This window comes from Ahaetulla prasina, chromosome 1 (genome assembly GCF_028640845.1).
Source record: "Ahaetulla prasina isolate Xishuangbanna chromosome 1, ASM2864084v1, whole genome shotgun sequence".
In the NCBI taxonomy this organism is placed as follows: Eukaryota; Metazoa; Chordata; class Lepidosauria; order Squamata; family Colubridae; genus Ahaetulla; species Ahaetulla prasina.
This window is the reverse complement of record NC_080539.1, coordinates 369,504,372-369,626,267: the sequence shown is the minus strand read 5'-3', so window position 1 is coordinate 369,626,267 and position 121,896 is coordinate 369,504,372. Positions and strand designations below refer to the sequence as shown.

The following is a 121,896-nucleotide window of genomic DNA, read 5'->3' as shown; positions in this document are numbered from 1 at the left end:
TCCGGAGTACCTATGCAGACCAGCACTAGGTGACAAAATCTGTAGAACAGTGTTTGTCAACCTCAATTATTTTAAGAGGAGTGGACTTCAACTCCCAGAATTCCCCAGCAAGCATGGATGACTTTGGGGGAATTCTGGGAGTTGAAGTCCATAGGTCTTAAAAAAAGTTGCCAGTTGACAGACACTGCTGTAGAGGGAAGTACTTACCTGTGCAGAGGAATGAGTGAGAAAAAACTATAATCTGGGATGGGAGGAGACTTGAAACGACAGCATTTCTCTCTCCCAGGCCTTGACTCTTCCATTGCAGAAAACTTTGGGCATTTTGCCTTTCTTTTCCCAAATGAAACTCAAAACCCCACAAATGGGATCCAATAATTTAATGGATGGGGCCCTAAAAGACTTTTCCCCTTCCTTGCCCAGTGATTGGTCAGAAGCTATGTGACATCATAGCAGTCCCAGAGTTGAGGCGGGCTTGTAGAAAGAATGGTTAAGAGCAGAGGTCTCCAACCTTGGCAACTTTAAGCCTGGCGGACTTCAACTCCCAGAATCCCCCAGCCAGCAAAGCTGGCTGGGGAATTCTGGGAGTTGAAGTCCGCCAGGCTTAAAGTTGCCAAGATTGGAGACCCCTGGTTAAGAAGATGAGTACCAAATCTGCAGGCACTGGTATTGCTTTGCTGCCCCCTGGTGGTCAGATTGCATTAATACCCAGAGGTGCAGGTAGCTCTTGACTTACAACTATTCGTTCGGCGGCTATTCAAAGTTACTCAACACTATTCAAAGTTAACGCTACTTATTTATTTATTTATTTTATTTATTTATTTTATTTGATTTTTATACCGCCCTTCTCCCGAAGGACTCAGGGCGGTGTACAGGCAAAATAAAACCAACAATACAAATATACACGTTAAAATACCTTTAAAAAACTTATTTAAAATTAGCCTGATGTTAAAAATTACTGTCAATTAAAACCCCAATTTAAAATTGCTAAAATTCACTTTTAAAATCCAATTAAGCCAGCCCCGCGCGAATAAAAAGATGTCTCTTCAGTTCGCGACGAAATGTCCGAAGGTCAGGTATTTGACGTAAACCCGGGGGAAGCTCGTTCCAGAGTGTGGGAGCCCCCACAGAGAAGGACCTTCCCCTGGGGGCCGCCAGCCGACATTGTTTGGCGGACGGCACCCTGAGAAGTCCCTCTCTATGGGAGCGTACGGGTCGGTGGGAGGCATGTGGTAACAGCAGGCGGTCCCGTAAGTACCCAGGTCCTAAGCCATGGAGCACTTTAAAGGTCGTAACCAACACCTTAAAGTGCACCCGAAAGGCCACAGGCAGCCAGTGCAGTCTGCGCAGGAGCGGTGTTACATGGGAGCTACGCGTAGCTCCCTCTATCACCCGCGCAGCTGCATTCTGGACTAACTGAAGCCTCCGAGTGCACCTCAAGGGGAGCCCCATGTAGAGAGCATTACAGTAATCCAAGCGAGAGGTAACGAGCGCATGAGTGACTGTGCATAAGGCATCCCGATCAAGGAAGGGGCGCAACTGCCGAACCAGGCGAACCTGGTGGAAGGCCCTCCTGGAGACGGCCGTTAAATGATCTTCAAATGACAGCCGATCATCCAGGAGGACGCCTAAGTTGCGCACCCTGTCCTTTGGGGCCTGTCCTTTGGGGCCAATAACTCGCCTCCAACAGCCAGCTGCGGCTGCAGCTGACTGAATCGGGATGCCGGCATCCACAGCCACATCCACAGCTACTCAACGCTATTCAAAGTTATTCAAAGCTATTCAACGGCACTGAAAAAAAGTGACTTAGGAGCAGTCCTTGCTATTATGACTGTTGCAGCAATCCCATGGTCATATGATCAAAACCCGAGCACTTGGCAACTGGCATGTACTTATGACGGTTGCAGTGACCTTCCCAGCTGGCTTCCGATCGGCAAAACCAGTGGGGGAAGCCAGATTCACTTAACAACCCCGTGGTTCACTTAACAACTGAAATGATTCGCTTACCAACAGTGGCAAAAGAGGTCATAAATCAGGTGCAACTCACTTGCCTCACTTAGCAACAGAAATTGGGGTCCCGATTGTGGTCATAAGTCGAAGACTACCTATAGTACAGATAGTCCTTGACTTACAGCCATAACAGAGCTCCAAATTTTTGTCGCTAGGTGAGACATTTGTTAAGTGAGTTTTGTCCCTTTTTACGATCTTCCTTGCCACGGTTGTTAAGCGAATCACTGCGCTGGTTCAGTAAGTAACCCGGTTGTTAAGTGAATCCGGCTTCCCCGTTGACTTCGCTTGCCGGAAGATTGCAAAAAGAGGATCACGTGAACCCGGGGCACTGCGACCGTCATAAATACGAGTCAGTTGATTTTGGGTGCATGCGACCGCGTTTTTCAGTGCTGTTGTAGCTTCAAACGGTCGCTAAACGAACGGTTGTAAGTCGAGGACTAACGTGTATGTTATATGAACAGGGTGATTCTTAACTTAGTTTTAGCGAAAGGTGTGAATTGAAACCTTGGTTTAATGTTAAGATTCGATGTCTTGTGCAAAACTAAGGAATGGTAATTCAGTAACAAGGGGCTAATCATGTTTTGTGGGAATCGAGCAGCAAAGCAACTGGATTTCCGGTTCAAAGAACTTCTGGAGAAAAGTCTCCCTTTGATTTGCAAGAAACACACACACTCACACACACAAACACACAAACAGATAGAAAGTGGGGAGTGTTCCCCAAATGTCTGTCCCTTTGCCAATGCAATTTAAAGGATATAGGGTCATACTGCCCCCTAGTGTCCATAATCGTTGAATTTCAAGTTTATTGTCAAATATGCAACAGAAAAACAGAATTGGAAGAGAACTTGGAGGTCTTTCCTACTCCAACCCCCTACTTAAGCTGGAGACTCTATACTATTTCAGACAAACGGCTGCCCAGTCTCTTCTTGAAAAACTCCAGTATTGGAACCTTCACAACTTCTGGAGGTAAGTAGTTCTACTGGTTAATTGTCCTCACTGTCAGCAGATTTCTCCTTACTTCTAAGTTGCTTCTCTCCTTCATTAGTTTCCATCCATTGCTTCTTCTCCTGCCTTCAGGTGCTTTGGAGAATAGCTTGACTCCCTCTTCTCTGTGGCAGCCCATGTCCCCCCTGGTCCTTGAGCCCGTGACTCAAGATCAGGTTAGAATAGAATAGAATAGAATAGAATAGAATAGAATAGAATAGAATAGAATAGAATAGAATAGAATAGAATAGAATAGAATAGAATAGAATAGAATTTTATTGGCCAAGTGTGATTGGACACACAAGGAATTTGTCTTGGTGCATATGCTCTCAGTGAAGTGTTAATACCACTTTATTATAAATGTTGTATAAATGTTGTACCTTGATGAACGTATCTTTTCTTTTATGTACACTGAGAGCATATGCACCAAGACAAATTCCTTGTGTGTCCAATCACACTTGGCCAATAAAATTCTATTCCTATTCCTATTCCTACTAATGCCTTGGTAAGACCACACTTGGAACACAGTATTGCATCCAGTTTTGGCCGCCACAAAATAAAGACAAGAAGTTGAGACTCTGGAAAGAGGGAAGAGAAGAGCAACAAAAGACAATGAAGGGATTAGACATTGGAGGCTAAAACATATGAATAGAATAGAATAGAATAGAATTTTTTATTGGCCAAGTGTGATTGGACACACAAGGAATTTGTCTTGGTGCATAGACTCTCAGTGTACATAAAAGAAAAGATACGTTCATCAAGGTACAACATTTACATTTACAACACAATTGATGGTCAATATATCAATATAAATCATAAGGATTGCCAGCAACAAAGTTACAGTCATACAGTCATAAGTGGAAAGAGATTGGTGATGGGAACTATGAGAAGATTAATAGTAGTGCAGATTCAGTAAATAGTTTGACAGTGTTGATGGAATTATTTGTTTAGCAGAGTGATGGCCTTTGGAAAAAAACTGTTCTTGTGTCTAGTTGTTCTGGTGTGCAGTGCTCTATAGCGTCATTTTGAGGGTAGGAGTTGAAACAGTTTATGTCCAGGATGCGAGGGGTCTGTAAATATTTTCACGGCCCTCTTCTTGATTCGTGCAGTATACAGGTCCTCAATGGAAGGCAAGTTGGTAGCAATTATTTTTTCTGCAGTTCTAATTATCCTCTGAAGTCTGTGTTTTTCTTGTTGGGTTGCAGAACCGAACCAGACAGTTATAGAGGTGCAAATGACAGACTCAATAATTCCTCTGTAGAACTGAATCAGCAGCTCCTTGGGCAGTTTGAGCTTACTGAGTTGGCGCAGAAAGAAGAACGGTTGCAGGAACTCGGTATGTCTAGTTTAATGAAACGAAGGATTATGACATGATAGCAGTCTTCCAATATCTCAGGGGCTGCCACAAAGAAAAGAGTGACAAGCTGTTCTCCAAAGCCCCTGAGGGCAGGACAAGAAGCAATGGGTGGAAACTAATCAAGGAGAGAAGCAACTTAGAACTAAGGAGAAATTGAGAACAATTAACCAGTGGAACAGCTTGCCACCAGAAGTTGTGAATGCTCCAACACTGGAGGTTTTAAAGAAGAGACTGGATAACCATTTGTCTGAAATGGGATAGGGATTCCTGCCTGAGCAGGGGGGGGTTGGACTAGAAGACCTCCAAGGTCCCTTCCAATTCTGTTATTCAGATTTAGCTACTTTGCCTGTACAACACGTGTAAAAGAAAGGTGGGCTTCGATTGCGCAATTGCCGTTGTTTTAAAACAACCCCTACAACAATTGCAGTGTCACCATCCGTCTTTTACAAAAAAAGGGAGCATTGGTTTCCTTCCAGCTCTTATTTAAAAAAGAAAGACAGAAATGTAAGGAAGTAAACCTAAGCCTGCATTTTTCCTTCTCCTGACCTTTTCTTTCCTGTTGTGTCTTAAAAGTGCAAGCAGGAAAAACAGACAATTCTTTGTGGATCATCTCTGTAAACTCAGAATTTCTCTCTCTCTCTCTCTCTCCCTTTTTTGCTGCAGGGCCCGAGGAAAACAGTGTGATAAATAAATAATCCCATTTTAATTCACACATAAAAGAGACCAACTCGGCTGGAAAAAACAAGAAAGAAAGAAACCCAGAGAACCACAAGTAGCAGCTTTGGCATCACTTATTCTCCCAAATTAAGACTGACATTAGCACCGTTTGAACTGTTAAAAGCACGGTCAGGTTTATTCAGTTTTGTTTGCCTTTGATTGTGTTCCTCAAAGGTGCTAGCAACAGTCTCTCATTATAGTAACAGCATTATCCTTAAGAGTTTGACTTCCTTGCTTGTTGCTAGTGCAGTCAAAATAATGAAGATGATAATAACAAGCAAACTGGTCATGCGGTTAAAATTAGATGTTGATTTAGGGGGAAAAAATCATATGCATCTTCTTGATTAGTTTATAATACAAAATACAAAATAAAATAGTAAAAAAATAAGGGAGAGGGAAGAGAAAAATGCAGTAGAATAAGATAATTGGACTGAAATGGTATAGGGCCGGGGTAGTCAACCTTTTTGACTACCCAAAGACTACTACAAAGTCCTCTTTGTAGACTTTAGTTCAGCATTCAATACCATCATTCCAGACATTCTTCTAACTAAGCTAAACCAGCTACAGGTACCGGAACAGACTTGTAAGTGGATCACAAGCTTCCTAACAAACAGGAAGCAGCAGGTGAAGCTAAGCAAGATCACATCAAATACCTGTACAATTAGCACAGGGCCCCCCCAAGACTGTGTGTTCTCCCCACTTCTCTTCTCTCTGTATACCAATGACTGCATCTCCAACGATCCATCTGTTAAGCTACTGAAGTTCGCAGATGACACAACAGTGATCGGTCTCATTTGAGACAATGACGAATCCGCATATAGACGAGAGGTCGAACGACTAGCCTTGTGGTGCAACCAAAACAATCTGGAACTGAACATACTCAAAACCGTAGAAATGGTGGTAGACTTTAGGAGAAACCCTTCCATACTTCCACCTCTCACAATACTAGACAACACAGTATCAACAGTAGAAACCTTTAAATTTCTAGGTTCTATCATATCGCAAGATCTAAAATGGACAGCTAACATCAAAAAAGGACAACAAAGAATGTTCTTTCTGCGCCAACTCAGTAAGCTCAAACTGCCCAAGGAGCTGCTGATTCAGTTCTACAGAGGAATTATTGAGTCTGTCATTTGCACCTCTATAACTGTCTGGTTCGGTTCTGCAACCCAACAAGAAAGACACAGACTTCAGAAGATAATTAGAACAGCAGAAAAAATAATGGCTACCAACTTGCCTTCCATTGAGGACCTGTATACTGCACGAATCAAGAAGAGAGCTGTGAAAATATTTACAGATCCCTCACATCCAGGACATAAACTGTTTCAACTCCTACCCTCAAAACGACGCTATAGAGCACTGCACACCAGAACAACTAGACACAAGGACAGTTTCTTCCCGAAGGCCATCACTCTGCTAAATAAATAATTCCATCAACACTGTCAAACTATTTACTAAATCTGCACTACTATTAATCTTCTCATAGTTCCCATCACCAATCTCTTTCCACTTATGACTGTATGACTGTAACTTTGTTGCTGGCAATCCTTATGATTTATATTGATATATTGACCATCATTTGTGTTGTAAATGTTGTACCTTGATGAAGGTATCTTTTCTTTTATGTACACTGAGAGCATATGCACCAAGACAAATTCCTTGTGTGTCCAATCACACTTGGCCAATAAAAATTCTATTCTATTCTATTCTTATCCTGGTCCCAAGTCATAAATGATGAACATCTCAGCCACGTTAAGATGGGTGAACTACAACTCCCAGAATTCCCCCAGCCATCACGCTGGCTGAGACAATTCTGCCAATTGGAAGTCCACACGTCTTAAAACTTGATGAGGTTGTGAAACACTGAATTTTAGCACATTTTAAAGTACAAACCGCCTTAGCAGTCTAGAAATGGCAGACCGGCTTTTCAAAACGAGCCATGAACTTTATTAAATTCCAGCAGTCAAAAAATGCGCCGTTACTAGACTGAACAGGGTTCCGGAAGGCCTCTGGGTGGGGGGGAAGGCCGTTTTCGCCCTCCCCAGGCTCCTAGAAAGGCTCTGGAGCCTGGGGAGAGCGAAAAACAGGCCTTCTGGTCCCACCGGAAGTCGGCAAACAGGCCGTTTCTGGCCTCTGGAGCAGGGGTCTCCAACCTTGGTCCCTTTAAGACTTGTGGACTTCAACTCCCAGAGCTTTGCTGGCTGAGGGACTCTGGGAGTTGAAGTCCACAAGTCTTAAAGGGACCAAGGTTGGGGACCCCTGCTCTGGAGGGCCTCCAGGGGGAGTGGGGAACGCCGTTTTTGCCCACCCAAGGCTCCCAAGAAAGCCTCTGGAGCCTGGGGAGAGCAAAAAATGGGCCTACCAGGCCCACCGTACCATCGCGTGCCAAAAGCGGGGGGGAAGTGCGGGGGTGTGTGTCATGCGCGCATGCACGGGGTGGGGGGAGGTCGCATTGAATTATGGGTGTGGACACACATGCGCATGACCCCCCCCCTGCACTCTCCCCGCTTTTGGCACGTGAAAAAGTGCAGAGAAGAGCAGCAAAGATGATTAGGGATCTGGAGGATAAAACGTACGATGAACGGTTGAGGGACCGAGGACGAATGGTTGAAGAAGCTGATGGAGTCGGCTGCAATGGCAAAATTTGACTCTTTTGATTAAAGAAAAGAATATGAACGCTTGTGTCTCCACATGGAGGCGTCTTCTGAACTTTGTGCTCGGAGTAGAAAAAGAAATGAAATGCTGATTTTTGGCTTCTACCGATTAGACTGATTTCTAGGCTTAGAAAACTTGGAACTCTGTCGCCTTCGACAGGACCTAAGCTTAACTCACAGAATCATCTATTGTAATGTCCTTCCGGTTAAAGACTACTTCAGCTTTAATTGCAATAATACTAGAGCAACTAATAGATTTAAACTTAATGTCAACCGCTTTAATCTAGAATGCAGAAAATATGACTTCTGTAACAGAATCATCAGTGCTTGGAATACTTCACCTGACTCTGTGGTCTCTTCCCATAATCCTAAAAGCTTTAACCAAAAACTTTCTACTATGGACCTCACCCCATTCCTAAGAGGACCATAAGGGGCGTGCATAAGCGCACAAACGTGCCTACCGTTCCTGTCCTGTTGTTTGTCTTTTCTTCTTTCTATATATATGCTTATACCTCCTTATATTTACCCATATATGTTTATATACTATATAATCTTTTGTATGATTCCTACATATATTGTTGTGACAAAATAAAATAAAATAAAAAATAATAAATAAATAAATAAATAAATAAAAAATAAATAAATAAATAGTTTGTATTATGATGAAAAAATAAATAGTGATTTGATGTGAATGCCTTATTTTACTGCAACGGAGAGAGTGGGATGTTAAATGCTTCTTTTTCTCTTTCCTAATCCTTCCTCATTTTTCTCTTCCCCCCCACTTCCTCCCCATTGTTTTCTTATTTTCTTTCATATTTTTATGTCTCATTTTAATCTCAAAATAGCTCAGTAATAATGTTAATGGTGAAAAGCGATCAGGTTTGCCCTTGAGGCAAAGAAAGGCCAAAGGAGAACCTAAAACCAGCTCCTGGGGCATGGAGCAACCACATTGTTTTGTTTGTCAAATGCTGGAAACAGTTGTGGCAAAGGAAAGTGGTTGGGTCACACACCAGAATAGAATATCAGAGTTGGAAGGGACCTTGGAGGTCTTCTAGTCCAACCCCCTGCTTAGGCAAACCAATGTCAGCTGTTCGAGAACCAGCATTGACCCTGAATGACCAGCTAATAAGTGAAGCCCATTTGGGATGGGAAGAAGGTGGACTTACGCCAGGAAGATGTTTTTTGGGGTACTTCATAGCTCTCTGGAGAAGGGTGGAAGGAAAGGGGAGAATACACTGGGTGGACGGACTTCAATGCTGTGGAACTTTGAATGGTCACTAAACAAATGGTTGTAAGTGGAGGACTACCTGTTTAATGATACAGGTAATCCTTGATTTATGACCACAACTGAGTCCAACGTTTTTGTTGCTATGCAACATAGTTGTTCAGGGTTTTTTTTTGCCCCCATTTTGTGACCTTCCTTCCCACAGTTGTTAAGTGAATCATTACCATCGTTAAAGTTCGTAACAGGGTTGCTAAGTGAATCGAGCTTCCCTATTGACGCTGCTTGTGAGGAGGGTTGCAGAAGGGGATCACATGACCCAGGGACACTGCGACCGTCATAAATACGAGCCAGCTGCCAAGTGTCCGAATTTTGATCCGTGACGCTGCCACGGGAATGCCGTAACGGTCGTAAGTGTGAGAAAGGTCATAAGCCACCTTTTTCAGTGCCCTTGTAACTTTGAACAGTCACTAAACGAACTGTTATAAGTCGAGGACTACCTGTAATCGCCACCACTGTTTTGCCAGCTGGGTTTGTACAGGTAGTCCTCGACTTACGACAGTTCATTTGGTGACCGTTCGAAGTTACAATGGCACTGAAAAAGTGACCCATGACCGTTTTTCCACACTTAATGACCGTTGCCGCATCCCCCACGGTCACGCGATTTACATTCGGATGCTTTGAAAACCGACTCACATTTACGACGGCCGCAGTGTCGTCGTCCCCCCCCCCCGGGATCACGCGATCCCCTTTCGCGACCTTCTGAGAAGCAAAGTCGACGGGGGGGGAACCGGATTCACTTAACAACCGCGTCACTCATTTAACAACCGCAGCGATTCGCTTAACAAAAGTGGCGAGGGAAGCTGTAAAATGGGACCAATAAAACCCCCCCAAAAAACCTGCCTCGCTTCACAAATTTCTCACTGAGCAACGTAAATGTTGGGATTCAATTGTGGTCGTAAGTTCAGGACTACCGGGTCATCCATTCGGCAATTTTTTTGTCCGAGACCTGCAGAGAAACTGAAGAAAAATTCGGCTGCCTGTTTTGAAGCAGGGAGAGAAGAAAAGCCAGAATTAAGAAGTGTCATTCTAAGTTTTCCTCTGGATCCCGCAGGGGAGCAAGCGAGCGGGAACGCCCACGATGCTCTTTTGCAATAACACCACTTTTGTGGATCTCCTTGGTACCCGCTGGACCTTTTCTCTCTCTCTCTCACACACACAAACACACACACACTTAGGCTCTGTCTGTCTGGATCCATGTCTTCCTTCCAAGAAATTTCTCAGTGTGTGTGTGTGTGTTTTGCACAGCTTGTACGTGTCTGTCTGTACACGTTCCTTGGCCTGCTTTTGTGCCAAGAATTTGGAATGTTAAGACAGGGAGCGCCGGGCCAGATCCCGCCGCCTGTCGCTCGCTTTCCTCCCTCTGTGCTGCGCTCGCCGCCTTTTGTGGGTTTTTTTGTCCAGAATTGCCCATCTCGCCACAACAGGTTTGCCACAACAGTGTGGGGGGGGAAACCCACAACGAGGCACGTTGGTTGATCTTCTTAAAACACATCGTTTAGCGTTGCTGCCTTTGGAATATTAATCCCTTCCGCCGCTGTCTGGTCTCCCGGGGAAGGGTTTCCCTTTGCCAAAAAAAACTCTCTTGGATTTGCACAATTTTGTGTGTGTGTGTGTGTTAAAAGGCAAGCAGTAAATGGCATTGTTGTTCAGTTCCAGGACGGCGTCCAAAAATCCAATGTGGTTGCAGTGTTGACAGCTCAAGCGAATAACAGGAAAACAGATTTGGGAGGGACTTTGGAGATCTTCTAGTCCAACCCCCTGCTCAAGCAGGAGACCCTATTCCATTCCGGACTAATGGCTGTCCAATTTCTTCTTAAAAACTTCCGTTGATGAAGCACCCACAACTTCTGGAGGCAAGTTGTTCCACTGATTAATTGTTCTCCCTGTCAGGAAATTTCTCCTTAGTTCTAGGTTGCTTCTCTCCTTGATTAGTTTCCACCCATTGCTTCTTGTCCTGCCTTCAGGTGCTTTGGAGAATAGCTTGACTCCCTCTTCTTTGTGGCAGCCCCTCAAATATTGGAAAACAGCTATCATGTCACCCTTTTCTCTAGACTAATTCTGAAATGAACCTACAAATATTCCTTCCTTCCTTCCTTCCTTCCTTCCTTCCTTCCTTCCTTCCTTCCTTCCTTCCTTCCTTCCTTCCTTCCTTCCTTCCTTCTTCCCTTCTCCTCCCCTCCCTGTATTTATTTATTTTTCACACTTAACAGCCTATCTCTCTCAGAGAAGGGCTCCAGGCAGTGTATAATTCAATCCATAAAATTAAGCACTAAAACCAGAATAATTTAAGTTTAAAAGCTTTTTAAAATATAAAAGGACGTTATAAAATTTGCAGAGATCCAAGATGGGGAGGTTAGCAGTTATTCCTCGACTTAGGACCACAATTGGAACTGCTAAGCGATGCTGTCATTAAGTGAGTCATCAAGGGACCCGATCTGATAATTCGACCAGCTCAGAGTTGCCTGAACCATGAAATGGGCGGCAAATAAATGTGATAATAGTTGTAATAGTAATAATAAGCACAACTTAACAGAATTAACAGTAGCAGTCACTACTACTTGTACTCAAAGAAGTGATACCTAGATCCCACACTTTTCATGGATTGATATTGATGCATATTTAAAAACAAAAGCAGAATTAACAGAATAACAAGAGCTCGCCAGTTTGGAACCCTCACCACATCTCTGACATCAATACAATTGAACGTGTCCAGAAATATTTTACAAGAAGAGTTCTCCATTCCTCTGAAAACAACAAAATACCTTATCCCACCAGACTTGAAATCCTAGGTTAGAAAACTTGGAACTCTGTCGCCTTCGACATGACCTAAGCTTAACTCACAGAATCATCTATTGTAATGTCCTTCCTGTCAAAGACTACTTCAGCTTTAATTGCAATAATACAAGAGCAACCAATAGATTTAAACTTAATGTCAACCGCTTTAATCTAGATTGCAGAAAATATGACTTCTGTAACAGAATCATCAGTGCTTGGAATACTTTACCTGACTCTGTGGTCTCTTCTCATAATCCTAAAAGCTTTAACCAAAAACTTTCTACTATTGACCTCACCCCATTCCTAAGAGGACTATAAGGGGCGTGCATAAGCGCACAAACGTGCCTACCGTTCCTGTCCTATTGTTTTTCTTTTCTTCTTCCTATATATATGCTTATAACTCCTTATATTTACCCATATATGTGTTTATTTACTATATAATCTTTTTGTATGATACCTACATATATTGCTGTGACAAAATAAATAAATAAAAATAAATAAATAAAAAAGCTGGAAGGGACCTTGGAGGTCATCTAGTCCAACCCCCTGCTCAAGCAGAAAACCTTATACCATTTCAGACAAAGTGGCTGTCCTGTCTCTCCTTAAAAGCCTCCAGTGATGGGAGCACCCACAACTTCTGGAGGCAAGTTGTTCCACTGGTTAATTGTTCTTGCTGCTAGGAAATTTCTCCTTAGTTCCAGGTTGCTTCTCTCCTTGATCATTTTTCCATCCATTGTTTCTTGTCTGGTCTTCAGGTGGTTTGGAGAATAGGTTGACCTCCTTTTTTTTGTGGCAGCCCCTCAGATATTGGAACTTTGCTGTCACGTCACCCCTGGTCCTTTTCTTCACTAGACAAGCCACGTCCAGTTGAACACCCATCGGCATTGTCAAATTCACCTTCGGTCAGTTGCAAAAGGCAGCTTTAATCAGAACCGCTTACACCTTGCAACGATGCCTTTAATATTATTAAACATCCACATCTGCCTATCCCAGGTTCTTCAAGAGGCAGGGGGACAAAATTTTGCCGAACCGAGCCTGAATGTCTGGCTGACTGTGCAACCCAGCTGTAATCAACTTGACCGGTTTTGTTGCAGTTTGTTAAGCAAATCAATTGACTTTGTGTGGGGGAAGCTGGGAAGGCGGCAAATCGCCAATTGTGTTACTTCAAGATGGCTTACAACCATCATGAAATTCAACAGTGAAAAAAGTAAGGGTCTACATTTAGGCCAAAAAAACCCAAAATGCACAGGTACCGGATATGTGGTACCTTGCTCAATAGTAGTAACTGTGAGAGGGATCTTGGAGTCCTACTGGACAACCATTTAGATATGAGCCAGCAGTGTGCAGCAGCTGCCAAAAAAGCCAACACAGTTCTGGGCTGCATAAACAGAGGGATAGAATCAAGATCACGTGAGGTGTTAATACCACTTTATAATGCCTTGGTAAGGCCACACTTGGAATACTGCATTCAGTTTTGGTCGCCACGATGTAAAAAAGATGCTGAGACTCTAGAAAGAGTGCAGAGAAGAGCAACAAAGGTGATTAGGGGACTGGAGGCTAAAACATATGAAGAACGGTTGCAGGAACTGGGTATGTCTAGTTTAATGAAAAGAAGGACCAGGGGAGGCATGATAGCAGTCTTCCAATATCTCAGGGGTTACCACAAAGAAGAGGGAGTCAAAATATTCTCCAAAGCACCTGAGGGTAGAACAAGAAGCAATGGGTGGAAACTAATCAAGGAGAGAAGCAACTTTAGAACTAAGGAGAAATTTCCTGACAGTTAGAACAATCAGTAAGTGGAACAACTTGCCTGCAGAAGTTGTGAATGCTCCAACACTAGAAATTTTTAAGACGATGTTGGATAACCATTTGTCTGAAATGGTGTAGGGTTTCCTGCCTGGGCAGAGGGTTGGACTAGAAGACCTCCAAGGTCTTCCAACTCTGTTGTTATGTTATGTTATGTTATGTTATGTTATGTTATGTTATGTTATGTTATGTTATGTTATGTTATGTTATGTTATGTTATGTTATGTTATGTTATGTTATGTTATGTTATGTTAAGATCATAAATGTGAACCGGTTGCCAAGCGCCTGAATTGTGATCCTGTAGCCTCGATGGTGGTTCAGTGTTTGTAAGGTCAGGACATAAGTCACTATTTCCAAGGCTGTTAGAAATTCAAATGGATTTGTGGACTTCAATTCCCAGAATTCCCCCGCCAGCCATGGGCGGCTGGGGAATTCTGGGAGTTGAAGTCCATACCTCATAAAGTACCTAAAGTTGAGGCACGCTAAGTGAAATGACTACCCATTTATAGAAAACAATCCAGTTGCTCACAAAAACCCCATAAAAACCGCAAAACCACACACAGCCACAACAAAACACGCGACGCCCTGAATGCAAAGGTATCTTCATTCAAAAACCTGCTCTCAATAACGTTCCAAAGCTGATTTAGTCATATCTGTACATTTCCCAAATCCCTTAATCTCTAGTATGGCACCACAGAGTGCCAACAGGCTCACAATCATCTCATTGGCATCTGTGCCGCCCTCTTATTTTCCTCTCTGTTTAAAGCTTTTTTCGTTTTTTGATGAAAAACTGGCACCGCGTAAAAACTCCCATTTTCCAGCCGACGTTTTCCTTTTCCAAGAACACCAGAAACAAGAGAAGGTTGTTGGCTAAAACACAGGATGGCGTAAAAAACCGCTTTCTTTTGTACCCTGGCATAAGGTGGTAGTTATGTTGGGCCAGGTGGTTCCGCTCGGCACAGCCTGCCTCGCAGGGTTGTGGTTGTGGGGAAAATACAGGTAGTCCTCGACTTATGACAGGCCGTTTAGTGACCATTCAATGTTATGAGCGACCCCAGAAAGTGGTGGTGGGGACTTACGATGCACATCCGAAATTCTGAATTTCTAGCCCACTCTGTGGTCAGATGGAAATTAGGGCTCCCGTCCTTGTCCCAACTCTTGCCAACCTAGCAATTCGAAAACATGCAAATGCGAGTAGATTAAATAGGTACCACTTCGCTGGGAAAGGTAACAGTGTTCCATGACATCATGCTGGCCACATGATTGCAAAAATGTCTTCAAACAGCGCTGGCTCAACGGCTTTCAAATGGAGATGCGCACCAACCCCTACTGGGGCTGCCAAGAGTCGCCCGGCGGAGAGGCGGGAGCAGGGTGGGAGTTTGCAAACGATCGCTTCCCCTTTGCCTTCTCTTCCAAAATTGCTGGCCACGCCCACCCCATCACTAGAGCTTATTTTGGGGGGAGGGCGTATATTTACGCCTGTTGTGGTCTGCCAGCAGCCTGCGGAGCTGGGGAAGGCCCGGATGAGGGCTCTGCGTCGGAGGCAGAGGTGGGGCCAGGACCATCGGGGAGTAATGTGCAGACTCCAGAGCCTCCAGAGACTGACAGTAGTGAGGCAGAGGAACAGGAGGAACCTGTTCCTAATGCATGCATGAGAAGAGCTGCCAGAAGGCAAGAGCAGCTCAAGCAGAGAGGACGACTCGGGAGTAGGGCCAAGAGATGATTGGCCCCTCCCATAAGGCTTAAAAGACCAGCAACGGCGTTTGGGCTCTTTGCCGGAAAGCAACGCTGATAGCTTTGTCTTGTTGCATAATTTTCCTTTTAAACTGGTCCTAAAAATTGTACTATAACTGTCTTTACTTTGGCTGTAAACAGCCCTGAGTCCTTTGGGAGAAGGGCGGTATAGAAATTGAAACAATCAATCAATCAATCAATAAATTTGTTTCGTATCGGTGTCTTCTGAATGTTTGCCAAGAAAGGCCTTTGGCAGTTTGCCTAATTGGACCAAAGTTGGTGATAGGACTGAGGAGTTATGTTGGGAGGAATTTGCTTTAATTTAGTTTGGACTACGCTGAGAATGAAGTACTTCTCAGCTGTTTGAATAAAGTTTGTTCGTTTTTACAGACTGAGTTTCCTACTACCTACTGGGGTCTGGATCACAACAATGCCCATCCCAAAAATCAGGCTTGGCCTTATTTTCGGGACATGTCCTATTTTTGGGAAAACACGGTATATGTCTACGGAGATTCATAGAGTCATCCAGGTCATAAGAGCTGAAGAAGCTTCCTGGATGAGAAGCGAAACGTCTTCAAAGAAAAAGCAGGAAGTCCAGTTGCCTCTTGGAAAAAGCACCTTTGAGACAACCAACCCCTGTAGTTGGCAATGATTAGTGGAGTCTAATCCGCAGGGATTCCTTCATCTTTTTCACCCGTTTCATAAGCTGTCCTTTCTCTAGATGAGGGTACAGGTAGTCCTCGATTTACGATCACCATTGAGCCTAAAATTATGTTGCTAAGTGAGACGTATGTTCAGTGAATTTTGCCCCATTTTAAGACCTGGTTGTTGAAAGGATCAAAGCTTCATTTCTTTTGCACACAATCCTCGCCGAGCGCAGAAACTACATGCAGGTTCTGACATGTTCTGGAGAACCGGTAGCAGAAATTTTGAGTAGTTTGGAGAACCGGCAAATACCACCTCTGGCTGGCCCCAGAGTGGGGTGGGAATGGAGATTTTGCAGTATCTTTCCCCTGACATGCCCAAGCCACGCCCACCAAGCCACACCACGCCCACCAAGCCACGCCCACAGAACTGGTAGTAAAATTTTGAATTTCACCGATTCAAACCCTCCCCTCCAAATTCCCATGAGAAAAGCCTGCTGTTCCAACCATTTTAAGTAATTTTCTTTTTCCCTCTTGTAGTAGCACCGACAGCCCGTAATTTGGAGTTTTCCCCATCGCCACCGCTAAAAATTTCATACTTCAAAGCTTTGGGAAAAATATGATCCTTAGCAGAATGAGCATAAATAAGAAAAAAGATGTCGGCAGTGACTTAAAAAATCCGTTTCAATTTTATTCAATCTTGCTCAATTTTTATCCATTTGGGAAATACAAATCCACCTGTACAAAAAATTTGATATCGGAGAGATAGGACTCCCCATCGCCTTATTTTAGCAGTTTAATAAACCTCACTGATATCCAGTGTTGGTACTTCTTGTAGTCTCTCAACCCGGACTTCATTTTAAGATAATGGTATAATTTGCTTTTTACAGAGAAAATCTGGGATATTCAACCTTGGCAACTTTTAAGACCTGTGGACTTTAACTCCCAGAATTCCCCAGCCAGCCATAGCTGGCTAGGGAATTCTGGGAGTTGAAATCCACGGGTCTTAAAAGTTGCCAAAGTTGAATATCCCAGAGCAAATATTTCACATCCCAGATCATTTCAGAGGGTTTGTCTGCATTCAAACACAAACTCCCTTTAGATCCCCCCATCGGTCCCCTAAAAAGGGTCCCCAAATACAAGGACAATGTAAGAAAAACACACAAAGGTGTTTAAAAAAACATCCTACCCACTTTGGGGTCTTTGCTCAGGAATCTTCCCACAATTTTGGGGAGTGATGAAAGTGATGATCAGATATCAGACAGTGATGATCAGATATCAGATAAACCCACTAACTTTTGCAAAGCAAGCTTCTGCAAAGCCAAGAGCGAAGTCCAGATAAAAAGCCGGCCATCCAGCCGAATATATACCGGTGTGTTATTTTTTTTACCGCACACGGAAAAGGGTTTGTCCAGAAGTCTTTCAAACAAGGGACCAAACAGCTTGAACGTTTTCAAAATTCTGCCCTGGTCTTTGGCTTACGTGGGCGGCGAGACAGGCATTTCCAAAGTGTCAAACGTGTGTTGTGTTGTGTTGTGCTGTGCAGTAGCATTGGGCATAATAATAATAATAATAAAAAACCCAAAACGGTTTAAAAACGAACAAAAAAGAAGAACGAAAGGAAAAAAAACCCCCAAAATTTCCCAGTTTTCCTTCTTCGTTGGACAAGTTCAAAAGGAAAACAGAGGCACCGGATTAAAGGCAGATTACGTGTTCGTTGCTGAAATCAAACCAATTCAAAATCGCCCCATTCACACAGGGACCCGATAGTTGCAGTGGTTACACTCCGACTCGCTTAGCGGCAGGGGGATGCTGGCTTTACGCCCAAGGTCCTGTTCGGCACACGGTGACTCGGACCTCTCTTTGAAGAAATCCGAGATGTAACGGACCTGGGAAAAAGAGGACTCTGATGAGAAGATGCCAAAGGCGGACAGTTTGATTTAGTGGTTAAGGCACCAAAGCTAGAAACTGGGCGATTGTGAGTTCTAGTTCTGCCTTAGCAATAAAAGCCGACTGGGTGACTTGGGCCCAATCACCAGGAGAAAGTGAGTTCTAGTTCTGCCTGAGGCATGAAAGCCACCTGGGTGACTTGGGGCCAATCGCCAGGTGACAGTGAGTTCTAGTCCTGCCTTAGGCATGAAAGCCACCTGGGTGACTTGGGGCCAATCACCAGGTGACAGTGAATTGTAGTTCTGCCTTAGGCATGAAAGCCACCTGGGTGACTTGGGGCCAATCGCCAGGTGACAGTGAGTTCTAGTCCTGCCTTAGGCATGAAAGCCACCTGGGTGACTTGGGGCCAATCAGCCCATTGCTTACCGTAAGGATAGCAATGAGTGCTCCTTGCAGGAGGCCAACTAGCACATCGCTCCAATGGTGCTTGTAGTCCGACACTCGGCTGTAGCCCACGTAGATGGCGAAGCAGAGGAGAAAGAACTGGATAGTCGGGCGCAGCAGCCGAGCCCATCTGCCAACCAGCCGGGCCTGAATGTAGAGCTAGAATCAACAAGAAGGGAGGGGGGCTTTAGAGATGGCCGCCAGAGGTCTATGACCTTGGAAGAGAAGGTCTTCCTTTGTACCCTAAAGCTGAGCCTGATGCCCAAATTGAATTCCACCCTTGCTTCCAATCCTAAATGAGCCGGGTTTGCCTGATGAGGCCACGGGAAATAAGGAGGGAGGGAGGGAGGAAGGAAGCTAGGAAATGGAAGGGAGGGAGACAGAAGGGAGGGAGGGAGGAAAGGAGGAGGGAGGGAGGGACAAAGGGAAGGAAGGAGGGAGAGTGGGAGAGGGAGGGAGAAAGGAAGGAAGTGAGAGGGAAGGAGAGAGAAGCAAGGGAGGGTGGAAGGAGGGAGGGAGGAAGGAAGGAGGAAGGAAAGAAGGAAGAAAGAGGGAGAGAGGGAGGGAGGAAGGAAATGAGAGAGAGTGAGGGAGAAGCGAGGGAGGGTGGAATGAAGGAGGGAGGGAGGAAAGGAGGGAGGGACAAAAGGAGGAGGGAAAGAGGAAAAAGGAAGAGAGGAATGAAGGAGGGAGGGAGGAAAGGAGGACAGGGGAGGGATAAAGGGAAGAAAGAAGGAGGGAGAGAGGAGGGAGGAAATGAAGGAGGGAGGGAGAAGCGAGGAAGGGTGGAATGAAGGAGAAAGGGAGGAAAGGAGGGAGGGACAAAGGGAGGAGAAAAGGAGGAAAAAAGAAAGGAGGGAGAGGAATGAAGGAGGGAGGGAGGAAAGGAGGACAGAGGGAGGGATAAAGGGAAGAAAGGGAGAGAGGGAGAGAGGAAGGAAATGAGAGGGAGGGAGGGAGAAGTGAGGGAAGGTGGAAGGAAGGAGGGAGGGAGGAAAGGAGGGAGGGACAAAGGGAGGAAGGAAGGAGGGAGAGGAAAGAAGGAAGGAAGAAGGGAGGGAGGGATCAAATAAACAAAGCACCCAAATGGTAAAATAAACAAGGGATGCATGCAAATCAATCAATCAATCAAGGAAGCCAATCAATAAAGCTTGCAACTAAATACATAAGGGCATGAAAATAAACATAGGGGGTCTCCAAAAAATTAAACAAAGCAAGGAAAAATAAATATAGCACAGAAAGATAAAGGAGGTGCGCAAACAAACAAACAAAGGGAGCAAGCAAATAAATTAATAAACAAATAATAAATAACGGAGGCGAACCAATAAAGGAAGCACGGCAAATAGAGGAATAAATAAATAAAGGGAACAATTCAAGTCAGCAAAGCAATAAAGGAAGCCAATAAATAAATAAAGGGAGGGTGCCAATTAATAACCATGCAACATTTCTCTCCCCTCACCTCCAATTTGAAAGATCCTCAAGGAAACCTCCCAGCCCTCCCAGTGACCAAGGCAAAAAGGCAGCTGCTTAGGAGTTCGGTACGTTCTTTTTAGGTAGACAAAGCCTTGAGGTAGGGAAAGCAGAACATCTGCTACCTCATTTTTAAAAATTTTATTTATTTTTTTAAAAAGAACCAGGAGCTTTGGCAGTCAGTCGGAGCTCTTTTTTTTCTGATTTGTGGGGGAATGTTGGCCACATTGTGCAAAACTTTTTTAGAGCTCTCGAATCCAATGTTTCTGTTGTGACTCCAGCCCCCGAACCTGGCCCCATACCCAAAAGTGACTCCGAGAGTGAGGGGGAAGGGCCGGCAAGACTTACCTCGGGAGCACCGATTCCTTTGGCTCGGCTCCAGGAGCCAGAACCAGACCACTCGGAGGATGTAATGAGGCCGTCATCCCCTGATTCCTCCCTTCCCCAGGCTACGCCTTCAGACCCAGCTGATAATAATAATCAAGCTTGGATCGACCCACGCTTCAGAAGATTAGAGAGGCGGCGTCATCAAAAGGAAGGGTGGGGCAGGAGCCCCACCCCACAGGATATATAAGGAGCTTTGGGACTGCTCTCACTCCACGGGAAGCAAAAGTTTAGCTGAACCGTTTCAAAAAGAGCTGAAAGTCTTGCTACGTGAGTCATTTGTTTGAACTTTGGCAGGCAGCTGTGATTTCTCTGCCAGGACTGATAAGAGCCGTGAATTGGGTCTGAAGTGGGGAAGGAGACAGAACAGTTTCTGAAGCTTGGCCACTTGAAGATGGGTGGACTTCAACTCCCACAATTCCCCAGCCAGCACGGCTGGCTGGGGAATTGTGGGAGTTGAAGTCCACCCATCTTCAAGCGGCCAAGCTTCAGAAACATTGGATGTCGGCTGAGGAATTGTGGGAGTTGAAGTCCACCCATCTTCAAGCGGCTAAAGTTGAGAAACATTTGCTCACAATCCCTTCTTCCCCGATCCTTTGAAATGCAAAGGAACCTGGGTCTTCGGGTTCCGAAAATGGCATCCATCCAGCTTCGCCCCCCCACCCCACCCCGCACTTTTCCAGAAAAGAATTTGAACGAGGGGTGAAATCCAGCAGGTTCTGACAGGTTCTGGAGAACCGGCAGCGGAAATTTTGAGTAATTCAGAGAACCGGCAAATACCACCTTTGGCTGGCCCGGAAGTGGGGTGGGAATGGAGATTTTGCAGCATCCTTCCCCCTGGAGTGGGGTGGGAATGGAGATTTTGCAGTATCTTTCTGCCAAATCCACCAAGCCACACCCACAGAACCCGTAGTAAACAAATTTGGATTTGAACCCCTCGATCCGTTCACTCACTCACCGCTAAAAACATCATGCAGTACATCGCAAAGGAAGAATGCCCAGAATAGAACGATAATCTAGAAAGAGAAGAACAAAAGGAGAAATATATAGGTAGGTAGTCCTTGAATTATAATCTCACAGTTGAACCCCAGATTCCTGTTGCCACGTGAAACATCGGTTAAGTGAATTTTGCCCCAGTTTAACAACCTTTCTGGCCACAGCCGTTAAAGTGAATCACTGCCATCGTTAGGTTAGCCATTAAGTGAACCTGGCTTCTCCATTGGTTTTGCTTAATAATAATAACAGAGTTGGAAGGGAACCTTGGAGGCCTTCTAGTCCAACCCCCTGCCCAGGCAGGAAACCCTACACCCATTTCAGACAAATGGCTTGTTGGAAGGTCGCAAAAAAAGGGGATCACGTGACCCCGGGACGCTGCAACCGTCGTAAGTATGAGTCCATTGCCAAGCCTCTGAATTTTGATCATGTGACCATAGGGGAAATGCTGTAACGCTCAGTTAAGTGTGAAAAGCGGTCACAACTCACTTTTTTTCAATGCCGTTGTGACTTTGAAGAGTCACTCAATGAACTGTTGTAAGTCAAGATCAAGGGAGGTACTAACACCACTCTATAAGGCCTTAGTAGGACCACACCTAGAGTACTGCATCCAGTTTTGGTCTCCACACTATAAAAAAGATGTTGAGACTCTAGAAAAAGTGCAGAGAAGAGCAACCAAGATGATTAGGGGACTGGAGGCTAAAACATATAAAGAACGGTTGCAAGAACTGGGTAAGTCTAGTTTAATGAAAAGAAGGACTAGGGGAGACAGGATAGCCATCTTCCAATATCTCAGGGGTTGCCACAAAGAAGAGGGAGTCAAGCTATTCTCCAAAGCATCTGAGGGCAGGACATGAAGCAATGGATGGAAACTAATCAAGAAGCAACCTGCTCCATCAATGGAGGTTTCAAGAAGAGACTGGGTAGCTACTTGTCTGAAACGATATAGGGTCAACTGCCTGAGCAGAGTGTTGGACTACAAGACCTATACAAGCCAACAGTGTGCCACAACAGCCAAAAAAGCCATTGCAATCCTAAATTGCATTAACAGAAGGATACACTCAAGGTCAAGTGAGGTACTAATACCACTCTATCAAGCCTTCTTAAGACCACACCTGGAATACTGCATCCATTTTTGGTCACCACAGTATAAAAAAGACGGTGAGACTCTAGAAAAAGTGCAGGGAAGAGCAATCAAGATGATTAGGGGAATTGGAGGTTAAAAGATACGATGAATGGTTGCAGGAACTGGGCATGGCTAGTCTAGTGAAGAGAAGGACCAGGGGAGACAGGATAGCAGTCTTCCAATATTTGAGGGGCTGCCACAGAGAGGAGTAAGGGGGTCAAGCTATTTTCCAAAGCACCTGAAGGCCAAACAAGGAACAATGGATGGAAACTGAACAAGGAGAGATTCAACCTGGAAATAAGGAGAAATTTCCTGACAGTGAGAACAATCAACCCATGGAACAGAAGTTGCCTTCAGAAGTTGTGGGAACTTCATCACTGGAGGCTTTCAAGAAGAGACTGGACTGCCATCTGTCAGAAATGGTGTAAGGTCTCCTGCTTGGATGGGGGGGTTGGACTAAATGACCTACAAGGTCCCTTCCAACTTCCAACTCTGTTAATCTGTAATCATTTAAGTATGATGAATCATTATTAATTAATTTTTGACTGTTTCCTGTTAACGGTTACCGCCATCTATTTATAACTGCATTGATTTTAGAGTTGCCAGGAAATTTAGTTTATATTCACGTTCATCTATTCCTGAAATAAGAGGTGTTTTTTTTTCCTTTTACGTATTTTGCCCTCTTGGGTGATGTTATGTTTGAAATCTCCTTTTCGCACATAGCTTTGGGCACGGATCAGATTTCTGCTGCAATGTTTGTAGCCTTTGCAAAAACAATGCAGGCAGTCCTCGACTTACGACCATAACTGAAGCCCAAAGTTTGTGTCGCTAAGCGAAACAATTTGTGAAGTGAGCTTTGGTCCGTTTTTACGACCTCTCTTGCCACAGCCGTTAAGTGAATCACTGCAGTTCTTAAGTTAGTAACAGGGTTGATAAGGGAATCTGGCTTCCCCGTTGACTTAGCCTGTCGGAAGGTCACAAAAGGGGATCACATGTAGCCATTGAGTGAGTAAATCCTCACGATTTTATAGACATTAATTAAGAGGGCAGTTTGGCGCAGTGATTAAGGCAGTAGGCTAGAAACTGGGGGCTATGAGTTCAAGTTCTGCCTTAGGCACGAAGCCAATTGGGTGACCTTGGGCCGGCCACTCTCCCTCAGCCCTAGGAACGAAGCAATGGCAAACCACTGCTCCAATTCTCACTGGAGTCACAATTTAGTCAAAAGAATCCAGAAAAAAATAGTTAATTAATAGGAAACAGATCATCCTCCTTTAGTGGCTGCCTCTTTTAGCGACCGTTCTGTTGCCACAGGTATGAAAAAGTAACTTCCTTGTTACTTTTAAAAGTAAAAGTAAAATCCTTGTATTCACAACCTTGGTGTAAAGCAAAGCTAAAGTAAGAGTGTAAACTCAAGTCACAGTTTATTTCATTTATTTATTTCAGAAAAATTATATTGCCGCCTACTCGCACATTAAGCTTCACTTAATGACAAAATTCCAGGCCCAACTGTGACCGCTAAACGAGGACCAGCTGTGTTATCCTTTTTTCCTGAAAGAAAAATTTCAGGGAATATTCCACTGCAACACGGAAGCAATATGGAAGCAATATTATTTTGGGCCGTAATAGCTCAGGCTGTTAGAAGCCTGTTATTAAAACACAGCAGCCTGCAATTACTGCAGGTTCAAGCCCGGCCCGAGGTTGACTCAGCCTTCCATCCTTTATAAGGTAGGTAAAATGAGGACCCAGATTGTTGGGGGGGCAATAAGTTGACTTTGTAAATATACAAATAGAATGAGACTATTGCCTTATACATTGTAAGCCGCCCTGAGTCTTCGGAGAAGGGCGGGATATAAATGTAAAATAAAATAAAAATAAAAATATGCATATGGTCGTAAATCCGACATCTCTGACAGCGTTGAACTTACCTGGATTCCGTGATGTTTCTGGAATTGCCCTGGCACACGTCTTCCACCTGGACGTAAAACGAGCAATTTACTTTCGTCCAGTCTGGCTGACAGACCGCCAGGAAATTGGGCCGCAGACGGCCGATCGTGTACTTGGCCAAGTCGGTCAGCGACTGGCTGACGGCCAGACAAGGAATAATGGACGGAAACTGTTCAAGATGAGATTCAACCTGGAAATGAGGAGGAATTTTCTGACAGTGAGAACAATCAACCCATGGAACAGAAGTTGCCTTCAGAAGTTGTGGGAACTTCATCACTGGAGGCTTTCAAGAAGAGACTGGACTGCCATCTGTCAGAAATGGTGTAGGGTCTCCTGCTTGGATGGGGGGTTGGACTAGATGACCTACAAGGTCCCTTCCAACTTCCAACTCTGTTACTCTGTAATCATTTAAGTATGATGAATCATTATTAATTAATTTTTGACTGTTTCCTGTTAACGGTTACCACCATCTATTTATAACTGCATTGATTTTAGAGTTGCCAGGAAATTTAGTTTATATTCACGTTCATCTATTCCTGAAATAAGAGGGTTTTTTTTTCCTTTTACGTATTTTGCCCTCTTGGGTGATGTTATGTTTGAAATCTCCTTTTCGCACATAGCTTTGGGCACGGATCAAATTTTACTGCTGCAATGTTTGTAGCCTTTGCAAAAACAATGCAGGCAGTCCTCGACTTACGACCATAACTGAGGCCCAAAGTTTGTGTCGCTAAGCGAAACAATTTGTGAAGTGAGCTTTGGTCCGTTTTTACGACCTCTCTTGCCACAGCCGTTAAGTGAATCACTGCAGTACTTAAGTTAATAACAGGGTTGATAAGGGAATCTGGCTTCCCCGTTGACTTAGCCTGTCAGAAGGTCACAAAAGGGGATCACGTGTAGCCATCGAGTGAGTAAATCCTCACGATTTTATAGACATTAATTAAGAGGGCAGTTTGGCGCAGTGATTAAGGCAGCAGGCTAGAAACTGGGGGCTATGAGTTCAAGTTCTGCCTTAGGCACAAAGCCAATTGGGTGACCTTGGGCCGGCCACTCTCCCTCAGCCCTAGGAATGAAGCAATGGCAAACCACTGCTCCAATTCTCACTGGAGTCACAATTTAGTCAAAAGAATCCAGAAAAAAATAGTTAATTAATAGGAAACAGATCGTCCTCCTTTAGTGGCTGCCTCTTTTAGCGACCGTTCTGTTGCCACAGGTATGAAAAAGTAACTTCCTTGTTACTTTTAAAAGTAAAAGTAAAATCCTTGTATTCACAACCTTGGTGTAAAGCAAAGCTAAAGTAAGAGTGTAAACTCAAGTCACAGTTTATTTCATTTATTTATTTCAGAAAAATTATATTGCCGCCTACTCGCACATTAAGCTTCACTTAATGACAAAATTCCAGGCCCAACTGTGACCACTAAACGAGGACCAGCTGTGTTATCTGTTTTCCTGAAAGAAAAATTTCAGGGAATATTCCACTGCAACACGGAAGCAATATGGAAGCAATATTATTTTGGGCCGTAATAGCTCAGGCTGTTAGAAGCCTGTTATTAAAACACAGCAGCCTGCAATTACTGCAGGTTCAAGCCCGGCCCGAGGTTGACTCAGCCTTCCATCCTTTATAAGGTAGGTAAAATGAGGACCCAGATTGTTGGGGGGGGCAATAAGTTGACTTTGTAAATATACAAATAGAATGAGACTATTGCCTTATACACTGTAAGCCGCCCTGAGTCTTCGGAGAAGGGCGGGATATAAATGTAAATAAATAAAAAAATATATGCATATGGTCGTAAATCCGACATCTCTGACAGCGTTGAACTTACCTGGATTCCGTGATGTTTCTGGAATTGCCCTGGCACACGTCTTCCACCTGGACGTAAAACGAGCAATTTACTTTCGTCCAGTCTGGCTGACAGACCGCCAGGAAATTGGGCCGCAGACGGCCGATCGTGTACTTGGCCAAGTCGGTCAGCGACTGGCTGACGGCGCTACCGAACAGGAAGGTCCCGACGACTTTGTAGAGGGCGGCCAGGTAATTGTTAAACTGGGAATGGGAGTACAAGCGTTTCTTGTAGACCAGGTAAGCCTCGCCGACGGAAATCTGAGGAGAAAAAAAAAAATGAAAGGGGAGGATCCCCTGGGACATCCATGAGGCCCTCCCATCTCGCTTTCCAGCCCCAAATCTGATGGGTCGAACTTGTGAAGACGCCATTAGCTTTAAGTCATCCGGTGACCATCCACGACCGAAGACACCTCTGGGAATTCTACACTGGACGTTTTTAAGAAGAGTCTAGACTCTACAGTCACTTATCTGAAATATTATAGGTTCTCCTGCTTGAGCAGGTGGCTGGACTAGAGGACCTCCAAGGTCCTTCCCAGCTCTATTCTATTCTATTCTATTCTATTCTATTCTATTCTATTCTATTCTATTCTATTCTATTCTATTCTATCTCTACTCTTATTCCTTATTCCTTATTCTATTCTATTCTATTCTATTCTATTCTATTCTATTCTATTCTATTCTATCTCTACTCTTATTCCTTATTCTATTCTATTCTATTCTATTCTATTCTATCTCTACTCTTATTCCTTATTCTATTCTATTCTATTCTATTCTATTCTATTCTATCTCTACTCTTATTCCTTATTCTATTCTATTCTATTCTATTCTATTCTATTCTATTCTATTCTATTCTATTCTATTCTATCTCTACTCTTAATTCCTTATTTTATTCAATCTCTACTCTTATTCCTTATTCTATTCTATTCTATTCTATTCTATTCTATTCTGTTCTGTTCTGTTCTGTTCTGTTCTGTTCTATTCTGTTCTATTCTATTCTATTCTATCTCTACTCTTATTCCCTATCCCATCCCATCCCATCCCATCCCATCCCATCCCATCCTATCCTATTATATCTACTCTTATTCCCTATTCTATTCTATTCTATCCTATCCTATCCTATCCTATCCTATCCTATCCTATCCTATCTCTACTCTTATTCCTGATTCTATTCTATTCTATTCTATTCTATTCTATTCTATTCTATTCTATTCTATTCTATTCTATTCTATTCTATTCTATTCTATTCTATTCTGTTCTGTTCTAAAGGCTTCCACCCTTACATTTTTCAGTTGGAGACCTAACTCTCTTATCCTGTTCAGCCACTTCTATTCTATTCTATTCTATTCTATTCTATTCTATTCTATTCTATTCTATTCTATTCTATTCTATTCTATTCTATTCTATTCTATCTCATCTCTACTCTTATTCCCTATCCCATCCCATCCCATCCCATCCCATCCCATCCCATCCCATCCCATCCCATCCCATCCCATCCCATCCTATTATATCTACTCTTATTCCCTATTCTATTCTATTCTATTCTATTCTATTCTATTCTATTCTATTCTATTCTATTCTATCCTATCCTATCCTATCCTATCCTATCCTATCCTATCCTATCTCTACTCTTATTCCTGATTCTATTCTATTCTATTCTATTCTATTCTATTCTATTCTATTCTATTCTATTCTATCTCTACTCTTATTCCTTATTCTATTCTATTCTATTCTATTCTATTCTATTCTATTCTATTCTATTCTATTCTATCTCTACTCTTATTCCTTATTCTATTCTATTCTATTCTATTCTATTCTATTCTATTCTATTCTATTCTATCTCTACTCTTAATTCCTTATTCTATTCAATCTCTACTCTTATTCCTTATTCTATTCTATTCTATTCTATTCTATTCTAATTTTCTATTCTATTCCTCGAATGCAAAAAGGACCAATTGCGCTACCGGCAGTCCTTGGCTTACAACTTTTCACTTAGGGACCATCCAAAGTTACGGCAGCACTCAAACAAGTGACATGACCGTTTTTCACACTAGCATTCCTATGGTCACGGGATCAAAATCAAAATTCAGATACTTGGTAACTGACTCATACTTACGACTGTTGCAGTGTCCCGGGGTCACGTGATCCCCTTTTGCGACCTTCTGACAAGCAAATTCAATGGGGAAACCAGATTCACTTAACAACGGCGTTACTCATTTACCAACTGCAGTGATTCACATAATGACCGTGGCAAGAAACTAGCAACAGCAATAGCACTTAAGACTTATATACCACCTCACAGTGCTTTTACAGCCCCCTCTAAGTGGTTTACACAGTAAGCCCCCCCCCCACCCCCGGCAACAATCTGGAAAAGTTATAAAATGGGGCAAAATTCCCTTTACGAATGTCTCACTTAGCAACAGAAACTTTGGGCTCATTTGTGGTCGTAAGTCGAGGTCTACCTGTACTTGAAAAACGAAATGGCCGCTTCCACCCTTACATTTTTCAGTTGGAGAACTAACTCTCTTATCCTGTTCAGCCACTTCAATTAAGTTTCTCATCAAGAAAAAAGAGGGTGAAATTTAGAATGGCTGGAAAAAAACCCCCAAACCCCAAGGTTTTAAAATTGTCTGCCGGATCTTTGTTCACGTCTGCAAACAATAGTAAAATTCAGATGCTGGCGTTAAATTGAAACGTTTAAGCTTCCTTTTGACATCATACAAACAATTAAACACACTGCTCCATCTCTTTTACTAACCTTATATTGAGCAATGTATAACCTCAGGAATTACCTGCTCATTCTTACTTAATATCTCTTTTTTTTTTTGAGACTACACCTTTGATTTTAATCAGGTAAAAGGATTATCACAAGACCAAACGAAGACGGAAGACTACTGATGTATTTTTCAAAAAGAGGGAAATGAAGACCAACATTTGAGACTCATGAGAGACTCATGACACATGAGACTCTGGAAAGAGTGCAGAGAAGAGCAACGAAGATGATGAGGGGATTGGAGGCTAAAACATATGAAGAACGGTTGGAGGAACTGGGTAGGCCTAGTTTAATGAAAAGAAGGACCAGGGGAGACATGATAGCAGTCTTCCAATATCTCAGGGGCTGCCACAAAGAAGAGGGAGTCAAGCTATTCTCCAAAGCACCTGAAGGCAGGACAAGAAGCAATGGGTGGAAACTAATCAAGCAGAGAAGCAACCTAGAACTAAGGAGAAATTTCCTGACAGTTAGAACAATTAATCAGTGGAACGACTTGCCTGCAGAAGTTGTGAATGCTCCAACACTGGAAGTTTTTAAGAAGAGATTGGATAACCATTTGTCTGAAGTGGTGTAGGGTTTCCTGCCTGGGCAGGGGGTTGGACTAGAAGACCTCCAAGGTTCCCTTCCAACTCTGTTGTTGTTATTATTTACACAAAATGACAGTATACACAGCAAACGATATAACTATGCTGGATTTTGTATCACAGCTCACTAGTCAAACACTTCCCAAGCGTTTAGGACTGTGTGATGTATCGGCGAATTATGCGAGCAGATCCCAGTAAGGTGGCCTTCTCCAGCTGACCAATGGTGATCTTGTCAGCGCCAATTGCTTTTAAGTGATTATTATTATTATTATTATTATTATTAAATCACCCATTTCCATTCTTTGACGCATGTTAACATTTCAATTTCTCTTTTTCATTTTTTTTATTATTAATCTTTTTGTTACCTTCCGAGGGTACAGGTAGTTTTCAACTTACAACCGCAATTGGAACAGAACTTTTGCTGCTAAGTGAGGAGGCTAAGTGAGTCACACCCAGTTTATGACATTTTTACCATGGTTGTTAAGTGAATCACTACAGCTGTTAAGTGAATCGCACGGTCGTGAAGCAAATCCAGCTTCCTCTAACGACTTGGCTTGTTGGAAGCTGGCTGGGAAGGTCACAAAATGGCGACCAGGTGACCCTACACGGGATGCTACAACTGCTCGGCAACTGACTCATATTTATGACGGTTGCAATGTGTCCGGGGGTATGTGTGTCATGTGATCCCCTTTTGGGACCATCTGCTGAGCAAAGTCAAACTAGATACTGGTTGTCAAGCATCCAAATTCTGATCCCATGAACATGGAGACACTGGAACCGTTGTAAGTGTGAGGACCAGTTTTAAGTTACATTTTTAGTGCCACTGTAACTTTGTACGGTTGCAAATTGAGGACTAGCTGTACAGCTACGAAATCCTATACAGGTGGGCCTTACTTCAGGACCACAATGGAGCCCAAAATTTCTGTTACTAAGCGAGACATTTGTTAAGTGAACTTCGTCCCACTTTATGACATTGGTTGCCGTGGCTGTGACGTCAATCACGGCTGTCGTTCAGTCAGTAACTTTCTTGCCACAGTTCTTAAGTGAAACACAGCAGTCGTTAAGTTAGTAATACGGTTGTTAAGTGAATTTGGCTTCCCCCATTGATTTTGCTGGTCAGAAGGTCGCAAAAGCGGATCACGTGACCAAGGGACACAGCAACCGTCATAAATATGAGTCAGTTGCCAAGCATCTGAAAGTTGATCACATGACCCTGGGGATGCTGCAACGGCCGTTAAGTGAGAAAGTCACTTTTTTCAGCATCGTTGTAACTTCGAATGGTCACTAAAGGAACCGTTGTAAGTTGAGGACGGCTTGTATTCCCAGCTGTTTTAGGCTGAGCAAAAAAAACAGAAGCCGCCTTGGAAAGCCAAGGAAAATCATCAAAACCGTAAAAAAGCAAAAGTTAGAATATTTCGGACATGTGATGCGATGCCAGGGGTGAAATCCAGCAGGTTCTGGAGAACCGATAGTGGAAATTTTGAGTAGTTCGGAGAACCGGCAAATACCACCTCTAGCTGGCCCCAGAGTGGGGTGGGAATGGAGATTTTGCAGTATCCTTCACCTGGAGTGGGGAGGGAATGGAGATTTTGTAGTATTCTTCCCCTGGAATGGGGTGGGAATGGGGATTTTGTAGTATCCTTCCCCTGGAGTGGGGAGGGAATGGAGATTTTGCAGTATCCTTCCCCTGGAATGGGGTGGGAATGGAGATTTTGCAGTATCCTTCCTCCAGGAGTGGGGTAGGAATGGAGATTTTGCAGTATCTTTCCCCTGGAGTGGGGAGGGAATGGAAATTTGGCAATATCCTTCCCCTTGGAGTGGGGTGGGAATGGAGATTTGGCAATATCCTTCCCCTGGAGTGGGGAGGGAATGGAGATTTGGCAATATCCTTCCCTTTGGAGTGGGGTGGGAATGGAGATTTGGCAATATCCTTCCCCCCGGAGTGGGGAGGGAATGGAGATTTGGCAATATCCTTCCCCTGGAATGGGGAGGGAATGGAGATTTGGCAATATCCTTCCCCTGGAATGGGGAGGGAATGGAGATTTTGTAGTATCCTTCCCCTGGAATGGGGTGGGAATGGAGATTTGGCAATATCCTTCCCTTGGAGTGGGAGGAATGGAGATTTTGCAGTATCCTTCACCTGGAGTGGGGTGGAATGGAGATTTTGCAATATCCTTCCCTGGAATGGGGAGGGATTGGAGATTTTGCAGTATCTTTCCTGGAGTGGGAGGAATGGAGATTTTGCAGTATCCTTCCTGGAATGGGAGGAATGGCGATTTGGCAGTATCCTTCCTCCAGGAGTGGGGTGGAATGGAGATTTTGCAGTATCCTTCCCTTGGAGTGGGAGGAATGGAGATTTTGCAATATCCTTCCTTGGAGTGGGGTGGGAATGGAGATTTTGCAGTATCTTTCCTGGAGTGGGAGGAATGGCGATTTGGCAGTATCCTTCCCTGGAGTGGGAGGAATGGAGATTTTGTAGTATCCTTCCCCAGGAGTGGGGTGGAATGGAGATTTTGCAGTATCTTTCCTGGAGTGGGAGGAATGGAGATTTTGTAGTATCCTTCCCCAGGAGTGGGGTAGGAATGGAGATTTTGCAATATCCTTTCCCCGGAGTGGGAGGAATGGCGATTTGGCAGTATCCTTCACCTGGAGTGGGAGGAATGGAAATTTGGCAATATCCTTCCCTTGGAGTGGGAGGAATGGAGATTTTGCAGTATCCTTCCTGGAATGGGAGGAATGGCGATTTGGCAGTATCCTTCCCCAGGAGTGGGGTGGAATGGAGATTTTGCAGTATCCTTCCTGGAATGGGAGGAATGGAAATTTGGCAATATCCTTCCCTGGAATGGGGTGGGAACAGAGATTTGGCAATATCCTTCCCCAGGAGTGGGGTGGAATGGAGATTTTGCAGTATCCTTCCCTGGAGTGGGAGGAATGGAAATTTGGCAATATCCTTCCCTGGAATGGGAGGAATGGAGATTTTGTAGTATCCTTCCCCAGGAGTGGGGTGGGAACAGAGATTTGGCAATATCCTTCCCTTGGAGTGGGAGGAATGGAGATTTTGCAGTATCTTTCCTGGAGTGGGAGGAATGGAAATTTGGCAATATCCTTCCTGGAATGGGGTGGGAACAGAGATTTGGCAATATCCTTCCCTGGAATGGGGTGGAATGGAGATTTTGCAATATCCTTCCCTGGAATGGGAGGAATGGAAATTTGGCAATATCCTTCCCCAGGAGTGGGGTAGGAATGGAGATTTTGTAGTATCCTTCCTGGAATGGGGTGGGAACAGAGATTTGGCAATATCCTTCCCTGGAATGGGAGGAATGGAGATTTTGCAGTATCCTTTCCCCGGAGTGGGAGGAATGGAGATTTTGCAGTATCCTTCCCTTGGAGTGGGAGGAATGGAGATTCTCAGTCATCAGGTCATGGTTTGTCCCAATGGTTCTTTTTTTTCCGAAGAGACAACTGGGCTTTCTGGTTTTCCTTCAAGACGTTTCACTTCTCCTCCAAGAAGCTTCTTCACTTCTGATTGGATGGTGGGGAACGGAAGGATTTATATTCCTTGCAGACAGCTGGGCATTTGCATTCTGTATGTTGGATAACCATTTGTCTGGTGTAGGGCAGGGGTAGTCAACCTTTTTATACCTACTGCCCACTTTTGTATCTCTGTTAGTAGTAAAATTTTCTAACCGCCCACCGGTTCCACAGTAATGGTGTCCGGTTTGTACGGATAACGGATGGAAGTATCCTCACAATAGAAACTCCGTTTGTAGGGAGAATTCACCAAGGTCAGGATGGCGAAAGGAAGTGAGGCTGCAAAGGAGCCAAAAAATAGAAAAAATAAAAAAGACACGACGTTTAATAGGTCTCTTCGCCAGCTTCTTACCTCGCATCCATCCCTGCTCAGGCAGCTACATAAATCAATTTAGAATAGAATTATTATTTTTTTATTGGCCAAGTGTGATTGGACACACAAGGAATTTGTCTTGGTGCAGATGCTCTCAGTGTACATAAAAGAAAAGATACGTTCATCAAGGTACAACATTTACAACACAATTGATGGTCAATATATCAATATAAATCATAAGGATTGCCAGCAACAAGTTATAGTCATACAGTCATAAGTGGAAAGAGATGGGTGATGGGAACTATGAGAAGATTAGTAGTAGTGCAGATTCAGTAAATAGTTTGACAGTGTTGATGGAATTATTTGTTTAGCAGAGTGATGGCCTTCGGGAAAAAGCTGTTCTTGTATTCTTATCGTCCGCAACAGCTGTTTTTTTTTTTTTTTTGTTACCTAGACACAGGTTGTTTAGGCACCAAAGAAATTGTCCTTCACACTTTCCGGCAGGGCTTAACTTTTCCATCTGCAAAGCAACCCATTAAAATCTCTATGGAGATTCTCAGTCGTCCAGGTCATGGTTTGTCCCAATGGTTCTTTTTTTTCCGAAGAGACAACTGGGCTTTCTGGTTTTCCTTCGAAGACGTTTCGCTTCTCCTCCAAGAAGCTTCTTCACTTCTGATTGGATGGTGGGGAACGGAAGGATTTATATTCCTTGCAGACAGCTGGGCATTTGCATTCTGTATGTTGGATAACCATTTGTCTGGTGTAGGGCAGGGGTAGTCAACCTTTTTATACCTACTGCCCACTTTTGTATCTCTGTTAGTAGTAAAATTTTCTAACCGCCCACCGGTTCCACAGTAATGGTGTCCGGTTTGTACGGATAACGGATGGAAGTATCCTCACAATAGAAACTCCGTTTGTAGGGAGAATTCACCAAGGTCAGGATGGCGAAAGGAAGTGAGGCTGCAAAGGAGCCAAAAAATAGAAAAAATAAAAAAGACACGACGTTTAATAGGTCTCTTCGCCAGCTTCTTACCTCGCATCCATCCCTGCTCAGGCAGCTACATAAATCAATTTAGAATAGAATTATTATTTTTTTATTGGCCAAGTGTGATTGGACACACAAGGAATTTGTCTTGGTGCAGATGCTCTCAGTGTACATAAAAGAAAAGATACGTTCATCAAGGTACAACATTTACAACACAATTGATGGTCAATATATCAATATAAATCATAAGGATTGCCAGCAACAAGTTATAGTCATACAGTCATAAGTGGAAAGAGATTGGTGATGGGAACTATGAAACGATTAATAGTAGTGCAGATTCAGTAAATAGTTTGACAGTGTTGATGGAATTATTTGTTTAGCAGAGTGATGGCCTTCGGGAAAAAACTGTTCTTGTATTCTTATCGTCCGCAACAGCTGTTTTTTTTTTGTTTTGTTACCTAGACACAGGTTGTTTAGGCACCAAAGAAATTGTCCTTCACACTTTCCGGCAGGGCTTAACTTTTCCATCTGCAAAGCAACCCATTAAAATCTCTATGGAGATTCTCAGTCATCCAGGTCATGGTTTGTCCCAATGGTTCTTTTTTTTCCGAAGAGACAACTGGGCTTTCTGGTTTTCCTTCGAAGACGTTTCACTTCTCCTCCAAGAAGCTTCTTCACTTCTGATTGGATGGTGGGGAACGGAAGGATTTATATTCCTTGCAGACAGCTGGGCATTTGCATTCTGTATGTTGGATAACCATTTGTCTGGTGTAGGGCAGGGGTAGTCAACCTTTTTATACCTACTGCCCACTTTTGTATCTCTGTTAGTAGTAAAATTTTCTAACCGCCCACCGGTTCCACAGTAATGGTGATTTTTAAAGTGTATCGTCGTCTGCGCATGCCTCTCGCGCATCGTGGATTGGGTTTGGTGGGGGGGGCGCCTGCTACCCGCTCTGCTTGTCTGTTACAGCTGGGTGGTGTGGAGGGAGATGCACGAGCTATTCTGAGACGAGGCTCTTTTGTTTGCAGTCGCACTATAGCGCCATTTAGTTTCACTTACGTAACGTGAACTAAACTTATGCGCGGGCGATACAAATAGTATATTTTCAGAAATTTAAATTGTCACGGGGAATTTTATGAAAACCTAATGAAAATGTTTTTAACTAATGCTATGAAATTTTTTTTAAAAAGTCAATTAAATTAAAAAAAAAAAGGAAAGTGCTTCGGTATCGGACAAAACTCCTACCGCCCACCATGAAAGCTGGAACGCCCACTAGTGGGCGGTAGGGACCAGGTTGACTACCATTGGTGTAGGGTTTCCTGCCTAAGCAGGGGGTTGGACTAGAAGACCTCCAAGGTCCCTTCCAACTCTGTGATTCTATTCTATTCCATTTTAGAGCAGGGGTGAAAACTACTTACCTTCCTTACCGGCTCAGAAGTGCATGAAGCCTTTTGTGCATACACAGAAGGTAAAAAACACATTACTTCCTGGTTAAAACCAGGAAGTAATGACATCTGGGCAGGTGGGCAGAGCTTTGCCCTGCCATTGCTACAAGATTGCCAAACTACCGGCCACAATCGCTACTGGATCGCCGAACTACTGGCCACGATCGCTACTGGATCGTCCGATCCGTTAGCATTTCACCCCTGTTTTAGAGGTTAGCTGTTGTGCCTCGCCCGCCCCCCTCTCCGCAGCCGGGCCCCTCTCATCTCCTGTTACCTCAGCCAGAGACTGATAGTGCAGACGAATGGCCTGGCATGCCTCCAGCCCCCAGCCCTGGCACCATGCCCGGACAGACTGAGCAAATAAACACCCCCCCCCAGCGTGTGAGCATGAGGAGCATGAAGCCAGTCACGAGTTAGAATTGCTGGCAGTTGGAGGGTGGACAGATCCATGCTTCCGGAGAATGGAGAGGCGACGTCAGCAAAAGGAAGGGAGGGGCAGTCCTGGATAAGTGCTGAGTCATGGAGCCACACCCCATGGCCTATATAAAGGATCTGCTTTCTGGCATTCTTTGAGTCAGGCAAAGTCTAATCTGGTTGCTGAAGTCACATCTTGGATTCCTGCCTGCCCTGAGAACTCTGACAGGACTTTGGCAAAGCTGCAGAGGCTTCGTGGCCACGTTTGAGACAGACTTTCCAGACCCGGCCATCAGAGGAGGAGTAGGACATGACAGTAGCTTTTAAAAGTTCCAAGAAAGCTCCACACCCATTTGCACCACTCAGGTGATCTTGAGGACACAGATAAACCCCCAGGTGACCCTAACGACCATCTCAAAGGATGCAAATGACCCGCTCTCTGCAAGGAGTATAAATCCTTCCGTTCCCCACCATCCAGTCAGAACTGAAGAAGCTTCTTGGAGGAGAAGTGAAATGTCTTTTTTAAAAAAAAAAACCAAGAAAGTCCAGTTGCCTCTTGAAAAAAAGCACCTTTGGGACAACCCATTAAAATAGTTTCTAATTCTGGTTTAGGAGCGAGAGAAACTCTTCTGTGGAATTGAACCAGCTAAATGTGTTCTTGCAAAGAGAGAGAAAAAACATGTTCCTGCAGACAGGGCTGTATAGGTAGTCTTGAAAAATAATATAAAGATAAAGGTTCCCCTCACACATACGTGCTAGTCGTTCCCGACTCTAGGGGGCGGTTTCAAAGCCGAAGAGCCAGCACTGTCCGAAGACGTCTCCGTGGTCATGTGGCCGGCATGACTCAACACCAAAGGCGCACAGAACTCTGCTACCTTCCCACCAAAGGTGGTCCCTATTTTTTTCTACTTGCATTTTTTACGTGCTTTCGAAACTGCTAGGTTGGCAGAAGCTGGGACAAGGAACGGGAGCTCACCCCGTTACACGGCAGCACCAGGGATTCGAACCGCTGAACTGCCGACTTTTCAATCGGCAAGCTCAGCATCTTAGCCCCTGAGCCATTATTGAAAGTAATATAAATATGGTCAAATATATAACATTCATAGTTTGTCTAGTTTCCCACCACCGGTGGCTTTCGCATTATGTCACTACTGGTTCTCCGTATTCAGCGCATGCGCCCAGCCTCAAAAACGTGCCTAAATTGGATGGGTATAGAACCGGGGCGGGGGGGGGACGGGCCCACCTGCAATTTCCGCTACCGGTATGGGGGAACCAATACGAACCACTTCTCTTTCCCACCCACTCATTAATATAGGTAGCCCTCGACTTATTAATTTATTTTTTAAAAAATATTTTTTATTGAATTTAAAAAAACAAAACAAAAACGGTGGACTTTGCTCCAATGTCCTTCCTGTTAAAGACTACTTCAGCTTTAATTGCAATAATACTAGAGCAACTAATAGATTTAAACTTAATGTCAACCGCTTTAATCTAGATTGCAGAAAATATGACTTCTGTAACAGAATCATCAGTGCTTGGAATACTTTACCTGACTCTGTGGTCTCTTCTCATAATCCTAAAAGCTTTATCCAAAAACTTTCTACTATTGACCTCACCCCATTCCTAAGAGGACCATAAGGGGCGTGCATAAGCGCACAAACGTGCCTACCGTTCCTGTCCGATTGTTTTTCTTTTCTTCTTCCTATATATATGCTTATACCTCCTTATATTTACCGATATATGTGTTTATTTACTATATAATCTTTTTGTATGATACCTACATATATTGTTGTGACAAAATAAAATAAATAAAAATAAAATAAATGTCAAATCTAATTTACTATGTCATGTGTTCTCGGTTTATATCTAGGTTTACATATCTCCTGATTCCATTTATATCAAGTATATACCACGTTCTTACTACTATTACAACTCTATGCGTATTTAATAAAACTATTCTACCTTCATAAATACAATATACAATATACATTGATATATACATTTCCAGACACTCCTTATCCCTGCTTTCTGGCATTCTTCCTCCTCTTGAGCCAGTCATAAAATTTATTCCAGACCTCGTAATACCTTGATTCACATTTATCTTTAAGTTCTAGGGTAAGTCTGTCCATCTCTGCGCAACTTTAAATTTTATATATTATGTCTTCTTCTGAGGGTACATCTTTGCACTTCCACTTTTGGGCAAATGTTAGTATGTGCAATATTAAATAAGTAACACTTTTATCTTGTTTGTCGTCCGTCATACCCAATAAGAAAAATTCTGGTTTGACCTCAGTTTTATTTATTATTTTATTTATTAATTAAATTTCTAGACCGCCCTTCTCCCGAAGAACTCAGGGCGGTGTACAGCCTTATTAAAATACATAGATAGACAATAAATTTAAAATAATTTTAAAATGAAATATTTAACCGGCCAATTTAACTAAAAATAACAAAACCAATTAAAATCAGTACAAAATTTAAAATTTAAAATTTAAAAAAAACTAAAAAATCTAATCCAGTCCTGCGCACCTGAATAAGTGTGTTTTAAGTTCACGACGGAAGGTTCAGAGGTCCGAGAGTTGGCGAAGTCCTGGGGGAAGCTCGTTCCAGAGGGCGGGAGCCCCCGCAGAGAAGGCCCTTCCCCTGGGTGTCGCCAGACGGCACTGCCTAGCTGACGGCACCCTGAGGAGTCCCTCTCTGTGGGAGCGCACGGGTCGGTGAGAGGTATTCGGTAGCAGAAGGCGGTCCCGTAAATAGCCCGGCCCTATGCCATGGAGCGCTTTAAAGGTGATCACCAACACCTTGAAGCGCACCCGGAAGGCCACAGGTAGCCAGTGCAGTCTGCGCAGGATAGGTGTCACCCGGGAGCCACGAGGGGCTCCTTCTATCACCCGCGCAGCCGCATTCTGGACTAACTGAAGCCTCCGGATGCCCCTCAAGGGGAGCCCCATGTAGAGAGCATTGCAGTAGTCTAGGCGAGACGTCACGAGGGCGTGAGAGTTTTGATCATTAACATTTCCTCTAACCAGGTAGCCCTCGACTTATGGTCACATTTGAACTGAAAATTTCTGCTGCTAAGCGAGACAACTGTTCGAATGACTTTTGCCCCATTTTACCATCTCTCTTGCCACGGTTGTTAAGTGAATCACTTGCATTTGTTAAGTTAGTTACATGATAGTTAAATAAATCTGGCTTCCCCATTGACTTTGCTGGTCAGAAGGTCGCAAGAGGGGGTCACATGACCCCGGGACACTGCGAACATCATAAACACAAACCAGTTAGCATTTGAATTTTGATCATATAACCTTGGAATATTGCAATGGTCGTAAATGTGAAAAATGATCATAAGTAATTTTTTTCAGGGCCATTGTAACTTCGGGCAGCCACTAAACAAACAGTTTAGTGTTCAAGGAAAGAAGCAACTTAGAACTAAGGAGAAATTTCCTGACAGTTAGAACAATTAATAAGTGGAACGACTTGCCTTCAGAAGTTGTGAATGCTCCAACACTGGAAATTTTTAAGAAAATGTTGGATAACCATCTGACTGAGATGGTGTAGGGTTTCCTGCCTGGGCAGGGGGTTGGACTAGAAGGCCTCCAAGGTCCCTTCCAACTCTGATGTTATATTATGTTATGTTATAGTTGTAAGTCAAGGATTACCTGTATATAATTTGGTAATTAAATCCAGGTAGTCCTCGACTTATTACAGTTCATTTAGTGACTGTTCAAAGCAGGTTCTGACAGGTTCTGAAGAACCAGTAGCAGAAATTTTGAGCAGTTCAGAGAACCGGCAAATACCACCTCTGGCTGGCTCCAGAGTGGGGTGGGAATGGAGATTTTGCAGTATCCTTCCCCTGGTGTGGGGAGGGAATGGAGATTTTGCAGTATCCTTCCCCTGGAGTGGGGAGGGAATGGGGATTTGGCAGTATCCTTCCCCTGGAGTGGGGTGGGAATGGAGATATGGCAGTATCCTTCCCTTGGAGTGGGGAGGGAATGGGGATTTTGCAGTATCCTTCCGCTGGAGTGGGGTGGGAATGGAGATTTTGCAGTATTCTTCCGCTGGAGTGGGGTGGGAATGGGGATTTTGCAGTATTCTTCCCCTGGAGTGGGGAGGGAATGGGGATTTTGCAGTATCCTTCTGGAGTGGGGAGGGAATGGAGATTTGGCAGTATCCTTCCCCTAGAGTGGGGTGGGAATGGAGATTTGGCAGTATCTTTCCCCTGGAGTGGGGAGGGAATGGGGATTTTGCAGTATCCTTCTCCTGGAGTGGGGAGGGAATGGAGATTTTGCAGTATCCTTCCCCTGGAGTGGGGAGGGAATGGGGATTTTGCAGTATCCTTCCCCTGGAGTGGGGAGGGAATGGGGATTTTGCAGTATCCTTCCGCTGGAGTGGGGTGGGAATGGAGATTTTGCAGTATTCTTCCGCTGGAGTGGGGTGGGAATGGGGATTTTGCAGTATTCTTCCCCTGGAGTGGGGAGGGAATGGGGATTTTGCAGTATCCTTCTCCTGGAGTGGGGAGGGAATGGAGATTTGGCAGTATCCTTCCCCTGGAGTGGGGTGGGAATGGAGATTTGGCAGTATCTTTCCCCTGGATTTGGGAGGGAATGGAGATTTTGCAGTATCCTTCCCCTGGAGTGGGGAGGGAATGGGGATTTTGCAGTATCCTTCTCCTGGAGTGGGGAGGGAATGGGGATTTTGCAGTATCCTTCCCCTGGAGTGGGGAGGGAATGGAGATTTTGCAGTGTCCTTCCCCTGCCACGCCCACCAAGCCCCACCACGCCCATAGAAAAAAAATTGGATTTCACTACTGGTTCAAAGTGTCTTTGGGCCAATCACTCTCTCTCAGCCCAACCCACCTCACAAGGTTGTTGTTTTGGGGAGAAGAGGAGGAGGAGGAATATGTGTTGGATAAGTTCTCCACTTTGAGTTATGACAAAAAAAAATAAAAATAAAGCTAGGATATCCGTAATAAACAAATAAATGTCATATTCTTTTCTTTTCTACCACAACTTATTTTTAATCCTGAATGGAATAAAACAAACCCAAACGATCGTATCGTCCACAGATGTTTTTCGGAAGCTCAAATTGCAGAGAGCAACCCAGAATTATCCAAAGAATGTCATCAAATATCATATGTTCTCAGCAAAAAAAATAAAAATAAAAAAATCCACATTGGTATAGTTTATGTAAAACTATTTAATTTTCTCTGCCTAATGTGCCAATAATTCTAGGGACGAATGAGGAGATCTTTTCCATAATGTAAGCCTTTTGATTGTCCACCGTGTGCATTTTTTTCCAGGTTTTTTTCCCTCTCTCCATCAAATCAAAACCTTTATAATGTCGTTTAAGCAATAAAATGCTGCTGTTTCCCCTTGGATCGTCTAAATCTAAATCGTCTATAATGCCTTACCAAGGCATTATTAAAGTGGTATTAACACTTCACGTGATCTTGATTCTATCCCTCTGTGTATGCAGTTTATTCTGGGCTGCATAAACAGAGGGATAGAATCAAGATCACGTGAAGTGTTAATACCACTTTATAATGCCTTGGTAAGGCCACACTTGGAATATTGCATCCAGTTTTGGTCGCCACGATGTAAAAAAGATGTTGAGACTCTAGAAAGAGTGCAGAGAAGAGCAACAAAGATGATTAGGGGACTGGAGGCTAAAATATATAAAGAACGGTTGCTGGAACTCGGTATGCCTAGTTTAATGAAAAGAAGGACTAGGGGAGACATGATAGCAGTGTTCCAATATCTCAGGGGTTGCCACAAAGAAGAGGGAGTCAAACTATTCTCCAAAGCACCTGAGGGTAGAACAAGAAGCAATGGGTGGAAACTAATCAAGGAGAGAAGCAACCTAGAACTAACGAGAAATTTCTTGACAGTGAGAACAATTAATCAGTGGAACAACTTGCCTGCAGAAGTTGTAAATGCTCCAACACTGGAAATTTTTAAGAAAATGTTGGATAACCATCTGACTGAGATGGTGTAGGGTTTCCTGCCTGGGCAGGGGGTTGGACTAGAAGACCTCCAAGGTCCCTTCCAACTCTGATATTATTATTATTATTATTATTATTATTATTATTATTATTATTATTATTATTATTATTATTATTATTATTAAATCAGGAGTCTCCAACCTTGGCAACTTTAAGACTTGTGGACTTGAACTGCCAGAATTCGTCAGCCAATAACTTGCTCCTATTTATAGCTCATGCTGGCTGGGGAGTTCTGGGAGTTGAAGTCCACCACTCTTCAAGGGGCCAAGTTTGGACACCCTTGGTCTAAATCTTTCGCCTTTTTTGCTTCCATTCAACTGTCACATTGACAAAAAAATCCTCTTTTTTTTCACCGTTCTTGCGGCTTCTAAACTAGGGGTCTCAACCTTGGCAACTTTAAGCCTGGTGGACTTCAACTCCCAGAATTCCCCAGCCAGCTCTCAATTCTGGGAGTTGAAGTCCGCCAGGCTTAAAGTTGCCAAGGTTGGAGACCCCTGTTCTAAACAGAGAAGACTCCAGACCTCCACTTACAACAGTTCATTTAGTGACCGTTCAAAGTTACATTGGCACTGAAAAAAGGCGACTGATGACCGTTTTTCACACTTAACGACCGTTGCAGCATCCCCATGGTCACGGGATCAAAATTCAGACGCTTGGCAACTGATTCATATTTATGACGGGTTGCAGTGTTACAATATCCCCCTTTGCAACCTTCTGACGAGTAAAATCAATGGGGGGAAACCGGATTCACTTAACAACCGTGTGACGAACTAAACGACTGCAGTGATTCACTTTAACAGCCGTGGCCACAAAAGTCATAAAATGGAACAAAATTTGACTCTCTCTCTCTTAGCAACAGAAATCTTGGGCTTAACTGTGGTCATAAGTCGAGGACTACCTGTACTATGTACCGATCTTGCTTTTTGCTCTTTATCTCTGATATTTAATGTTTTTAAAAAGCACTTTACATATTTTTATATCTATGATTTTTTTTATTTATTTGCATTTATATCTCGCCCTTCTCCGAAGACTCAGGGCGGCTTACACTATGTTAAGCAATAGTCTTCATCCATTTGTATATTATATACAAAGTTAACTTATTGCCCCCCCAACAATCTGGGTCCTCATTTTACCTGCCTTATAAAGGATGGAAGGCTGAGTCAACCTTGGGCCTGGTGGGACTAGAACGTGCAGTAATTGCAAGCAGCTGTGTTAATAACAGACTGCCTTAGTCCGTTGAGCCACCAGAGGCCCTTGCAACCCACCCAGAATTGCAATCCACCCAGAATCACTTTGCCAAGTGAGATGGCAGCATAGAAATTTAATAAGTCTGATGTACAGGTCAATTAGTCAATCAGAATAGAGCTGGAAGGGACCTTAGAGGTCTTCTAGTCCGACCCCCTGCTCAGGTAGGGGACTCTATGCCATTTCAGGCAAGTGACCGTCCAGTCTCTTCTTAAAAACCTCCAATGATGAAGCACCCACAACATCTGGAGGCAAGCTGTTCCACTGGTTATTTGTCCTGTCAGGAAATTTCTCCTTAATTCCAGGTTGCTTCTCTCCATGATTAGTTTCCATCCGTTGCTTCTTGTCCTGCCTTCAGGTGCTTTAACTATTTTTTTTTAAATTTAGACTTACAATATTCATTTAGTGCAGGGGTCTCCAACCTTGACCACTTTAAAACTTGTGCAAAGCTGGCTGAGGAATTCTGGGAGTTGAAGTCCACAAGTCTTAAAGTCTTAAAGTGGCCAAGGTTGGAGACCCCTGATATAGTGACTGTTCTGTTTCATTTAGCACCGAAAAAAAATTACTCATGACCAATTGTTGCAGTATCCCCATGATCATGGGATCAAAATTTGGATACTTGGAAACCGGTTCATATTTATGACGGTTTCAGTGTCCTGGGGTCATGTAATCACCCTTTTTGCGACCTTCCCGGCTGGTTTCCAACAAGCAGAGTCAAGCTAGATTCGCTTAACAACTGCGGCCAAAAAATAAAAATAAAAATCATAAAACAGGGTGCAACTCTCGTTAGGAACTGTCTTGCTTAGCAACAGAAAGGTGGGGCTCAATTGTAGTCATAAGTCAAGGACTACCTGTAATAACAGCTCAAGATAGCACATGGGCACTAAATTGTAAAAAAAAAAAAAACAACCAAAAAAAAGGAGAAAAAAAAACCCCTTTCCCTGAAAGCTGGAAAAGACTTTTGCCGGAAAATTAGTGTTCCCAGAAAGCAGAAGTAGGTCACACAATAAATTAATATTTGACGAATAGCTCGGACAAATCCCTGAAGTTTTCTTGGCATCGTTTTGGGATATTGTTTTCCTTTAAGGTCTTTTTCCCAGGGCCCCGAGTGAGTGAGTGACTGGCCCAAGGTCACCCAGCTGGCTTTGTGCCTGAGGCAGAATTTGAACTCGCATCCTCCTGGTGTCTAGCCTGGGGACTTTAATTACCGCACCAAACTGGTTCTCGGGGAGAGGTGGGGGGGGATGTAGGTTAATGATTCATTTTCCTACGTATTATTTAGCCTGCCTCCTAGGCGCTTTTGACTGAAAACATCTTTTGTGTATGTGTGTGAGGTGTCCTTCCAGATAACAACAGGGTAACAAGCCCCTGTTGTTTTCTTCCCAATAAATTTCGGAAGTGGTTTTGCCCTTCTCCCTGGGGAAAAGATAGAGAAGGACAGGCCCAAAGTCATCAAGCTGGCTTCATAACTTTGGCAGAATTAGAACTCAGGATCTCTGGCTTTTAACCTGGTGCCCAGTGTATCTCGAACATGGCCGCTTTAAGACCTGTGGACTTCAACTCCCAGAATTCTTCAGCTAAGCATGCTGGCTGGGGAATTCTGGGAATTGAATGCTACTCCTGTTAAAGCTGCCACAACCGAGACTTCTGGGGGTTGAAGTCCATCCCGCTTAAAAAGTTGCCACGGTTTGAGAATTCTGGGAGTTGAAGTCCATCCCTACAATATAACCTGTATGAATTCTGAGACTTGGAAATCAAAGCACAGCCCAAAGAAAAGATTTCCAGGTCTCAGAATTCTTTTAATTCTTGTCATAGTTTGGAAATAAAAAGGTCCATGCATCCACACACGATCACATTTCAGTCCAGCAAAAAATGCCCTTTGTGAGCAATGAATTCACTTAATGACCACGCTGTTTGTTTAACGATCACTGTAAAAAAAATATAAAATCAAGTGATGGCCTGCTTAACGACCTGCATGAGTTACGTCCATAATTCGAGACTCAATTATGGTTGTTAAGTCGAGCACTGGCTGCACTGTACATAATTACGTTTGGCTTCTCTTTTTCTCACTTGAAATGGCTAAATTAACTCATTTGATTAAAGGCAATAGCTAAATTTATGACTGATTAAATTTATGAAAACTCTGATAAGACTTTTTGCATGAAACAGAAATAAATGCACGTGTGGTTTTGGTAATTAGAAAAAAAAATGGATAACAGAGAAGTGATTTGTCATTCTAAAGTTAAGAGATAACTTTGCAATTCTATTGCATTTGCTGCAAAGAAAACTGGAAACTTCTATTTGTCTTTAGTGTTTCTTTTTGTACTGTTTTCCTTTTTTTCCTTTCCTTTTCTTCTTTGCCTTAGTGTTTGTTTAGTTATCTTCTATTCAAAACCTCTAATGCAAAAAAAAAATTACGTAGCAAAGAAATTCACTTCGAAATCTTTTGCTGGATATATTGATTTGCTCTAAAAGGCAAGACAGTTAATGATCTGTTGAATCCCGAGCCTTCAATCCATCTGGTTAGGTCCTGCAGTAAAATTTCAGAAATTCAGTAGCATGGATGGCCTTAAACTAGAAACCTCCTTTTAATTTTTCCTCCATCTCAGTTTTCCATTCCTTTTAGGGAATTTGTTGACGTCTCTGTTGTTTTAAGTATGTGGGTGTTCCTTTGCACACACAAACTGTTTTAGTTATATAAGGAACAGTTTTCACACTGGACATCCATTAAAAAAAAACAAAAACTGTTTAGTTAGCTTTATTGGGATTCTTCACAAGCCAACGATGGCAAAATACTGGCGTAGAATCTGAATGAATTAATAAAATGAAAGTTCTGCCATGTTTTTCCTCCCCAAAAACTGCACAACTCTACCACAACCACACTTCAGGAATCTGGACATTTTAGGAAGCTATCTGTGGTCCGTCCTATGCTGAAAATTAAGTAGCCCATATAACATTGTATCCCATTTTAGGCAAAATTCTGCTTAGAGTTTGCTGAATGAGCACACTTCAAACTGTTCTGCAGAATTCTTTTCTATATTAGGGTGCATTCCAACGTAATTTTTCTCCCCCCGTGGTTTTCTCAAAAGGTTTAAAGCAAATAAACTCCTGATTCCATCAAGAAGACTGTCTTCTTATTAAACTGAATCAAGCCACTTTCAGATAATACGAGTCCCTGCGTCTCCTGGGCAGAATATTTACGGAATATTTTTGCTATTTTTGCAGCCTTGCCAGAGGAAACCACGAGATTCCGCCAATTGATTTGATCCGGCGATAAAAAAAATTCTGAGCCAGAAACACAATGGCAAGAGGGCTGAATTAATCATTTGGTAGCGATTTGGGATATCGCTTACAAATCACACTCCAGGAGCTATCATAAAATGCTCGCCCAATCTGGCTCCCTATCATAATCTCTGATACCCTTTTTGGGGGGGGCAGGGGGCTTTTTATTGGTTTATCAAAATATCAAACACAAGGAGAAATTCAAAAACAGTAGTAGAAAGGAGGGAGGGAGGGAGGAGGGAGAGGGAATATTACAACCACAACTTTTTAACTTTTACACAACAGTATATACAAGCCATTTCTATAAACAATCAACCTATCGAATTAGCAAAAACAAAATCAAAGTTTCATGTTTTTGTTTTTTTTTTCATCGCAAGCACAAAATCCGGAAACAATTTCAAAATAGAAAGGAGGTTAGGGATATTCTTTTTCTTCGGATAAAAGAACCAGTTTGACCATCTCGGCTTTCTCTTTGCTGTGGGGAATAATACATAATATTATATATTATAATATATTATTCCCCACAATCTCTGATACCCTTTTGGGGGCAGGGGGCTTTTTATTGGTTTATCAAAATATCAAACACAAGGAGAAATTCAAAAACAGTAGTAGAAAGGAGGGAGGGAGGGAGGAGGGAGAGGGAATATTACAACCACAACTTTTTAACTTTTACACAACAGTACATACAAGCCATTTCTATAAACAATCAACCTATCGAATTAGCAAAAACAAAATCAAAGTTTCATGTTTTGTTTTGTTTTTTCATCGCAAGCACAAAATCCGGAAACAATTTCAAAATAGAAAGGAGGTTAGGGATATTCTTTTTCTTTGGATAAAAGAACCAATTTGACCATCTCGGCTTTCTCTTTGCTGTGGGGAACAATACATAATATTATATATTATAATATATTATTCCCCACAATCTCTGATACTCTTACGTTTATACATTCATGATGAATGTATTATGATGATTACGATCATGATTTATCACTTATATCTTCTATGTACACTGAGAACTTATGCATTGAAGACAAATTCCTTGTGTGTCCAATCACTCTTGGCCAATAAAGAATTCTATTCTATTCTATTCTATTCTATTCTATTCTATTCTATTCTATTCTATTCTATTCTATTCTATTCTGCATTCTATTCTATTCTATTCTATTCTATTTCTTATTCTATTCTATTCTATTCTATTCTATTCTATTCTATTCTATTCTATTCTATTCTATCCTATTCTATTCTATTCTGCATTCTATTCTATTCTATTTCTTATTCTATTCTATAGAATAAGGGCCTCTGGTGGCTCAGCAGACTAAGTCTGTCTGTTATTAACACAGCTGCTTGCAATTACTGCAGGTTCAAGTCCCACCAGGCCCAAGGTTGACTCAGCCTTCCATCCTTTATAAGGTAGGTAAAATGAGGACTCAAATTGTTGGGGGCAATAAAAGTTGACTTTGTATATAATATACAAATGGATGAAGACTATTGCTTAACACAGTGTAAGCCGCCCTGAGTCTTTGGGGAAGGGCGGGATATAAATTAAAAATAAAAATAAAAATAAAATAAAATATTCTATTTCTTATTCTATTCTATTCTGCATTCTAGTCTATTCTGCATTCTATTCTATTCTATGTCTTATTCTATTCTATTCTGCATTCTATTCTATTCTATTCTATTCTATTCTATTCTATTCTATTCTATTCTATTCTATTCTATTCTATTCTATTCTATTCTGCATATATTATTATTATTATTCAGAGTGCAAAAAATAAGGGACAATTTCACTACACCCTTAAAAGGGGGGGGGGGGTTTCTCTCCACGGACGGTATCTCTTCTAGTCTAGTCTACTCAATTTTTAGTTCAAAAAATAAATTGAGGGACGCGGCTGGCGTCATCTCATTCCGGCTGAATTCTTTAATAGCCAGCTCAGGATGCAGAATCTTACTGTTCCCAGCCACAGCTCAATCTGTGCAAATCCTCAAGGACACCCCCAATCTTTTCAAAAGGGGTGACAGATCTAATTATATCCCCCTATCCAGCTTGCTAAGCAAATTACACGCTCCCTCTGCGTCTTTATGCAAAGCTGATGGGCCGGATGGCTGAAGAAAAGATCGGGAGACGTGGAACAAGCCAGCTTTAGGTCACGCTTTGCGTCTGTTTAACCAAGGGTTTTAACCCTCCACCGTGGGCAGAAATACAGGTAGTCCTCGACTTACGACCGCAACGGAGGCCAGCGTTTCTGTCGCTAGGCGAGACAGAGAGTCAGCGAATTCTGCCCCCTTTTACGACTTTTCTTGCCACGGTTGTTAAGTGAATCGCTGCAGTTGTTAAGTTAGTACCGTGGCTGTTGAATGAATCTGGCTTCACACGATCCCGGGACACTGGAACCGTCATAAATACGAGTCAGTTGCCAGGTGCCCGAATTTTGACCATATGACCATGGGGATGCTGCAACGGTCGGAAGTGTGAAAACGGTTATAAGTCACATTTTTCAGCGTCGTCGTAACGTCGAACGGTCACTAAACGAACTGTTGTAAGTCAAGGATTACCTGTATATTCTTGAAACCTCCCTGGGATCTTAGCTTCTGACTTTGGCTTTGGTTCTTTGGCGAGAGGCGATTGTAGAATCACAGGCCGTATGGATTGGAAGGGACCTCAGAGGTCATCTAGCCCAGGGGTCTCCAACCTTGGCCACTTTAAGACTTGTGGACTTCAACTCTCAGAGGAAGGAATTCTGGGAGCTGAAGTCCACAAGTCTTAAAGTGGCCAAGGTTGGAGACCCCTGATCTAGCCCAACCCCCGTCTTGCTGGGTGCAGAAATCCACTAACCCAAAGTTCTCCAAAGTTAGCATCTTTGTGGATTTCAATGCCCAGAATGATCCCCAACTGGCCATGCTGAGATTTGAAGCCCATAACTCTTAAACTATCTAACAAAATGCTATCTAACAAAATGAAATTCAACAGTGAAAAAAGTAAGGTTCTACATTTAGGCCAAAAAAACAAAATGCACCAGTACCGTATATGTGGTACCTTGCTCATAGTAGTAGCTGTGATAGGGATCTTGGAGTCCTAGTGGATAACCATTTAGATATGAGCCAGCAGTGTGCAGCAGCTGTTAAAAAAGCCAACACAGTTCTGGGCTGCATAAACAGAGGGATAGACTCAAGATCACGTGAAGTGTTAATACCACTTTATAATGCCTTGGTAAGGCCACAGTTGGAATATTGCATTCAGTTTTGGTCACCACGATGTAAAAAAGATGCTGAGACTCTAGAAAGAGTGCAGAGAAGAGCAACCAAGATGATTAGGGGACTGGAGGCTAAAACATATGAAGAACGGTTGCAGGAACTGGGTATGTCTAGCTTAATGAAAAGAAGGACAAGGGGAGACATGATAGCAGTCTTCCAATATCTCAAGGGCTGCCACAAAGAAGAGGGAGTCGGGCTGTTCTCCAAAGCACCTGAGGGTAGAACAAGAAGCAATGGGTGGAAACTGATCAAAGAAAGAAGCAACTTAGAACTAAGGAGAAATTTCCTGACAGTTAGAACAATTAATAAGTGGAACGACTTGCCTGCAGAAGTTGTGAATGCTCCAACACTGGAAATTTTTAAGAAAATGTTGGATAACCATCTGACTGAGATGGTGTAGGGTTTCCTGCCTGGGCAGGGGGTTGGACTAGAAGGCCTCCAAGGTCCCTTCCAACTCTGATGTTATGTTATGTTATGTTAAACTTGCCAAATTTGGAGACTTCACCCTGCAGGAAAACCATCCTTCCTGGCCCCTGCCTTATTTGAAACTTCATTTCAAGTCAGGGAGGCAGCTTCTTAGCCAGGGGTCTCCAACCTTAGTAACTTTAAGACTTGTGGACTTCAAATCCCAGAATTCCTCAGCCAGCTTTGCTGGCTGAGGGATTCTGGGAGTTGAAATCCACAAGTCTTAAAGTTTCCAAGGTTGGAGACCCCTGTTTTTAGCAGACTCTTCTACTGCTTAAAAGCAGAAACGGTTAGGAATTTCCTGCTAGTTTCACACTGGTTTTAATTTTAAGTTCCACCCCATGATTTTTCCCCCCTCCTGCTTTCGGTTTCAACAGAGAACTGGAAGAGTAAGCCTTTTAGATAGTTGCAAGCCACAGTTGTATTTTCCCCTTCTATTTTCTTCTGCTAGCTAAACAAGCCGGCTCCTGTTCCCATTAGCAACAGGGCTTGGTCTCCATACAGTAGTGGCTAAAATTGTGGAAACCTTTTGGGAAAAGTGTAATTTTCTAAAACTAGCTAATAACAACACTTTTTTTTTTGAGTAGCACCATAAAATTATATATCAATGAAAAGATAATTTAATCAAGAATGTCATGCAATGACTTTTATGAAGGATTAGCTATTAGAATAGCAGTTACCGTATAAAGAAGAAAAGTGAAAAACCTAGAAAAAAATGAGATATACAAAAATGATCACCATGTCAGTGAATCTTTATAGTTGGGTAACCTTTAGCATGAATGACGGCCTTACAACGTCTTTCCATGGAGTGAACCAAGTCTTTTAATTCTGCAGCCGTTATAATGTGAAACCAAGATTGAAGGATCTTGGTCTCACCATCGCAGAAATTGTGAATGCTCCAACACTGGAAATTTTTTAAGAAAATGTTGGATACTATTTGTCTGAGATGGTGTAGGGTTTCCTGCCTGGGCAGAGGGTTGGACTAGAAGGCCTCCAAGGTCCCTTCCAACTCTGTTGTTGTTGTTGTTGTTGTTGTTGTTGTTATTATTATTATTATTATTATTATTTACATTTATATCCCGCCCTTCTCCGAAGACTCAGGGCGGCTTACAATGTATAAGGCAATAGTCTCATTCTATTTGTATATTTACAAAGTCAACTTATTGCCCCCCCAACAATCTGGGTCCTCATTTTACCTACCTTAAAGGATGGAAGGCTGAGTCAACCTCGGGCCGGGCTTGAACCTGCAGTAATTGCAGGCTACTGTGTTCTAATAACAGGCTTCTAACAGCCTGAGCTATTACGGCCCTTATTAGTTCTGGATAGCTTCTATTAACCAGGTTTTATTGCTGGGTCACTTTTGACTAACAAGTTTCTTTAGTCGGCTCTGTAGATTTTTCAATTGGGTTAAGAAGACCTGGGCTATTCCCAGGCTATTCCAGCAGTGGAATATGATTATCTTGAAACTCCAAAAAAAAGTAGTGTTATTAGAATAGAATAGAATAGAATAGAATTTTATTGGCCAAGTGTGATTGGACACACAGATGCTCTCAGTGTACATAAAAGAAAAGATACGTTCATCAAGGTACAACATTTACAACACAATTGATGATCAATATATCAATATAAATCATAAGGATTGCCAGCAACAAGTTATAGTCATACAGTCATAAGTGGAAAGAGATTGGTGATGGGAACTATGAAACGATTAATAGTAGTGCAGATTCAGTAAATAGTCTGACAGTGTTGAGGGAATTATTTGTTTAGCAGAGTGATGGCCTTCGGGAAAAACTGTTCTTGTGTCTAGTTGTTCTGGTGTGCAGTGCTCTATAGCGTCGTTTTGAGGGTAGGAGTTGAAACAGTTTATGTCCAGGATGCGAGGGATCTGCAAATATTTTCACGGCCCTCTTCTTGATTCGTGCAGTATACAGGTCCTCAATGGAAGGCAAGTTGGTAGCAATTATTTTTTCTGCAGTTCTAATTATCCTCTGAAGTCTGTGTTTTTCTTGTTGGGTTGCAGAACCGAACCAGACAGTTATAGAGGTGCAAATGACAGACTCAATAATTCCTCTGTAGAACTGGATCAGCAGCTCCTTGGGCAGTTTGAGCTTACTGAGTTGGCGCAGAAAGAACATTCTTTGTTGTCCTTTTTTAATGATGTTTTTGATGTTAGCTGTCCATTTGAGATCTTGCGATATTGTAGAACCCAGAAATTTGAAGGTTTCTACTGTTGATACTGTGTTTATTTATTTATTTATTTATTTATTTATTTATTCAAATTTATATACCGCCCTATCTCCCGAAGGACTCAGGGCGGTGTACAGGCATTTAAAAGACATATAAATACAATATAAAACAATTAAAAAACTGATTCTAACAAGCCCGTAAATTTAGAATTAAAATATCAAATAAAACCCAATTTAAAACCAATAATTTAAAATCTAGCTCAGCCCTGCACAATTAAATAAATACGTTTTAAGCCCGCGGCGGAAGGTCCGGAGGTCGGAAAGCTGACGAAGTCCGGGGGGTAGTTCATTCCAGAGGGTGGGGCCCCCCACAGAGAAGGCCCTTCCCCTGGGTGTCGCCAGACGACATTGCCGCGCCGACGGCACCCTGAGGAGACCCTCTCTGTGAGAGCGCACGGGTCGGTGAGAGATATTCGGTAGCAGTAGGCGGTCCCGTAAGTAGCCCGGCCCAATGCCATGGAGCGCTTTAAAGGTGGTCACCAAAACCTTGAAGCGCACCCGGAAAGCCACAGGTAGCCAGTGCAGCCTCGCAGGATGGGTGTTATCACGGGAGCCACGAGGGCTCCATCTATCACCAGCGCAGCCGCATTCTGGACTAACTGCAGCCTCGGATGCCCTTCAAGGAGCCCCATGTAGAGAGCATTGCAGTAATCCAGGCGAGACGTCACGAGTGCGTGAGTGACCGTGCATAGGCATCCCGGTCCAGAAAGGCGCAACTGGCGTACCAGGCGAACCTGGTACGCTCTCCTGGAGCGGCCGTCAAATGGTCTTCTAGAGACAGCCGTTCATCCAGGAGGGCGCCTAAGTTGCGGACCCTTTCCATCGGGGCCAATGACTCGCCACCGATGGTCAGCAGCGGTTAGCTGACTGTATCGGGATGCGGCATCCACAGCCACTCTGTCTTGGAGGATTGAGCTTGAGCCTATTTCTCCCCATCCAGACCCGTCGGCCTCCAGGCACCGGGACAGCACTTGATAACCGTTGGGGTGGTCGGTGTAGAAAAGTACAGCTGGGTGTCATCCGCATACAGCTGGTACTTCACACGAAACCACTGATGATCTCACCCAGCGGCTTCATGTAGATGTTAAACAGAAGGCGAGAGGATCGACCCTGCGGCACCCCACAAGTGAGGCGCCTCGGGCCGACCTCTGCCCCGTCAACACCGACTGCGACCGGTCGGAGAGATAGGAGGAGAACCACCGATAAACGGTGCCTCCCACTCCCAATCCCCCCAACCGGCGCAGCAGGATACCATGGTCGATGGTATCGAAAGCCGCTGAGAGGTCTAATAGGGCCAGGGCAGAGGAGGAACCCTCTCCCTGCCCCTCCAGAGACCATCCACCAACGCGACCAAAGCCGTCTCCGTGCTGTAACCGGGCCGAAAACCGGACTGGAACGGGTCTAGATAGACAGTTTCATCCAGGTGCAAGGGAAATTGATATGCCACCATACTCTCTACAACCTTCGCCGTGAGCGGGTTGAGACCGGACGATAATTACCTAAAACAGCCGGGTCCAGGACGGCTTAAGGAGGGCCTCACCACCGCCTCTTTCAAGGCGGCCGTAAGTTGGAAATAAATAAATAATTTTATAGAAGATGGCAGCCAAACAATTAAAGTCTACTGTAACAAAGGGCTCTGGAATCTCCTCAGCTGGTGCCTCTCCAGCTCATACAGTGGAGACTAGAACATTGAATTTAGAGGCGTACAAGAGAATTTAAAAGACTTTATGCAAGAAAAATTTAAAGTAATAACTGATGAGATGTCTGAAATGAAAGAGCAGATATCAGAAATTCAAGTGGGAAATAAAGAAGTTAAGAAGGATTTGTAATTGCAGTACAAAGTTTGGCAAATAATGTGATTTTATTGGAAGAGGAGGTTGAAGAAATTAAGCAACATAATTCAAAATTAGATAATAAAATGGCTGAATTTCAAAGTAAAATGGAAAAAACAGATGATGAAATAGTTTTGATACAATACAGAAATATGGAATTTGCTCTAAGAATTCGTGGTCTGAAAGAGAATAAAGAAGAGGATTTAAGGGAAATTTTTTCTGAAGTATTTGCTGAGATATTAGCAGCTCGTCCAGCAGATGTGGCTTATCAAATTGATAAAATATATCGTGTGAATTCTTGGATAGCAAGGCAAAAAAAGTTGCCAAGGGATGTTGTTATTTATTTTACAAATAGAACAGTGAGAAATCAGATTTTGCAAGCCTCATATAAGGGGGAGAAGATTCAGATTGCTGGTCAGGATATTTTAATATTAAAGGAAATTCCACCAAAAATGTTAAGGGCTAGAAGGAATTTGCCTTCCTGGTGAATGAACTTAAAAACGTCAGATTGAATATAGATGGGATATTCCAACTGGTATAATAGTATATTATGCAGGAAAGTACATCGTCCCAATACAGTTGGAAAGGGAAGAGAATTTTATGTTGAGGCATTAAAAGTTGGAAGTCTTTCTCCACTGGATGCTAGAAGAAAGGAGACTGAAGTGAAGGAAAGAGAAGTGAAGCAGGTTCAAGAACAGATTGCGATGGAAGAAGATTTATTACAAGTGTTGGAAATACCTATGACGGGTCCAGATTCAAAAGAACAAAGGCTGACAAGAGCTGCTGCTAAACGCAAGGAACAAGAGATGAAGGCACAACAACAACTGGCAACTACTACAACGGAAACAGTGGGAGGAGCAAGGCCTAAAGCAAAATGTGATTTGCGGCTAGTGTTCCAAAAGTTTCCTTTGGCCGATAATGGCAATTAAACTATTATCTTGGAATGTTAATGGTTTGAATTCACATGAAGAGAAGGAAAGTATTTCATTATTTGAAACAATTTAAAATGACATTACTTGTTTACAAGAAACACATATTAGATCTTTAGACCAGAAATATTTGATAAATTCAAAACTGGGAGTACATTTTGTTGCCTCCTCTTTGGAGAAAAAAAATGGTTTAGTTATATATATAAAGAAGGATATATCAGCAAAATTAATTGAGGTGGATAAGCAAGGAAGATACATTGCTATTGAACTCTTGTTGGAGGAAAGAAGACATTATTAATAGGAGTTTATGCTCGAATCAACAACAAGAAAATTTTTCAAGTTTTACATAAAAGAATAGTATTTTGGGATTATAAATCATATATATTAATGGGTGATTGGAATGGTGTGTTGGATACTCAAAAGACAAAAAAGCTTAAGGAAGATATCAAGCGGTAAATTACCAAAGGCTTTTTTTGAAATGATGGAGGACTTGGAATTAAGAGATATTTGGAGAGAACATAATACAGAAGAGAGGGATTTTACCTTCTTTTCTGATAGGCACCAATCATTTTCGAGGATTGATTTTATTTTGATTACTAATGATTTGTATTCTAGAGTGAAGAAGACGAAGATTTGTTCAAGAACTTTATCTGATCATAGTCCAGTTTGGATTGAATTTGATCAGGAAAAGGAGGCTAGGAGATCATGGAGGTTGAATGAGAATTTGTTTAAATATGAACAAAATGTAAATGAATGTAAAAAACAAATGAAAGAATTTTTTATTATGAATATGAAAAAAGAGACATCTATAGAGATGATTTGGGACTCCAGTAAGGCTTATATGAGAGGAAATCTTATACAAATGAATATTAAATACAAAAATAAATTGCAGAAAAAGAAAAAGGAACTGGAAGAGGAAATTAAAAAGAAAGAACAATTATTGATAAATAGCCCAGGAAATAGTAAAATAAAAGAATCAATAAATATATTGAGAGGTCAGTTTAATATGTTGATGGCAGATCAAGTAGCAATTAATTTACAATATGTAAAACATAATACGTTTAATAATGCCAATAAGCCAGGAAGATGGCTTGCCTATTTAATAAGGAAAAAACAGAAATCACGAACGATTGATAAAATAGAATATAGGGGTAAGGAAGTTTATCAAAAGAACTTGATTAAAAAGCATTTTAGAGTATTATAGTAAGTTATATTCTAGGGATATGGTTGATGATACAGAGATAGAAAGATATTTACAACAACAAAATATTTGTGAGCTTACAGAAAATCAAAGAGAAGAATTGAATCAATTAATTACTTCAGAGGAAATTTTCTTAGCAATTAAACAACTTAAAATCGGTAAAGCACCAGGAACAGATGGTTTAACAGCTGTTTATTATAAAATTTACAATATGAGATGGTTGAACCACTTAAAGAGTTATTTAATAAAATTCAAATGGGAGGAGATGTTCCCCCTTCATGGAGGACAGCCTTTATTTCGTTAATACCGAAGGAAGATCGAGATGGTATTAAAGCAGAGAATTATAGGCCTATATCACTTTTAAATACTGATTACAAGATATTTACCAAGATATTGGCTAATAGATTAATGCCAGTGATGAATCAAATAATTCATAATGATCAGTCAGGATTTATTAAGGGTAGGCAGATGAGATATAATGTGAGGCAAATCGTAAATTTACTTGAATATTTGGAAGAAACAACCAAGTATCAGCGGCATTCCTTTTTGGATGCTGAAAAAGCTTTTGATAGATTGGATTGGCAGTTTTGTTTAAAGTAATAGAAAAATGCAATTTGGGGATTATTTTATTCGTGCAATTAAAGCAATATATCAGAAGCAAACAGCACAAATAATAGTAAATGGTGGGTTAACAGAAACTTTTAAAATTGAGAAAGGACGAGACAGGGATGTCCCTTGTCCCCATTACTTTTTATTTTAACTTTAGAAATTCTTCTGAATAACATACGTGGTTCCGATCGAATAAAGGGAATTAGAGTTAAACATCAAGATTATAGATTAAGAGCTTTTGCAGATGATCTGGTTGTTACTGTATCTCAACCAATATACTCAGTAACTGGTTTAAAAGATATAATTGGTCAGTATGGTAAAGTATCTGGATTTAAGGTGAATCAGCAAAAGACAAAGATGATAACTAAAAATATGAATATACAACAAAAGAAGAGTTAGAAAGAACTTCAGGTTTTGAAATCGTTAAAAGGTTAAATATTTAGGAATATATATTACAGCTTCAAATGTTAAATTATACAAAAATAATTATGAGGTATTGTGGCAGAAGGTATGGAAAGAAATGGAGAGTTGGAAGAAGTTACAACTATCTTTGCTGGGAAGAATAGCGGCTATAAAAATGAATGTTTTGCCCAGGTTTTTGTTTTGTTTCAAATGATACGGTGTTTAAGAATGATATTAAATTACAGGAATGGCAAAAGGGATTAGTAAATTTGTATGGATGGGCAAAAAACCAAGAATAAAATTAAAAGTAATGCAGGATATAAGGGAAAGGGGGGGTCTTAAAATGCCTAATTTAAAATTGTATTATGAAGCAGTTGTTTTATCATTAATTACTGATTGGATTGGATTAATTTAACTGAGGAAAGAGTTCTGAATATAGAAGGTTATGGTTTGTTATATGGGTGGCATGCCTATTTATTATATGATAAGAAAGTTGATAAAATATTTAAAAATAATATAATTAGAAATGCATTATTGAGGGTTTGGAGGAAATATCAATACAAATTAGATGGAAAGATTCCAATATGGGCAAACCCGAGACACATGATAGAAAATATAAATATATATCAAAAGATGGAGGTAGTTACTTATAAAGAACTTCTTTGTATGGAAAAGGGGGAGTTACAATTAAAATCTAGAGAAAAGATGGGGGAAGAAGGGAAAAATTATACATGGTTCCAATATGGACAACTACAAGCTAGATGGAAATTAGATCAAAAAATAGGTGTTAAGCAAATTGAGGATAATTTGTTAAAACAAATGAGAGATCAAGGTCAACAGCATATTAAGAGGTTGTATAATGTATTAGTAGAAATAGATTCAGAGACTGATTTGGTTAAGGATTGTATGATTAAGTGGGCACAAAATTTTCAGCAACCAATAATGTTGGAAACTTGGGAAAGAATTTGGGTGAGGAATGTTAAATTTACACAAGCGCAAAATATGAGAGAAAATTTTTATAAGATGTTTTATAGATGGCATTTAGACCCCAAAAAATTGTCATGTATGTATCCTAATGTACAGGCTAAATGCTGGAGATGTGATTGTGAAGATGCTACTTATTATCATATATGGTGGACTTGCAAAAAAGTTAAAGCATTTTGGATTAAAGTATGGTGGATCATGCAGAATATTTTGAAAAGAAGATTAAGTTTACCCGCAGTTCTTTTACTAGGAATAATTATGGATTGTACAGCTATAGAGACTAAATTGATTCTGAACTTAATAACAGCCATAAGACTTTTGATTGCTCAATATTGGAAGAAAGAAGAATTACCTACAATTGAAGAATGGACTCTTAAAGTATCAAATCTGGCAGAAATGGCAAAAATCTCTGCTTACTTGAAAGACTATACACAAGAAAAATATATTTTAGAATGGAAAATGTGGATTGATTATATTCAAAATAAGTATCAGATAAAAAATATCAAATAGCATATGAGTAAATTTAGGAATAATTTGTATTAGATATATTTCTGAAGGAGGGAATTGAGAGTGTGAATAAGCGTGGAGAGACTAGAGATTATAATTTAGGAATTATTTTAGATTATGATTGTTAGTTTTGATACCCTGCATTTTGTTCTGGGAAGTCGGGGTGGGGGGTGGGGGGTAAAGGGGAAGGGAATTGGGGGGTTGAGGTTAGTGATGGAGTGATGGTTAATGTACAGGGATTATTGAAGATGTATAAATATAATTAATGTAGGGTCGGGTCTGACCAGTTGCCATTTTAGAACGGTGGGGAGGGAAAAAAGAGAGAGTAGGAGGTAGGAAAGAGGAGAAGAGGAAGGAAGAGGGGTAGAAGAGGGAGAAGAGTGTAGGGTGGAGGGAGGAGAGGAGGTAGATAAGAGAAGGAGAGGAAGGTTTGGAAAGTAAAAGAAGGTAGAAGAGGGAAGAAGGTTAAAAAGGGGGGTGGTGACTGGGCAGGCCCGACTAATTGTATATAACTGTACATTGGATGAATTATTTGATAAGATTGTAAAAATAAAACTTTTTTTATAAAAAACAAAACAAAAAAAAAACCTATGGTAATTCACTTAACAACTGTGGCAAGAAAGGTCGTAAAATGGGCAAAATTCACTCAACAAATATTTCACTCGGCAACAGAAATTTTGGGCTCCATCGTGGTCGTACATCGAGGACTACCTGTAGCCCGGTTTATCACAGAAAAAGAATTCATAGCAAACAAGGACTGCAATGACATTAGATAGCAGAATCCAAGTTTAAGAATCCACTTTTGGCTTGAATTGTTCCTGACAAATACATGTTGGCTTTGAGAAATGACGGTTTTGTGTGCTTCCAGATATACTATTTAACAACCTGTTCCTGAATCTTAGTACAGAAGTTATCTACCATTTCTAAGGTCCTCTGTTACCTCTTTTTGAACTGGGACTTGGTCTTCACTGGTCTTCCAGGATTTCATTTAAGTTTATTTGTGCTTAAATCCATTGCTTCAAAATAACTTCGTTAACAACTGCATCTTGCCAGCTTCCAACAGCATAGCAACTATTGTCAACCACGCAGAGAACACACAATAGTGTCAGATGCCAAGTACATTTGAGAACAACAGCTAAGAAAGATAGACGAAAGTTTTATTCTAGGCACAGGTGTAGAATACGTGGCACCTGAATCAATAGTAGTAACTGTCAGAAAGATATTAGAGTCTTTAGTGGACAATCACTTAAATATGAGCCAGCCGTTTGGTGCAGCAGCCAAAAAAGCCAATGCAATCCTAGAGGGATAGAAGCAAGATCACGTGAAGTGTTAATACCACTTTATAAGGCCTTGGTAAGGTCACACTTGGAATATTTGCATTCAGTTTTGGTCACCACGATGTAAAAAAGATGTGGAGACTCTAGAAAGAGTGCAGAGAAGAGCAACAAAGATGATTAGGGGACTGGAGGCTAAAACATATGAAGAACGGTTGCAGGAACTGGGTATGTCTAGTTTAATGAAAAGAAGGACTAGGGGAGACATGATAGCAGTGTTCCAGTATCTCAGGGGCTGCCCCAAAGAAGAGGGAGTCAAGCTATTCTCAAAAACATCTGAGGGCAGGACAAGAAGCAATGGGTGGAAACTAATCAAGGAGAAAAGCAACTTAGAACTAAGGAGAAAATTCCTGACAGTGAGAACAATTAATAAGTGGAACGACTTGCCTGCAGAAGTTGTGAATGCTCCAACACTGGAAATTTTTAAGAAAATGTTGGATAACCATTTGTCTGAAATGGTGTAGGGTTTCCTGCCTGGGCAGGGGGTTGGACTAGAAGACCTCCAAGGTCTCTTCCAACTCTGTTATTCTGTTATTCCTGCACAGGAGCAGTCTACCTTAAAGTTCTCAAGCTCCATCAATGCGGGAGGTGGGAGAAGCAATGTTTATGCCCTGTTTGGAGGCTTCCTTAAGCATCTGGCTGGAAACATGGCACACTACCATGGACGATTGTTTGGACTGATTCAATCAGCTTAAGGATACGGATTGATATCGATTACACCATCAATCAATTACATTTATCAGTCGATCTTCCAAACGCTCCAAGGAACTTGGGGTTATAGTGACAAAGCAGGAAAGCCCAGTTCAAATACTTGCTCAGATAACATCACATGAGGCAAACCTACGTTGGGGTTAAACTTTTAAAAAGAAGCAATTTCTTCACTAGGGGTAACTCTGCAAATTCCAACACTCCTCAGATTGCAATTTGCATTTCCAGAGTTATTTGCCTAAACAAGCCAGCGAAGAAGACTGTTCTTCTGACTGTTGGAGGCGAGTTACTGGCCCCAAAGGATAGGGTGCGCAACTTAGGTGTCCTCCTGGATGAACGGCTGTCGTTTGAAGATCATTTGACGGCCGTCTCCAGGAGGGCCTTCCACCAGGTTTGCCTGGTTCGGCAGTTGCGCCCCTTCCTTGATCGGGATGCCTTGTGCACAGTCACTCATGCGCTCGTTACCTCTCGCTTGGATTATTGTAATGCTCTCTACATGGGGCTCCCCTTGAGGTGCACTCGGAGGCTTCAGTTAGTCCAGAATGCAGCTGCGCGGGTGATAGAGGGAGCTACGCGTAGCTCCCATGTAACACCGCTCCTGCGCAGACTGCACTGGCTACCTGTGGCCTTCCGAGTGCACTTTAAGGTTTTGGTTACTACCTTTAAAGCGCTCCATGGCTTAGGGCCTGGGTACTTACAGGACCGCCTGCTGTTTCCACATGCCTCCCACCGACCCGTACGCTCTCACAGAGAGGGACTTCTCAGGGTGCCGTCCGCCAAGCAATGTCGGCTGGCGGCCCCCAGGGGAAGGTCCTTCTCTGTGGGGCTCCACACTCTGGAACGAGCTTCCCCAGGTTTCGCCAAATACGGACCTTGGACCTTTCGCATGAACTGAAGACACATCTTTTTATTCGCGCAGGGCTGGCTTAAGTTTTATCGATTTTAAATTTCTTATTATTAATTTTAAATTGGGGTTTTAGTTTTTATATATTTTAAAGTTCTTAGGCTGATTATAATAAGTTTTTTAACTTGCATTTTAAATTGTATATTGTATTGTTCATTTTTTTTACTTTCGCCTGTACACCGCCCTGAGTCCTTTGGGAGAAGGGCGGTATAAAAATCAAATCAAATAAATAAATAAAATAAATAAGGGTTCAGACATTCAGAAGTGACCTGCTATATAGGTAGTCTTTCACTTACGACTGCAATTGAGCCGAAAATTTCTGTGGCTAAGCAAGACAGTTGTGAAGTGAGTTTTGCCCCATGCTACGACTTTTGATATCACAATTGTTAAGTGAATCGAGTGGTGCGATGGCCCAGAGGTGGAGCCCTCGCCTCACAATCGGGGAGGCTGTGAGTTCAAACGTAGGCAGATCTTTCTCTCTCTGGGCAGAATGAGAATGTATCTGCTGCTCTAAATCTAATATCGGCAGCTGAAACATTGGACGATGGAATATTGTTTATTGCTGAAGATTGGACTAATTTTAATGGAGTTAAGAGAGAAAGAAGGAACTTTAGTGCAGTCAAAAAAACATCTACGAAAGAATATTTTCAGCGTATTTGAAGACTACCCACAAGAAAGATATATATTGGAATGGAAAAACTGGATTGATTATATCCAAATCAAATAGCAGACTGAAGTATCAAATAGTTTATGAGTGACTGTAAGAATTGTATTGTATTAATGTATTTGTTTATTTGGGGAAGGGGAGTTAAGGTTTCAAAGGGGAGAGGAGAGATTATGGATTACGGTTGATTGGTGTAATTTAGCTTATGATTGTTAGATGCAATACCCTGTATTTTTTTTTTAATTTGAATTTATATCCCGCCCTTCTCCGAAGACTCAGGGCGGCTTACATTTTGTAAGGCAATAGTCTCATCCATTTGTATTATATACAAAGTCAACTTATTGCCCCCTACAATCTGGGTCCTCATTTTACCTACCTTATAAAAAGGATGGAAGGCTGAGTCAACCTTGAGCCTGGTGGGACTCGAACCTGCAGTAATTGTAATTGCAGGCAGCTGTGTTAATAACAGACTGCATTAGCCTATTGAGCCACAAGAGGCCCTGGGAACTCTCGGGGTGGGGGGAAGGGTGGAGGGGAGGGGGAAAGGGAGAGGGAGGAGGGAGGGGGAGATGGGGGGGAATTAATTGGTAAAAAAAAATTGTAAAACTTTTTCAATAAAAAAAAAAAAGAGAGAATGTATCTGCTGAAGAAACTCCATATTGGCAACAGGAAGGGCATCCGGCCAGTAAACACTCAACTCCATTCAGTTGCCCAGACTCAGTGGTGAAATGCTACCAGTTCGGGAGAACCGGTAGTGATAAAAGCTACCGGTTCGGGCGAACCGGTACTAAAACAAAAGCTACCGGTTTGTTCCCAACCGGTATTTCCGACGATCAGCTGTGCCGTGCGATTTATATTCGCTAGAAAGCAGGAAATCTAAATTGCGTGGCACGGCTGTTCCCAACCCCCCGTTCGACTTACCTTCCCAAGCCTCTTTTTTCCGTGCAGAGCACGCGTTCGGCGTGCAGTGTGCTTGCGCGGGGAGTGAACTGGTGGCAATCCGTGGAGGATTTCCCCACTGTTCAGACTCCACTCCGCCAGGGATTATGGGGTCTAATTAAAAGTAAATGAGCTGTTAAGCGAATCACTGCTCTTCGTTGTAGAGCAGTAACATAGCTGAAAAGCGAACCATTGCAGCTGTGAAGTTAGTAGCATGGTTTTTAAGTGAATCTGGCTTTCCTCATTGACTTGGCTTGTCAGAAGGTCGCAGAAGGAGATCACACAACCCGAGGAGGCTGCAACCGTCATAAATACGAGGCCATTGCCGAGTGCCTGAGCTTTGATCACGTGACCGTGAGGATGTTGCAACGGTTGTTAAGTGTGAATAAATAAGTCATAACTGTGGCTACCTGTGGCCTTCCGGGTGCGCTTCAAGGTGTTGGTGACAATCTTTAAAGCGCTCCATGGCATAGGGCCGGGCTATTTACGGGACCGCCTACTGCTACCGAATACCTCTCACCGACCCGTGCGCTCTCACAGAGAGGGACTCCTCAGGGTGCCGTCAGCTAGGCAGTGCCGTCTGGCGACACCCAGAGGAAGGGCCTTCTCTGTGGGGGCTCCCACCCTCTGGAACGAACTCCCTCCAGGACTTCGGCAACTTCCGGACCTCCGAACCTTTCACCGCGAGCTTAAAACACACTTATTCATCTGCGCGGGACTGGATTAGATTTTAAATTTATTGGTTTTAATGGGTTTTTATTATTTATACTGTTTTTTAATAATTTGGCTATAGAATAAGTTTTTTAATCGTCGTTTTAGTCTGTATTTATATGTATTTTAATTGCCTGTGAACCGCCCTGAGTCCCTAGGGAGATAGGGCGGTATATAAATATGAAAAATAAATAAATAAAATAAATAAATAAACTTTTTTCCAATGCTGTTTTAACTTCCAACGGTCACTAAGGGAACGGTCGTAACTCCAGGACCGCCTGTAAAGAAACAGGATTTTCTGAGCTGAACACCTTCAAACATGGACCCTCCTGCAATTAACAGTTGTGTACTTTAAACCTTCCAACACACCTTTATTGAAGCGCACCCAGCCTTTGTGCTAAAGTTCCTGCTGACTTCACTGAAAGTCACCTAACCAGTTTTACAGGCAAGTTGGAAGAATTGCAACACAGGGGAAGAATTAATTTTCCTTTGATGTCCGACCAGAGAGAGAGAGAAAGAGAGAGAGAGAGAGAGAGAGAAATAGGCATTTATTTCTAATTTTCTGAGAGGCCTGCATGCGTGCGGCAAACAAACAGGATTTTAATCAGTTGCAATGAGAAGCGCCAACAACATCAGAACGGGCCTTGCCCGAACCCCTAAAGTTATGCCCTGCTTTGCAAAGTGCCGATGGAGAGCGGAGGGTGAACTATTGCTTGAAATATACATTTTATACTGGGACAAAATTTAGCCTCCCTTCATAAAATGTTAAAAATGTATTCTTAGCTTTCCCGTATAAAATCTCATGTTGTTACTTGTTGTTTCTCAACCTTGGCCAATTTAAGACGTGTGGAGTTCAACTCCCAGAATTCCCTGGTCAGCAGCTTTTCTCAATCTTGGTCATTTTAACATGTGAGGACTTCAACTCCCAGAATCCCCCAGTCAGCAGTGCTTCTCAATCTTGGCCATCTTAAGACGTGTGGACTTCAACTCCCAGAATCCCCTGGCCAGCAGTCTTTCTCAACCTTGGCCATCTTAAAACGTGTGGACTTCAACTCCCAGAATTCCCCAGTGGGAATCCTAGTCCAATATTCTCTGTGGCTTTTCAACTATGCTGACCCAAAATGGAGGCGGAATGCAGGACCCTTTGGCCACTCTGCTATGGACTTAAGAGAACTCCAGATCTTGTGGCGAGAAGTTCCAGAAGCTAAACTACAACCCCACGTATGCTTCCCAGATCTGTTGACCTGATAGGTTTTATTCCCAAGACACCCCAAGAATATCTTCTCTTCTGATTCTGTTCTGTGTTATGAAGTACAGGTAGTTCTCGACTTACGACCGCCACTGAGCCCCAAATTTCTGTCTGCGAAGTGAAACATTTGTTGAGTGAGTTTTGCGCCATTTTATAACATTTCTTGCTACAGTCCTTAAGCAAACCACTGCAGTTGCTCAGTTAGCAACCTGGTTGTTAAGTGAATCGGGCTTCCCCGTTGACTTTGCTTGTCAGGAGGGCGAAAGGGTGATCACCTGACCCCTGGAATCGTCATAAATACGAATCAGTTGCCAAGTGTCCGTATATTTTGATCACAGAACCAAGGGTCCAAAAAAGCCAACACAGTTCTGGGCTGCATAAACAGAGGGATAGAATCAAGATCACGTGAAGTGTTAGTGCCACTTTATAATGCCTTGGTAAGACCACACTTGGAATATTGCATCCAGTTTTGGTCGCCACGATGTAAAAAAGATGTTGAGACTCTAGAAAGAGTGCAGAGAAGAGCAACGAAGATGATTAGGGGACTGGAGGCTAAAACATAGGAAGAACGATTGCAGGAACTGGGTGTGTCTCGTTTAATGAAAAGGAGGACTAGGGGAGACATGATAGCAGTCTTCCAATATCTCAGGGGTTGCCACAAAGAAGAGGGAGTCAAACTATTCTCCAAAGCACCTGAAGGCAGGACAAGAAGCAATGGGTGGAAACTAATAATGATGAAAATCATCTTGAATGTATTTGGGTCAATATAAAAGGGGTGAAAAACGATATTGCCATAGGTCTATACTATAGGCCACCCAACCAAACAGAGGAAGTAGATGAACTTTTTGCTAGTCAGCTAACTAAGGTATGTAGGAAGCACATCACAGTAGTAATGGGGGATTTTAACTACCCTGACATCAACTGGGAAACAAACTCTGCACCAAGTGGAAGATCCAACAGGTTCCTAACAAACCTAGCAGACAACTTTGTTTCCCAAAAAATAGAGAAGGCGACAAGGGGATCAGCCATATTGGACTTAATTCTCACTAACAGAGATGAAATGATAGAAGGTGTTGAAGCTACAGGAACCTTGGGGGCAAGTGACCACGCAATATTGGAATTCAACATTAAGCAAATACAAGTAGTAGAACAAAGTCAAACTAGAGTCTTGGACTTTAAGAGCTAATTTCAATAAACTTAGAGATCTTGAGAAGGATTCAATGGATGAGAATCCACAGGGGGAAAACAACTCAAGAAGCTTGGGAAATTTTGAAAAGTGAGATTATAAAAGCACAGTCTAACACAATACCAATGAAGAAGAAAATAGTAGATCACAAAAGAAACCAGCATGGATGCATAAAGAACTATCTGACAAATTGAAAGACAAAAGGACAAATATAAAAAATGGAAAGAGGGCAAATAACTAAGGCAGAATATCAGCAAATAGCCGAGCCTGTAAAGATGAAGTGAGGAAAGCTAAGGCTCACAATGAACAAAGGCTAGCGACAAAAGTAAAAATAATAAAAAAGCTTCTTCCAACATGTTAAAAACAAGAAAAAGTCAAGGAAACAATTGGCCCATTGCTGGGAGAAAGTGGCAAGAAGATGACAAGCAACAGGAGAAAGCAGATCTACTTAACTCATATTTTGCATCTGTCTTTACACAAAAGGAAAAACAATCCAACCTATCAAAACAGCACTACAAAAACAGATTAGAAACACAAGTTAAAATAGGGAAGAAAATGGTAAGTGAACACCTGTCTACCTAGACGAGTTCAAATCACCAGGACGGATGGATTACACCCCAAGGTTCTGAAGGAACTGGCAGGCGTGATCTCAGAACCACTGAACTATATCTTTCAAAGATCCTGGAGCACAGGAGCTGCCAGAGGACTGGAAAAGAGCTGATGTAGTTCCCATCTTCAAAAAGGAAAAAACAGATCCAGGAAACTACAGACCTATCAGTCTGACCTCAATACCGGGGAAGATTCTGGAAAAGATAATCAAGCAACGAATCACCGAACACCTAGAAGCAAACAAAGTAATAACCAAAAGCCAACATGGGTTTGTCAAAAACAGATCATGCCAGACTAATCTTATCGCATTCTTTGACAAAATGACAAAATTAGTAGACCAGAGGAATGCTGTTGATATAATTTACTTGGACTTCAGTAAAGCATTTGATAAAGTAGACCATAACCTACTACTAGATAAAGTAGAAAATGTGGGTTAGACAGCACCACCACCAGATGGATTCGTAACTGGCTGACCAACGCACTCAACGTGTAGTCCTCAACGGAACTACATCCACATGGAGGAAGTATGCAGTGGAGTACCCCAAGGCTCTGTTTTAGGCCCAGTACTCTTCAACATCTTCATCAATGACTTGGACGAGGGATAGATGCGGAACTCATCAAATTTGCAGATGACACCAAGCTGGCAGGAATAGCCAACACTCCAGAAGATAGGCTCAAGTTACAGAAAGATCTTGACAGACTTGAACATTGGGCGCTATCTAACAAAATGAAATTCAACAGTGAAAAAAGTAAGGTTCTACATTTAGGCCAAAAAAACAAAATGCACCAGTACCGTATATGTGGTACCTTGCTCAATAGTAGTACCTGTGAGAGGGATCTTGGAGTCCTAGTGGATAACCATCTAGATATGAGCCAGCAGTGTGCAGCAGCTGTTAAAAAAGCCAACACAATTCTGGGCTGCATAAACAGAGGGATAGAATCAAGATCACGTGAAGTGCTAGTACCACTTTATAATGCCTTGGTAAGGCCACACTTGGAATACTGCATCCAGTTTTGGTCGCCACGATGTAAAAAAGATGTTGAGACTCTAGAAAGAGTGCAGAGAAGAGCAACAAAGATGATTAGGGGACTGGAGGATAAAACATATGAAGAACGGTTGCAGGAACTGGGTATGTCTAGTTTAACAAAAAGAAGGACCAGGGGAGACATGATAGCAGTGTTCCAATATCTCAGGGGTTGCCACAGAGAAGTGGGAGTTGGGCTGTTCTCCAGAGCACCTGAGGGTAGAACAAGAAGCAATGGGTGGAAACTGATCAAGGAAAGAAGCAACTTAGAACTAAGGAGAAATTTCCTGACAGTTAGAACAATTAATAAGTGGAACAACTTGCCTTCAGAAGTTGTGAATGCTCCAACACTGGAAATTTTTAAGAAAATGTTGGATAACCATCTGACTGAGATGGTGTAGGGTTTCCTGCCTGGGCAGGGGGTTGGACTAGAAGGCCTCCAAGGTCCCTTCCAACTCTGATGTTATGTTATGTAATCAAGGAGAGAAGCAACTTAGAACTAATGAGATATTTCATGACAGTGAGAACAATTAATATATAATATAATATAATATAATATAATATAATATAATATAATATAATATAATATAATATAATATAATATAATATAATATAATAATATAATATAATATAATATAATATAATATAATATAATATAATATAATATAATATAATATAAAATAATATAATATAATATAATATAATATAATATAATATAATATAATATAATATAATATAATGTAATATTTATTTATTTATTTTTCAAATTTATATACCGCCCTATCTCCCTAAGGACTCAGGGCGGTTCACAGGCAGCTAAAATACATATAAATACAGATTAAAAAACAACAATTAAAAAACTTATTCTATTGCCGAATTTAAAAAACAATATAAATAATAAAAAAACCCTTAAAACCAATAACTTTAAAATCTAATCCAGTCCCGCGCAGATGAATAAATGCGTTTTAAGCTCGCGACGAAAGGTTCGGAGGTCCGGAAGTTGACGAAGTCCTGGAGGGAGTTCGTTCCAGAGGGTGGGAGCCCCCACAGAGAAGGTCCTTCCCCTGGGTGTCGCCAGACGGCACTGCCTAGCTGACGGCACCCTGAGGAGTCCCTCTCTGTGAGAGCGCACGGGTCGGTGAGAGGTATTTGGTAGCAGTAGGCGGTCCCGTAAATAGCCCGGCCCTATGCCATGGAGCGCTTTAAAGATTGTCACCAACACCTTGAAGCGCACCCGGAAGGCCACAGGTAGCCAGTGCAGTCTGCGCAGGATAGGTGTAACATGGGAGCCCCGAGGGGCTCCCTCTATCACCCACGCAGCTGCGTTCTGGACCAACTGAAGCCTCCGGATGCCCCTCAAGGGGAGCCCCATGTAGAGAGCATTGCAGTAATCCAGGCGAGACGTCACGAGGGCGTGAGTGACCGTGCATAAGGCATCCCGGTCTAGAAAGGGGCGCAACTGGCGCACCAGGCGAACCTGGTGGAAAGCTCTCCTGGAGACGGCCGTCAAATGGTCTTCAAAAGACAGCCGTTCATCCAGGAGAACGCCCAGATTGCGCACCCTCTCCATTGGGGCCAGTGACTCGCCCCCAACAGTCAGCCGAGGACTCAGCTGACTGTACCGGGATGCCGGCATCCACAGCCACTCAGTCTTGGAGGGATTGAGCTTGAGCCTGTTTCTCCCCATCCAGACCCGTACGGCTTCCAAACACCGGGACAGCACTTCGATAGCTTCATTGGGGTGGCCCGGTGTGGAAAAGTACAGCTGGGTGTCATCAGCGTACAGCTGGTACCTCACACCGAAGCCACTGATGATCTCACCCAGCGGCTTCATAGATGTTGAACAGAAGGCGAGAGAATCGACCCTCGGCACCCACAAGTGAGGTGCCTGGGGCCGACCTCTGCCCCCTGTCAACACCGTCTGCGACCGGTCGGAGAGATAGGAGGAGAACCACCGATAAACGGTGCCTCCCACTCCCAATCCTCCAACCGCGCAGCAGGATACCATGGTCAATGGTATCGAAAGCCGCTGAGAGGTCTAATAGGACCAGGACAGAGGAACAACCCCTATCCCTGGCCTCCAGAGATCATCCACCAACGCGACCAAAGCCGTCTCCGTGCTGTAGCCGGGCCGGAAACCGGACTGGAGCAGGTCTAGATAGACAGTTTCATCCAGGTGCAGGGAAACTGATATGCCACCATACTCTCTACAACCTTCGCCACGGGCGAGGTTGGCGACCAGACTATAATTACCTCAGACAGCCGGGTCCAGGGAGGGCTTCTTGAGGAGGGGCCTCACCACCGCCTCTTTCAAGGCGGCCGGAAAGACTCCCTCCAACAAGGAGGCACTCGTAATCGCCGTAATAATAATATAATATAATATAATATAATATAATATAATATAATATAATATAATATAATATAATATAATATAATATAATATAATATAATATAATATAATATAATATAATATAATATAATATAATATAATATAACAACAGAGTTGGAAGGGACCTTGGAGGCCTTCTAGTCCAACCCCCTGCCCAGGCAGGAAACCCTACACCATCTCAGACAGATGGTTATCCAACATTTTCTTAACAATTTCCAGTGTTGGAGCATTCACAACTTCTGCAGGCAAGTCGTTCCACTTATTGATTGTTCTAACTGTCAGGAAATTTCTCCTTAGTTCTAAGTTGCTTCTTTCTTTAATTAACCAGTGGAACAACTTGCCTGCAGAAGTTGTGAATGCTCCAACACTGGAAGTTTTTAAGAAAATGTTGGATAACCATCTGACTGGGATGGTGTAGGGTTTCCTGCCTGGGCAGGGGGTTGGACTAGAAGACCTCCAAGGTCCCTTCCAACTCTGTTATTATGAGGCTTATGAGGGGATGCAGGCAACGGTCCTAAATGTGAAAAATGGTCAGAAGTCCCTTTTCCCAGCGCCGCTGTCGTCCTAAACGGTCACTAAACGAACTGTTGTAAGTCGAGCACTATCTGCATGGCCTCTTGATTCTCACAAGTTGGCCATAAAAAGATATCTATAATTTCTCTCTCTCCCACAGAGAACCTCTGTGATTTGCTGTGTCCTGCAGGTGATTCCGAAATAGACGCCTCTTTCCTAAAATATGGTTTTATATTTAGAGCCTGCCTACCCATCGCACACAGGAAAACAAAGGAAATTCTAAGTTACAGGGCCATTTTAAGCTCTCCTTGGTGTACTAATCTGTTGCCCTGACTAAAAATACAGATGTTCCAGATGTGGAGTCTAAACCAAAACACGGGCAACGTCACCTCTTCACCCCTGACTGCATCCAATTTTAGGTGGCAGGGGTGAGAAGTTAAGGACAAATGCGCAACGGAGGTGGCCACTGGTGAAAATTAAAACCTTGGTGCTCTTTTTAAAGGGCACTCTTAAAATTATGGCGTCGGAAACCACTATTTTGGACATAAAGACTGTTGGTTTCTTTCCATTTTTTCTCTGGGCGGAGCAGGTCAAAATTGGATTGTTTATGTGCGTGAAAGGGGTGGGGAAGAAAGAAAGAAAGAAAGAAAAAAGCAAAGAGAAAAATAAACAAAGAGAAACCAAGGGGGAAAGAGAGAGCGAGAGAAAGAATAGAAGGAAAAAAAGAAGAAAAAGAAAAAAAGAGAAAAGGAGACCGCAAGTGAGAGAAAGGGAAAAGCAAAAAGAAAAAGAAAGAAATAGGGAGAGGACTAGAAAAAGAAAGTGAGAGAGACAAAAGAGCGCGAGAGAAAGAAAGGAAAAAAGAAATAGAAACAAAGAGAAAAAGAAACAGAGAGGGAAAGAGAGAGAGGAAGAATAAAAGACAGGATAAAAGAAGAAAAAGGAAAAAAGGAGAAAGGGAGAGAAAGGGAAAGGAAATAGGGAACAGAAGGAAAAAGGGAGAGGAATAGCATATTTCTAGACCGGGATGCCCTATGCACAGTCACTCACGCTCTCGTGACGTCTCGTCTGGATTACTGCAATGCTCTCTACATGGGGCTCCCCTTGAAGAGCACCCGGAGGCTCCAGTTAGTTCAGAATGCGGCTGCGTGGGTGATAGAGGGAGCCCCTCGTGGCTCCCATGTGACACCCCTCCTGCGCAGGCTGCACTGGCTACCTGTGGTCTTCCGGGTGCGCTTCAAGGTTTTGGTGACTATCTTCAAAGCGCTCCATGGCATAGGGCCGGGATACTTACGGGACCGTCTGCTGCTACCGAATACCTCCCACCGATCCATACGCTCGCACAGAGAGGGACTCCTCAGGGTGCCGTCGGCCAGACAGTGCCGGCTGGCGACACCCAGGGGAAGGGCCTTCTCTGTGGGGGCCCCCACCCTCTGGAACGAGCTTCCCCCAGGACTTTGCCAACTTCCCGACCTCCGAACCTTTCGCCGCGAGCTTAAGACACATCTATTTATTTGCGCAGGACTGGACTAGATTTTAAATTCTAATTGGTTTTAATGGGGATTTTATTATTTTTATCATTATTTTAATTATTCAGCCAATTATAATAAGTTTTTTAATAGATGTTTTATCTGTATTTATATGTATGTTTTTATCTGGTTGTGAACCGCCCTGAGTCCCTAGGGAGATAGGGCGGTATAAAAATATGAATAAATAAATAAATAAATAAATAAATAAATAAATAAATAAATAAATATGGGGGAAAACAGAGACAAAAGAAAGAGCGAGCGAGAGAAAGAAAGGAAAACAGAGAAATAATAAAAAAGAAATAAAGGAAAACAAATAGAGAGACAGAAAGAGAAACAAAAGGAAAAAAGAGAAATAGAAAAAAATAGAAAAAGAAATTAAAGAAAAAATATAAAATGAGAGTGAACAAAAAGCAAGCAAGCAAGCAAAAAAGAAAGGAAGGAAGGAAGGAAGGAAGGAAGGAAGAAAGGGAAGGGAAGGGAATAGAATTTATAGAATAGAATTTATTGGCCAAGTGTGATTGGACCCACAAGGAATTTGTCTTGGTGCATACGCTCTCAGTGTACATAAAAGAAAAGATACCTTCATCAAGGTACGACATTTACAACAAAGGAAGGAAGGAAAAAAAAGAAAGAAAGAAAGAAAGAAAAAGAAAGAGAATCAATCCAAGGATGCTCAAAGCAAAAGAGGCTCTAAAAAAGGCTATTTATGGCAACCAGGATGAGTTACCATTCTGGGCATCTCCAGCTGGGCAAAGTAAGGTCCAATCAACTTGATGCATTAAAGGCAAAGGAGAAGAGACAGGAAGCAGCTTTAAAATACGAGCTGGATGCTAAATCAAGAAAGAAAAAAAAGAGGCAGGAGCAAAGAAAGAAGGAAAGTGTAGAGAAAGTAAAAAAACAAAAACAAAACCCAGTTTTTGTTCATACATTTTAATGCGAGCATCTCCTCCCCCCCCCACCGCCCGTCTCCAAAACCAGTAAGTTCCATTTTTTTTGTCTCCTTGCTATTGAAATGAGCTGCAACGCCGCTATTTATTTCATGAACGGATATCTTATGAATCTAATAATGTCTTCACCTTATTCCCTTTTTTTAAAAGTTTTGGGGACTTTACATACCCCTTTATTGCAACCTCCCTTACAGCATTCCCTTCCCCTACAATTCTTATAGAGTCTTTAATTCTTCAGAATTAAATAATGGAATGTATTATTTCATATACACACGTCTCCTAACACCGATGGGGTTACCTAGTTGGGTCATGAAATGTCTACAAGAAAGCAACCAAACGTAAAAAGCACCAAGAACAACTTCCCCCTCCCCCTCCTCCTCTTCCTCTCCACAAACCCTGTTCCATTCTGCTACTGATGAGGTTACCTAGCTGGGTCAAGAAATGTCTACAAGAAAACAAACACAAAAAGCACCAAGAACCTTACAGTCCTCTTCCTCCTCTAACCCCGCTCCCTCCATGATGAAGTTAATAACGATAACAATAACAACAACAGAGTTGGAAGGGACCCTGGAGGCCTTCTAGTCCAACCCCCTGCCCAGGCAGGAAACCCTACACCATCTCAGACAGATGGTTATCCAACATTTTCTTAAAAATTTCCAGTGTTGGAGCATTCACAACTTCTGCGGGCAAGTTGTTCCACTGATTAATTGTTCTAAGTGTCAGGAAATTTCTCCTTAGTTCTAAGTTGCTTCTTTCCTTGATCAGTTTCCACCCATTGCTTCTTGTCCTGCCCTCAGGTGCTTTGGAGAATATCTTGACTCCCTCTTCTTTGTGGCAACCCCTGAGATATTGGAACACTGCTATCATGTCTCCCCTAGTCCTTCTTTTCATTAAACTAGGCATACCGAGTTCCTGCAACCGTTCTTCATATGTTCTAGCCTCCAGTCCCCTAATCATCTTTGTTGCTCTTCTCTGCACTCTTTCTAGAGTCTCAGCATCTTTTTTACATCGTGGCGACCAAAACTGGATGCAATATTCCAGGTATGGCCTTTCCAAGGCATTATAAAGTGGTCTTAACACTTCACGTGATCTTGATTCTATCCCTCTGTTTATGCAGCCCAGAACTGCGTTGGCTTTTTTGGCAGCTGCTGCACACGGCTGGCTCACATCTAAACGGTTGTCCACTAGGACTCCAAGATCCCTCTCACAGTTACTACTATTGAGCAAGGTACCACATATACAGTACCTGTGCATTTTGTTTTTTTGGCCTAAATGTAGAACCTTACTTTTTTCACTGTTGAATTTCATTTTGTTAGATAGCACCCAATGTTCAAGTCTGTCAAGATCTTTCTGTAATTTGAGCCTATCTTCTGGAGTGTTGGCTATTCCTGCCAGCTTGGTGTCATCTGCAAATTTGATGAGTTCCCCATCTATCCCCTCGTCCAAGTCATTGATGAAGAGGTTACCTAGTTGGGTCATGAAACGTCTTCAAAACAACCACCAAGCCCAGAGAGCATCAAGGGTTCCACAATCCTTTTCCTCCTCCACTCTACAAACCCCACTCCCTTCTATGTATTATTTCACATACACACACTTTCTAGCACTGATGAGGTTCCCTAGCTGGGTCATGAAATGTCTGCAAGAAAACAACCCAGCTCAGAGAGCACCTTAAGGACCCCCACCGTTCAACTTGGAGCGACAAATATTCTCTTCTATCAGCAACACATTAATTGTATGTGCTGGTCCCATTTATATTACGTCTGAAGCATTCCAAGTGCAGTATTTTATTGATTTTCCCCCCGTCCCCAGCTGGACAAAAGAGGCAGCCGAAATTGATCTGGAATTGCTTACAATAAAGCCTCCTTTACACCCATTTTTCTCTTCTGCTGAGAAATGATTCTTTTCGGCTGCAACTCAGAAGCTGCTCCCAAGCCACGGTGGGTTTGCAGAGGTTGGAAAAGGATTTCTTCCCAAAGTCGAGAAAGATTTGTTTGCCTTTTCTCATTCAAATTATGACTCACCCAGCCTCTTTCAAAGAAACCGAAGGTGGGCTAAAGAAAGAGAAAGAGAGAGCTGCTGATATACAGGGAGTCCTCGGCTTACGACCACAATGAAGCCCAACATTTCGGTGGCTAAGTGTCCCGCTTAGTGAGTTTTGTTACGTTGAGTGAGTTTGGGCCCGTTCTACGACCTTTCTTGCCACCGTTGGCACGTGAATCCTTGCAGTTGTTAAGTTAGCAACACGGACGTTAAGTGAATCTGGTTTTCCCCATGGACTTTGCTTGTCAGAAGGTCGCAAAAGGGGATCGTGTGACCCTGGGACACTGCAACCGTCATAAACAGGGGTGGGGCTGCTGGGGGTTCACAGGGGTTCGGGAGAACCTCTAGCTAAGCTTCTGTGCAGTTTGGAGAACCTCCCACTCCTGGCTGGCCCCGCCTACCCCACCCCTCCCAGGAGTCTCCATGTGGCCCGTTTTGGATGCAGGTAAGTGCAGAGCGTGCACGGAGGCTCAGGGAGGGCCTACTGGAAGTTCCTCAGCCTCCAGAGCCTGAGGAAGCCATTTTCGCTCTCTCGGAGGCTCAAGAAAGGCCTCCGGAGCCTGGGGAGAGCAAAATCACAACCCCGCCCACCATGGTACATGAGGCCGACTAGGCCACGCCCACCCAGCAACCGGGCAAAGAACCCCTTGCTAAAATTTTTGAAACCCACCTCTGGTCATAAGTATGAGTCAGTTGCCAAACATCTTGAATTCTGATCACATGATCATGGGGATGCTACAAAAGTGTTGACTGTGAAAAAACGGCCATAACTCACTATTTTCAGTGCCGTTGTTACTTTGAACGGTCACTAAATGAACTGGTGTCAGTAGAAAGGTCAGTTTACAGGCCTTTCAAAAGCCAGCCACATTGCAAGTCCAGATAGGGTGGACCTTGGCTAAGCTGTTACCAATGAATTAAACCTGGTTAGCTAAATCAAATGCTGCCTTGGACCAATTCCAAGCCTCTGGGCTGCCAATCCAGGAGACAGATTCACTGGCTGGCAATTCACTTAACCACGGTGGCCAAAAGAAAAGGTCATAAAACAGGGCGAAAACTCACGTAATGAGTTAGCAATGGAAATTTTGGGTTCAGCTGTGGTCGTAAGTTGAGGACCAGCCGTATTACGTTCCTTTCCTCTTAAGCAGCTATGCTGGCTGGAGAATTCTGGGAGTTGAAGTCCACAAGTCTTAAAGCTGTCAAGTTTGAAGACCACTGGCTACTTGTGGTCTTCCGGGTGCGCTTCAAGGTTTTGGTGACTATCTTCAAAGCACTCCATGGCATAGGGCCGGGATACTTATGGGACCGCCTGCTGCTACTGGATACCTCTCACCAACCCGTGCGCTCTCACAGAGAGGGACTCCTCAGGGTGCCGTTGGCCAGACAGTGCCGGCTGGCGACACCCAGGGGAAGGGCCTTCTCTGTGGGGGCTCCCACCCTCTGGAACGAGCTTCCCCCAGGACTTCGCCAACTTCCTGACCTCCGAACCTTTCGCCGCGAGCTTAAGACACATCTATTTATTTGCGCAGGACTGGACTAGATTTTAAATTTGAATTGGTTTTAATGGGGATTTTATTATTTTTATTATCATCATTTTAATTATTCGGCCAATTATAATAAGTTTTTTAATGGATGTTTTTATTTGTATTTATATGTATATTTTTATCTGGTTGTTAACCGCCCTGAGTCCCTAGGGAGATAGGGCGGTATAAAAATATGAAAATAAATAAATAAATAAAGTATCACTGCACGGAGAAATCTAGAAAGCACGACCACTTTCACCAACTTCAAAACAAAACAAAACAAAACTACCAAAAAAATTCATATTTGGTGGACTTGCAAGAAAATTAAGGTCGTTTGGATAAGAATTTGGTGGATTATTCAAAATGTACTGAAGAAGAAGATAAAGTTCCTGCCACAATTTTTCCTTTTGGGAATTATAACGGATTGTACAGGGATTGAGACTAAATTGATTCTGAATTTAATAACAGCAGCAAGACTGTTGATTGGACAATACTGGAAGAAAGAAGAGATACCTACAATAGAAGAATGGATATTGAAAGTTATTAATTTGGCTGAGATGGCTAAAATCTCAGCGTTTTTAAAAGACAATACGCAGGAAAGATATTTAATTGAATGGAAAAAATGGATTGATTATCTACAAAACAGATATCAGATTAAGAAATATCAGATTGCCTTTGAATAATTAGAAAGTTATTTTATGTAATGGGGAGGGGGTTGGGAGATGAAAAGCTTTGGATGTGGTTATTTGGATTGGAAGGGAAAATTTTATTCTATGTTTGGTTTATGTATAACAATACCTTGTGATTGACCCGGGAAGCCGGAGGAGGGGGGGGAGGGAGGGGGGAAGGGTTTTTTTTTTTTTTTGGGAGGGAGGGGGAAAAAAGAGGGAAAAATGTTTTTGTTTTTTAAAACTCTTTCAATAAAAATAAAAAAAAAACTACCAAAAAAATAATAATAATCAGACGATTGACAAGGAGGGAAAAAAGGTAGCTCAATCCAGGTGGAATTTCTCCATTCCAAAGCTGCTCCATCAAGTGTCTACAAGAGTCTCTTAAATGGCATTTTCCGCAGCGTTATAAACAAACCGCACCCCAACCCCGACCAGTTTTGACCCACCCTTAACAGGCAGGATTTGCGACTGGAATTTTTCTCTCCAAAGCTCACGTCTGAAAAGTTAGGACCAATTTTTCCACGGCGATGATGGGTTATGCAGGTGGTCCTCAACTTACGACCACAGTCGAGCCTCACATTTATGTTGCTAAGCGTGAGAAATCGGTTAGTTTGAGTTCGGTCCCGTTTTACGATTTTTCTTGGCACCTTTGTCAAGCGCATCGCCGCCTTGGTTAAGTTAGCAATCCGGTTAAGGGAATCTGGGTTACAGCGGCACGGCAAAAGGTGGCTTAGGACCGTTTTTCCACACTTAACGACCGTTGCGGCATCTCCAGGGTCACGTGATCAAAATACAGACGCTCAGCAACGGATTCCTATTTCTCACGGTTGCAGTGTCCTGGAGTCACATGCAGAAGTGGTATTTAGCCGGTTCGTACCGGTTCAAGGGAACCGGTAGCAAAGATCGTTCGTGGGTGGGCCCGCCCACCGACCCACCCCAGCGCTATGCTGTCCTATTTAGGCACGTTTTTGAGGATGGGTGCATGCACCGAAGGCACGCGCATGAGCAAAGCACATGCACAGAAGGCCAGGTGCATTCGTGGAAGATGCGCGCATGTGTACGGCGAGCCGGTGGTAACAAAACGTGAAACCCACCTCTGGTCACGTGATCCCCTTTTGTGACCTTCTGACAAGCACAGCCAATGGGGGGGGGCAAACCAGATTTGCTTAACGCCCGTGTGATTCACTTAACAACCGCAGCGATTCGCTTGGCGCCAGCGGCCAAACGGTTTGTAAAATCGGGCCCTGCTCGCTGAACAATTTCCCTCGTTTAGCAAGAGAAATCGTGGCCGTAAGTCGAAGACTCCCTGTACGAAAACTTGCTTAGGATGAAGGGATCAAGCCTCAGGGCTCTGCCACCCATGGTCCCGAGTCTGTTGCCAAGGTTGAACGGCTCAAAGGTCAGTGGCTTCTGAGTCACCAGGCCCAGAGAAAGCAGGATGAGATAATTAAATGGATGATATTAACCGGTCAAAATACAATTTTGCACGGATCATTTTGAAAAGAGCTGGATGAGCGGCTGAGAAGAGATCCCTACTTCTGGTGCTACTTCAGGAGAAGATTTATTCTATGTCTTTTTGGGGAGACTTTGGGGCCCCAAATGACCCCCTCCCCAAATTTCCCGTGCCTGAGCGAGACCAGTGATGAAGTCAGTTTTGCTCCGTTTTACAACCAGTGAATGGCTGCCGTTCTTAAGTTAGCGATATTGGTTGTTAAGTGAATCGGGCTTCCCCCCCCCATGGACTTGGCTTTGCCAGAAGGTCGCAAGAGGGGAATCACGTGACCCTGGGAGACCGCAACCGTCGCAAATAGGAACTGGTTGCCGATATTTTGATCATGTGACCAGAGGGTTGTAAGCTAAACGGTTGTGTGAAAAACGGCAGTGCAGCTGTAACTTCAAACGGTCACTAAATGAACGGCTGTAAGTTGAGGATTATCTGAACAAAGCTTAAGTTCAACCAATAAATCAGAATAGCGCTGGAAGGGACCTCGGAGGTCTTCTAGTCCATCCCTCTGCTCAAGCAGGAGAGCCTATACCATTTCAGACAAACAGTTGTCCAGTCTCTTCTTAAAAATCTCCAGTGATGGAGGCACCCACAACTTCTGGTGGCAGGCCGTTCCACTGGTTAATTGTCCTCACTGTTAGGAAGTGTCTCCTTAATTCCAGGTTGTTTCTTTCCTGGATTAATTTCCATCAACAATATTCAGCCGTTAAAAAAATCAGAATAGCATTTAAGAGGTTCAAAAACAGAGTCAGCAGCCAATCCAATGAAATGGAAAATACCGATAGAAATACAGGTACTCCTCGACATACAACAGTTCATTTAGTGACCAGGAGTCTCCAACCTTGGCAACTTTAATTCTGGGAGTTGAAGTCCACAAGTCTTAAAGTTGCCAAGGTTGGAAACCCTTGGTCTAGGCACAGCCGTCGAGAAATTCTGCCAAAAAATTCAAAAGCTGGATGAGAACCGAACGAAAACTTCCTGGAATTTGGACGGGAGCTTCAATTCCTGGCATAATCCTTTTGTCCTTCACATTACCCAGCCAACGGGGAATAAATTAAGTTTTTTGCCAATGGCTGCTTGGCTAATCTCGTTCCCCTCTCATCAACCCTCGTCCCAAAATACAGACAAACCCACTTCCAAATAAAGCGTACGTGTTGCGCAGAAAAAGCAACCACTTCACCCGCGCATCCATTCTTTTAATGGATCGCCTCCAAGCCTTCCAATTCCGGAGCACTCTACCTTAAACGGCCCACGCAATCCTAGGTATTTATAGAAGAATGTCTCCTCCTGTTTTAACTTTCCAAAATATATTTTAATCCCAAAGTCATTTCCCCCTCCTCCTCTCCCCCCCCACTTCTCTCTCTATCCTGCCTCTGCTTAAAAGCAACTTAGAAACTTGTAGTTGTGCTGCTCCAGATGTGTGGGAAAGGCAAATTTAATTCCAATGACGTGACGTTCAACGCTTGGCAGTTTCCCTCCCCACCAAAAAAAACATCTGCACAGTAGAAAATTGCCGGGGGGGGGGGGTAGAGAGAAAGTATTGTAACCGAATCAACCAACGTCCCGGAAAAAAAGCTAGGCCAAGTTTACCCTACCTAACACAATCTGAGTGACAAGCACCAACATGCAAATTCGCAAAATAAATACATATAGTTATAGTTAGCGGCGGTTCACCTATTAATTTCCTTGTTCTCATGCTACAGGGCAAAGATGCAGATCTAAAGTCCCAAAGTCTCCTGAAGCAAGCTGAAAACAATACGGGCAATTAAAAACAAAGGGGAAAAAAATTCTGCATTTGCCAAAGTACGTATTTTAATTTTGCGTTTCCTCCTTAAATATAAATATATAACCTCTTTTAAAGGAGAAGAGGAAAACTGTTGAGGAAGGATGATCCGAAGCTAGAAAAATTGGATCCCACGCACCGATTTGTTCTGTGCCAAGCTTTGAATTTTTTTGTTTGTTTGTTGTTGAGTTGAATTAGCCATGTTGAGATGACTCATCGACTGGCACCAGAAGGGCGTGGAAATTCAACTTTTATAACTGCCAGGTGAGGCCTGTGTGGCTTTGGCTTTCCTTTCTTTTTAGGAAAGAAAGTTCCTAAAGGAAGGAAAGAAAGTTTTCTGGGGGGAAAAACCCCAAGTTCTCCATAGAACTAAGAGTTGGAAGGGACTTTTGGAGGTCTTATAACAGTCTTATAACCTATAACAGTGATGGCTAACTTTTTTGCCGCCGTGTGCCAAAAGCGGAGGGGGGGGGAGCACATGGGGGTCGCACGCACGCATGCCCACACCCATAATTCAATATGCCCACCCCACGCATGTACGTGAGACCCCCACGCTCCCCTCGCTTTTGGCACGGTGGGCCTAGTAGGCCCGTTTTTTGCTCTCCCCAGGCTCCAGAGCCTTTCTAGGAGTCTGGGGAGGGCAAAAACCACCTTCTCCACCCCTCCGGAGCTCCTCTGGATGCTGGAAACAGCCTGTTTCCTGACTTCCGATGGGCCTGGAAGGCCCGAAAATCAGCGCACGTCGGAGCTGAGTTAGGGCAACGCTTGCATGCCCACCGATATGGCTCCGCATATGTGGCACCATAGTTTCGCCATCACGGCCCTATAACATTTCAGACAAATAGTTGTCCAGGACCCACAACGTGTGAAGGCATCTCAAACCTCTTTTCCTATCAATACTTTTGGTCATGACTTGGTGATCAGCATCCCCAAAACCAGCAGAACCCATCAAAGAGGCACCAAACACAAATCCAGGTAGTCCTTGACTTATGACCGTAACTGAGCCCGAAGTTTCCACTGTTAAGCAAGGCAGTTGCTAAGTGAGTAGTGCCCCCCACCCCAAATACGAGTCAGTTGCCATTCGTCTGCATTTTGATCACACGACCGTGGGAATGCTGCAAGGGTCGTTAAGTGTGAAAAACGGTCGTAAGTCGCTTGTTTTCATGCCGTCGTGGTTTTGAACGGTCACTGAACAAGTCGGCTGCAAAGCAAGGACTACCTGTATTCTACAAGGGAGACCAAAATGTTTGCCACTTGTTTGGGACCAAACCACCAATTCAACCGAATCAAATCAGCAACTCTACTCAACGAGCTAAGACCCCTCCGATGCCCAGGAGTATTTCTGCAGCGATGGTCAAAAAAAGCCAAGATGGCGGCTTCAACGGCATAATCCCAGGCCTGCTGCTTTGCACATGCACATATCAAAGGCAATTGGACTTCCCTCACGTAGTGGCCCGGACATTTGGACTTTTCTGAGGCCCCTGAGGACAACGTTAGGGGGATCTCACACAATTTCTGCAAATATATTTGACAGTACAGCAATGTTTTTCAACCTCAACAACTTAAAAGATGTGTGGACCACAACTCCCAATATTCACCAGCCAATTCCTTCCTTCCTCCCTCTCTCCCTCCCTCTTTTTCTTCTCCCTCTCCATCCTTCCATCCTACCTTCCTTCCTTCCCTCCCTTTCCTTCCCTTCCTTCCTTTCTTGTCCTTCCCTCTCCTTCCCTTCTTTCCCTCCTCCTTCCTTCATTTCTCCCTTCCTTCCTTTTCCTTCTTCCCTCCCTCTCCTGTTTTCCTTGCTCCCCTCCCTCCCTCTTCTTTCTTTTTCTCTTTCTTTCCCTTCCTTCCTTCCCATCTCCCTCCCTCTTTTCCTTCTCCCTTTCCATCCTTCCATCCTACCTTCCTTTCATCCCTCTCCTTCCCTTTTCTTTCCTTCCTTTCCTGTCCTTCCCTGTCCTTCCCTTCCTCCTTCATTTCTTCCTCTCTCCCTTCCCTCCCTCCCTTTTCCTTGCTTCCCTCCCTCCCTCTTCTTTCTTTTCTTTTTCTTTCTTTTCCTTCCTTCTCCCTCCACTTTCTTTCTTCTTTCTGCTCCATCCTGCTTCCCTCTGTCCCCTGCTTCCTTCTTATCCATCCATCCATCCATCCATCCATCCATCCATCCATCTATCCATCTATCCATCCATCCCTGTCAGGATATACTCAATTCCTTCCTTCCTTCCTTCCTTCCTTCCTTCCTTCCTTCCTTCCTTCCTTCCTTCCTTCCTTCCTTCCTTCCTTCCTCCCTCCCTGCCTGCCTGCCTGCCTGCCTGCCTGCCTGCCTGCCTGCCTTCTTAGTTTTTAATCTTCATTCATGAAAAATGCAAAATCTTATCTTAGCACACAGGATGTGCCTGTCCTGTTCTATCAGATCATCACCCTCCAAATACCATATGTTTCCCGTGTGTTGTCTGGGCTGCCCAGTTTTCATCCTATAGAATAAACAGATGTTGAACCTTCACCCCAATGCATAATTGGACATCTGGAACTCAGTGCCACAAGTATTGAAGGCAGGGGATCGAAATGCTCAAGAAAAGGAATTCAAATCTCTAGTCGAATGAAATTGTCTATCAGTGGGCCGTTAGTCACCTTATGTCAGCAGAGCCACACTTAATATGATGCTGGCTGACTAATAATAATAATAATAATAATAATAATAATAATAATAATAATAATAATAATAATAATAATAATAATAATAATAATAATAATAATAATAATAATAATAATAATAATAATAATAATAATAATAATAATAATAATAATAGAGTTGGAAGGGACCTTAGAGGCCTTCTAGTCCAACCCCCTGCCCAGGCAGGAAACCCTACACCATTTCAGACAAATGGCTATCCAACATTTTCTTAAAAATTTCCAGTATTGGAGCATTCATAACTTCTGCAGGCAAGTTGTTTCACTGATTAATTGTTCTCACCGTCAGAAAATTTCTCCTTAGTTCTAAGTTGCTTCTCTCCTTGATTAGTTTCCACCCATTGCTTCTTGTTCTACCCTCAGGTGCTTTGGAGAATAGCTTGACTCCCTCTTCTTTGTAGCAGCCCCTGAGATATTGGAACACTGCTATCATGTCTCCCCTAGTCCTTCTTTTCATTAAACTAGGCATACCCAGTTCTTGCAACCGTTCTTCATCCAGTCCCCTAATCATCTTTGATTGGATATTGATTAGGAGAATCAAATGCCCCCTCCCCATTTATATCGGAGCTATTTATATCAGCACTAGCTGCATTCACATCTCAGGTTGAGGCCGGTCTGTTTAGAAACCGTCAGGGCGAAACATTTCAAATTAAGAAGAAATTGGAGCTAGCCTCCTGAACTAAATGCATGCTTTAAAAAAAAAATTAAACATATTCCTTTCCAGAATTTGGGTACCACCTGGCGGGTATCTAGAGAGGATAAAAAAAAGCATGAAACACACCGAAAGGGGGCAGGCCTGCAGTGGCATGGGTTTGTGGCTGCCATCTTGACTTTTTTGACCTCAACATCCCTGGATTCAAAGTCGCATTTCTTTAACAGCAGACCCATCCTAATTTTCTCCACATCTGGACTTACTGCGTCCCAGTTCAGATGCCTATGAATTTTGCTGAGTTTGGAGCGCAGGACAAACTCCCCGCTGAAAATGATGCACGTCAAATCCAGAACCACAAATCTACACATTGAAAATTCTGGGTGTGCACCCCAAAACTATCCAGGTTCAAAACTCCACCCATAATCTGTCACAATCTCTCTCTTGTTCTGGCTAAAAGGGCCCATCACACAAGATAATTCTAAAACAGTTGCTTCCCAAATCTTGTAAGGTAAATTACTTCAAATTGGGTACAGTTAGTCCTTGACTTACAACCAGTGGTGGGATTCAGCCAGTTCGCATCACTTCGGGAGAACCGGTTGTTAACTTTCTGAGCAATTTGGTAAACTGGTTGTTGGAAGAAATCATTAGGGCAGAGAATTGTCTTTTTTTTTCTCTTTCTCTTTCTTTTTCTTTTCTTTCTTTCTTTCTTCTTTTTTGAATTTATATCCCACCCTTCTCCGAAGACTCAGGGCGGCTTACATTGTGTAAGGCAATAGTCTCATCCTATTTGTATATTTATATACAAAGTCAACTTATTGCCCCCCCCAACAATCTGGGTCCTCATTTTACCTACCTTATAAAGCAGAGGTTCCCAATCTTTTTCGCCCGCGGCTCCCCCGGAAATCCGACCTGCAACTGCGCATGCGCACCAGACGCCCCAGAAATGGCGCATCAGCGCCAGACCCAGCGGGCGCAGATATTCCGCGGCGCCCCCATGACGATAGCGCGGCTCCCTGGGGAGCCGCGGCTCACACTTTGGGAATCACTGTTATAAAGGATGGAAGGCTGAGTCAACCTTGGGCCTGGTGGGACTCGAGCCTGCAGTAATTGTAACTGCAGGCAGCTGTGTGTTAATAACAGGCTACATTAGCCTGGTGAGCCACTTCCCAGCCCACATGCTTACAACCATTCTTACAACCATTCGTTTAGTGACCATTGCACGTTACAGCAGCATTGAAAAAAGTGGCTTTATGTCAAGTGGTGGGATTCAATTAATTTAAGAACCGGTTCTCTGCCCTAATGATTTCTTCCAATAACCAGTTTGCCAAACTGCTCAGAAAGTTAACAACCGGTTCTCCCGAAGTGATGCGAACTGGCTGAATCCCACCCCTGCTTATGTCCATTTTTCACACTTACGACTGCTGGTCATTTTAATTAATTAATTAATTCAACGATTAATAAGTGGAACAACTTGCCTGCAGAAATTGTAAACGCTCCAAAACTGGAAAATTTTTAAGAAGATGCTGGATAAACCATCTGTCTGAGATGGTGTAGGGTTTTCCTGCCTAAGCACGGGGTTGGACTAGAAGGCCTCCAAGGTCCCTTCCAACTCTGTTGTTATTGTTATTATATAATTAAAATTTAGGTGCTTGGCAACTGACTCGTATTTATGACAGTTGCACTGACCTGGAATCATGTGACAAGCATTTGTGACCTTTTCCCAGCCAGTTTCCAACATGCAAAGTCAATGGGGGAAGCCAGATTCACTTAACAACCGTGTGATTCACTTAACAACCGTGTGATTCGCTTAACAACTGTGGCAAAAGTCTTAAAATGAGGCACAAGTCACTTAAGAATCGTCTGTTAAGTTGCTTATTTGTTAGGTTGCTGTTTTGTTGCTAATTGTCACTTAACAATTAGCAACAAAAATGTGGGGCTCATTTGAGGTCATAAACCAAGGACCACCTCTAAAAGTAGTTTTAACCCACAATTCCCAGCACAAGGGGGACATTAAAACTGACTTAAAAGATATATGCCATGTTTGAAAATCTCCCAAAATATTCCTGTTAAAGACAAACATCAATGAAATGACCCATGCTAATTCTCATTCAATGAAATTTGTACAGGTAATCCTCGATTTACAACCACAATTGAGCCCAAAGTTTCTGTTGTTAAGTGAGACAGCCGTTAAGTGAGTTTTGCCCCATTTTACTACCTTTCTTGCCCAGTTGTTAAGTGAATCACTGCAGCTCTTAATAACATGGTTGTTAAGTGAACCTGGCTTTCCCATTGACTTTGCTTTGTCAGGAGGTCGCAAAAGGCATGACCTCAGGACCGTCATAAATGTGAGTCAGTTGCCAAGCCTCTGAATGTTAATTATGTGACTGTAGAGATGCCACAATTGGTTGTAAGTGTGAAAAAGGTTTATAAGTCACTTTTTTCAGCGTCGTTATGACTTCAGTCACTAAATGTAAAGGTTGTAACTTGAGGACTACCTCGAGTTACGACCATTCGTTCAGCAACTGTCCAAAATTAAAACGTTCCTGAAGGAAGTGACCTTGAAGTTTGTTCTGAGCATGTAGGAGGAAAAAAATGGGGACTTTTAAAGGCTGAAGCAACAGCTGGGTTCATGTAACCAAGCCATAGCTGGTCCAATAGTGGTTTATAAACAATGCACATTTGGCAAGGTTCATGGAACAAGCCAAAATCCAAATAAGGCTGCTTGGATGTTGAAATGTTGCCTGTGAGGTTCAGATCACACATAATATTTCAAGCAGCCAACTTAGTCTACAGAAAGACAGACAAGTCTGTTTTGGGCGGCTGCAAAGGCAGGAAAGTCAACATTCTCACTAAACCATGATTCAATTAATTATGATTAAGCTTGCTGGACTCCAAAGCTGTACTGACTACGTCTTGAAAGAATGTCCATCGGGAAAGCCATCAAAATGGTGGAGTTTTTTGTTTTTTTCCCCCAGCCTTGGCAACTTTTAAGATGGGTGGACTTCAACTCCCAGAATTCCCTAGCCAGCATGGCTGGCTGGCTGGCTGGCTGGCTGGGGAATTCTGGGAGTGGAAATCCACTTATCTTAAAAGTTCTGCAGATCGATATAAACGCTACCACAAAACTTCCCTCCCCCCGCCCCGCCCAAAGGTCTACAGTTCAGATCTTCCCCTCTGCCTGGCTGAGCCTTCACACAACCTTCACACACTACAAAGACAATTGCACTAAAAGCTGGTTAGTCTTTCATCCAGTTCTGCACAAAACCAGCCCTTTCACTTCACTCTTGGTTTTGTGTGAAGTCAGAAAACGGGAGGGGGAGCAGGTTAAGGGTGTCCTGTGAATGCAGACCTTGGGATAGGGGTAGAGAGGGGGAGAAAGGGATTTAATTTTGTTAAAAAGGGATAGCAAAGGGGGGACGGGATGGACGGACGGACCACGAAGCAGCCTTCAAACCAGAAGAGCAGGGATGCTGAGTTTGTTTGCCCCCATTGTAAGGGGGGAGGATACCCCCAGCCCAGCTGGTATCAATAAAAGAGGCGGCAGCAATATAAGAAAATGACGAAGGAAGGCTCCGCTGGCAAATTGGTAAAGTATGAGTTTCTTTTGAAAAAGATCCCAGGAGTTTTCTTGCAAAACAAGGACCAAAGAGACAGGAGGAGGAGGGGGGGAAAGCACATTTTACCAGGAAGAAAACTTTCCAATTCTGCCAGGGTGGGGTGGGGTGTCCCCCTCCCCCCACAAAGGACCCCTAGGAAAAAGTCCTGGGAAGGAAGGAAGGAAGGAAGGAAGGAAGGAAGGAAGGAAGGAAGGAAGGAAGGAAGGAAAGGGGTGGTGGCTTAGAACAACTTTAAAGGGGAGCGGGGTGGGGGGGAGTGTAAAACTTTTCCCACCTCTACCAAAAAAAAGTAAAAAATGGCAAAGATAAAAAAGCAGGAGAATTGATGGCTAAAAGATGGAAATCAGTCGATCGGCCCCATCAATCCATCCGCCCATCAATCTATCAATCAATCAACCAACCAGTCAATCGATCAGTCAATCAATCAATCAGTCAGTCACTCAATCAATCAATCAATGACCCGTCTTTGGAGGAGAGAAGCAAAGCAAGGAAGGAAGGGGAGGGGGCTCTGGACTGGACCCCCCCTTCCCCCCCAAAGATAAAAGCATTTAGGGAAGGTCCGAATTCGGAGCCAGGTTTGGGTTGGGGGGGGTGAGGAAGAGGGGGTTCCCTCTCTGGTCCCGCATGGAGGGAGGGAGGGAAGGAAGGAAGGAGGGAAGGAAGGAAGGAGGGAAGGAAGGAAGGAGGGAAGGAGGGAGGGAAGGAAGGAAGGAGAGAGGGAGGGAAGGAAGGAAGGAAGGAGGGAGGGAAGGAAGGAAGGAGGGAGGGAAGGAAGGAGGGAGGGAGGGAAGGAAGGAAGGAAGGAGGGAGGGAGGAAGGAAGGAGGGAAGGAGAGAGGGAGGGAAGGAAGGAGGGAGGGAGGGAGGGAAGGACGGAGGGAAGGAAGGAAGGAAAGAAGGAGGGAAGGAAGGAAGGAAGGAAGGAAGTAGAGAGGGAAGGAAGGAAGGAGGGAGGGAAGGAAGGAAGGAGGGAAGGAAGGAAGGAAGGAGGCAGGGAGGGGGGGGTCCTTACCGACCACCAGGCACAGCACATCCAGCGCCACGAACAGCTTGGTGCGCTCCATCGCGCTGCGCCCGCCGCTTCTGCGATCCAGAGGCTCACATCGCGCAAGCCGCCGACCGAAAGACGAGCTCCAGCGCCGCTGCAGCTTCGGAGGGGAGGAAGCCGAGAGGAGGAGCCGGCCGGGTGGGTGAGATGGGCCGGGGAAAAGCACCGCCCTCGCCTCGCCTCGCCTCGCTTCTCCCTCCTGCGGGGCGAGGCGCAGGGCCGGGCTTAAGCGCGCTCTCCGAGCATGTGCAGAGTGCCTCGGTCTTTTACGACCCGCCGCTTGGGATCAGCTGAACAGGCAGCCCCGCCTGTCGGAAAAACACCGGCGGGCGGGAGGCGCTTGAGGACCCGGGATTCCTGAGCATGTCAAGAGTGCCGTGGATTTCAAGGAGAACGGAGGGTGGTTGGGTTTCTCTCCCCCACACAAAGTCCGATAGACCTGGCGGTCGTAGAGCGAGGATGGAGGCCTGACTGTAGGTGGCTCAGTGGCTAAGACACTGAGCTTGTCGGTCAGAAAGGTCGGCGGTTCGAATCCCTAGGTCTCCTGCGTGGGCAGGGGGTTGGACTAGATGACCTCCAAGGTCCCTTCCAACTCTGTTACCCTGTTACTCTTTCTCCCTCTCTCTCTTCTGCTCGGCTTGTCGATTTTATTGCAGGTAGTCCTTGGACCTACGACCACAACTGAGCCCCGACGTCTCAGTGGCGAAGCGAGGTACACCGTGAATTTTTTTGCTCCGGTTTACGACCTTTCTTGCCCCAGTGGTTAAGCCAATCGCTAAGGTTGATCAGGGTGTAACGCGGTCGTTAAGTGAATCTGGCTTTCCCCCTTGACTTTGCCTGTTGGAAAGTCGCAAAACGGGGTTCGTGGGACCACCACCCCCCCCGGGGCCCCTGCATCCGTCATAAATATGAATCAGTTGCTTGTCGGAAGGTCACAAAAGGGGATCGTGTGACTTGCACTGCAACCGTCATAAATATGAGTCGGTTGCCGAGCGTCTGAATTTTGATCATGTGACCCTGGGGAGGCTGCAGCGGTCGTAAGTGTGAAAAACGATCCTAAGTCACTTTGCTCAGTGCCGTTGTAACTTTGAATGGTCACTAAGCAAACTACGTAAAAGTTTTGTTTTAATGATTTCAAGAAAATTTGGGGATCTCAAGTGTTTGAGCCCCTGCGACGTTCCTCTTCCTTTCTTTTTCTTCTGACTGGCGGGAAAGAAAGGTTCCCACCAGGCGATCCACAAAGAATCATTTCCCACTCAAAAGGCGAATTATTTCTCAATCGGGATTGAAATAAGGATTCCTGGTGCTTCTTTTCTAGCAGGCATTTCATTACCTTAAGGGGTAACATCATCGGGGCTAGTCAAACCTGCACTAGTAGTAACCTAGTTTGGGTAACCTAGTTTGATGTAACCTAGTTTGGGTAATGAACCGCCTGCAAGAAAACAAGCAAGCTCAGAGACCCCGACGACGCTTTGAAATCAGGAACGGAATAATTCAGAGCGGCTGCCAAACACGCCCTTCCACTTCACTCCTCGGAAAAGAGGAAGCCGAGAACCACCTTGATGCGCACAAAGGATTTCTCATTAGCATCTCTTTGATTTTGATCCCGCCCAATCCTGTAGCATTCTGGCGGGTGGGGGTGGGGAGACACAACTCTCAGCAACCAAGGGCATGTGCAGAGTGCCATGCCTTCCTGATGGGGAGTTCCACAGAATTTTTAATTCAACGTATAAAAATAAAATAAAATAAATGAAAAATACAACAGAATAAGAATAGAATAGAATAGAATAGAATAGAATAGAATAGAATAGAATAATACAGGTAGTCCTTGACCTACAACCACAACTGAATCCAAAATTTCTGTAGCTAACAGACATTTGTAAAGTGAGTTTTGCCCCAATTTATGACCTTCCTTGCCACCGTTGTTAAGTGAAATCGCTGCAGTTGTTCAATTAGTAACACGGTCGTTAAGTGAATCCGGCTTCCCCATTGACTTTGCCCGTCAGAAGGTCGCAGAAGGGGATCGCGTGTCCTGGGGACACTGCAAAGGTCGTAACTATGAACCAGTTGCCCGGCATCTGAATTTTGATTACGTGACCCTGGGGACGCGGCAAAGGTCGTAACTATGAAAAACGTCCGTAAGTCACATTTTTTTCAGTGCCGTTGTGACTTTGAACGGTCACTCAACGAACCGTTGTTAAGTCGAGGACCGCCTGTAAATTGAGAACGATGACCTTTGAAGAAAAAGCTTCCCACCTCCCTTCCCAAACACATAAAATATAAATACAGAGTGCTTATAACTGTGATGGCGAAGTGCTGTGTGCCATGTAGAGCCCTCCCTGTGGGCATACGCACCAGCCAGCTGGTCTTCGCGGGCGCCAGAAAACGGTCTGAAAACTGGCCCAAAAACAGGCATGTGTACGCCGACCAGCTGATCTTCGGGTTTCCGGTGGCTCCAGCACGCACGAAGACCAGCTAGCATGCCGGAAACACGAAGACTAGCTGGCAGGCGTGGTCGTGCACACTGGCCGGCTGGTCTTCGGATTTCCAGCGCTCCTGCGCACGCTTATGCATACAGGTGCACGAGAACTCCAGTTTGGGCACTCGATGCCGAAAAGGTTTGCCATCATTGGCTTATAACTTGGTGGGGGAATTGTGTTTCCCTATTTCTTTAAAACAAAATGCACCACAATGCAAAAAACAGCTTGGGGGTGGGGGATGCTATGTGTGGGAAACAACAGTGAAAATAGCAGGCTAGGATTATTGCAGAGACAAAGGGGCCTTTGGGATTGGCAGGCAAGCTCAGAGCCCAGGCTGTTCATATTGTATTTAATTGGTGGCCACCAACTTCTCTGACATGAGCCCGTTTAGCTGGACGCTTTGGGCTTCCAAAACCCTTCTGATTAAAGGCAGTCCTCGATTTACGACCACAGTTGAGCCCAACGTGTCTGTTGTTCAGTGAAACATTTGTTAAGCAAGTTTTGCCCCATTTCTATGCCTTTTCTAGCCACCGTTGTTAAGTGAAATCGCTGCAGTTGTTCAATTAGTAACCCGGTCATTAAGGGAATCTGGCTTCCCCATTGACTTTGCGCGTCAGGAGGTCGCAAACGGGGATCACGTGTCCTGGGGACGCTGCGAAGGTCATAAATCTGAACCACCCAAATAATATGCAGAACCTTCCAGCCGAGCAATTATTGTCCGTCTCAGCTTCCCCATGTCCAGGTAGTCCTCAACTTACAACGGCACTGAAAAAAGCGACTTATGATCGATTTTTCATACTTATGTCCGTTGTGGCATCCCCATGATCAAAATTCAGACGGTTGGCAACTGGTTCACATTTATGACGGTTGCAGAGTCCCGGTGCTGATTCACTTAACAACTTAACGTGAAAAGTCGTCAGCTCACTTTCTAACTGCCTTACTTAGCAACAAATATTTTGGCTCCGTTGTGGTCACAAGTCAAGGACTCCCTATACTGGGCTAACAGGCTCACTGTTCTTACAGGCTTAACCACTTTATAATCAGGGCCTGACAAAGAAATACACATCCTTAGATACACATCTATACGTTAGATTCAAGTTGGCTGCAGTTTTGTTTGGTTTCAGCGTCTCGGCGTATGCAAATCTATGCGGTGTGGTTTGCAAGCCACAAGTTATGACTTAGTGGCATTCTAGACTCGGTTAAAGCTGGGTTGATCTCTGCAGGAAGAGATAATGATAAGGCACAACATGGTTTCTGCCTCTAGGCAATGTGTGCGCGATGGAGCAGAAGAATCCTGCTTTGTTATCCTGGCTTGAATCAGCAGAAATGTCGTTTCCCAAACATGGGGAAGTCATTATTCTGTCTTCTGCTGTGGCCAGAATCCATCACAGGTCCTCCTAATAATGCAATGATTCCAGTGGCGGGATTCACCAGTTGTAACAACCGGTTTGCTTTGCGCGTCCTCCAGAGGCCAGAAATGGGCCCGTTTCTGGACTTCTGGTAGGCCTGTTTTTTGCTTTCCCCAGGCTCCGGAGGCTTTCCTGGAGCCTCCAGGAGGGCGAAAACAGCCTCCCCCAGGCACTGGAGGCTTTCCAGAGACTGGAAACAGGCCCGTTTCCGGACTTCCAGTTGGCCCGTTTTTCTCCCTCCCAAAGCCTCCACACACACCTTGCAGTTACCTGGCATCCAAAACAGGCCGCATGGGGACTCCTGGGAGGGTCGGGGTGGGGTTGGCGGGGTCAGCCAGTCCTTGGAACAACCGGTTCGTCAAACCAGATTAAAATTAACATCCGGTTCTCACGAACCGGCTGAATCCCACCCCTGAATGTTTCCCAACCTGAGCCATTTTAAGACGTGTGGACTTCAACTCCCAGAACACCCCAGGCAGCAAGGTATTCTGGGAGTTGAAGTCCACACCTCTTAAAATTGCTAAGATTAGGCAAATGTTTTCTAATGTGTCCAGGCTCCCACTTGAAGAAAAACTTAGAAAAATTGAAGCAGATTCAGAAGAGGGCAATGTAGACCAATATTTCTGGACCTCGATGACTTTAAGATGCGTGGACTTCAATTCCCAGGATTCCCCAGCCAGCATGGCTGACTGAGGAATCCTGGGAGTTGAAGTCCATGACTGAGAAACACTGACATAGATAAGGAGAACAGTGGAAATTAAAAGCCGTGAAAAAAGATTTGGGAGGAGTAAAATTATTTAGCTCTGAGAAGAAATGATGGACTTAACTCCGAGAACATTCCTGAAGCGTCGGGAAGTTTAGCGCAAATTCAAGAGCTGGTATCTCTCATTCCAGACATGGAATAATGAAGTTTAAGGAAGGAAGATCCCAAAACATCAAGAACATTTCAATCTTTGGAAGCCACAGGCTCACAGAGATGGCAGGTTCTCCTTCGTTGGATGCCTTCACACAACCATTTGTCAGCAATGCTTTAAAAACAGGGGTGTCAAGACTTGGCAATTTTAAGACTTGTGGACTTCAACTCCCAGAATTCCTCAGCCAGCTTTGAATTGAATGTTGTGACCCAGGCCCAAGTAGGTAGTAGTAAACTCAGTCAGCTTAAAAATAAACAAACTTTATTAGAAGAGCTGAGAATTAACTCATTCTCAGCGTAGTCCAAACTAAATTAAAGCAAATTCCTCCCAACACAAATTCCTCAGTCCTATCACCAACCTTGGTCCAATTAGGCAAACTGCCAAAGGCCTTTCTTGGCAAAAGTTCAGAAGACACCGATACGAAACAAATGCAACAAGACAAAGCTATCAGCGTTGCTTTCCGGCAAAGAGCCCAAATGCTGTTGCTGGTCTTTTAAGCCTTATGGTAGGGGCCAATCATCTCTTGGCCTTACTCCCGAGTCGTCCTCTTTGCTTGAGCTGCTCTTGCCTTCTGGCAGCTCTTCCCATGCGTGCATTAGGAACAGGCTCCTCCTGTTCCTCTGCCTCACTACTGTCAGCCTCTGGAGGCTCTGGAGTCCACACATCACTCCCTGATGGCCCTGGCCTCACCTCAGCCTCCGACTCAGAGCCCTCATCTGGGCCTTCCCCAACCTCCAGGACTGTCCCATGTTTCTCCCGAGCCTCATCGCTATCTGACTCCGTTGCCAGCTCTGCAGGCCACAACACTGAAGTCCACAAGTCTTAAAAGTTTTTTTTATTTTTTTATTTGCATTTATATCCCGCCCTTCTCCGAAGACTCAGGGCGGCTTACACTATGTTAGCAATAGTCTTCATTCTATTTGTATATTTATATGCAAAGTCAACTTAATTGCCCCCAACAATCTGGGTCCTCATTTTACCTACCTTATAAAGGATGGAAGGCTGAGTCAACCTTGGGCCTGGTGGGACTTGAACTTGCAGTAATTGCAGGCAGCTGCTGTTAATAACAGACTGCATTAGCAGTCTGAGCCACAAGTTGCCAAGTTTGGACACCCTGCTTTAATATGGATTCCTGAACTGAGTGACCTCATGGTCCTCACCTCTAGCATCTTATTTGTGTAGAAAGTGCTCAACAAGTTGGAGAATCCTAGACTGTCTCCAGAAAAACCCTGCTTGAAGGAAACTCTGGTTTGTGTGAACTCAGTCGAATACTGAAACGGGAAGAATGCCGAACCCAGCAATTCCTTCTGAATAGCTGACTTGAGCTGACATCCATCTATGGAAAAAGCCATTTCTGTTTACTTCAATATTACACAGCAGTATAATTTTGGGCAGAGATCAGAGTTAAGTTGCTGGCTCTTTTCCCACGGATGTTAAACGATCAAGAGTCATAATACTTTGCAGATCTATAAACCCATGAAATATCTAAAGTTACCAACCCTCCGTTTTTGAAATAAAAGAACCATCATTTCCATCTCCCACTCTTGATATTGTACTAGCTGGGTAGCAATTTCACTAATATTTACAGCAGCCGTGCTTTCATTATTATTATTCTTGTTGTAGTTTCTACAAATTAAACTTTCCACCCATGCACCCGGCCTTCATTAAATGAATTAAATGAATAATCATCATTTCTTTGCTTCTAAATAAGAAAAAAAAATGTTGGAGAATTAGGGGGAACCTGCCACGTTTGATTAGAGCAGGGGTCTCCAACCTTGGTAACTTTAAGCCTGGAGGACTTCAACTCCAGGCTTAAAGTTGAAGTCCTCCAGGCTTAAAGTTGCCAAGGTTGGAGACCCCTGGATTAGATTTTGGGAGACCCCTGGATTAGATTTTGGAGACCTCTGGATTAGATTTTGGGATTTGAGGCTTAAAGTTGCCAAGGTTGGAGACCCCTGGATTAGATTTGGGGATTTCCTTCTAAGAGGCCAGCTCAGGAAAAGTGATGGAACCACTTTGCCCTCTAGTGTTCAAAATGTACAATTGCAGTCTCAAAAACTGGGTGAGTAGGAAGGAAGGAATAGAATAGAATAGAATAGAATTTTTTAAAGTCCTTGACTAACAACCACAATTGAGCCCAGAATTTATATTGCAAAGTGAGAAATTGGTTAAGTGAGTTTTGCCCTATTTTATGACTTTTCCGACCACATCATAAATGAATGATTTATGCCAGACTTGAACCACAGGCCCTATCCCAACAAAATAAAATTGAAAGTGGAGAAAAACTAGGCAGTTTTTACACCTGGGCAGGAAAAACCCCAAAGGTACAAGTACAGATCAGGTGAAACCTGGCTCAGAAATAGCAACTTTGAGAGGGACCTTGGAGTCCTAGTAGACGATCAGTTAAACATGAGCCAACAGCAGCCAAAAAAGCTAACGCAATCCTTGATTGTATAAACAGAGGCATTGAATCAAAATCATGCGAAATATTAATACTGCTTTATAAATCCTTAGTATAATACTAAATCCTTAGTATTAACTGGAATGCTGCATCCAGTTTTGGTCCCCACCTGACAAAAAAGATGTTGCTTCTTTCCTTGATCAGTTTCCACCCATTGCTTCTTGTTCTACCCTCAAGTGCTTTGGAGAGTAGCTTGACTCCCTCTTCTCTCAGGGGTTGCCACAAAGAAGAGGGAGTCAAACTATTCTCCAAAGCACCTGAGGGTAGAACAAGAAGCAATGGGTGGAAACTGATCAAGGAGAGAAGCAATTTAGAACTAAGGAGAAATTTCCTGACAGTTAGAACAATTAATCAGTGGAACGACTTGCCCGCAGAAGTTGTGAATGCTCCAACACTGGAAATTTTTAACAAGATGTTGGATAACCATCTGTCTGAGATGCTGTAGGGTTTCCTGCCTGGGCAGGGGGTTGGACTAGAAGACCTCCAAGGTCCCTTCCAACTCTGTTGTTATTATTATTACTTTGGAAAAAGTGCAAACTGAAGATGATTAAGAGACTAAAACATGAAGAAGGATTGCAGGAACTGCGTATGGCCAGTCTAGAGAAAAGAAGGACTGTGAGGGGGGGGGCATGATAGCAGTATTCCAGTATTTGAGGGGCTGCCACAAAGAAGAGGGGGTGTGTGTCAAAATATTCTCCAAAGCATCAGAGGGCAAGATAAGAAACAATAATTGGAAACTAACCAAGGAGAGAAGCAACCTGGAATTGAGGAGAAACTTCCTAACAGTGAAGACAATTAACCAGTGGAACAGCTTGCCACCAGAAGTTGTTTCATCACTGGAGGTTTTTAAGGACAGCCACTTGTCTGAAATGGTATAGGATCTCCTGCTTGAGCAGGGGGCTGGATGAGGAGGCCCCCAAGGTCCCTTCCAGCTGTATTCTGACTTGTTTAAGTGAATCGCTGCAGTTGTTAAATTAGTAACACGGTTGTTTGTCAGGCACTCACAGAAGGGATGCTGCCGTGGTCGTAAGTGTGGGAAAGTATGAGGACACTTTTTTTCCAGTGCTGTTGTAAGTCTGCCCATTCACTAAATGAACGGTTGTAAGTCAAGGTCTACCTGCAGTTCTTTATGGTTCCCAATCTGGCGCCCAGTAAATGGGTGAAACTATAAATCCCATTCTTTCCAGCTAGCGTGGTTATGTTCTTTACCCGCACCCAGTTTGCGTCCAATACGGATAGTCCTCAACTTACGACTTCTAACTGAGCCCAGAATTACGGTTGTAAGTCATTAAATGGGTCGTCGCGTAATTGACCTGATTTTATGGCATTTTTGTGGTGGATATTTAGTGAATTTGGCAGACATTGAGCAAATACCGTAGTCATTAAATGAATCTATTGTCTACCATGGGCATTTTTTTTTTGCAGAAACTGTAAATAAACACCAGTTTCCAGGCGCCCCTCTCTCGCGGGTTTGGCCCTCCATACTATCGAGGCCCACCTTGAGGACGGGCTTTGGAGCCCGAGAGGTGGCATGCTAAAAATAGGAGGCTTAGGGGCTTTTAATTAGTTGTTTTAAGAAATTTTTAAGGGAGTTTTAATGGGGATTTTAAGGGTTGGGAGGGGAGGGATTCGGGTGGGGAGAGAACCCGTCGGGAGGGGTGGGAGGTTAGGGCGGGTATTGGGAGTAGCCCGGGTGGGAGCCAGTCCTTGCAGCGCTCGTGGCGGTTTAGTAATGGGTTCGGAGGTTATAGGGGGATTACGTTCCTTTTGGTGAGGTGGTTCCATTTGCACGGTAAGTGGGAGGGGCAGATATGGCGGAAGGGGGACCGCATCGTTTTGGGGGCGCGCTCGATGTCTGCAGGCGATCGCGCGATCCCCTCCTTCTCCCGTCCCCCGGATGGTCAAGACCCTCAGAGCCTGGGCCTTCATCTGATGTTATGCAACGCACGGTCCGTGGCCAATAAGGCCCCCCTAATACATGATCAGATTCAGGGGGTGCCGGATATTATAGGCGTTACGGAGACCTGGTTGGGCACTGAAGGCGTGCCCTGGTCGAGATGTGCCCACGGGTTTCCGTGCATTCCATCAGCCGAGGCCCAGGGTAGGGGTGGTGGGTGGCGGTGGTTATGAAGGAGAGCCAAGAGCCGAGGGAGACCACTGTACCTCAGATTGCCGGGTGTGAATCCCTCTTTGTGAGGTGGGGTCATAGGTGTCAGATGGGCTTGCTGGTCACGTACCTGGCTCCTTGCTGCGTGACAGCCGCCCTGCCCGAGCTCCTGGAGGTGCTGGCTGGGGTGGCAGTTGAGACCCCAGACTTTTAGTCATGGGGACTTTAACTGCCATCTTCCGGCTCGTCATCGACGGCAGCTCGGGAGTTCATGGCTTCCATGACCTTGGACCTGACCCAAGTAGTTGATGGCCCTACTCACATTGGGGTGGCACTCTGGACCTGATTTTGTCTCTGGTCAGTGGTTGAGAGATCTGGACTTAAAGGAAATAGTCATTGAACCTTTGTCATGGTCAGATCACTCTCTTCTTCGCCTGGACTTTCTGACCGCCATTCACCACCGCAGGGAGGCGGAGCCGATCGTTGGTTCCGTCCCAGGCGCCTGATGGACCCGGATGGGTTCGGACGGAGCTTGGGCCATTTCCTGAGGTCTGGCTCACGGCTCGGTTGAGGAACTTGTTGCGGCCTGGGAGCGGGCGGCGGGGCCTTAGACGTGTCGTGCCTTTGCGACCTCTGACCCGGCGCAGGTCCCAACCGGCTCCTTGGTTCTCCGAGGAGCTGAGAGGATGAGCGCGGAGAAGGCGCCTAGAGAGCTCCTGGAGGTCTAGCCGTTCAGAAGCTGATCGGACACTAGTGAAGTCCTATACTAGGACTTACCTAGTGGCATTGAGGAAGCGGCGTAGCTCGCCTCCTCCCTCATTGCATCGGCAGATAACCGCCCAGCCGCCCTGTTTGGTGACCCGCTCCCTCCTACACCAGGGGAGGCGGGATGACCCGTGCAGGGGCGTGCTGAGGAGTTTAACGGTTATCTATACGATAAAATCGTTCAACCGGGATGGTTTGGACCAAGATTGCGGTGATCTGGTGAGGCGGCTGAGGGTGGTCTTGGTGACATTTTATGGGATGAGTTTGACCCTGTTGCTCCGAGGACATGGACAGGTTGTTGGGGAGGCTGAATGCCACCACATGTTTACTGGACCCGTGCCCCTCCTGGTTGGTGCTGGCCACTCAGGAGGTGACCGAGGCTGGCTCAGGCGATTCTGGCGCTTCTTTGTTGGAGGGAGTCTTTCCGGCCGCCTTGAAAGAGGCGGTGGTGAGGCCCCTCCTCAAGAAGCCTTCCCTGGACCCGGCTGTTTTAGATAATTATCGTCCAGTCTCCAACCTTCGCTTCGCGGCGAAGGTTGTTGAGAATATGGTGGCATATCAGTTTCCCCTACACCTGGATGAAACTGTCTATCTAGACCCGTTCCAGTCCGGTTTCCGGCCCGGTTACAGCACGGAGACGGCTTTGGTCACGTTGGTGGATGATCTCTGGAGGGCCAGGGATAGGGGTTGCTCCTCTGTCCTGGTCCTATTAGACCTCTCAGCGGCTTTCGATACCATCGACCATGGTATCCTGCTGCGCCGGTTGGAGGGATTGGGAGTGGGAGGCACCGTTTGCGGTGGTTCTCCTCCTATCTCTCCGACGTCGCAGTCGGTGTTGACAGGGGGCAGAGGTCGGCCCGAGGCCCCTCACTTGTGGGGTGCCGCGGGGATCGATCCTCTCGCCCCTTCTGTTCAACATCTACATGAAGCCGCTGGGTGAGATCATCAGTGGGTTCGGTGTGAGGTACCAGCTGTCGCGGATGACACCCAGCTGCTTTTCCACACGGACCACCCCAGCGAAGCTATCAGTGCTGTCCCGGTGTCTGGAGGCCGTCTGGTCTGGATGGGGAGAAACAGGCTCAAGCTCAATCCTCCAAGACAGAGTGGCTGTGGATGCCGGCATCCCGGTACAGTCAGCTAAATCCATGACTGACCATCGGTGGCGAGTCATTGGCCCGATGGAGAGGTGCGCAACAGCGTCCTCCTGGATGAGCGGCTGTCTCTAGAAGATCGCTTGACGGCCGTCTCCAGGAAGCGTTCTACCAGGTTCGCCTGGTGCGCCAGTTGCGCCTTTCTGGACCGGGAGGCCCTTTGCACGGTCACTCACGCCCTGTGACGTCTCGCCTGGATTACTGCAACGCTCTCTACATGGGGCTTCCTTGAAGGGCATCCGGAGGCTGCAGTTAGTTCAGAATGCGGCTGCGCGGGTGATAGAGGGAGCCCTCGTGGCTCCCGATAACACCCATCCTGCGCAGGCTGCACTGGCTACCTGTGGCCTTCGGGTGCGCTTCAAGGTTTTGGTGACCACCTTTAAAGCGCTCCATGGCATAGGGCCGGGTTATCTGGGACCGCCTACTGCGACCAGATACCTCTCACCGACCGTGCGCTCTCACAGAGAGGGACTCCTCAGGGTGCCGTCAGCTAGGCAGTGTCGGTTGGCGGCGCCCAGGAAGGGCCTTCTCTGTGGGGCTCCCACCTCTGGAGCGAACTCCCCAGGACTCCGTCAACTTCCTGACCTTCGAACCTTCCGTCGCGAGCTCAAGACACATTTATTCATCTGTGCAGGACTGGCTTAGATTTTTAAATTTAGAGGGGTTTTAAATTGATTTTAATATTTATATTTGATATTTATATTTCTATTTTTAATAATTCGGGCGCTAGAATAACTTTTTTAAGGATTATTTTAATTTGTATATTGATATTGAAGTTTTATATGCCTGTAAACCGCCCTGAGTCCTTTGGGAGATAGGGCGGTATATAAATTCGAATAATAAATAAAATAAAATAAATAAATAAATAAATAAATTTCCTTCTAAGAGGCCAGCTCAGGAAAAGTGATGGAACCACTTTGCCCTCTAGTGTTCAAAATGTACAATTGCCGTCTCAAAAACTGGGTGAGTAGGAAGGAAGGAATAGAATAGAATAGAATAGAATTTTTTAAAGTCCTTGACTAACAACCACAATTGAGCCCAGAATTTATATTGCGAAGTGAGAAATTGGTTAAGTGAGTTTTGCCCTATTTTATGACTTTTCCGACCACATCATAAATGAATGATTTATGCCAGACTTGAACCACAGGCCCTATCCCAACAAAATAAAATTGAAAGTGGAGAAAAACTAGGCAGTTTTTACACCTGGGCAGGAAAAACCCCAAAGGTACAAGTACAGATCAGGTGAAACCTGGCTCAGAAATAGCAACTTTGAGAGGGACCTTGGAGTCCTAGTGGACGATCAGTTAAACATGAGCCAACAGCAGCCAAAAAAGCTAACACAATCCTTGATTGTATAAACAGAGGCATTGAATCAAAATCATGTGAAATATTAATACTGCTTTATAAATCCTTAGTATAATACTAAATCCTTAGTATTAACTGGAATGCTGCATCCAGTTTTGGTCCCCACCTGACAAAAAAGATGTTGCTTCTTTCCTTGATCAGTTTCCACCCATTGCTTCTTGTTCTACCCTCAAGTGCTTTGGAGAATAGCTTGACTCCCTCTTCTCTCAGGGGTTGCCACAAAGAAGAGGGAGTCAAGCTATTCTCCAAAGCACCTGAGGGTAGAACAAGAAGCAATGGGTGGAAACTGATCAAGGAGAGAAGCAATTTAGAACTAAGGAGAAATTTCCTGACATTAATCAGTTAGTCCACTGGCTGATTACCACCAGTCGCTGCTACCAGTTTGTCTGAACCGGCTGAATACCACTAGTCACCACTACCAGTTTGTCCAAACTGGCTGATAACCACCAGTCGCCGCTACCAGTTTGTCCAAACCAGCTGAATACCACTTCTGGTTAAGTTAAGGACTACCTGTACTTTGTCTGAAGTTCACACTCATCCAGGGGTGAAATGCTGCCGGTTCAGACCGGATCTCCCGATCTGGTAGTGATGGCGACGAGTGGTTTGGAGAACTGGTAGGAAAAATCCCTGGGCCCCCTCCATGTCCAGCTGAGCCGCACGATCATCAGAGATTTTTTTTTTTACTTTTAAAAGCATTTGTTCTTCGACCAAAAAAATACTTTTAAAAGTAAAAAAAAAAGCTTCTGATGATCATGCGGCTCAGCTGGGATCCTCAGAACCTTTTTAAAAGCATTTTTTACACAACCTCTCCGGCCAAGAAAAAATGCTTTTAAAAGTAAAAAAAAAAGTTGGCCACACCCACCCACTCACATTACCCCCCAGCAAGCCACGCCCACAAAACTGGTAGTAACAAATTTTACATTTCACCACCGCGCTCATCCCCCTCCCCCCCATGTCAATTAAATCTTGGCCAGCTAGCAAAATGCCTTTTAAAAACTTTGCTCTTTATTCGGAGGACTACTGTTCACACGGCGATATTGGCAACGAACACCAGCAAACTCCAAAGCTGACACGCTAAATGAAAATGACATATATATATATATATATGTAGGTCTTTGGTTATTCGGGTTTTCTCCCGCGTAAAATTGGAGGTGTCTTGGCAACGTTTCGACGAAGTCTCATTCGTCATCTTCAGGCTAGGTGTTTACAAACGAGATGACACCTCCCGCCTACCAGCCATTTGGAAACCCGCTCTTATTGACAAATGAGTCCCTAACACGAGGAATGACACCAGACCCACACTCACAAGGTCCACACAGGATGTCACCACCGCACATCCACCCAGAAAGCAGACCCAAACCCACACTGATCATGAAGCACGACCAAGGACCAGAAGCCAGACCGCAGCTGCAACATTAGCCATTTCAAACCCCTCCAATCCATTCATGCAGCAGACCCACTATGAAGATGTAGCACGACCACAAAGCCAAATAACAGCTATGCAGCTCACCAGCTCAAATCCCCCTGCAGCACAGACCAGACTGAGCACAACCAAGCCCCCACCAACACAGGACACACCCCCAGCCAATCAGAGCACAGAAAACCCCCCATCCAATCAGAGCACAGCCAAGCTCCCACCCAATCAGTTCAAACCCCCACTAGCAGTTAAAAGGAAGAAACAGCTGCGATCACACATTGCTCCCAGAAGCACGAAGCTGAAGCCTGAAGATGACGAATGAGACTTCGTCGAAACGTCGCCAAGACACTTCCAATTTTACACGGGAGAAAACCCGAACAACCAAAGACCTATATACAAACACCCGTGAAAACCTCAGAAAACAAATATATATATATATATATATATGTATGTATGTATGTATGTATGTATGTATGTATGTATGTATGTATATATATATATATATATATATATATATATATATATATATATATATATATATATATACGCAAATCTTAAAAGAGGCAAGCTTTTTTTAGCAGCTCCAATCAGCCGAAAAGGTTCTTTTAAAGCTTCCCAAACAGTGAATTCTTGCCAGGTTGAAATTCTTCCTGCCAGATGAAAACGGCCCACTGTGAGAATCCCCCCGAAGAAGTGTTTTTGCACAAGTCAACTTCTGCGTTGGCTGAGACCTAAAGTCTTACGAGATCTGTTTTGCAGTGGGTTTAGGGGTGTGACTTCTCCACCGAGTGTAGCTCTCCCTCCATGGTCACCAGATTAACCAGGAGTGGAAATTCACCCATCGATTCAATGGTTGACCTCTTATAGGACGTGACATCTAATAGAGCCTCGTAGGTCAAGTTCTGTACCCAGAATTGTTGGTTAAATGACGATTCGGGCCGTGTTTTGGCCAGATCCCAGCAACTGGACCAGATGCAAGGAGGAGCGCTCCAGGTTTCGCCTGGTCCTTGACTGCTTTTGATCACCAACACCCGGGAATAATCCACCTCATTCCAAGAGGACAGAGGTTTCTGGAGCTGATGATCTTTGGGTTCCTTTGATGATGATGTCTCGTTTTTGGTCAAGGGGATGACTTTCTGCAAAGCCTTGGGAGACTCCCCTGGCCATGGCGGCTTTCCGAGGAAGAGTTCCGGATCTGCATCCTCAGGTTGAGAAGGAAACACCTGGATGAGGTCACTGATGGTCACTCCAAGGTAAGCCTGGCTCCATTTCTCATTGCCGTGAGAAGTGAAGTCCTAAGGGGTTGGGATTGGTGAGGAGAGGAGAGAAGAGAAGAAGGAGGAAGAGAAGAGAAGAGAAGAAGGAGGAAGAGAAGAGAAGAAGGAGGAAGAGAAGAGAAGAGAAGAGAAGAAGGAGGAAGAGAAGAGAAGAAGGAGGAAGAGAAGAGAAGAGAGGAGAAAAGAAGAGAAGAAGAGAAGAAGGAGGAAGAGAAGAGAAGAAGAGAGAAGAGAGAAGAGGAGAGAAGAGAGAGAGAAGAGAAGAGAGGAGAAGAGAAGAGGAGGGAAGAAAAGAAGAGAGAAGAAGAAGAGAAGAGAGGGGAGAGGGGAGAAGAGAAGAGAAGAAGGAGGGAAGAGAAGAGAGGAGACGAGAGGAAGGTCATGTTTAAGGTGGCTATACAGGTAGTTCCACAATCGAGACCAAAATTTCTGTTGTAAAACATTTTTTTAAGTGAGTTTTGCCCCATTTTTAGAACTTTTCTTGCCACCGTTGTTAAGTGAATCACTGCAGTTGATCAGTTAGTTACGCGGTTGTAAAGCGGTAAAGATAGTCAAAGGGGAATCACATGACCTGGGACGCTGCAACGGTCATAAGTGTGAACCAGGGGCCAAGCCTCCGAATGCAAATCGCGTGACCATGGGAATGCTGCAAGTCGTAAGTGTGAAAAACGGTCCCTAAGTCACTTTTTTCGGTGCCACTGTAACTAAATGAACAGCCACTAAATGAACGGTTGTAAGTCAAGGACTACCTGTATCTGCACCAACAATGAATACAGCTAGTTCTCAACTTACAACCACAACCGAGCTCAGCGTTTCTGCTGCTAAGCGAGACAATTGTTTAAGAAAGCTTTGCCCCATTTTACGATCCTTATTGCCACGTTTGTTAAGTGAATCATCGCCGTTATTAAGTTAGTAACATGGTTGTTAAGTGAATCTGGTTTCCCCACTGACTTTGCTTGTCAGAAGGTCGCAAAAGCTGATTATAGGTAGTCCTCAACTTACAACAGCTCATTGAGTGCCTGTCCAAAATTACAAGGGCACCAAAAAATAGAGAGTTGCGACAATTTATACAAATAGAATGAGACTATTGCCTTATACGTTGTAAGCCGCCCTGAGTCTTCGGAGAAGGGCGGGGTATAAATGTAAACAAAAAAAAATAAATTTCACACTTATGACCTTTGCAGCATTCTCTAGTCACGTTGCTTGGCAACTGACTCATATTTATGATGGTCACAGTGCCCCAGAGTCACGTGATCCCCTTTTGCGTCCTTCTGACCAGCAAAGTCAATGGGGAAGCCGGATTCACTGAGCGGCGGGGTGTTATTAACTTAACAACTGCAGTGAGTCACTTAACAACTGCGGCAAGAAAAAATCGTAAACAAGTCAACATTCGCTGAACAAACGTTGCGCTCAACCATGAAAATGTTGGGCTCGTTTGTGGTCGTTAAGTTGAGGACTGTCTGTACGTGACCCCGGGACACTGCAACCATCATAAATACATACTGTTTGCCAAGCATCTGAATTTTGATCATGTAACCGGTGGTGGGATTTACTGGTAGGAAACAACCGGTTTGCTTCGCATGTCCTCTGGAGGCCGGAAGTGGGCCTGTTTCCGGACTTTCGGTACTTCCAATAGGCCCGTTTTTTGCCCTTCCCAGGCTCCAGAGGCTTTCCTGGAGCCTCCAGTAGGGCCAAAACGGCCTCCCCTGGGCACTGGAGGCCCTCCGGAGGCCAGAAATGGGCATGTTTCCAGACTTCTAGTAGGCCTTTTTTCACCCTCCTGAATTTTTTAAAATTTTTTATTTACATTTATATCCCGCCCTTCTCCGAAGACTCAGGGCGGCTTACAGTGTATAAGGCAATAGTCTCATTCTATTTGTATATTTTACAAAGTCAACTTATTGCCCCCCCAACAATCTGGGTCCTCATTTTACCTACCTTATAAAAGATGGAAGGCTGAGTCAACCTCGGGCCGGGCTTGAACCTGCAGTAATTGCAGGCTGCTGTGTTCTAATAACAGGCTTCTAACAGCCTGAGCTATTACGGCCCTTACCTGGCATTCAAAACGGGCCGCGTGGAGACTCATGGGAGGGGCGGGGTAGAGCGGGCAGGGTCAGCCAGTCCTTGGAACAGCCAGTTCGGCGAACCAGATTAAAATTAACATCCGGTTCCCCCGAACCGGTGTGAACCGGCTGAATCCCACCCCTGCATGTAACCATGACAATGCTACACTAGTTGGAAGTGTGAAAAATGATCATACGTCCCTTTTTTCCAATGCTACTGTAACTTCAAACGGTCACTAAATGAATGGCTGTCAGTCAAGGACTCCCTATAATTTTTCACCCGATGGATGGACCTGGATCAACATTGTTTCTCGTTGTTAAGAGAGGTGATGGTTTTGGGGTCATCCAGCCAAACTGACACCAACCTTGGATAAATGCTGGCAAGCTCAGGCCTGCCAAGATCTTAATGGGATGGAATTTCTTAAAGAAACAAAAGAAAACTGAGCGTGCCCAGTAGCTGTAGAACAGGGGCTATTGGGGAGGCAGAAAAACATGCTGGCTGAGGAATTCTGGGAGTTGAAGTCCACAAATGCCAGTTGAGGAATTTTGGGAGTTGAAGTCCAGAAATGACGCCTGAGGCATTCTAGGAGTTGAAGTCCACAAATGCCAGCTGAGGCATTCTGGGAGTTGAAGTCCACAAATGCCAGCTGAGGCATTCTGGGAGTTGAAGTCCACAAATGTCAACTGAGACATTCTGGGAGTTGAAGTCCACAAATGCCAGTTGAGGAATTTTGGGAGTTGAAGTCCAGAAATGACGCCTGAGGCATTCTGGGAGTTGAAGTCCACAAATGCCAATTGAGGAATTTTGGGAGTTGAAGTCCACAAAAAATGTCTAAGGCATTCTGGGAATTGAAGTCTACCCATTATAAAATTGCATTCCGGGTTGTCTTTTTTCCTGGGGAAAATACCCAGCTGCCCCTTCCCCTAAGGTTCACTTACCAGGCACATGTTCTGTGGTATCCAAGTAGCCAAATTGCTTTTTCTTGGATCTGGAATCTGTGGCCATAAATACTTCCGAAGTCTGAAAATGAAACAGGGAAAACCACAACCTGTAAATAATAAGAACTCAGCAATCCTTTTGCGTTTTGTAAAAACAGCAAGAAGCTCTTAGTTATCCGTTTGAAAAATGAAACGAGTTTCAAAAGAACCAAGATGATATTTTGAGAAGCCAAGATACCGCAGTGTATCAATGCCTTAGTTTTTTTACTACAGGTAGTCCTCGACTTACGACTGTTTGCTTAGCAGCCTTTCAAAGTGATCATGCATGCTTATTTTTAAAAAAAGCCAACACAGTTCTAGGCTGCGTAAACAGAGGGATAGTATCAAGATGACGTGAAATGTTAATACCACTTTATAATGCCTTGGTAAGGCCACACTTGGAATATTGCATTCAGTTTTGGTCGCCACGATGTAAAAAAGATGTTGAGACTCTAGAAAGAGTGCAGAGAAGAGCAACCTCCTCCCTCATTGCATCGGCAGATAACCGCCCAGCCGCCCTGTTTCGGGTGACTCGCTCCCTTTTACATCAGGGGGAGCGGGATGACCCGTTGCAGGGACGTGCTGAGGAGTTTAACGGTTATCTATACGATAAAATCGTTCAGCTTCGGGAGGGTCTAGATCAAGATTGCAGTGACGCGGGTGAGACGGCTGAGGGTGGTCTTGGGGATATTTTATGGGATGAGTTTGACCCTGTCGCTCCCGAGGACATGGACAGGCTGCTGGGGAGGTTGAATGCCACCACATGTTTACTGGACCCGTGCCCCTCCTGGCTGGTACTGGCCACTCAGGAGGTGACACGAGGCTGGCTCCAGGCTATTATGAGCGCTTCCTTGGTGGAGGGAGTCTTTCCGACCGCCTTGAAAAAGGCGGTGGTGAGACCCCTCCTCAAGAAGCCTTCCTGACCCGCTGTTTTAGGTAATTATCGTCCGTCTCCAACCTTCCTTCGTGGCGAAGGTTGTAGAGAGTATGGTGGCATATCAGTTTCCTTGCACCTGGATGAAACTGTCTATCTAGACCTGCTCCAGTCTGGCTTCCGCCCGGTTACAGCACTGAGACGGCTTTGGTCGCGTTGGTGGATGATCTCTGGAGGGCCAGGGATAGGGGATGCTCCTCTGCCCTGGTCCTATTAGACCTCTCAGCGGCTTTTGATACCATCGACCATGGTATCCTGCTGCGTCGGTTGGAGGATTGGGAGTGGGAGGCACCGCTTATCGGTGGTTCTCCTCCTATCTCTCCGATCGGTCGCAGACGGTGTTGACAGGGGGCAGAGGTCGGCCCGAGACACCTCACTTGTGGGGTGCCGCAGGGGTCGATCCTCTCGCCTTCTGTTCAACATCTATATGAAGCCGCTGGGTGAGATCATCAGTGGCTTCGTGTGAGGTACCAGCTGTACGCTGATGACACCCAGCTGTACACACCGGGCCACCCCAACGGTTATCAAGTGTTGTCCCGGTGCTTGGAAGCCGTCCGGGCCTGGATGGGGAGAAACAGGCTCAGGCCCAATCCCTCCAAGACAGAGTGGCTGTGGATGCCGGCATCTCGGTACAGTCAGCTGAGTCCTCAGCTGACTGTCGGGGGCGAGTCATTGGCCCCGATGGAACGGGTGCGCAACTTGGGCGTCCTCCTGGATGAACGGCTGTCTTTTGGAGATCACTTGACGGCCGTCTCCAGGAGGGCTTTTTACCAGGTTCGCCTGGTGCGGCAGGTGCGCCTTTCTAGACCGGGATGCCCTGTGCACGGTCACTCACGCCCTCGTGACGTCTCGCCTGGATTACTGCAATGCTCTCTACATGGGGCTCCCCTTGAAGAGCATCCGGAGGCTTCAGTTAGTCCAGAATGCAGCTGCGCGGGTGATAGAGGGAGCCCCTCGTGGCTCCCGTGTGACACCTATCCTGCGCAGACTGCACTGGCTGCCTGTGGCCTTCCGGGTGCGCTTCAAGGTTCTGGTGAACATCTTCAAAGCGCTCCATGGCATAGGGCCGGGTTACTTACGGGACCGCCTACTGCTACCGGATACCTCTCACCGTCCCGTGCGCTCTCACAGAGAGGGACTCCTCAGGGTGCCGTCAGCGAGACAGTGTCGTCTGGCGACACCCAGGGGAAGGGCCTTCTCTGTGGGGGCTCCCACCCTCTGGAACGAACTCCCCCCAGGACTTCGTCAACTTCCGGACCTCCGAACCTTCCGTCGCGAGCTTAAAACTTATTTGTTCATCTGCGCAGGACTGGATTAGTTTTTTAAATTCGTGGGTTTTAAGGGTTTTAATGGGTTTTGAATGGGTTTTAATGGGTTTTATTATTTGCTAAATTTTAATTATGCCAATTTGAATAAGTTTTTTAGTGGTATTTTAATAGTATTTATTTTGTAATAGTACTGTCATTTTATCTGGCTGTAAACCGCCCTGAGTCCCTCGGGAGAAGGGCGGTATAAAAATTTAAATAATAAATAAATAAATAAATAAACCAAGATGATTAGGGGACTGGAGGCTAAAACATATGAAGAACGGTTGCAGGAACTGGGCATGTCTAGTTTAATGAAAAGAAGGACTAGGGGAGACATGATAGTTGTCTTCCAATATCTCAGGGGCTGCCCCAAAGAAGAGGGAATCAAGCTATTCTCCAAAGCACCTGAAGGCACGACAAGAAGCAATGGGTGGAAACTAATCAAGGAGAGAAGCAACTGAGAACTAAGGAGAAATTTCCTGACAGTTAGAACAATTAACCTGTGGAACAACTTGCCTCCAGAAGTTGTGAATGCTCCAACACTGGAAGTTTTAAAGAAGAGATTCGACAACCATTTGTCTGAAGGTTTCCTGCCTAAGCAGGGGGTTGGACTAGAACAAGGGTCTCCAACCTTGGCAACTTTAAGACTTGTGGACTTCAACTCCCAGAATTCCTCAGCCAGCTTTGGAATTCTGGGAGTTGACGTCCACAAGTCTTAAAGTTGCTAAGTAGACCCCTGGATTAGAAGACCTCCAAGGTCCCTTCCAACTCTTTTATTCTATTCTATCAAATCTTTTATCCTCAATGGTACTTACTGGTATGACTTTAACTATAACTATTTTACAATAATCATTTACAGACTAAAAATTAGTCCCCTAAGTGAGGTTTTGAGGATGCTTATGGGCTCCTTATAAATAGAATAGAATAGAATAGAATTTTATTGGCCAAGTGTGATTGGACACACAAGGAATTTGTCTTGGTGCATATGCTCTCAGTGTACATAAAAGAAAAGATACGTTCATCAAGGTACAACATTTACAACACAATTGATGGTCAATATATCAATATAAATCATAAGGATTGCCAGCAACAAGTTATAGTCATACAGTCATAAGTGGAAAGAGATGGGTGATGGGAACTATGAAATGATTAATAGTAGTGCAGATTCAGTAAATAGTCTGACAGTGTTGAGGGAATTATTTGTTTAGCAGAGTGATGGCCTTCGGGAAAAAACTGTTCTTGTGTCTAGTTGTTCTGGTGTGCAGTGCTCTATAGCATCGTTTTGAGGGTAGGAGTTGAAAAGGACTGGATTACGACTCCCAACTTCCCCAGGTGGGCGAAGAGAATTGGAGTTCCTCCTTGAGTAGAAATGGGCTTGTTATCTGTAGTCCTCGACTTATAACCGCTCATTTAGTCCTCAACTTACAGCCATTCATTTAGTGACCGTTGAAAGTTGCAACGGCGCAGAAAAAAAGTGACTTACGACCGTTTTTCACACTTAGGACCATCCCCATGGTCATGTGAACAAAATTTGGGTTTTTGGCAAGTGGCATGTATTTATGATGGCTGTAGCATCCTGGGTTCTGTGATTTTGCCATCTTCTGACCCATAAAAGTCAAACGGGAAGCCAGATTCTCTTAATAGCCGGGTTACGAACTGTTGTGTCTCGTCCGATCTCACCTCAGCCGGGGCCTTCTTATCTGCTTCCGAACACGGAGGAATGTCCTAGTATGCCTCTCGGCCCCAGCCCTGGCTCCATGCCCAGACAGGCTGAGGAGGAAGAAGTACCTCTAGCCCCCAGCTCTGGCTCCATGCCCAGGCAAATGGAGCAACTAGACCCCTTCCCCTCCTCCACAGCATGTGAGCCTGAGGGAGGTCAATTACCAACAGCTGCAGACTGGAGTGACCCTCGCGTCAGAAGACTTGATAGGCGGAGGCAACAGAAGGAAGGGAGGCGCAGGCCTGGATAAGTGCTGAGTCATGGAGCCACACCCCATGGCCTATATAAAGGATCTGCTTTCTGGCATTCTCTGAGTCAGGCAAAGTCTAAACATATCTTGCTGAAGTCACTTTCTGGTCTCCTGCCTGCCCTGAGGACTTTGCTAGGACTTTGGCAGAGCTGCAGTGGCACGCCTGATTCGGATTTCCCTGACCCGGCCGTCAGCGGAGGAGTGGGACACGACACGAACTTTACAAGTGCAGCGATTCACTTAAGAACTGTGGCAAGAAAGGTCGTAAAATGGGTCAGAGTTCACTGAAGAACTCTCTCGCTCAGCAACAGAAATGTCGGGCTCAATTGCGGTCGTAATTGTGCTTCCCATCAGCACGTCCTTTGAACAGAAATTGCTGATAAGATTTATAAAGAAAATGTCCTTTTTATAATCTGCTTCTGTTCCTATTTAAAAATCTTTTCTTGTGCTTTCCGGGTTATCGAACATCTCCTGCAGAAATTCATTAACACTTCTGTTTATGACAATTTTCGGGGCCAATTTTCTCTTTCTTTTGTGTTTCTTCTCCTCTTTCCCTTCCCATTTTCTGAAGTCATGTCGAACTTTTAACCCTGAGCGTAGATTTGCAGCTTTCATTCAACCCCCTCCTTCCAAATAATGATTTTGCACTATTTTTGGAAATATTAAGAAATGTGAATAAGTCAATAGTCTTCGTACACAGATTTAAATCCTTCCAACCCTTCAATCTTCTTAAAAAGAGTTGAAATTATTGTCTAATCCTATCCTGGGGATGTTAAGTTTTCTGCTGGGGGCGGGGGGGACGGGACTTGAAATATCACCCCAAATTTTTTTTAAAAAAGAAATGTATACATATATAGGCTGCAAGTGCATTTTGTCTTAATATATATTTGTGCCAGTTCCCAATTCCTGAATCCTAAAAGGAACCCAATGCAGAATCTGCAGATACAAATTTGAACACACTGCAAATTTTTTCCTTGGTAGCGGCATCCACAAAGAGAAAGACCCCTCCTCAGAACCCAATAAGCCCCACCCCTTGACTCCTCCCTTTCTCCTGTTAAAGATCTACTTGATGGATAGATGATGATAGGTAGGTTATGGAAAGAGGCACAGAGAGAGAGATGATAGATGTTAGATAGATATATAGATGATATAGAAGATAGATATAAGATGATAAATAGATAATAATAATAACAACAGAGTTGGAAGGGACCTTGGAGGCCTTCTAGTCCAACCCCCTGCCCAGGCAGGAAACCCTACACCATTTCAAACAGATGGTTATCCAACATCTCCTTAAAAATTTCCAGTGTTGGGGCATTTACAACTTCTGCAAACAAGTTGTTCCACTTATTAATTGTTCTAACTGTCAGGAAATTTCTCCTTAGTTCTAAGTTGCTTCTTTCCTTGATTAGTTTCCACCCATTGCTTCTTGTTCTACCCTCAGGTGCTTTGGAGAACAGCCCGACTCCCTCTTCTTTGTGGCAGCCCCTGAGATATTGGAACGCTGCTATCATGTCTCCCCTAGTCCTTCTTTTTATTAAACTAGACATACCCAGTTCCTGCAACCGTTCTTCATATGTTTTAGCCTCCAGTCCCCTAATCATCTTTGTTGCTCTTCTCTGCACTCTTTCTAGAGTCTCAGCATTTTTTTTACATTGTGGCGACCAAAACTGAATGCAGTATTCCAAGTGTGGCCTTACCAAGGCATTATAGGTATTAATGATGGATGATACATGATGGATAATAGAAAAAACAATAGATGAAAGAGAGACATATATAAATAGATAGACTGATAGATCAGATGATAGATGATAGATACATGAGATAGACATGACATAGATAGATAGATAGATAGATAGATAGATAGATAGATAGATAGATAGTTTTAATATTTGCAATTTTAAATATGGGTTTTATGGTTTATGTATTTTAATTCAGGGGCCAAATTTAATAAGTTTTTTAGTACTGTTTTTATTTATATTGTATTTATTGATTATTGATTTTATCTGGCTGTGCACCGCCCTGAGTCCTTCGGGAGAAGGGTGGTATAAAAATTAAAATATTATAAAAATTAAAATATTATTATTATTATTATTATAGATAGATAGATAGATAGATAGATGGATGGATGGATGGATGGATGGATGGATGGGTGGATGGGTGGGTGGGTGGATGGATGGATAGGTGGATGGATAGGCAGATGGACAGATGCACAGACAGAGAGGCAGGCAGGCAGATAGAGAAAGATGAGAGAGAGAGATGATAGAGATGGATGGATGGGTGGGCGGGCGGGCGGGCGGATGGACAGACAGAGAGGCAGACAGGCAGACAGACAGATAGTTGAGAGAGAAAGAGAGAGAGATGATAGAGATAGACAGATAGACAGACAGATATGGATGGATGGATGGATGGGCGGGTGGATAGACAGACAGACAGAGAGGCAGGCAGACAAACAGATAGATGAGAGAGAAAGAGAGAGAGATGATAGAGATAGATAGACAGACAGACAGATATGGATGGATAAATGGTTGGATGGATGGATGGGTGGGTGGGCGGGCGGACAGACAGACAGACAGACAGAAAGGCAGACAGACAGACAGATAAATGAGAGAGAAAAAGAGAGAGAGATGATATAGATAGACAGATAGACAGACAGAGAGACAGACAGATATGGATGGATGGATGGATGGATGGATGGATGGATGGATGGATGGGCAGGCAGGCAGGCAGACTTGGGAATGACAATGATAAATTGAAAACACAGTACTTATTGACATACGATCGATGTCTGGAAACGCAGACCAGAGTTCCTGCAAGGAGAACGATGAACCCTATGCAAAAAACTGAGATCAGGATTTCAACTTCCCCGTAGTCTGAATTAAAAGAGAAAAGAAGGTTTAGGCGAAAGAGGATTTCAACAACTCAATTTTTTTTTATAAAAAAGATACAGGTTTCCATTCACACAACACACTCAAACCTGGCTAGAATAGAGATGGTTGGCTTCTTGTCTCAGCAGGCTATGTGAACAGGCCCACTGTTATGCTGTCATTGGGTTGCAGATGATGGATGTTTGTTTATTGGCTTGGGGTAAAACGTTTTGTGTGAATGTCACCAAGCTGGAGGATTGCAGAGCGGTCAGAAAAACTGCTTCTTTTTGGCTCATTCTTAGATTGCCATTTTGTTGCCAATCTTGGCAACTTTAAGATATGTGGACTTCAACTCCCAGAATTCATCTGTCTGTCTGTCATCTATATCTGCCTGCATCTATCTATCTATCTATCTATCTATCTATCTATCTATCTATCTATCTATCTATCTATCTATCATCTATCTATCATCTATCTACGTTATCCATCCATCCAACCACTCACCCACCTACCCAACTAATTATCTATGTCTATATCCATCCATCCATATCTCTGTGTGTGTCTTTCTCTCATCTGTCTGTCTGTCTGTCTGTCTGTCTGTCTCATCTATCTAATCTATCATCTATCTATCTATCTATCTATCTATCTATCTATCTATCTATCTATCTATTATCTATCGTCTATCTATCTTATCCATCCAACCAACCACTCACTCTCCCACCCAACTAATTATTCTCTGTCTATGTCTATATCCATCCATCTCTGTCTCTCTTTCATCTATCTGTCTGTCTGTCTGTCTGTCTGTTTTATCTAATCTATCTATCTATCTATCTATCTATCTATCTATCTATCTATCTATCTATCTATCTATCTATCTATCTATCTATCTATGGGTCATCTATCTCCATTATCCATCCATCCAGCCACTCACCCACCTACCCAGCTAATTATTCTCTGTCCTTATCCATCCATCCATGTCTCTCTGTCTCTCTCTCATCTGTCTGTCTGCCTGTCTCATCTATCTAATCTATCTATCTATCTATCTATCTATCTATCTATCTATCTATCTATCAATCAATCAATCAATCAATCTATCAATCAATCATTTTATGTATCTGTCATCTATGTCTGCCTGCCTGCCTGTGGTCTTGCAGCATGTTCTCCATGTCATATCAAGTACCAGGCTGTAACTCAGGTGTGCATGTGTGGCCACCACTCGCACAAATGGAGCTGTGTGTTTGCCTGTTGAGCGCTTAAGTGGAGCTGCGCTTGCGCCTCCCCGCCTCCGTCCCCACTGCTTCCACAGCCCAGTTCTGAATGGGCCATGGTCCAGTTGGGAGCCACAGCCCGGGGATAGGGGACCCTTGACATTATTTATTTTATTTATTATTTATTTTATTTATTTATTTATTTATTTTGATTTTTATACCGCCCTTCTCCCGAAGGACTCAGGGCGGTGTACAGGCATAAATAAAAAACAAACAATACAATATACAAATTTAAAATGCGTATTAAAAAACTTATTATAATTGGCCTAGAAAACATTAAAATAAATAGAAAACTAAAACCCCATTTAAAATTAATATTAATATTAAAAAATTTAAAAACCGATAAAAAATTTAAGCCAGCCCCGCGCGAATAAAAAGATGTGTCTTCAGTTCATGCGAAAGGTCCAAGGTCAGGTATTTGGCGTAAACCCGGGGGAAGCTCGTTCCAGAGTGTGGGAGCCCCCACAGAGAAGGACCTTCCCCTGGGGGCCGCCAGCCGACATTGCTTGGCGGACGGCACCCTGAGAAATCCCTCTCTGTGAGAGCGTACGGGTCGGTGGGAGGCGTGAGGCAGCAGTAGGCGGTCCCGTAAGTACCCAGGTCCTAAGCCATGGAGCGTTTTAAAGGTCGTAACCAAAACCTTAAAGTGCACTCGAAAGGCCATAGGTAGCCAGTGCAGTCTGCGCAGTAGCGGTGTTACGTGGGAGCTACGTGCAGCTCCCTCTATTACCCGCGCAGCTGCATTCTGGACTAACTGAAGCCTCCGAGTGCACCTCAAGGGGAGCCCCATGTAGAGAGCATTACAATAATCCATCATAAAGGATGCATTCATGGTCTCCCATCCAGTTTGAGCTGCCTTGAACCATGGTTTATCTAGCCTGTAGTAAACAATCCTCACCGTAGTTCTTGGTGCGAATGGACAGCATGGATCCTCTGGTTTTTCCACCTTTGTTGGCCGTCACAATGTACACCCTCACGGTCGAGCCGGGCGCCAAGCCATTGATGACGTAGCGATGCACCAAGCCGTCAAGCACCACAGCCCCTGGAAAAGAAGAAGCAGGGAGAAGCCAGACCGACAGTCGCAAAGACTCTTCGGGCCTTCTACACAGACAGTCCTCAACATATGACCCCAACGGAGCCCCAAATCTCTGCTGCTATGCGAGACAGATTGTTGTGACTCCGGCCCCCGAGCCTGTCCTCATGGAGGAGGATGACTCGGAGAGTGAGGGAGAGGAGCCGACAAGGCCTCCCTCTCCAGGTCCCTCCTTCCTGGCAACGCCTCAAGTACTGGCGGAAGTACTCTGACTGTGTCAGAGCTCTCACAGATAGAGGACGAGGAGGATCAATCCTGGATTGACCCTAGGCTGCGTCAGAAAGAGAAGTGTGCACAGCAGAGGAAGAGGTGTGGCAGGCCCAGAGAGTGCTGAGTCAGTGACCCATACCCCACAGAGGATAAAAGCGGGTGGTGTTGCCATCAGGCCCTTGTGACGGACAAAAGCTACTAAGTGTGAACTGCATCGTGTGAGCTTCAGACAGTTTTTGGATTTAAGGCTTGGATTTTCGTGAGTAACTCTTGACCATTCTTTAGACTCCTGATTGCTCTGGAACGGACTGTAAACACGCTGACTCTTGATAAGAAACTTGGCAGGAACTTGGAGAGCAGCTGCCAGAACTTTCCTCTGCCAAAGGAAACCAGGCCAACTTGTAAATAAATTGCTGGCAGACATCCTTCAGTGCTTGTGTTTTCTTAGGTGAGGTGGGGGGGGGGACAGAACACAGATGCTCAGCGAGTTTCGCCCCATTTTTTACAAGCTTTTCTGCCACCGTTGTTAAGTGAATCACTGCAGCGGTTAAGTGAGTAGCCATGGTTTTTAAATGAATCTGGCTCCCCCCTATTGATTTTGCATGTCAGAAAGTCGCAAAAAGGAGATCGTGTGACTCCAGGAACACTCCAATCGTCATAAATACCATGTTTTCCCGAAAATAAGACCTCCCCGGATAATAAGCCCAATCGGGGGTTTTGAACGCATGCTCTAATATAAGCCCCCCCCCCGAAAATAAGACCTCCCTGAAATTAAGACCTACCTGGATAATAAGCCCAATCGGGTTTTTGAGCGCATGCGCTAACATAAGCCCCCCCCCCGAAAATAAGCCCTCCCCGAAAATATTTAACCACAAGCACAGCTGGTCCCCACCATTTCCTCTGGAAGGAGACAAAGCTGGAAATCAGATAAGATGGCAAGAGGAGCCCCGTCTTGCTCCATGCGCCCCAAAATAATAAGACCACCCCGAAAATAAGGCCAAGCGCTTATTTTGGGGCTCAAAAAAAATAGAAGACAGGGTCTTATTTTCGGGGAAACACAGTATGAGCCTGTTGCCAAGCATCTGAATTTTGATCGTGTGACTGCGGGATACTGCCAAGGTCATAAGAGTAAAAAAAAAACTAGTCCTAAGTCACTTTTCCCCCCTCCCCCAACGGTCACTAAATGAACTGTTGAAAATCAAGGACCGCCTGGGCTTAGATCACACTTTCGGGTGCAGGTTTCAAGAATGAACTGCAGGTTCAGGACAGTCTGGAAGGTGCTGGATTAGAAGTGAGGGTGTGCGAGAAAAAGACCTTGAGAGACGGGGCAAAGCAAAGTGGTCAGATAAGCGAGGACGTAGCCCAGACCTACATAATGGATGGAGAAAGAGACTCAGAAGGGACCCTTCTGGGTTTGTTTGTTTGTTTTTTTGGCTGTAAAAGGAGACAGTGGGCATGCAAGAATCTGTTGATGGAGCTTTACAATAGAGTAGACAGTTTATCTAGGTCAGGGGTCTCCAACCTTGGCAACTTTAAGCCTGGAGGACTTCAACTCCCAGAATTCCCCAGCCAGCTGGGGAATTCTGGGAGTTGAAGTCCACCAGGCTTAAAGTTGCCAAGGTTGGAGACCCCCTGATCTAGGTGGAGCTAGTTCACCCCATGTTGGGGACCAGAGGGCAGGACAAGAAACAACGGATGGAAACTAATCAAGGAGAGAAGCAATCTAAAATCAAGGAGAAACTTCCTAACAGTGAGGACAGTTAACCTGTGGAACTGCTTGCCTCCAGACGTCGTGGGTGCTTCATCACCGCGACAATTACAGGAGCCCCACAATTTGTCTCAACGGATTTCTGAGCCCTTCACGAGCATCCATTCCCAACAGCGGGAACTCTCTTCCGAATGACCTCGTTGGCAACTTGAAGATGGGTGGACTTCCAACTCCCAGAATTCCCCAGCCAGCAAAAGAATTCTGGGAGTTGAAAGTCCACACATCTTCAAACTGCCAAGATTGAGAAACACTCGGTTCTAGAAACTTGGCTTAAAAAAACACAAAACAAAAGGAAGGGAAAAGTTTCTGAAAGAATTCAAGGCAACCTCTACTTCAACTCGAAGTGTTTTCCTGAGGCCTCCTTGCAAATTTCAAACCTAACTCTTTGCTGACAAATCATCAACAAAGATGATTAGGGGACTGGAGGCTAAAACATGAAGAACGGTTGCAGGAACTGGGTATGCCTAGTTTAATAAAAAGAAGGACTAGGGGAGACATGATAGCTGTGTTCCAATATCTCAGGGGTTGCCACAAAGAAGAGGGAGTCGGGCTGTTCTCCAAAGCACCTGAGGGTAGAACAAGAAGCAATGGGTGGAAACTGGTCAAAGAAAGAAGCAACTTAGAACTAAGGAGAAATTTCCTGACACTTAGAACAATTAATCAGTGGAACGACTTGCCTGCAGAAGTTGTGAATGCTCCAACACTGGAAATTTTTAAGAAAATGTTGGATAACCATCTGACTGAGATGGTGTAGGGTTTCCTGCCTGGGAAGGGGGTTGGACTAGAAGGCCTCCAAGGTCCCTTCCAACTCTGTTGTTATGTTATGTTAGGCATAAGGTATCTCCTTACGATAGTCATCCTTCTTCTCTTCCTTGTAGTAAAGGGTGTAGTTCTGGATCTCGCCACCCCTTTCTTCCAAAGGGAGCTTCTCCCACTGCATCTCCACCCAAGATTTCCAGACCTGAGTGGGATACAAAGCCGGGGCCCGAAGTGGAGCTGGAAAATAGAAAGGAGAGATCTAGGCATCAGCAAGTATCCTTTGCCACCAAAAGTGGTAGAAGCACATAACTCCGGAATAGGTTGCCAATCGCTTAGGTCTTTTAATGGAAATATCGCTGCATCCAGAGAAGAGCAACGAAGTTGATTAGGGGACTTGAGGATAAAACATATGAAGAACGGTTGCTGGAACTGGGTATGTCTAGTTTAATGAAAAGAAGGACTAGGGGAGACATGATAGCAGTCTTCCAATATCTCAAAGCACCTGAGGGAAGGAAAAAGAAGCAATGAATGGAAACAAATCAAGGAGAGAAACAACTTAGAACTAAGGAGAAATTTCCTGTCAGTTAGAACAATTAATCAGTGGAACAACTTGCCTCCAGAAATTGTGACTGCTCCAACACTGGAAGTTAAAATACTGTTTTTATGCCTTTAATGTTTTATTGTACCCCACCCAGAGTCTCCCTGACAGGGAGATAGACGGTTCCGAAATGTGATAGATAGATAGATAGATAGATAGATAGATAGATAGATAGATAGATAGATAGATAGATAGATAGATAGATAGATAGATAGACAGACCTATCCCATCCCATCCCATCCCATCCCATCCATCCATCCATCCATCTCTGTCTGTCTATCTATCTATCTATCTATCTATCTATCTATCTATCTATCTATCTATCTATCTATCTATCTATCTATCTATCTATCATCTGTCTATCTATCTATCTATCTATCTATCTATCTATCTATCTATCTATCTATCTATCATCTGCCTATCTATCTATCTACCTATCTACCTATCTATCTATCTATCTTCTATCATCTCTTTCTATCTATATCTATCTATCTATATCTATCTATCTATCTATCTATCTATCTATCTATCTATCTATCTATCTATCTATCTATCTATCTATCTATCTATCTATCTATCTATCTATCTATCATCTGTGTGTCTGTCTGTCTGTCTGTCTATCTATCTATCTATCTATCTATCTATCTATCTATCTATCTATCTATCTAGGGAGGGTCTCCAACTTTGGCCGCTTTAAGACTTGTGGAGTTCAGCTCCCAGAATTCCTCCGCCAGCCAATATATTACAATGAAAACACTAAAACCATTTTAAAACTCTAAAAACGAATCCAAAGTAAATACCCACAGCGGTCGAGATACTCCATGCTGGCTGGGGAATTCTGGGAGTTGAAGTCCACCAGTCTTAAAGTCGCCAACTTTGGAGACCCCTCTGCTTCACAATATGGTAGCAAATAAAAGATATTCGTACATGTACATCTCCATAATTTGAGGTCACTCCAAGCCTACTGATACCTCCTTTTTCTGTATGGGTGGTGCAGTAGCAATAGCAATAGCGCTTAGACTTATATACCGCTTCACAGTGCTTTTACAGCCCTTTCTAAGCAGTTTACAGAGTCAACCTCTTAACCCCAACAATTTTGGGTCCCCATTTTACCAACCTCGGAAGGACGGAAGGCTGAGTCAACCTTGAACCTGATGAGATTTGAGACTGCCAAATTGCAGTCAGCCGGCAGTCAGCAGAAGTAGCCTGCAGTACTGCACTCTAACCACTGCACCATCGTGCACTTTCTTACTAAATAATAGCCAGCCCTCAAATCCAGGAATATCCCCCCCAGGAGGCCTCACAGGCTCCACTTACCGATTTGCTTGGAGTAGGCCTGAGCAGAACCAAAGGCTCTGAGAAGTCCATCTAAGAGTCCAAATATCTTCACGGCATAAAGATGCCCAGGGTCGATGGCTTCTAGAGGAGGAGGAGGAAGAGGAGGAGGAAGAAGTGAA

General features: G+C 44.0%; 1 protein-coding gene across 1 annotated transcript; it reads right to left on the bottom strand.

The window, feature by feature from the left end:
* Positions 1–16,947: 16,947 nt before the first annotated feature.
* PLPP2 (phospholipid phosphatase 2) lies at positions 16,948–89,412 on the bottom strand. Its single transcript, XM_058163585.1, has 7 exons — positions 89,246–89,412; positions 34,089–34,212; positions 33,446–33,473; positions 26,035–26,312; positions 21,110–21,167; positions 18,280–18,456; positions 16,948–17,852 (listed from the first exon to the last, which is right to left on the bottom strand). Exons 1-7 carry the CDS (start codon positions 89,295–89,297, stop codon positions 17,715–17,717), a joined length of 855 nt encoding a protein of 284 aa, XP_058019568.1. The 5' UTR covers positions 89,298–89,412; the 3' UTR covers positions 16,948–17,714.
* Between the last annotated feature and the right edge of the window lie 32,484 nt (positions 89,413–121,896).

What these genes read in the sequence shown, in the direction of transcription:
- PLPP2 (XM_058163585.1), bottom strand. Translation starts at nt 89,297, where the DNA reads ATGGAGCGCACCAAGCTGTTCGTGGCGCTGGATGTGCTGTGCCTGGTG. An exon ending in ACTGTGGAACCGGTGGGCGG is followed by an intron (nt 33,474 to 34,088) that starts TTAGAAAATTTT and finishes TTATATTGATAT; the next exon opens with ATTGACCATCAATTGTGTTG. An exon ending in TCAATTGTGTTGTAAATGTT is followed by an intron (nt 26,313 to 33,445) that starts GTACCTTGATGA and finishes TTTTCTCCTCAG; the next exon opens with ATTTCCGTCGGCGAGGCTTA.